Source organism: Pelodiscus sinensis, chromosome 32 (assembly GCF_049634645.1).
Source record: "Pelodiscus sinensis isolate JC-2024 chromosome 32, ASM4963464v1, whole genome shotgun sequence".
In the NCBI taxonomy this organism is placed as follows: Eukaryota; Metazoa; Chordata; order Testudines; family Trionychidae; genus Pelodiscus; species Pelodiscus sinensis.
Window position 1 is genome coordinate 7,545,099 of NC_134742.1, and position 133,692 is coordinate 7,678,790.

A 133,692-nucleotide genomic window follows, 5' to 3' on the forward strand; every position below is an offset into this window, starting at 1 on the left:
CTGGCCCTCCATTTGGACGTGTTCTGAGACCCACCCCCCACCTCCTAGCTCCCAGAGTCTTGCTCCCGAATGGCCAAGCAGGTGGTTACTGACGGAGGACACTTGCAGCCTTTTGTTCTCTTTCAAACCGATTTCGGGGAGTCATTATTAACAGTTCCCAGCCATGCGGGAAGTGCCTAACACCTGGGGTTCCACAGGGGTTCCACCTGGGGTTCCACAGGGGTCTGCTTATTAAGTTTGCAGATGACCCCAAGCTGGGAAGGGTGGCAAGTGCTTTGGAGGACAGGGTCATACTTCAAACTGATTTGGACAAACTGGAGACATGGGCTGAAGTAAACAGGATGAAGTTTAATGAGGAGAAATGCAAAGCGCTCCACTTAGAAAGGAACCACCCATTTCACACATGCTGAATGGCTAGGAAGGAGTCCTGCAGGAAGGGATCAAGGGCGTCAGAGTGGACCACAAGTGAAACAGGAGTCAACAGTGTGATACTGTTGCAAGAAAAGCAAACATGCTTCTGGGAGGCGTTAACAGGCATGTCGTGAGCAAGATTCGAGAAGTCATTCTTCTGCTCTACTGTGCACTGATTAATCCTCAGTTGGAGTCTCGCTGCTGATTAGGCCTCTGTTGGAGTTTTGTGTGCAGTTCTGGGCACTGCATTTCAAGAGAGTGTGTTCTACTTTCAGGGGAAAAAAAGGAAACTGTGAACCGTAATTTGAATACCTTTCTTCCAGGACGGGGTTTTGTTTTTGTTTTGTTTTTTGAAGAGGCATTTCTGGGGCCAAATGTCACAAAAAGCCACTTTCGGAAGCTCCCTTCTTCCTGATGGGAGGAGGAAGACTGGGCTTCCAAAAGAGTAGGTTTCCACTTCCAGCAGAGCAAACGTGTTCCCTGGATGTAGCGGGGGCGGGGATGGGCAGGTGTGTGTGTGGGGGGAGGGGGGGGCGTGTTTCTATGATACAGCAGTATATACCAGGCCTGAGAGGGGACACGAGAGCAGTTTTCAAGTGCCTAAAATGGGGTTATAGGGAGGAGGAGATAAATTGCTCTCCTTGGCCTCCGAGGAGAGGACAAGAAGCAATGGGCTTAACTGCAGCAAGGGAGGTTTAGGCTGGACATGAGGAAAAACTTCCTGTGAGGGGGGTTACACTCGGGAGATATTTCAGAGCAGACACCTGTCAGGGATGCTCTAACGGTGCTTGGTCCTGCTGGAAGGGTAGGGGGCTGGACCCAATGATCCCTGATGACTGGTGCCCATTAGTGGTGGCTGGGCTGTGGCCGGTTGGAAGGCCTCTGTGTGTCCTAATGGGGTGCTTGGGGGCAGGACATCAGCCTGACTGGGGTTGGGGGGGCAATGACACCACAAAGGCCTGTGGAGGGGAGGGGCTAGGGAAGGGCTGAGCTCATGGAGATCCCCTGACAGCTGCACGGCAGGGCAGCCTCAGAGACACCCCCCAGCCCTTTCTGGCTGTGTGAGGAGCCCCCCAAAGAGGCTCTGAGACCGACCCTGCTGGGGGTGACCTGGGCCAGCCCTTGGGACGTCCCCGGAGACCTCTCGCCCGCCCCCCTCTCCCAATCTTGCTGCTGATTGGCTGAGCCAGGGGCCACGGACAGGGAGGAGGTTTCCCGGGTGTGACCCCCCTGCCCTTCCTTTGCAGGATCTGCACGGCCGGGGTCCAGGCCTCCAGCTGGCCCTGCAGGGGGACCAGCAGGCACAGCCCCACACAGGTGCCAGGAGAGCTGGTAGGTGAGCATGAGCATGGGTGTGGGGGCAGTTTTCCCTTAGCACTGGGGTAGGGGGGCATGGGGACCCTGGGGCAGGGCCGGCAGGACAGGGCTGTGTTGGGCCTTTTCTCCATCCGGGACAGGTGAAGGGGATGGAAGTTGAAGTCAGGGCCTGGCTGGCTTTGGGATAGGGACCCTCAAATCCCATACATCTGGGGGGGGGGAGGGGCTTGTTGGCACAGCCTGGGCACTGGTCTATTGACCCGGCTCTACCTCTCTCCCCCGCAGCGCGTCAGCTCCTGCATCACGTCCACGGTGTCCTAGGGGAGAGCCAAGGCCCAGGGAACAACAGAGCCGGTTGTAACCCCCCCCCCCACACCATTTCCCGCATGGGAGGTGAGTGACCTCTGAGCCGGCCCCGGACCCTGGGGTGGGTAGGCGGCTCCCGCAGGGCCGGCAGCGGTAGGGCTGCGGGATGGCAGCAACCCCTGGGGAGGGCCAAATCCGAGCCGGGCCTGAGCAAGGTGGCCAGTGTCCGGTTTGGAACCGGACAGGCCAGAATCTGAGGTTTCTGTGTGGGAAAGAAATGGAGACAATAGAAATGAGACAATGGGAATGGCCGGGATTTCCCTGGGGAGACGGAATGTCGATTGTGATGTCATGTCAAGTGTGTCCAGTAGTTTTGTTGAGACCATCTGGCAACCCCAGGCCTGAGCCAGACTTAGGCCCAGTTCAGGGGAGACCCTAGGACGTTAAGGGCCCGTGTTGCAGCCAGACTCCTGCCCCGACCTGGGTCCCTCCTTGTCCCCCTGGAGCATCTGGGGGTGCAAGTCCCCCTGGAGGGCCTTGCCCACCGCTCTTTGCCCCAGGAGCTGGGGGTCTCGTTAGCTCCTCTCCCCAGTGGCTTCAGCGGAGGGCTGTGGGGAGAGAGGCGCCTGGCCCAGGGGGGTTGGGAGCTGGCAGCAGGACTGCCAAAAACCAGACTCTCCAGTAGAAAACCGGACCCCTGCCATCCCTAGCCGGCTGCAGGACACTGATGGGCCCCGTCTCCTCCCTTCCATCCCAGCTCAGCACAGCCCCCACTAGGGAGCTTGGGGCCCAGCTGGGACTGTCCCTCAGGGGCCCAGCCGAGGACACCGGCCGGCCGGCCAGGGAGGGGCCTGACCCCTGTGCCCACTGCTGCTGCACCAGAGGTGAGGGACCCCGCTGGGCAACGGGCCCCCAAGCGCTGACACCAACAGACGCCAGGCCGGGGGCCCTGCTGAAGTGTCGCCCCCTCGATCCCCCCCCCCCCAGGAATGGGAGCCTGGTTGCTACACACCAGACCCTCTGGGACCAGCCCCACGGGAGGGTGAGTCTGTCTCTCTCCCCTCCCCCACACTCCATGTAGGACCAGCCCCTCCCCAGGCCCCAAGGCACCTGCTCTTTGTGGGGCCAGGGATGCAGCCCACTGGGAACCCAGCCCCAGCCAGGGCCCTAGGGCAGCTGGACGCTGCAGGGGAACAGCTCGGGGGAGAGGGGCATCACCAGCTCCTGCACTGAGAGCCCGGGAGGGGTCTGGCCCTGGGGGCACTAGAGAGGTGCTACGCCCATCCCAGGGCCCAGCTCCCCCTGCCCCCTGGTTCCCAGGCACCGCGTCTGACAGGCCCTTGCTCTCTTGGGACAGGAGGAGCCCGGCCACGGGGACACGCCAGCTCCCCTGGTCTGACCCTGGCCCCAGGTGCCTGCAGCTCGGCAGGGGCTGCCCCAGGGCAGGTGACGACAGCTGGGGAGGGAGCCGCCTGCGATATCAGCACCTCGCTTTCCCTGCTCACGCTGGGAGTGGAGCCGCAGCCGCGGCCGGGCACCGGGGAGAGGGAGGGGCTCCCCCCCCCCGCCGCTGGGGATAGAACCATCCACCCATCTCCTGTCTCTGGACAGGGACCTGCACAGCCTCGTGAGTCAAGGCCAGCTTACGGACTACAGCAGTTAGGCTGAACTGCCTGACTAAAGGGGCAAAACACTGGCCATTGGGCCACGCTGCCCAGAGGAAAGGGGCAAGGTACTGACTGGCCATTGGGCCACACTGCCCAGAGGAGAGGGGCAAGGGGCTAACTCCGGCCATTGGGCCACACTGCCCTAAGAAAAGGGGCAAGGTACTGACTGGCCATTGGGCCACACTGCCCAGAGGAAAGGGGCAAGGTACTGACTGGCCATTGGGCCACACTGCGGTTACGGACTCCACCCACTAGGCTGCCCTGCCCTATGCCGGGCTCTGCCAGAGGGAAGCTGGGAACCCACAGGCTTTGTGGCCAGAGAAGCTGCCGTCCCCTCAGCACCAGGCGCGAGTTGGACCCAGGGGCCGGATGGTGACGATTCCAGCCCAGGGACGGGGCGTGTCGTGGCACAGACTAAAGGCTGAAGAACTGGCCCAGAGGCCAGGACCAGGCGAGGTCACACACGGGACCAGGGCAGCAGAGGAGGAAACCGATCGGCCAGGGGAGAGAGGCCAGACGGGGGCTGCACCTCGGGACCTGCTGAAGCCTGGATCAGATGAAGTGGCCTCCCCGTTGCGCCGCTTCTCCCAGAAGACGAGCTCGGTGCCCTTCAGCCAGGACGCCGGGCAGAGAAGCCACCGCGAACCCGGCGCCTCGCAGCCCTGCCCTGGGCGTCGGAGGCCTGGCTAGGCCCTTCCCAGGGAGACTCCCATCCAGTGCAGATCCCTACGGCGGGGGTGGGGAACCTCAGGCGCGGGGGCCGGATGCAGCCCCGGCTGGCGGGGATCCGGCCCCTGAAGGTCGGGGCTCCCCCCTGCATTGGGGGCCCACACTGGGGAGGGGAGGGGGGCTGTTTCTCACTTGTGTGCAGCCCCCCAAGGATTTCTCTGTGGGTCAGTGGCCCCGACCCAGCAAAGGTTCCCCACCCCTGCTCTGTGGGGGGTAAAGGTCCCTGGGAACCTGACTAGGGCCCCACCCATTTCACAGCCAGGAGACGTGCAACGGGGGGAGAGGAGGGGATGGGGGAATGGCGAGGGGAGTCTGAGCTCCCCACGTGGGGAGGGGTCTGGGGCATCAGCTGCTCCCTGACCTGTCTGGGATGGGACAGGAGTTGTCCTGCCCCAACACGGGCACTCACGGAGGGGGCAGATCAGAGCCACCCTGAGGGGCAGGGAGAAGTGAGGGTGGAACGGCTCTAGCTCTGCCCCGCAAGCTGCTGGGAAGTGAAATTGGCACTCTTGGGACACCCCCACCCCCATTGCACACAATCCTAGTTTGGGCCAGGACCCAGCCGGTCAGAGAGCCGGGAAATTTCCCACGGAAACCCCCAGGAGTGTGCCAGGGAGCAGTGTGGACACGGTCTGGCTGTGAAATGGGCGAGGTTGCAGGGGGACGCGATGGGGCCCTAGTTCCGGCGTATTCCCTGGAAGTTGTGGGAAAGGGTCTGCCAGAAACTCCTGGCCCTGTTGGTCTCCAGGGTCATTGGGGAATCCCCTAGTGCAGCCTTTCTCCAGCTGGGGCTCCCCACCCACAAGGGGGTTCCAGGGCCAGGGGAGGGGGCTCCCGAGCAGGGTCACTGGCCGCCTGGGTTTTCCCAGCCGTGACCTCGTCTTCGGGCCGCAAATCTTCCTCTGGGCAGATGTTTGGAAATATTAAAAACTGTCGGATTTCTCCCGGCTTTCCCAGCTGAGTGGCTGGAGAGCAGCAGCCGCTGTCTGGGTACCCGGTTCGGATGGCAGGGCCACTGCCAGCAGCAGCACAGGGGGAAGGGAGGCCTGGTCTGTTGTTGCCACCCTTCCTTCTGCACCGCTGCTGGCGGTGGGGCTGCCTTTCGATCTGGGTGGCAGCAGAGCGGTGGCCCCTGGCAGGTCACCCAGCTCAGAAATCAGCGCCACGCCCAGCCGCAGCACAGATACAGTCTTGGCTCGTCCCCTTCTGCAGGGTGTGGGGCTGGCTTTTGAGCTGGGTGGCCAGGGAGTGGTGACTGCTGGCCAGGGGCCCAGATCAGAGGACGGCGTCCCTGCCAGCAGCAGCACAGAAGCAGGGTGGCTCCGTGTCGTGTCACTCCTACTTCTGCACCACTGCTGGCGGTGGCCCTGTCCTCCGAGCTGGGCGCCCCAGGAGCAGCCACGACTCTCTGGTCACCCGCTCGGCCGTCAGTGCTACTCCCAAGAGCGGTGCAGCAGGAAGTGCAGGAGGGGCGGGATTGCAGCACTTCCTTCAGCACCGCGGCGGGTGTCAGCCCTGCCTCCCAAACTGGGTGACCAGAGAGTAGGTACCACTGGCCAGGGGCTACCTCAGAGGGCAGCGCCGATACCAGCAGCAGCACAAACTAGGGGTGTCAACGTGTGTAGCTGGCTACACGATTAACCGATACGTCTGGGCTTATTGGTTAATCCTGTCGCCTCCACACACCCCTCCCCCGGCTGCCTCAGGAACAGAAGCAGCAAGAGGGGGGGAAGGTGGGAGCTGGTGTCTGCGGGGATCCAGCTATTAAGCTGCCTCCCCATGAGCACCAGATCCCATGGAGCTGCCTGGCCCGCACCATGAGCTGCTGCCTCTCATAGAGATGCAGCAACACGGAGGGTGAGGGAGTCAGGCAGGAGCTGGTGCACACGGGAAGCAGCTTTTAAGACAGCTCCCCATGTGTATCAGCTCCTATGGAACCACGTCTCACCCATCCCCCTCCACTGCTGCCTCCCTATCAGTGTGGGGGCAGGGCAGACATGAGATGAGATGTTCGGGGAACTATCTTCTAAGCCGGCTCTCCACACAGGCCAGCTCCATGGAGCCCCCTTTCCTCCCTCGCTGTCTCACATAGAGGCGAGGGGGATGGGGGGTTGCTCGAGGGGAGCTGACTTAAAATCTAGTTCTCCCTGAGCACCAGTTCTGCGGAGCTGCCTGCTCCTGCCTCTCACGCTCCAGAGGAGGCTGCTGCAGAGCAGCCTCTGTCCGGGGCTGGCACAAGCTCTCTTCGCACAGAGGCTGCTGTGTGGGATGCCGGTGCAGCCTCTGTCTGCTGTGTGGGATGCCGGTGCAGCCCCTCATTGCTGACTCAGGCCCCAGGGACTATCGAATAATCGTGGAATTGCTACAGTTTGATGCAGTGACATGATTGTTCAGTGACTCCCTGTCTGACATCCCTAGCAAAAAGGGAGGGCGGCCCTGGACGGTGCTCCCCTCGTCCTTCTCTGCCATCGCTGGCAACAGCGCCGCCACTCCCGCCGGGCAGCTGGACAGTCCGTGCTGTCTCCGGTAACAGTGCAGAAGGCAGGTGGGCTGCTGCAGCTTTGCCTCCCTGCCTTCCGCACCGCTGCTGCTGGGTAAGGATGTTAAATAACGATTCATGGACAAGTTGACGAGTCGATGGAATTTCCATTGGCTACTCGACTAGTGCAATATTTACCCGATTTCCACTCATATGACAGCACTTTTAATGAGTAATAACAGTCCAGGAATATAATTACTAAAATGCACATAGACCGAAGTTCATTATATTGATTATTTTTTTGTTTTGGCTCCCATCTGTGGGCCGTGTGTTGAGTCTGTCACAATAGAGGCGCTGCCTCATGGGTGATCATTCTGTGCGACAGTCCCATAAACCAGGCTGACACGGAACAATGAATTCACAGCAGACAAAATGGCTGCGTCTAGACTGGCATGATTTTGCGGAAATACTTTTAATGGATAACTTTTTCCGTTAAAAGTATTTCCGCAAAAGAGCATCTAGATTGGCACGGATGCTTTTGCGCAAAAAGCGCTTTTGCGCAAAAGCATCCGTGCCCAGTATAGACGCACTTTTGCTCAAGAAAGCTCTGATGGCCATTTTAGCCAGTGGGCTTTCTTGCGCAAAAAATTAAGGTGCCTGTCTACACTGGCCCTCTTGCACAGGTATTCTTGCGCAAGAGGGCTTATCCCTGAGCGGGAACGTCAAAGTATTTGCGCAAGAAGCACTGAATTCTTACATTAGAATGTCAATGCTCTTGTGCAAATTCAAGCAGCCAGTGTAGACAGCTGGCAAGTTTTTGCACAAAAGCGGCCACTTTTGCGCAAAATCTTGCCCGTTTAGACGCACCCAATATGTCTTTTCTAAGAGTTCTAAGAGTTGTCACTTAGCCAACAAAGGGAGTGAGAGCCACGCCCATAAACACAGGTGACAGCCTGGTTTTTGTGGCCTGACCATCCCAAGTTATATCCATAATGGGATCAGTCTTCAACTATATGTATAATATGATGAGTAATTTAGCTACAAGTACTCAAGAGAGAGATCTTGGAGACACTCTGTATAGTTCTCTGAAAACATTCACTCAGTGTGCAGCAGCAGTCAAAAATGCAAACAGAATGTTAGGAAACATTAAAAAAGGGTAGAAAATAGGAAAGGGAATATCTTATTGCTTCTATATAAAACCAAGGTACACCCACATCTTGAATCCTGCATACAGATGTGGTCGCCTCATCTCAAAAAAGATCTATTGGCATTGGAAAAGGTTCAGAAAAGGGCAACAAAAACTTATTAGGGGTTTGGAACGGGTCCCATATGAAAAGAGATTAATGAGACTGGGACTTTCAGTCTGGGAAAGAGATGACTAAGGAGAGATATGACGGAGGACAATAAAATAATGACTGGTACTGAGAACGTGAATAAAGAAGAGTTATTTATTCCTTACCATAACACAAGAACTAGGGGTCACCAAATGAAATTAATAGGCAGCAGGTTTAAAACAAACCAAAGGAAGTTTTTCTTCACACAGTGCACTGTCCACCTGTGGAACTCCTTGCCAGAGTAGTGATAGAGATGCAACCGTGTTAGTCTGGTCTAGCTGAAACAAAAGACAGGACTATGCAGCACATTCTTTAAAGTGTTGCATAGTCCTGTCTTTTGTTTCTTCTTGACAGAGAACGTTCTGAAGACCAGGACTTTAACAGGCTTCAAAAAAGAGCTCAATAAATTCATGGATAAATTAAGTGCCACGGTGGAAGGGTTCACATGATGATTCCCTGTTCTGTTCACACCCTCTGGGGCACCTGGAGGCAGACAGGATATTGGGCTGGGTGGGCCTTTGGTCTGACCCAAAGTGGCTGTTCTTATGCACTGCCACATACTCCACTGCCTCGAAGGCCCTGGGCCACATGGCTTGGGCCTGGTACCTGCCATTGCAAATTAAGCTTTGTGGCAGCACACATTGTGAGGCAAGCGACATTTGGGACTGAGGGTATTATGCACATGCCAACGGTGCAGCCAGTGTAGCAGGTGTTACCAGATTTGCCCAATACTCTGGGGTATGCTCATTTATCAGGGTTACTTTTATGGGACTGGGGGAAGGTTAACAATTCTATCCATGTGCTGCTTGTGCTTCCTTGTGTTCTCATATGGAGCTGAATTCTCCCTGCTGCCAATTCCCCCTCCCACTGGAGCTCTCCTGCAGAAACTAGGTTCCTCAGGATGGGGTTCTTCCCACCTTAGCAACACACCCAGACACTCACACCCACTAACAGAGCACGTCTGAGAGGACTGGTTAATCAGCACTCACACGCTGACCCCTCATATGTCCCTGGACTCATCTGGCTGGTTTCACAGCAATGCCACACTGCACCCTCATGTGCCTTTGGGCTCCGTGGGCTGGATTTCACAGCACTTTAAGCTGCCTTCCTCATGTACCCCCTGGTTCAGCACTTCCCTATTCCCACTCACACCACAATCATTCACTGGTAAACCACATGATGAGCCAACCCCACAGGACTTTGGGCACTGTGGGGATCTTTAGCTTGGGTACAGGAAGCGTTGTTGCAGAGCGAATGGGGAAGCCAAAACACCACCTCTTGAGGAAGAGTGAGCAAAAGAGAAATAAAGAGAGAGAAGCAACCAGCTTAATAATGAAAGTTATTTATTTCTGAGTAGTGAATAGATATAAAACAGTTACAATATTAAATCTAAATTGAAACTAATTACAAATGTTAGGTAACCATATAACAATTTACATAGGGCAGGGTCAGGAGGCTATGCTTAGAGATGTAGTTGATGGGAGAGAGAGAGAGACCTCACCACTCCATGGAGCTTGCACTGATCGGGGTTTCCAGATGATGATGATGGTAGCCAGAGGTCCAGAGGGCAGGAGACAAGCAGAGCAGAGACCCCAGCATGATCAGACAGGAGATGAAGAAGTCTCAATGGAACTGATGCAGCTTAAATCCAGGTATCAGAACAATTTTTCTTGGGGCAAGGATAGGAGTTTTTATAGGGATAGGACAATAGTTCAAAGAGAAAAAGGGGAGACAACAGAGACTGATCACTCCTGGTTATGGGTGATGTTCCTTGAAGGAGCTCACAGTGCAAGTAGGCAGTTTCAGTATTTTATATGTCAATAGGATCGTTACTAGAATTGGTCTGATAATGACTAATTTGGGTGTGAGCAGGCCTGGGTTCATTAGCATCTGGAGTTGAGATTTCCCATCAGGCAGTGCTTCTCTGCTTTTGGTATCCCATAGTGCACTGTGGTTCCTGCCTTGGAAGAGCTGGTCTCCATTCTGTATGCTAATGAGTTCTATCTTCAATGCAGATGAGACTGGGGAGTTTCCTTAATTAGTTTAGGTGTGTCTTCCCTGGCCTTTTCATTGCTTTGTCTGATTCTAGCAAAGGCTTAGGGGAAGGTGGGAGAGGATGGTTTTCCATGAATGTCACTTCTTGACTCCCAAGAGCACAGGGCTGGTAGGTGACATAGAAAAGGCAACTTATTCACTGTCATGGGATGTGCTCCTACTGGATGTGTTTGGCCTCTTCTGTTTCATCTCCTCATTCTCCTTCCTCAGTACAGACTGGGCTTGCTGCAGATCCAGTTCTTCATTGTCAGGCAATTTGAGGAGACGACGGCAAAGCCATCCACATATGCACACTCTGCTCCTCCCATCACCTTAAACCTGCGAACAGGAGACCACAGGGTGGTCAGAGAGTCAGTCGGTGCTGGGCTGGGCAGAGAACGGGGAAGTCGGACACAGCTCAGGGACTGATGGGATTTCCCTTTCCTGGACAAACATAAGGCCCCTCTATGGGGGGAGTGAATCCAGAGGGAGAAATTTAACATGGGCCACAATGGCAGCCAGGGGAGAAAGACACCGGGCTGGGTGCCAGGATCATGGGCAAACACAGGCAGGAGCAGTGGCAGGAGCTTGAGAGCCAGGGACTGAAGCCAGGGGCATTTAAAAGCATTTGCGGAAAAGTGCGTCTAGATTGGCACGGATGCTTTTGTGCAAAAGCATTTTTGCGGAAAAGCATCCGTGCCAATCTAGACACAGTTTTGCGCAAGAAAGCCCCGATTTTTGCCATTGGGGCTTTTTTTGCACAAAACAGTTTTTAACCGTCTACACTGGCCCTCTTGAGCAAAAGCATTTGCGCAAGAGGGCTTTTTCCCGAGTGGGAGCAGCATAGTATTTGCGCAAGAACACTGACAATCTTACATTAGATTGTCAGTGTTCTTGTGCAAATTCAAGCGGCCAGTGTAGCACCTGGCAAGTTTTTGCACAAAAACAGCCGCTTTTGTGCAAAATCTTGCCAGTCTAGACACACCCACAATGTTTTCTTTCAGCCCCATTCTTCTCTCTACTTTCACCCAGTGTGGATTAGGAGTCTGAAAACTTGCCTGAGAGACTTTGGCTAGGTTTTCCTCTATTTCCCCCCAGCCTTTGGTCTTTCAGGCTTTTCCTCTCTGTGTGTGGGATTTGGAATTCCCAAGAGCTTCCAGTCTAAGCCACTGATTCTACCAAGACCCTTCCCCCTACAAGCCTCGCTTTCCATGCTGTGAAAGGGACCACTGGAGTCACTGGGATTACTCACTCGCTACGTCTACATTGGCATGATTTTGTACAAATACTCTTTAACGCAAGAGTTCTTGCATTAGAGTATTTGCGCAAGAGAGCGTCTACCCTGGCATGTGCCTTTGCGTAAGAGATGTGCTTTTGAGCAAGAGCATCCGTGCCAGTGTAGACGCTCTCTTGAGCAAGAAAGCTCCAAGGGCCATTCTAACCATCGGGCTTTCTTGCGCAAGAAATTCACGTTGCCTGTCTACACTGGCCTCTTGCGCAAGAACAAGAGGGCTTATTCCTGAGCGGGAGCATCACAGTTCTTGCGCAAGAAGCCCAGATTTCACACATTTTAGAATGTCAGTGTTCTTGCGCAAGAACTCCCTGCCAGTGTAGACAGGCAGCAAGTTTTTGCGCAAAAGCAACTGCTTTTGCGCAAAATCGTGCCAATGTAGACATAGCTACTGTGTGTGAATTAAGCACGGGAGTAGGTCTTTGCAGGATCTAGAGCAGACAGAAGCAAAGGCTGGAAGAACAAAATTATCCTTAAACCCATTTTACAGCTGGGCAAGCTGAGGACCAGAGAAATTAAGCTTGAGATCCATAAAAATATTCAGGCCCCTAACTACTGTGAGGGCAGACTGGACTTAATGATCTCTCGAGGTCCCTTCCGGTTCTGGTGTTCTGTGAATTCCAATTAAAATCAGTGGGATGAGGAGCCCAAATACCATTGAGAGATTTGCCCAAGGTGAGACTCAGGGAATCAGCGGCAAAACCAGTAATCTAATTCCCATCTCCTAAATCTCAGTTCAGGAATTTAACCATAAGCTCAGCATTCCCCTTCCATAGCTGTGATGGGCGCCCACCTCACACAAGGCCGGAGGAGGTAAATTCGGCCAAGTGACTGACAGCCTGCATGTAGAGGAAAGCCAGGGCCTGTTATGGCTAATTTGCTGATGAAGTCCAGCTGGGGGGAGGAGCTAGGCCGGGCCTATGAAGGCAGGAAGCTGGAAACAGAAAGAGATTGTGGGGAAGTCGGCTGCAGCAGTTCTCCAGGAGAAAGGGGCGGGAGGGAGGGTGTTTAGGGGCTACGGAGCCAGGGTAGTTGCAGACAGCTGGTGGGAAGGGACTTTGTCAAACAACACCCCGGCCAGGGCGCTCATGCAGTGACCTGGCTGGGGGCTGAGCCATGAAGAGGAGGCTGCAGTTCCTGGGACAAGAGAGAAGGAAACAGAGTGATGGAGAGTAACCGTCAGGAGGGGTGTAAGCGGCTCATAGCCAATCCCCAGTGCTGCCAGGAGATGGCGCATCTCGCCCTGAGTGGAGCTGACAGCAGGGCACCCCTGTGATTTCATCTGTATTGCTCCAGCCACGTGTAACCCCGCCTGCCTGGAGGGCACCTGTCCCCTCTAGGGGTGGCCTGGCCAGCTGGAGAGTCACATTCCTGGGCAGCCCTGCCAAGGGAGAAGCGTCTTTTTGCTTATACATTAAACTCCTTAGGTTCCCCAGTTTGATTTCCAGCTACCACCATCCCTGGCTGGTTCGGTGGTAAATGTCAAAAGCAAGAACAGTATTTTTTTAGTACAATGCTTGGTTGATCTGGGCATGTTTAGTGGCCCATTGAGCAAATTTAACATCTGTGAAGCTAACATGGAGAAACTTCCCAGACAGAAAGCAAGACTCACAGGTTGTTGAATTCTGTCCCATTCACCCACTTCCAGGGCTGGCCCTCTTCTTCTCTCCGCAGGCCGATCCAGTGGATATCAGGTCCCTTATGGTGCATCAGGAAAGCCTTAAATCAAGATTACATGAATTTGGCCTGGTTAGAAGCATTTCCAGGGGGCCAGCCCATCCCCCGGTGATGTAGCACTGCTAAACCTCCCCCCGCAGGTTATGTGGAACCGGGTGAGCAGCGGGGAGAAGCTTTATTGGGAAAGAGGAGAAGCTCTGTATAGTCCAGAGGTTGGTCCGTGCAAAACTTTCCACACAAAATGGGCTTTTGCCCCCACTGGAAAATGCTGATTTGGTGACACTGAAACATTTTCCAAATTGTGCAGTTCCACCAAATTGTGCATTTTGCAAACCCCTCCCCCAAACCCACCCACCCCCAGTCTCCTGCTGTGATTTGGGGATCTGAACATTTTGTTTCAACTTGATTGGGTTTGACCCTGAGCTGCAGGGCCCTTGGGCCCCCCCGCCTGCCCAGACATGGCATGGCAGGGACTTCCCTTCTTGTATAGGGTTACCAGGTAGTCTCAAAAAAAATACCGGACACACTTGATTGGGGGAGTGGAGGGGGGACCGGCTGGGAGAAGAGCAGGGCTGACTGGGAGGAAGGGGGAGGAGCGACAAAGGGGGGGCCAGGAAGCAGAGCTGGTGAGGTGGTTGGGGTCAGCTGGGCTGGCTGGGGGAGATCGGGAAGAGAACTGGCACCCAGAAGGAGAGCTGGTGGGAGCAGCAGGGCTGGCCAGGGAAGATCAGGAGGAGAAGCGGGGGAGAACCAGCCGGCCAGGAGGGGAGCGGGGGCGGGGGAATCGGCCGGCAGGAAGCGGGACTGACCCGGGCATGTATAGATCCCAGGCTGCTGCCTGTCCCACGCACGGTCCCGGTGAAGCGAGTCCGGCTGCAGCTCCACCACGCGCTTGACCAGCGCTCAGGAGCAGGGACAGGGCTTCCCCTCTTCCTCAGACGCAACCAGAGGCTCCCAGCACCAGTCGCGCCCTGCTTCCCAGCCCCCGCCAGGCTTCCATCCGGAAAACCAGAAAATACTGGACATTGCACATGTGTGGTATTTACCAGACAGAGGGCCCAAAAACCGGACTGTCTGGTAGAAAACCGGACACCTGGCAACCCTATTCTTGTGACCCTGGCAACCACCTCTCCCAGCCTGCAGTTGCCTCTCCTGTCTGGCACGTCCTCCTGGCTCTGCCTGGGCTGCGTGGACAAGTCGTGTCCAGGGTTAAACCCCTTCCAGGGGCAGCGGGAACAAGGCTCGATAAAGAGGCCTTCACATGCACAGCCCTTGTGCCCCCTCCCTTGGTGCGTCCTGCCCCTCAGACACGCGGCCAGGAGCCCTCTCACCTCTGCGCCTTCTCCCCGGCCCAGCCCCTCCCATCACCGCCGCAAAACTATTTTTTTCCACACTTGCCAGCAAACCCTCACCAGCTCCTGCAGGGAGTTGATCCCAGCCAGGGAGGCGCCCAGAGCTGAGCAATTGCTCCAGCTGTAGGTCCAGTTCCCTTCGACCTTGGAGAAATAGTAGCATTTCCGCTGGTAGCCAACCCAGCCATCAGGGCAGGAAAGTCCAACAGGAGGAGGGTCAAGGCCACGAAAAACTCCCACTGCAAACAAGAAAGCACCGTGGGGTGCGAGATATGTCCCTGTCAGCCTCGGGGCCTGGAGCTCAACAGCCAGGTGGCAGGAAACCCCCCAAGTGTGAAGGCCGGCACCTTTTTTTCCCTTGGGACCTGCACAAGGCAGCTCCCCAGGGACTGGCCCTGCTGTATCCAAGGGGAACACGGAGAAACAATCTCTTCAGAGACAGGCCTCGCTCAGAGCTCAGGCGATGGCTTGGGGCAGGGGGAAGGAGTGTTAGACACAAAGCCTTTGCACGGGCATCCCTGCCCCTGATTTCAGGGGTGCTCTGGGAGGGGAGTTGGGACTCTTGGTTCTAACCCTGGTTTTAGGATGGGAGTGGGGTCTAGTGGCTAGAGCAGGGGGGCTGGAAGGCAGGACTCCTGGGTTCTATCTGCAGCCCCAGGAGGTGCAAGAGGTCTGGGGGTGAGAGGGGATGGCTGGGGGTCAGGACTCCTGTTTTCTCTTCCTAGCTCTGGGAGAGGACTGGGATGCCGTGGGTTGGGCGGAGATGCTGGGAGTCAGGACTGATGGGTTCTGTTCCCAGCTCACTTGATGTCAGTCACACCTGTCTCAAAGTGACTCCCCAGTGCCTCAGTTTCCTGCTCTATAAAATGGCAGGACAAGGACCCCAGCGTACATAGGGCTGCGGGGGGGGGGAGGGGGAGTACAGACCCCCTGCTGTGACAGTCAGGCAAAGAGTTAACAGAGGGACCGTTCACTCTCTCAGCTGTGACGAAGGGGCCAGTTGGCAGCAGCTGCTGTAAAAGGCTGCGGAGAGCAGTGGTAGCGGGGGAGGTTCCTGCCGGACCACAGAGGAAAAGGGTGAGAGGAGGGTGAGGTGGGGGCAGGAAGGAGCGGGGGAGGAGGGGTTAGCTGCTTAAACACACGGGGCCTGGGCTGGAGCCCAGAGGAGAGGGGATGTCAGGGCCCCCCAAGGTGGGTGCATAAAGAAACCCCCCCAGAGAGCGAGGGAACCGGAGGCGGGTGCCCTGCGAGGCCCTTTGGGGAGAGGGATGCACAGGGGGTGAGATGACACGTGACCTGGAGCTGTGGGAGGAGCACAGCAGTGAGTCCCAGAGGGAGCTTAGGGCGCCGAGCTGTAACATTAGGGGTTGGGGAGGTTTGTTCAGAACATTTCAGCTTACCCTGGAAGGGGGCAGGATGGAGATGACCCAGCTGACCCCAGAAGCTGCCAATGGTGGCAGAGCCCAGAGGCAGTGATACAAATGGACTCTTGCAGACCTGCCCTGCCCCTGCCACGAGGGGGAGCTGCAGTGGGAGCTCTGGGGAATCCAACTTTATGGGCCAGCTGAGGGACTGCTCAATCGGGGCTGTTTGTCCCAGGAGTGCCCCCCCCCCCCCATTGCCTCTGAGTGTTGCAGGGGGCGGAAGCTCCAGGGCTGGGCTGAGACAGCTCCCAGGGCGAAGGGAAAGCCCAGAGAGCGAGGCCGGCAGGGCTGGCAACTCACCTGTCAGAGCTACCACCAGGGCGAGGGTGGCGATGGTGATGAAGGGAAGGACATACACTGAGCATAGGCCTGCATATTTACGGAATGAGTGAATTCTGTAAAAGGTGTGGGGGGCATAATCTGGAAGGGAAAAGGTCATTGTTAGTGGCAGGCTGCCCTGGGAATCCCTATCAATGCGTCACACAACGCCCGGAGCAGGGGAGGGGGCCCCTGGCAGTGGGGCTTGAACGTTGAGCTTCAGCCCGTCTCCCTTGCTTGCTCCCAGCCCAGAAACTGCAGCAGACTCAGGTCTACACCTTGCCCAGCCCCTACAGGACCTTGTGTTAGCCCAGCCGAGCTTAGGGCCTGGACACCACATGTGGTAATAGGCTACTGAATTCCTCCAGCCTCTGCGCCCGCTGTAGCCATCCGTCCCCCCGAGCAGGGGCGAGGGGCTCCCAGCAGGGACCATGTCTCCCTCTTGCCTTCTCTCTGCAGCCTTTGCCCCCTGGAGCCTCAGTCCTGGAACCTGCAAGGCAGCGTCACATGAACGGCTTTGAAATTGGCATCCCTAGCAAACACCCTAATGTCCGTCCTCCTGCCACACGTGGGGGTTGAACCTGGGACTTCTGGCTCTACAGGTGCCACAGTCTGAGCTACAGGGAGAGATCCTGTAGTAGGGGAAGCAGTAGCAGATTTGTCCATCTCTCACACAACCCCACCCCTACAGCAGTGCATCGACTCAGTACAACCGGTGCTCTCAGGCTAGACAAGTTAGAACCAGGGCACCCAACTTTTTCAGCCTGACATTGAACATATTTCCAAACATCTTCCTTCGCTGGGCACTCCTGTAGACTCAGGCTGAGGGGCAGCAAGGTAGCGCCTCTCCTACCCCTTGCAATGCTGAGAGCAGCCAGTGGGGGGCGCTACAGGCCAAAAAGGAAAACATCCCCTTAAGATGCTTGTGATGTGAGAAGGGCTTTAGGTGTCCAAGATGCCTGGATGAAACATCCTTCTCACATGCTCCAGGTGTAAATGAAGGTCAGATTTGGGGTCAGGAAGGAATTTTCTCTGAGTCCCAGAGCCTTGGGGGAGGTAGGTCGTGTCTCCCTATGTAGCATGGGCAGAGGGCCCTCCTGGGACCCTCTCGACACATTTCACAAGGTTCAATGGTGCCACCACGCGATCTTTTGAATCTAGTACGCTGCCCAATGCCCCAATGACAGTGTCCTGTCTAACCCCAAACCCCCAGCACTGAAGCTAAGATCATCCACCACCAACTCCACTGGGCTCGTTCTTCAAATGTCAGAAAATCAATGTTCTCACACCTGAGCCATGGCCAACTGTAAAGAGACCAGGAAAAAAAAACAAAAAAATCCTTCACAGACACCCTCCAATCCCACATGAAGAGTGTGATGTTGATACACCCATGGGAAAACAAAGCCCTTGATCAATCCGAATGGGAAAGGGAGGCCGGTTAGCCGAGATCCAGTGGCAGAAATGGAGAAAGGCGAAAGGAGACAAGAAGGCTTCACAGCCCAACCCAACAATCTGCATCCTCCTCTTCCATTGGCCCCACTGGGACAAGAATTGTGGATCTTGGATTTGCATCATTAGCCCCCTGCAGATCCACCTGCGACAACAAGCGACTGTTTTATTGGGAGACAATTAGTCTGGAAATCCAAAGGATCTCCAAGCTCCCTGGTGTTGCAGAAGACAAAGGGGAGATGGGTTTCCAGGTGTACAGCCTGGAACTAGGGTACCGCTGAGCCCTCTGCCTTACTCATCCGGGATCCCTCTCAGCTCGGTGATGCTGGGACAAGCTGCAAATCTCTCCAGGCCCTGCACTTAGCCAGCCAAAGGCCAGGACACGCCCAGCTGCAGTTACAGGAATGTTTTCCCCAGTCACTCATGAGCCAGCAATGTACAGGCGCAAGCCCATTTTCCAGATCCCTAGCCTGGGACCCCAGGGCGGCACCATCTTTCCCTAGTCGGGCGCCTGTGCAATGAGAGTTCATTCCCCAGCCTGCCCCTCCCTCACTATGGAGAGGACATTGGTAACCTGAGCTGGAACGTCCTGAGCACTTCCATGAAAACGCACCGTTTTAGGGAAATAGAAAAGAGCTGTAACTACAAAAAGATGGATTTCATCTGCTTATAAGTAGCAAGTGGAGGGAGCCAATTTGACCACCTAGGAAATCAAACTAAATTCGAAACCTGAGTTCTATAAACTAGACAGAATTTGACTGAGCCGGTGTCTCTCTCTGATAAATGGATAAATGGCTGCCCCATTGTTGCCCCTGAAAGGCTGGTTGTGGGTTTTCCCAACCTCACCCCATAGTCCAGTAACACACAATGAAAAACTTCAGCCCCTCCCACTCAGTGACAGCATTTACAGTGCAGCAGGACATTCACGTTCCGCAAATGGGACCTTTCAAAATGGTCCCTCATGAGGCACTTTGTACAAACAGGCCATAACTCTGTGAGCTGGTGAGAGATTCGTGTAGTTGAGACTCAGAAGGAGCTCTCAGAGCATTTAGTCGAACCTGTACTGCACAGACCAGGCCCTCACATCCTCATAGTCCTACATGAGAGCCAATAACATGTACTGCAGTAGAGCTGGGCTTGCGGGGTTTGCGCATGAAGGTCTGGGGGGGCACTTACTTGCCTTCGCACTCCCCGCCACTCCTAGGCACCATGTCCCAGGTATGGCCTCCTACTGCTCCCACTGGCTAGAATCCAGCCAATGGGAACAGGGGGAAAAGTCTCCAGACAGCACGTCCACGTGCTGCAGCTAGGGGAGGGGTTTCTTCCTGATGACCAGATCGTGCATTGAGGCTTGGGACTTTCTCCTCCCTCCTCCCACGGGAAGCCAGCGCTGGCACTCTGACCTCACTGGCAGTGGTGGGGAGTGACAAGCTTGGAGCACTAGCACAGGCTCCTTGCTGTGGGGAGAGGGAGGGAGGGAGAAAGACGGGGCTGAACTTGAGCCACAAACCTACTAGCAGTGCGTGGATCACAGTTTGAGAGCCACTGGCTATGGGCAGTGCTCTAGGCAGGTAACACCCGTTTACACTTTTAGAGCTGGAGCTATTGAGTTCTATTAATAAACCGAGCAGGGACTTTGTTACAAGCAGTGAACATAAGAATGTAAGAAGGGCCACACCAGGGCACCTGGCATTGGCCACTGTGGATGGACCTTTGGTCCAACCCAATGTAGTCGTTCTTATGTTCTTATGACATCAGTGATGCTTTCATCAGTGATGTGAACACAGAGACACCACCTCTCCACTCAACACCCCTTACCCCAGCGTCAAAACCCAAGGCACGTTTCTGTGTTGTGCCTGCAGACGTCTCTGTATGCAAGAACCAGTTTGGGGGTGGGCACAACAGTTGCCCAGACAGGTTTTGGGGGGGTTGCCAGCTGGGTTTTAAAGCTGAAAGAACTTGGCCTCGGCGTTTCCCCCTTCGTCCTGCCGAAAGTGCCATCTCCCATGGGGTGAGGTGTCCTTTCAGTGCCAATGACTCATCTATCTCCCTCCAACTGAACCCAAGTCTTCTCTTGCTCTCAGTGGCACTGTGGTACCAGTGGCAGGTGGCACAGAAATTGGGTGGGAATGCAGAGGATGCTGTTGTGACCAAGACCCAGCACAATGGAATTGAGGCTGGATCTGGGATCAAACACCTTTTCTCCCACTCCAACCCCCCTCTTTGGACTCAGTGATGCATCCCCATTTTTACCTCGTGACATTTACTTGGGTTGTTACTCGGCTTTGCTCCTTTCTCAGCAACTCCTTGGACTGGAAGCAGCTCCTCTGGATTGTCTGTCCTCAACTCTTCTGGGTAGCTCTGGGATGTGCTTCAATCTGATGAGTTCTTCAGCACTGGGTAGCAAAACAGCGAAGAGTTCCACCCATTTCCTGACAAACAGAGGCCAGGGACACCATTCTTACCCATCCTGGCTAATAGCCATTGATGGACCTACCCTCCATGAATCTATCTAACTTTTTTAAGACACCATAGTAGAGGCCCAACTTAAATGTATACACCAAATTAAAAAACATAGTAAGAGACCTAAAAAAGAGTAATTGTGGCTTAACCACCATGTAAAAGAAGCAGTGAGGGCCAAAAAGGTATCTTTTAAGAAGTGGAAGTCCAATCCTAGTGAGATAAATAGAAAGGAACATAAACACTGTCAAATGAAGTGTAAAAATGTAAAACGAAAAGCAAAAAAAAGATTTTGAGGAACAGCTAGCCAAAAACTCAAAAAGAAATAACAAAATGTTTTTTAAGTACATTAGAAGCAGGAAGCCTGCTAAAAAACCTGTGGGTCCCCTAGACGATCAAGATACAAAAGGAGCAATCAATGATGATAAATCCATTGTGGAGAAACTAAATGATTTCTTTGTTTCAGTCTTCACGCCTGAGGATGTTAGGGAGATTCCCAAATCTGCACTGTCCTTTGTGGGTGATGAATCTGAGGAACTGTCCCGGATTGAAGTGTCATTAGAGAAGGTTTTGGAACAAATAGAAAAACTTAACCTTAACAAATCACCGGGACCGGATGGCATTCATCCAAGGGTTCTAAAAGAACTCAAATGGGAAATGGCTGAACTATTCTGTGGTTTGTAACCTATCCTTTAAATTGGCTTCCGTACCTAATGACTGGAAAGTAGCCAATGCGACACCAATATTTAAAAAGGGCTCTAGAGGCGATCCTGGCAATTACAGACCGGTAAGTCCAACTTCAGTACCGAGCAAATTAGTCGAAACAATAGTAAAGAATAAAATTGTCAGGCATGTAGAAGAACATAATTTGTTGGACAAAAGTCAACATGGTTTCTGTAAAGGGAAATCATGTCTTATTAATCTATCAGAGTTCTTTGAAGGGGTTAACAAACATGCGGACAAGGGGGATCCAATAGATATAGTATACTTAGATTTTCACAAAGCCTTTGACAAGGTCCCTCACCAAAGGCTCTTGTGTAAATTACATGGCCATGTGATAAGAGGGAAGGTCCTTTCATGGATTGAGAACTGGTTAAAAGACAGGAAACAAAGGGTAGGAATAAATGGTAAACTTTCAGAATGGAGAGGGGGTAACTAGTGGTGTTCCCCAAGGGTCAGTCCTGGGACCAATCCTTTTCAACTTATTCATAAATGATCTGGCGAAAGGGGTAAGCAGTGAGGTGGCAAAGTTGGTGGATGATACTAAACTGTTTAAGATAGTCAAGATAGAAGCAGACTGTGAGGGACTCCAAAAAGATCTCACCAAACTGAGTGATTGGGCAACAAAATGGCAAATGAAATTTAATGTGGATAAGTGTAAAGTAATGCACATTAGAAAAAATAACCCCAACTATACATATAATATGATGGGGGCTAATTTGGGTACGACAAATCAGTGTGCATTGGCGGTCAAAAAGGCAAATAGGATGCTAGGAATTATTAAGAAAGGGATAGAAAATAAGACACAGAATATCTTACTGCCCCTGAATAAAACAATGGTACACCCACATCTTGAATACTGTGTACAGATGTGGTCTCCTCACCTCAAAAAAGATATTTTGGCCTTGGAAAGGGTTCAGAAAAGGGCAACTAAAATGATTAGAGGTTTGGAACGGGTCCCATATGAAGAGTGGCTAAAACGACTGGGACTTTTCAGTGTAGAAAAGAGGAGACTGAGGGGGGATATGATAGAGGTCTATAAAATCATGAGTGGTGTGGAGACGGTGAATAAAGAAACGTTATTTATTAGTTCCCATAATAGAAGAACTAGAGGACACCAAATGAAATTAATGAGTAGCAGGTTTAAAACTAATAAAAGAAAGTCCTTCTTCACACAGCGTGTAGTCATCATGCGGAACTCCTTGCCACAGGAGGCTGTGAAGGCTAAGACTATAATAGAGTTTAATGAGAAGCTAGATAATTCCATGGAGGTTAGGTCCATAAAAGGCTATTAGCCAGGGAATATAAATGGTGTTCCTGGCCTCTGTTTGTCAGAGGCTGGAGATGGATGGCACGAGACAAATCGCCTTATCATTGTCTTTGGTCCACCCCATCTGGGGCACCTGGAGCTGGCCACTGTTGGCAGACAGGCTACTGGGCTAGATGGACCTTTGGTCTCACCCAGTATGGCCATTATTATGTTCTGATGTTCTTATCTGGCTCTTTTTTGAACCCTATAAAAATTCTGGTCTCCACAACATCCTCCAGCAAGGAGTTCCACAGATTCACTGTGTGCTGCATGAAGAAAAACTTTTTTTGTTTGTTTGAAACCTGCTACCTATTAATTTCATTTGGTGACACCCTAGTTCTTATATAATGGGAACAAGTAAATCACTTTTCCTTATTTGCTTTTTCCACACCACTCATAATTTTATAGACCTCTAGCATATCCCCCCTTTGTCTCCCTTTTCTAAGCTGAAAATTCCAAGTCTTTTTAACCTCTCTTCATGTGGGACCTGTTCCAAACCACTCATCATTTTTGTTCCCCTTTTCTGAACCTTTTCCAATGCCAAGATATCTTCTTTTGAGATGAAGTGACAACATCTGTGGGCATACCATGGTTTTATATAGACCAGACCCCCTCCCTGACTCTGCACCCAAGCTCCTGCCCCAAGTTATTACCCAAACCCTCTCTACCCTCTTCACCCAGGTCACAAGTCCCCTCCAGACCCTGCAACCCTTCTAGAGCCCCCCCCCCCCCCCCCCCGCCAGAATCCTCTCCTGCACCCAGAACCCCTCCTGGACTCTGCACCCTAATCACTGCCCCAGATCACAACCCCCTCCTTCGCCCAAACTCCCTCTCAGACTCCACAACCCTTCCTCACTCCAAGCTCCTACCCCAAGCTCCCTTCTGCACCCAACCTCTATCCCAGATCCCAAACCCCCTCAGTAGAAATGCAGCCCTTGAGCACTTGCCAAAAGTGCCCCCCATTAAAATTATTGCCCACCCCTGTCCTAGCCCCCTGACCTGAGCCCCCCCACCACAAAACTCCCTGCCCTGACTTCTGCACCCCTATAATCCCTCACACTGCTGCCCTGAGCCCTCCATCCCCTGCCCTGATGCCTGCACCCCCATCCCCTCCCTGAGCCCCCACACCCACCCCAACTCCTGCCCTGAGGCCGCCGCACACCATCCCACTCGCATCTGTCACATCACACCCCTCCGTCAGTCCTGTGTGCCCCTCCCCCTTGCAGGGAGTTTGCAATACAGCACTACCTGTACGACATGTAAGTTACTTTCTTTCACCCCTGGGAGAGACTCCAGATGGTCCTGGTTTCTGTGGGGTGGGAGAGAGGTCCTAGGGAAGGCAGGCATGGGACACATGCATCCACAAGGGGACACATGAACTGATGTAGGGGGCAGCCACCAGTTACCCGCCAAGGAGCTGGAAGAGGATGTAAGAACAAAGATGTTAAAGCTGCCTCCATCTTGCTTTAAATTCTCTCTTCCTCTCCCAAGCAGGCAAATTAGAAAGAGTCCATTAGCCCCATGTAGCAGGAAGGCCAGGACTAGAGAGAGATGAGGACCGATCTCTTCTTCGGCCAGCATTTTGCTACACATCTCTCAAGGCCCCTTCCAGTCCTGTGAGCATATAGCAACCCATGCAAAGGAGAAAGTGGAGTCGTAGCCCTCCCTGGGAACCCTACTCTGAAGCAAAAAAAGGGACAGGACAGGGAATTTGGAAGTGCTGCCGATTCTTATTAATTTGTCACAAGGCTGGTGATATTTAAAGACTTTTTCTCCCCCAATCACCTGACTCAATTTTTCACACTTGCTGTCTGGTCACCCTAGTTTTGTCCGTCTTAGCTCCCGACACCTAGTTCCATTTCCAGCACTTGCCAAACTTTAGAAAATTCAGCAAAATGTAACATGGGAAGAGTCAAACAGAAACTTATCTACACTATGTCCTCTCCCACCGACACACTCCAATTAGTTCCCCTGCCCTCCGCTTCCCTTATTTCTTCTTGGTTCTGGGCTTCCAACACTCCGGTCATCTGAAGAAGTGGGCTGTGCCCACGAAAGCTCATGATCCCATTGACATGTGCTGTTAGTCTATAAAGTGCTACCAGACCATTGGTTGTTTTCTAAACAGAAACCACTCGGCCCTTAGTGGCTCCCTCCCATTTATTACCTTCCACTGGCCTTGGCTGGCCCTTCATCTGTGAGGCAAGGGGGCTCCACACAGCCCGTACCCCCTCTAGGCTGCATTAGAGCCCCCGATCTTAGTGCTGCCCCAACCCCTGGCCGACAGTGGAAGATACAGCTCCCCTCTTCTCCCCACCCCCGCAAGTCAGGCTCCTACTTACACTTTGCTGTGAGCCAGAACGCCTTTTAGACACAGAAAACCACAGACTTCCTGGTAGCAACTGGTTTTCTAGCAGCCCAGACCAATCAGCAGTTCCTTGTGCAAAAGCGGCTGTTCCGAGACCTGCTGCACAGCGCTGAGCATGGGGATGCTGAGGGCCACTGAACCACGCTGGAAATAAGCCCTGTGTGCAGAGGTGGATTAAGGATTTGGGGGCCCTGGGCCAGAACCAGGAGGTGGAGGGAACTGGCCAAGCTTCCTGCTGCAGTCTCCTCCCGGAGGTCCTGCCAGGGAAATGGTTTGGGGGTGCCGGGGTCTCTGCCAAAGGTGCCAGACAGGCTGAGTGAAGTAACCCCCCTGCTCCTTTCTCCATGGATCCCCCAATTTGCTGGGGCCCTGTCGTCCCAGTGGCTAATCTGCAACAGTCTGTCAGGCAGAAGCTCTGAGCATAGGGAAGAAGCCCCCAGCCTTGCAGGGCTAAGGCCTCATTTCCCCGCCCGCCCATCTGGTGTCTGTTGCCCAGCGCCCACCCCGGCCACCCTGGGGTTTGTGCAGCGTGTGAGGGGAAGGGGCTGCTCAGAAAGAGAAGGGTTGAAACCCTGGCCCTGGGCACAAGGGGTATCTCCTCCCCTCAGGGAGACAGGCTCCTCGCCAGCCCACATAGCACAGGAAGGGGAGTCATGTCCCAATCTGCAATCCCTTTGCTCTGCAAGCCCTGGAAAGGTCCCGCTGGCAGCAGCAGCTGGGTATGATGGGGGGTGGGTCTCAGCCCGTGGGCCCCTCACAGCTCAATCAACCAACAGCTGGGGCCATGGAGCATCCTCAGGGTCATACAGGCAGTACTGGATATGGCCCATATAACACCTTAGGAGCCACAAGGTAAATCAGTTGAGAACCACTGTGCTAGGGGAGCATGCCCAGCCCTGGACTGGGACTCGGCGATTTTCCAGCTGGGTGACCTGGGGCAAAGCACCGCCCCTTTCCCTGCCTCAGTTTCCCCATCTACAGAATGGGGACAATGATCTTGCCCTCAGTTGCAAAGCACACTCAGATCTACTGATGAGTCGAGCAAGAGGCGCTGTGCTGCCATTGTTAGTCCACTGTCGGTAAAGTGGGGGAGCAGGGGGAGCTGGCGTGGCATTAACCATACCCTTATAAAAGATTTCACACCCAGGCCCACTGACGGGGGAAGGGCAAAGGGGCCAGTTGTCCCGGGGTCTGGTGATTGAAGAGGCCAGGGGCTCCTGACTGTTGCTGCTGGTGGCAGTGGTGGTTGTACTCCTAGGCCCTTTAAATTGCTCCCTGGGCACCATGTGGCACGCTCCAGGAGCTCGGGGGGGGGGGGGGGGGGGGCTGTGATGTGGCGCACTGTGTGTGGCACTGAGAGGTGGCCACCTTCAGCCCCACCTCTTCCTCCATACCAACAGGAAATCTGTTTGCCCCCCACCTGCTACCAGTAGTTGATTCCAGCTGATGATGCACCAATACACCACTGCAGCAAGTGTTGTGGCCAGTTGAGGGGTTGACATCTTTTAAAGGCTGTTGAAAAATCGGAGAGGGTGCAGAGAGGTTAGCCCGAAAATTATTCAAGGGCTGGGCAGAAATGCCATCTGGTGAGAGACTGTTCACCTTAAGACAGGGCTACTCAACACATGGCCCATTTGTTTGTGGCCCATGGTGCAGTTCGGGTTTACGGTGCAGTTTGGGTTGATTGGTGTGTTAGTAGTTAAATTTCTGGACTGTTGTGAAGCCAAAACAAAAAAGTAGTCAATATAACAGTCTTCTGTTGAGATGTGTTTTAGTAGTTACATTTCTGGTCTGCCATTGCTCATTAAAAGTGCAGTCACATGGTTGGAAATCGGGTATATATTGCATTTTATTTATATCAGCAGAACTGACTTAAATGGGGCCTGCGTGTTGTGTAGTCTTGCCTTGATCTTGGTATTCATGCCCGTCAGTGCACATGCAACTACACTTACGTTGCAACCCTCGGCATGTGCTGTGGGTATCATTGTGGCCCCCAGGGCTTCCAAAGTTGAGTAGCCCTGCCTTAAGATGTGACATGATCACAGTGTGTAAGAACAACCACAGGGAGATGACCGGGTGCTAAATTGTGAATTTGATGGCAGGAGGGAGAACATAGCCAATAGCTGGAGATTAAACCAGATAATTTCAAATAAGAAATACAGCCTGGCCAACTGTTTGCTGATCCACGCAGGCATCAGCACTGAATGTGGACTCGGTTCCTGTTTGGAAGGTTTGATTTACAACTAGGCAGGTCAGATTCGACCTGTAACATTCGGCGTGTGCAAAGTCAGTTCCACTGTGTAGAAAAGCTTGGAGCAGGGGGACTGGATCTGCCGTCCCCCATATACTTAGGGATTTAGAGCAGGAGCGGGGAACCTTTTTAAGGTAGGAGACGACTGACCCATAGAAAAATTGGAGGGGGGGACAAGTTAGAAGCAAATAACAAAAAATCTGCATTGACTGAAGAGAAACTCTCCCCACATTCCAGTTGCACGCCAGAGTCTAGGGTGACCCAAGCAAATAGGCTACGTCTAGACTGGAATGATTTTCCGCACATACTTTTAATGGAAAAGTTTTCCGTTAAAAGCATTTGCGGAAAAGAGCGTCTAGATTGGCATGGACGCTTTTCTGCAAAACAACTTTTTGCAGAAAAGCGTCCGTGCCAATCTAGACTCACTTTTGCACAAAAAAGCCCTGATCGCCATTTTCGTGATCGGGGCTTTTTTGCGCAAAACAAATCTGAGCTGTCTACTCTGGCTCTTTTGAGCAAAAGCTTTTGCGCAAAAGGACTTTTGCCCAAACAGGAGGGCTGTGTCTAGATTGGCAAGTTTTTCCACAAAAGCAGCTGTCTACTCTGGCCACTTGAATTTCCGCAAGAACACTGACGATCTCGTGTAAGAAATCAGTGCTTCTTGTGGAAATACTATGCTGCTCCCGTTCGGGCAAAAGTCCTTTTGCTCAAAAGGGCCAGTGTAGAAAGCTCAGATTTGTTTTCCGCAAAAAAGCCCCGATCGCGAAAATGGTGATTGGGGCTTTTTTGTGTAAAAGCGCGTCTAGATTGGCACGGACGCTTTTCCGCAAAAAGTAGTTTTGCAGAAAAGTGCCCATGCCAATCTAGAAGCTCTTTTCCGCAAATGCTTTTAACAGAAAACTTTTCTGTTAAAAGCATTTGCGGAAAATCATGTCAGTCTAGACGTAGCCGAGTAGCACAGTATTTCTGCAAGAAGCACTGATTTCTTACATGAGATCGTCAGTGTTCTTGCGGAAATTCAAGCGGCCAGCTGCTTTTGCGGAAAAACTTGCCAGTCTAGACACAGCCATAGAGTTTGTGTGGGAGGAGAGAGAGCCCCAAGCCTCAGGGAGAAAACTGAGTCAAGCCAGGGGCCATATTTGGTCTCTGGGCCTTGGGTTCACGACCCCTGCTTTCGAATCATTTGCTCTCTTACTCACCCTCTGTTCTTTGGGTATTTACCCCCAGTGGCACAGGGAAAGCCCCATGTCAGCACATCCTCGAGCTCACTGCATTCATAGGAAAGGTGGGAACCCCCCCTTCAAATCTTTTCCTCTTCCCTGGCAGAAGAAGGAATTGAACCTGGTCTGTCCACATTTCACACAAGTATTCGCACTGGGGTCTGAGCTGGTAAATTGATCAGAGCCTGTGGACTGGAGCCATTGTTTTAGGCACTTGGGTGGGTGAGCAATGAGCCGTCCCTGCTTCAGGGACCATTTGACTAATGAGACTGAGCGGAAACAGTGTGTGATGTGAGTGAACAGCGCATGAGGTTGTCATGTGAACAAGGGACAGGACGGAGGGGGCAGGGAAAGCTCACAGGGGCAAGATAGGACATTTTCCCCTTGGTTCAAACAATGAGGTTGATCTGTCATGCCGGGCCGTATTTCCCCTTGGAGGAAGCAATGAAAACACCATGAGTGGAATGGCTTAACCAGGACGGGGCAAAGCCCTGGAGAATCAGCTATAGGGAGCATTTTTGCATTGCTTGGAGGGTGAGACAGGATCAAATTCACAATGTGTGTGGCTGATTTCTAACATTTGCACTCTGCTTCCTCTTCCTGGGGCCAGCTGCAGATCCAGTGAGCTCTGAGCAGCAGCTCTGAGCCGCCCCACCCAGAAAGCAGTTTCCTTCCTCGTCTCTTATCGTAAATCTGAAAACAAAAACAGAATTGAGTGTCCCTATATAGTCACAGAGTGAGAGGCCCTCAAACACAAGGCTGCAGTAGGAGGGGAAAAGGGAGCAACTGCAGGTCAGGTGCTCAGCTAGTGTAAAATGGTGTCACACCAGTGAGGCTAATCCAGATTTGTAGCAACTGAGGATCGGATGCTACATATACCCCAGCGCTCCACATTTCCCTTTCATAAATCAGCAATAGCTTTGGCACCTAAGCTCTCTCCTGCCAGCAATGGAACAAAACAAAAGGGAATATCCAAGGGGTAAAAACTCGGGAGAGGACAAAGGATGGAGTTGGAATGGGGCGGGGGGATGGATAGGAAGTGGCAGGGAGTTTTCTAGTGAGGACCTGAGGGGGCTGGTTTTCCGCCCATTTACATTAGGGCTATGTCTACACTACAGGCTTCTTGCGCAAGAACTTTTTTGAGCAAGAGTTCTTGTTGTGCAAAAGATCTTCCACAAGAGCGCGTCCACACTACCATGTGCTTTTGTGCAAGAGAGGTGCTTTTGCACAAGAGTGTCCATAGCAGTGTGGACTCTCTCTTGCACAAGAAAATTCACGTTGCCTGTCTACACTGCCTCCTTGTGGAAGAGCTCTTGCGCAAGAGGGCTTATTCCTCATAGAGAGAGGAATAACTCTTCCGGAAGAAGCTCTGTTTTCTGACGCTGTAATGTAAATTTACTTGCGCAAGAATGCGCGTGCAGTGTAGACACTCTGCAAGTTTTTGCACAAGAAGCCCCAGTCCAGCCCCTTAGGTGCTGCAGAGAGAGTCCTGTCCCCAAGAGATGCAGCAGAGTGTGAGCCTGGGCTGGTGGACTTCTCTTCACCCCCCTTCTCCAGCAGTTGACTCAGCCGGGGGCGTGTTCGTAGCTACCCAATAGCTGGGGCCATGTGTCATCCCAGCCCTCTCCTCCCCCTCCAGCAAGCCCTGCTCCCATCTCTATGGGACAGCCCTGGGGATACTGGGGGTGGCTGGCTGCTCCCCTCAGCTGTGCCAGGGAGATCACAGGGCCCAGCACCCGGACACGGACCGGTCCTGAAGCAAGGCTGCTCTGCATCCCAGGAGCACGCAGGATCCTCGCCCGCTGCATTTATACCCCCCTCCTGGGGTGCCTGCAGCAAGGGACCCCTGCTGGAGAGTGAGGCGGGTGGGGGTGGGAGCAGCATCCCTCCTGGAGTCTCTTCCCATGGGATCCTGCTGTGGAGGGTGGCCTTGCTCCCATCCCACCGTAGGGCTGGGCTCCCTGGGGTCCTGCCTCCCCTCAGCACCAGCTGTTCTGGCTCAGGAGTCACCCAGAGCCCAGAAGAACAACCCAGCTTGGGAGTGGGTGGAGAAGGGGGAGGGGTCTGGCTGTGGGGAATTTAGGGAAGCAGGGCAGAAGGATGGCTGACGTAGCAGTGGCATGGCCATGGGGTACAGCAGGGACTGGTGCAGGGGCAGGGAAGGCTGGCCGTGGGAGGAGCAAAGGTGATTTTGCTCCTGCCCCCCTGCGCTAGCCCAGAAAAGGTGCAAATTCAGCTGGCCCTGGTGTAGGAAAGGGAGCAAACCGGCCCCTGGCTGCCTAGGAGAAGGGGGGTGCACTGTCCGGACCAGTCTTAGCCAGGAAAGTTCACAAAATTATAAATTAATAATTAATAATTGTTTATATGGTAGGTAGAAAGTCTTTGGACATACCATATCTTTGACTTGTTTCCTTCCCTTCTCTTTTACCAGAGGCAAAATGGGGGAGGGGGGTAGGAGGTGAAATGAGATAGAGAGGGATGAGGGAGGGGAAACAGACAAGCACCTTTTATTGGTCAAGTAACAGCAAACATGTTTGAAGAGATGAACGTGTTTGGTGAAGCTTTGCAGCTGGAAAGCAAAAGCCACTTTGTATTCAAAAGTCTTTCTCAGCCACAAACAAAAGAACTGAGATTACCCCTCACCAGACCACTGCCCAGGTGGATCAGAAAACTAGCCCGCAGGATTCCACCCTGGTATCAACATTTCCTATGTGGTCTCCAGTTCCAAGAAGTGGCAAAGACTTGTCCTGACGGCTGCAGCGGGTCGGTTTCACTCTGGTAGGCACTTAGTTCTCCTTCTGCTCGCCCAGTGCCGAAAAATTCAGGGAAGATGGAAGATGAGGAAGGTTACACGGTACTGAACCTCCGGCTGAAGGGGGGAAACTCAGCGCGTCTCTCTCCAGCTGGACACCAAGGTACTGACGCAGGTCATCTTCAGTTTGTGACATATCGCCATGGAGAGCCGGGTTTTTATGCCAGAGGTTTTGAGGAGGAGATGAATAGAATGCTTTTCCCCTGGGTATGAGACCAGTGGTGGTTAAATAGGTAGATTTGGGTTCTAATTCTGGCTAAGTAATCTTGGGCATCTACTTTCTCCTCCCACCATTTCTCTCTCTTGTCTATGTATTTCATAAGTGCGTTGCAGGCAGGGATGGGCTGTCACAAGGACGCAGAATGCATCAGAATTCAGGCCCCATTTTCAGTTGGACCCTCTTGGTGCAACCACGCAACTAACCCAATTCACAGCTGCACTGTAGTGAGGATGGAGCTAGGGGCTGTTGGCTGGATGGACAGTTCTCTGGAGAAGGAGGAGTCGTCTGGATAAATTGTTACTCAAATGTGGACACTCCTATTGCCAGTACTACATGGGCAGTTTTCATTCTGCTATTGTCGGCAGCTTCTTCACAAGTTGGGGTAAGGTTTGTGGGTGGCCACTAATTCTAGTTCTGCAGACTAACTTTTTTTAAAATATCAGTTTAAATGAGTCTCGCCAACCTACCAGTGGAGCTGACAATAGTATTTCTTCTTATTATTTCCATGTTTGTCTTACAATAGTGCTTATTAAGTTTGCAGATTGTACCAAGCTGGGAGGGTTTGCACCTGCTTTGGATGATAAGTATCAGAGGGGTAGCCGTGTTAGTCTGAATCTGCAAAAGCGACGAGGAGTCCTGTGGCACCTTATAGACTAACTGAAGTGTAGGAGCATAAGCTTTCGTGGGCAAAGACCCACTTCGTCAGATCCATGTAGTGGAAATTTCCAGAGGCAGGAATAAATATGCAGGCCAGGATCAGGCTGGAGATGACCAGGTGGATCCAATCAAGGAGGATGAGGCCCACTTCTAGCAGCTGATCTGGAGGTGTGAATTCCAAGAGAACAGAAGCTGCTTTTGTAGTTAGCAAGCCATTCACAGTCTTTGTTTAATCCAGAGTTGATTGTGTCAAACTTAAAGATGAACTGTAGCTCAGCAGTTTCTCTTTGAAGTCTGGTCCTGAAGTTTTTTTGCTGCAGGATGGCTACTTTTAGATCTGCAATTGTGTGTCCAGGAAGATTGAAGTGTTCCCCTACAGGTTTTTGTATGTTGCCATTCCTAATATCAGATTTGTGTCCATTGATTCTTTTACGTAGGGACTGTCCTGTTTGGCCGATGTATATAGCAGTGGGGCATTGTTGGCACATGATGGCATATATTACGTTGGTGGATGTGCAGGAGAATGTACCAGTGACAGTATGGCTGATCTGGTTAGGTCCTGTGATGGTGTTGCTGGTGTATATATGTGGGCAGAGTTGGCACCGAGGTTTGTTGCAAGGATTGGTTCCTGGGTACACGTCTGGCTCTGTCAATCTGTCCCCTCATTGACAGAGCCAGACGTGTACCCAGAAGCCTCCTGCTATGGGACAAGCCCAAGAAAGAAACCAACAGAACACCACTGGCCATCACCTATAGTCCCCAGCTAAAACCTCTCCAACGCATCATTAGTGATCTTCAGCCCATCCTGGACAATGATCCCTCGCTCTCACAGGCCTTGGGAGGTAGGCCGGTCCTTGCCCACAGACAACCCGCCAACCTGAAGCATATTCTCACCAGCAACTACACACCGCACCATAATAACTCGAACTCAGGAACCAATCCTTGCAACAAACCTCGGTGCCAACTCTGCCCACATATATACACCAGCAACACCATCACAGGACCTAACCAGATCAGCCATACTGTCACTGGTACATTCTCCTGCACATCCACCAACGTAATATATGCCATCATGTGCCAACAATGCCCCACTGCTATATACATCGGCCAAACAGGACAGTCCCTACGTAAAAGAATCAATGGACACAAATCTGATATTAGGAATGGCAACATACAAAAACCTGTAGGGGAACACTTCAATCTTCCTGGACACACAATTGCAGATCTAAAAGTAGCCATCCTGCAGCAAAAAAACTTCAGGACCAGACTTCAAAGAGAAACTGCTGAGCTACAGTTCATCTTTAAGTTTGACACAATCAACTCTGGATTAAACAAAGACTGTGAATGGCTTGCTAACTACAAAAGCAGCTTCTGTTCTCTTGGAATTCACACCTCCAGATCAGCTGCTAGAAGTGGGCCTCATCCTCCTTGATTGGATCCACCTGGTCATCTCCAGCCTGATCCTGGCCTGCATATTTATTCCTGCCTCTGGAAATTTCCACTACATGCATCTGACGAAGTGGGTCTTTGCCCACGAAAGCTTATGTTCCTACACTTCAGTTAGTCTATAAGGTGCCACAGGACTCCTCGTCGCTCTTTGGATGATAGGGTCATAATTCAAACTGATCTGGACAAACTAGAGAAACAGTCTGAGGTAAATAGGATGAAGTTTTATAAGGATAAATGCAAAGTGCTCCACTTAGGAAGGAACAATCAGTTTCACACATACAGAATGGGAAGCGACTGTCTGGGAAGGTGTCCTGCAGAAAGGGATTTAGGGGTCAGGGTGCACAAGTTAAAGAAGAGTCAACAGTGTGACACTGCTGCAAAAAAAACCAACCAACCAAACAAACAAAAAAACCCCACCAAACATGCCTCTGGTCTGCATTACCGGGAGTTTTGTGAGCAAGACACGAGAAGTCATTCTTCCGCTCTACTCTGCAGATTAGGCCTCAATTGGAGTATTGTGTCCAGTTTTGGGCACCACATTTCAAGAAAGATGTGGAGAAATGGGAGAAGGTCCAGATTGCAGACTGCAAAAGTGCATCAAAAAAGTGATCTCCTTTTTTGAAAGATAGCACCCGTACTGAGTGCATGCTCTCTCACATGTAAGCTGTGATTACTATGGGCAGAGTGGCCACCAGGGCACCTGTGCTTTTTCCTCCTTCCTCTTCTTGCAAAAGAACTCCCTTTTCCCCCACCACAAAAGCTTTTTTCAGAAAGAGCTCTTTTGGAAAATGTCTTCTTCCTCGCAGGTTGGACAAACACCTGTCAGGGATGGTCTAGACCAGCAATTCCCAACCTTTTTCCCATGGAGGAACCCCTAAAATAATTTTTCATATCCCGAGGAACCCCTACCTATGAAAATGTTTGCAGGCCAGAAAAATTTGACAGCGGGGAACGCAATTCAGTTACTGCTGTTATATCTATATGTCAGCTTACATTGTAAGAAAAAAAATTGGAGCATTTTTCCTGTCTTTTTTTGTATGATCTAATCTTTTTTTTTCAAATATCAAAATATCAAATCAAAATAAAGATCTCTCACAAAATTCGTAATGATGGTCTGTGGAACCTCAGGGTTCTGCAGAACCCTGGTTGGGAAATACTTGTCTAGACAGTACTGGGTCCTACCGTGAGATACTTGAAGACCTCTCGGGGTTCCTTCCGGTTCTGGTATTCTGTGATGACAGAGACGTTATCCAGGAGTAGGACCCTTTTGTGTTAGGGCAGGGGCTCTTTCACCTAAGGAATGTGTAGGCCAAAGGGAACGATTTTCACTATCTAGGTGGGTGGAAATCAGACCCACGAGAGTCTCCGCACTCGTCATCACAGTGTCTGCGATGGGATGAATTCACCCAGGATCAGGCAAGGAATCTCCAGCACAGAAAGGAATTAAACCCAAGTGTGATGGGGCGGTTACAGAAGACCCCTTGGGCTGTTCCCTGGAATGCTGATAACACCACTGCCCCTCACTTTCCTGCCCTCTGGGGTTTTTCACCGCTCAGTTCTGCTGGGCTGGTTCTGCTGGTCTCCCCCTGCCACGGTCCTGAGCTGAGATCCCTACCCCCCACCACCGAGAAGCAGTAACTCCTTTTCTCACTAGATAGGTAAACCTCCTTTTGGGGGGCATGAGGATCTTGCAGGAAAATGGGGTTTTGCACAAAAAGAAAATGTCCACCCTCCTTGTTTTTGCACAAAAAACCATAGCGCAAAAACGGATTGGCAGAAAATATGCAAATGAGATTGCAACTCATGCAAATGAGTCCCTCATTAACATAATTTTGCCAAGAACTTATGGTGTAGACGTAGCCCCAGTGGTTTTGCATGGGAAGTTACTTGGCTGGTCCCTACCAGTTGGGGAGGTCATGTGACTTCCTAAGACCAACCACTGCTAAGACTTAAGGACAACAGGGGCTATTTGCATAGGATTGCACAGACACTGAGGTCTCCCAATTGGAAACACCCTTGATGGCTTTCCTGTGCACATTTACCAACATAAAGCCATTCCATACGCCATCTCTCTAACTTTAGATAGATGAGTGACCCACACACCAAAATAAGATACAGACCCAGCGGATTTTGGCATGAAGATTACTGGGTTACATGCGATAATTTGTCCAAAGTGCCTTTGAGTTAGACCCATCTGTGTCCACAAGTCCGTTTTCTAAAGCATGGGGAAGGGGGAGATCCATTCCACTGAGCACCAATATGTTTTATAACAGGCCCAGGCATCCCCTGGACACATGCTTATTGGCTTCTGGGAGAATGATGGAACTAAGGTTCAAGCCCCCAAAAATATTTACCCCAGCCCTTGCACCTTTCCTAGTCAAAGCGCTTTGCTGGCGTTAACCCATGAGCGAGGGTGTTTCACTAAATGTTTCATCTTCCAGAGCCACCGCTGAGTGTCCGTTATTACAAAATTGCCCTGGGAGCTTTGGGGGCCTGGTGTATCGTTGTGACCACAGTGGGGATTGTACTGGGTGCCTGGGGTAAGTGTCCAGGATCCCAGCTAATCTTTTAAATCTTTCAAGTCTATTGTTGTAGGTAAATTTCTGCAATGCTCTCTCTCCCCTTAGCTGAGCATCAGTATAACTCAATTGGGCAGATTGCAATTTATAATTTCAATAATTTCAATAAATAAAATCAGTGTTTATTTTTAAGCACTTTTTGTTCTATTTTTATCAAGCATGTGGGAGTCTGTATTTAAATGTTTGTAGTTGTGGGGAATTATAGGGGCATAGGGCTAGAGTAGACATACAGTAGCTATTCAACGAGAGCAGATGTTGCAATTCTAGCGGTTGACATATTATAACCCTCCAAACACAAACGGTCAGCCTGGTGTGCCCAAAGATAGTAAGTAAATATCCCCGAATACAACTCAGCATCTGCAAGAGCCTCCTTGCTCAGAGAGGGAGGAACTGCCCCATGTGTAACCAACACAGCAAGGTCGGAGTCTCCAGGGAGCCTGAGACAGCAGCTCGGAGGTGCAGGAGCTGACTCTAGCATAACTGATGCAGTGCAGTCAGGCTGAGTCTGCAGAAAATTGAGCCAATTGCGCTGAAAGGGGGACATGGTTTGAGAGTAACCGATGCAAGGGCAGCTGCCTAAGGCGAGGTCTAGACTATGGGGCTATATTGGAAAAAGCTCTGCAATTTGCACAGCTTTTTCTGATCGCTTTTGCAATGCTAAATGACAAATGGCCAAAAAGCCTCCTCTTTCAGCAGACTCCACATGCTTTGTGAAACGAGGTACACAGGACTCCCTGAAAGAGTGGTTTGCTCTTCCGTGAAAAAAAGCAGAAGAGCAAATGCATTCCTTGGATGTGGCGGAGTTTTTGCGGGATACCTCTGGTATAGCACAAAACCCCTATAGTCTAGACATAGCCTGAGTCTGCAAAGAGCCCCAACTCATTGCTCTGACACAGGAGTGCTGCCCTGGTGTAACTGATGAAGTGACCCTGTGGAATAAATGGAAACAGCTTGAGGGCCTGGGCTGTTTTCCCTTGTGCCTCTTCACTGCTGAGTCTGGGCTTAGCTCTGGGAGCAGTGCATGCCCCTACTGTGGGTATAGTACATGCCCTGCTAGAAGTGTTTGCGTTGCCTTAAAAGAGATTGCATCAGAACCAAGAGAGGCCACTTTGAAGCCTTTGGCACTGATTTAAAAACTGATTTAAGTTAAACTGGGTGTCAGCCAGGCCAGACTCACTCCTCTTTGCAGAATAGTGATAGAAATGTAGCCGTGTTAGTCTGGGGTAGCTGAAACAAAATACAGGACTATGTAGTACTTTAAAGAGCTCATCATCTAATAAATCATCTTGTTAGTCTTTAAAGTGTTACATAGTCCTGTATTTTGTTCCTCTTTGCAGGGAACTAGCACAGAGCTGGGCTTTCCGCATCCTGACCCTGATCTTTTATAGGATGTTGTTTCAAAGTTTGTCTGGGCCCCTGTCCACAAGGAAACCCCCCTGAAAGTGATGGTGTTGCTCAGAGAAGCGGAAGTGGAAGAGAATACAACGCCAGCCCGGAGGACTTGTTTTCTCGTCTGAAACAGAGCCTGTGTGATCCAGCCCAGATAAACCCAGCAGGTAACCTCAGCTCATTGTGGGGCAAAACCATCCGCATCTCCATGGGGTGCTGTCTGTCTGATTGTAGCCAGACATAAAGCCCCATTTTAACATCCATCTTTGTCTGCTTAAAACCATGCAGGGCACATAAGAGCTGGAAAACAGCATATTCTTTGAAAACCTTGGAGCAGGAGGTTTAGATATGCTGGCTCAGTGACCGTGACCAACTGTAAGCAGAGATAGGAGGGTGGTCAAACTAATTGTTGACCAAGAGGCTGTACATCGTGCCCTTGACTGAAACCCATATTGATACGAACACATACCCGTCCACGGGGGAAGGAATCTCCCGCCCAACAAGAACATCCGGCAGTCCTAATTTAGTTATCTTCTTCTCTTACAAGTGTAAATTAACTTGTAACCTGCTTGTAAGAACTGGCACCACAAAATGGACCAGTAAAATTTGGCCTCTGAAGATAAGAAAGAGAATACGGGCCCCCAGGGGTATAAAGATGAGTCCAGCAGCACATTTGCTTTGTGTGTCAATCTACCATCTATCTGCTGGTCGGGTTTGGTGTTTGACCTCCCGAGGTTCCAGAGGGGACGCCCACCTCGTATTCGTCTTTCCGAGGAATTGAGAGACCGGCCCTGGCCTGACACGCTGGAGTCGAGAGGCACAGAAGGGGGTAAAAATTGTACCTGGATGTGGTCCTTTGTTTAAGTATATATACATAGTGTTAGAGCTCTTTAAAGATTAAGCTGTCACTTGGTACCATTATTTTCTATTTTCTATCTTTACCTTTTTCCTGTAACCATTTTAAGATCTATATTTTGCTAATAATTAAGAAATAGAGCAATAGCCATTGTAACCATATGATTTATAAGTTCCTTTAATAAACCTGTAACTGTTTAAGTTTTAACCTGACTCCTTCAGTTGCTGTAATAGAACCAAGCACAATTTAAAAGAACTTCAGCCGGTCATAAAGGGACAGACATAGGGAGAGCTTGGGCGTTTGGATCTGTGTCACTCCCAGGTGACAAGATCCGTTGGGGCACCTTTCCAGCCTTTCCCAGGCTGCCCGCTGCGAAGGAACTTTGTGTTCTAGCAGTTAAAATCTAAGGTGTAATAAGCTCTTCCTACACACTGGGGCGTCTGTTAGCCTGTTTGGCTACCCTCTGCGACGGGACCTTGGTCCTAGCAGTAAAGTCACGGACGTTAAACACTCGGGGCTCCTTTCAGCCTTCTGGGCTGCCCGCTGCGACGAGACTTCGTGTCTTAGCAGTTAAAGACTTAAGAGACATACCCACACACACTGCCCTGACCGTCGGCTGACACTGATCCCCGCTGTGCTGTGGGAGACTTGGGTATAGGAATAGTCCCCATGTCGGCATTCCTGTCGATGGCATAACGCAGCGGTTCCCAACCATAGATTTTCAATCTATTACAATTTCATGGACCCCCCCACCCCACTCCCCAGGGGAAGCAAAGAAAAAGAAAAGTAAGGATCGGGCCCAATGTGGTGTCCCAATGATTTAAGGATTTAAATGATCCTTACAAGTAAAAAACCAACAAATAGTCTGGTTGCACTTTATAGACTAACAAAACATGTAGCTGGGATCATGAGCTTTCGTGGGCACAGCCCACTTCTTCTGATGACTGGAGTGTTGGATGTCTAGGATCTGAAGAAGTGGGCTGTGCCCATGACAGCTCATGATCCCAGCTACATGTTTTGTTAGTCTATAAAGTGCTACCAGATCATCTGTTGTTTTTTAAGTTTTTCCTGTTACAGACTAATACAGCTTCCCCTCTGAAACCTTCCATTTAAAACTTTCCACGGACCTCTCTGCGGTACCGCTGTCGACCACCAGGGGTCCAGGAACCACAGGCTAGGAACCACTGGCATAACACACTGTTTGGGTGTGAGCGATGTGTGTCTCTTTCTCTAGAGTTGCTCCACATATAAGGTTACAAGTCTAGTATAGCTACAGGCTGAGGGAGCTGCTTCTTTAGTCCAAGTAGGGTGTGCTTTTAGTGCTGAAGCTTTGTGCTTTAATTTCTGTTGAGAACTAAAGTGTGTGGGGTGGGGGGGGATGCACGTGTGCGTGTGCACATGCACATGTGGGGGTGTGTGGGGATATGGGGGGAAGGGATGTGTGGGTGTGTGTGGAGGGAGTGAGGGTGTGGAGGGAGGGCTGTGAGTGGGGGTGTGGTGTTGGGTGTGAGGGGACTGTGGGTGGGAGGATGTGGGGGGCTGCAGGTGGGTGCATGTAGGTCTGGGGGGGCTAGGTGTGTGTGGGGGGGGGTGGGGCGGGTCTGTGTGTTTGTGGGGGGGGTGTTGTTACACCAGACTATTCAACAGGGAGGCTGCTTCCCGGCATTTCTTTCATCTTGTTGGGCAGCACCAGGCATTAAGGAGTTCAGTTTCAGCAGCTGAGGTGCAGAGTCTCTTTAACACTTTCTCTGCCATGGTTCACTGACAAATCCCCTTTTCAGCTCAGGGAAACAGGAGGAGAGGGGGTTTGCCAGCTGCCCTCAGCCCAGAGGAGCCAGGAGGGCACAGCAGAGCAGCCACAAGATTTGTCTGGCTCTGAAGTGGCCAGAAAGGAAAGAATCCCTCCGTGTTTAGAAACACCAGAAGCATTAATGCCCTTTGCCTTGTCTCACCCCTGCAGGGGGCGCTGGGTGCAAACTCTGCCCCAGGGACTGGCGGCTGCACGGGGACAAGTGCTACTGGCTGTCAGAAGAGCATAAGAGCTGGAGTGAGCCGTGAGGACTGCGTGAGGAGGGGATCTCAAATTCTGGCGATCCGGGATCAGGAACACATGGTACTGTGCACTGTCTGTCGGGCACAGCGAGAGCCGTTCCTTGTGTCTCTGTTCTCTGCTACACGCCTCTGTACAAGGGATCTCAAATTCTATTGCCCCGCAACCGCCTTCTGACACTGAAAATTACTCCATGACCCCACGTGGTGGAGCTGGGGCCTAAATCCCCCCACCCTGGGGTGAAGCCCTTTGGTGGGGGTAGAAGACTTAGGGTACGTCTACACTACCACCCTAGTTCGAACTAGGGGGGTAATGTAGGCAACCGGAGTTGCAAATGAAGCCCGGGATTTGAATTTCCGGGATTTGAATATTGCCGGGCGCCGCCATTTTTAAATGTCTGCTAGTGCAGACTCCGTGCCGCGTGGCTTCACGCGGCACGGACTAGCTAGTTTGGACTAGGCTTGCTACTCCGAACTAGCTGTACACCTCGTTCCATGAGTTCGAAATAGGGTGATAGCGTAGACATACCCTTAGAGTTTTGTTTCACCTCAGACCTGTGTCCCTCCCTTTTGTGTCTCTCTGCTCCCTCCCTTTCCCTGGCATGGAAAACAGTCCCATTCCTGGCACTTCCCATTTCCCAGGAACAACCAAACCCTGACCTTGGGTTAAGTTAGGGTGAGAGGAAGCTGCATAACAAATTGGGTGCTGCAGCTTTTATGGGTTAGGAGGGTTCTTGAACAAAGGGACTCACAGACGCACAGACAAACTCCCTCAAAAATAGATGGATGGGGCTAGAGGAGTTGGATGGGGATAGATTACGGTAGCACAACCAGTGGACCCGGTTAGGACGAGGCCTCATTCTGTGGGTTGCTGGCTGTGCCCATTGGGAGACACAGTCCCTGAGCCAAAGTGTTTACAATCCAAATGACCAAATGGTCAATCATCGGGGCATTATCCCCCCTTACAAAGGGGAAACAGAGACTCAGAAGTCGAGTGATTTTCTCTAGCACAGCGTGTGGTGTCGGATTATTGCTGGGAGGGTTTGCTGTGTTCATGCATCTTGGGGTCTGTCTAACACCGTGTGCTGCTAGCTGGAAATAAAAGACGTCTAGAGCCAAACCTTCTCACGGCCCTTCTGTTGCAGGGTCACCTGCAGGCATCCTTGCTAGAGGCAGATCGTGTTTGGATTGGATTCACATTTAACTCATCCCAGGGGAGGTGGACTTGGCTGGATGGTGCCCCTGTCCATAGAGAACTGTGAGTGTCTCCTGAGTGTTACTATTGCATGCGTGGAAGATGCCTTTCCATGTCATTGGCTGGGTCAGGACCTGCAAGGTGCCCCATACCAGCTGTTCTGGGCCTCCTCAGGAGGAGTGGGAGAGGAGAGTGGGGACTAGTTGTCATCTTTGCTTTGCATCTGTCTCCAGGCTGCCCTGGATTCCCAAAGGAGGCGACACAGACTCACTCAAGTCCTGGCCACTGAACTCTACTCGCTCTGACAAAAGACCGCCCCTGCCCAGAGAAGCCAGTTTAGCAGGGAAGAGGCTCCCGGCCAATGAGGCCACCTGTGGGGCTTGACCTGGAGGTCACCTGATGGGATCTGGAAGGTTACAGAAGGACAGAAGCCGACCTCTCATTCTCCTCAGCCCGTCTAGACATTTGGTTTTGCTTGTCTCAGAGATGGGGGGGGGGGGGGATCAGGTGTCGTCTCAAAGTCCCTTCCAGTTCTACAGTTCTAGGGTTCAGATCTGGTCAAGCTGAGGCCATTTGCATGTGGGGCAGAGGGATCCTGCCTTCCAAAACTCATACAGACCCATCACAACCTGGGGGGAAGTAAACAGTATCTTATAGGAGGCAGGCAGGGCTAGAATGAATCTGGATCTAACCTCGTGTGGGGGGTATTTTTCTGCCTGTATAAAGGGTCATGATCTACTGGTCCCCACTAGTTGTCTATTTGAATTGATTGCACAGGGCAACCTTCCTAGGTGGCATGTACTGAACTCATGACTCCTGTGTCTAAAAAGAAAAAAAGTCCCACGAGGACGAGGTTCAACAGACTCCTTAATCGAACTAAACTGACCGCAACTTTCTCCTTCATCTGGCAGGTTCCCAGAGTTGGATCAGGTGGAAGTGAACAGCTGTGGAGTGCTACAAAGGAGTAAGACTAGTTTTGAAACCTGCAGCATTAAATTGAAATGGCTCTGCCAGAAAGCCGCCTTCCCGCTATAGACTGCGGCATGACCGCTCGGAGAGGAAAGAGCCTAAAATCTCTGCATAACAGTATGGTTTTTCTGTAGCCATGTTGGAAGGCCTGTGGTAGGCCTGAACCAAAGCTTTCCTCTGCAGCCAGACTGAAGAGCAGCAGCCATTAGCTGTAAGGCCTAGCGTCATATCCTCACATTCCATATAAATTGTGTTAAAATAGAGTCACCCTAGGCTGTGAGAAATGGATTTTGTCCTTTTAGCCCCTACACTGTCACCACATACAAAAACAGATCTCAAGATGGGTAAAGAAAAGTTAAGTAACACCACTCTGTCTGGCAAGAAACTGCTTATCCATAGATGAGGTTGTGGAATGCGCACTCTATGGTTAAGTATCCTCACTTTTCTATTGTTTGTCTGTATTGATCTCTGTCTGGTTTGTAATTATTTCAGTCTGCTGTATAATTATTTTTGTTAGGTGTAAATCAATTAAGGTGGTGGGGTATGATTGGTTAGGTAACTTTGTTATGATTGGTTAGTACATTTATACTAAAATAATTGGTTACGTTCTAGCTAAGCAGGACTCAGGTTTCACAATATAAACTGGGGTCCAAAAAGTAATAGAAGCAGAAGGAAAGAAGCAAAAGGCTGGAAGAAGACCAAAGGGAAACAGGGAACACCGAGAAGAAAGGGGAAGACCTGGAAGAAGAACTCACCTCCAACACAAAGTCTAAGACCAGATGTGCCAGGATTGTCCTGCATTACCATGAGGTGCAGCAGCTAAGATCCAGAGACTGATCTTGCCTGGCCAACAGGGGAAATCTGCCTGCCTGTATCAGGATTGCTGTGCTTAGCACGTGTATTCTGCTTGCTTGGGAACTGTCAACAAATAGAAATAAGGATATTACTGTGTGAGGCTCTTTCAGTGGCTAAAGATCCTGCAAAACCCGCAGGAAGATGTGCCCTGAGCCCTAGGAATTGGGTAAGGGTGGATGTGTAAATTAACAAGGTTGCACCTTGAGCCCTAGGAACTGGGCAAAGGTGTGTGTGTGTGTGTCCCTACAGTGCAGAAGGGATAGAGAAATTTGTGCAGGTAACATCTGAAACCTCTGCAGTGTGTTATGGGGTTACACAGCTGCCGATCCCTAGCTGGGTACATCAGCCACGGCGGCTTTTAAACTTCGGTTCCTTAGCACCCCGCTGTTTGTCTGTGAAAGCCTTATACTTTGCTTGCTTCTGTTCAGCTGTTTTTCTCACAGCATCCTCATTTGGTGTATCAGGTCTTGACTTTAACAATCCAGCAATGTTCAGTTTAGTATTTCTCTGTTTTCCATGCAGTAACTCTGCAAGTGATCTTTGCATTGTGGCATGTCGTGTAGCCCTGTAAGCTTGCAAGAAATCAGTAGTGAAGGTTATCCACGATTGCCCTTCAAGTTTTCAAGCTTCTGTTAAAACTTTCAATTTCCCCATTGGCTTGAAGGTAATACAGGGATAATCTCCTATGGAAAATATTCCTCTCTGCTAGAAAAGTTTCAAATTCCAGGGAAGTAAATTGACTACCATTCTTTGAAACCAGTTCTTTGGGGTTACCTTCCCTGCTAAAAACTGTAGAGAGAAACTTAATTACCATAGCAGAATAGATTTGTGATGTAAACGCTACTTCAGGCCATTTACTGAAATAGTCTATCAAAGTGATGGCATAATGACAGTCAATTGGAGCAGCATCAAAGGGTCCTATGATGCCAATCACAATTTTTTCCCATGCAGAATCAGGAAGAGGAACAGGCTGTAATGGTGGGGTACATGTCACTGCTGTCTTATCGTGCATTTGGCAAGGGACACAGGATTTTATGATTGCTTCAGTCTGGGAGTCCATCTCTAGCCACCAATACAGATCCCGTAGTTGTTGTTTGGTTCTGACGATTCCTTGATGAATATCATGTGCCAGGTGTATGAGTTTTGACTGTAATTCTTCTGGCACAAGTAGCCAGTGTGTACCACGTAGCACACAGCCATCAAGCAAAAAAAGTTCATCCCAAACTCTAAAATAAGGCAGCAAAACTTGGTCAAGCTTTTTTAGGGTTACTGGGGCATCTCTTTGTCAGAAATTCCCCTTGCTTTTGTTGAATTGGACATGCTAAACAAACAACTTGGAATTGCTCTCTTGTAACTGCAGTAAGAGTGCTTGTAATAAGCGCAACTACTTCATCCTCATCCTCCAGTGGACCATCTGGTGAAGACAAAGGCAGGTGACAAAAGCAATCAGCTATCACATTTTGGTTTCCGGGCTTATATTCCAGTTCATAATTGAAAGAGAGTAGTCTTGAAGACCATCTAGCAATATGATGTCCTGCTTTTCCCAGTCCTTTTGTGGTTAGCGATATTGCCAAAGGGCTGTGGTCTGTGCGCATCTTGACTGTGTGGCCCCACCGGTAAGTTCTCCATTTCTCAGTAGCCCAGACACAAGCAAGTGCTTCTTTTTCAACTGTAGAATATTTTCTCTCAGCCTCACTCAGTGTCCTTGAAGCAAATGCAACAGCCCTCTCTGTATTGTCCTCATGAAGCTGTGTGAGGACAGCCCCAAGTCCATAATCAGAAGCATCAGTAGTCACAATTGTGGGCAATGAAGGACTGAATAGTGCAATTTCTAGACTATGTACAATCAGATCTTTCACAGTTTCCAGACTAGCTTATGCATCCGTTGTCCACACCAAGGTTGAACTTCTCCATAGTAATTCTTGTAATGGTTCAATGACAGAAGCATAACTGGGTGGTAAGACCCAAGAAGGAACATAAGGTTTGCAAATCTGTTGGAGGAGGGATAGGATGCTCCCAACTTTACCCAGCTCCCCTCCAATGCAGGTGCTGCCCACTCTCCTTATCTGATCACAAGTCCTGGGGTCCTGAGAGCAACTCAGCTTTCACTTAAAAAAAACCCACACACACCAAAGCAAGCATGTGTTGTACAGCTGTCCTGCCACAGCGTGTCTGGCAAAGATACTGTAGGCCAGGGCTACTCAACTTTGGAAGCCCCAGGGGCCACAACGATACTCTCAACACATGCTGAGAGCCGCAACTTACGTGTGGTTGCATAGACATGCAAATCTATATGAAAATAGCTTCTTTCACATCGATGGGCATGAATACAAAGATTAAGGCAAGACTACACAACATGCAGGCCCCATTTAAGTCAGTTCTGCTGATATTAAGTGTCAGGATATGTAAAATTAATGAGGATGACTGTATACCAGTGGCTAAGAGGGCTAGCCAGAACAGGCATTGCCCTTGCCCTTTAAACACGTTTTTCCCCTTTGTCCTGGCAGCCTTGGAAGATGGTTGCACTGAACAGGGTCGTGTTTTGTCTTCGCATTTGTCTGTAAAAACATTTTCAGGGTTGAAGTGCTTTCCCCCTCCCTATAAGCTGCTGATTAAAACAGAGTGTAACGCTGATTCAACTAAAAACCACAACAAACAGGAGCAGGTAGAATTGTATTAAGTATTTGTTTATTAATATTCATTGAACGGGAGTTAACATTACTAAATAAGGTTTTAGGAAAAGGAGTAATAGACATGTGAATTAACATACTAAAATAAATAAAAGGGTGTAAGACATTGTGTTGAACGTCTGAGGTAAATGTGTGTGGGCAATAAAGCTCCTGGCTCCTGGGTTGCCTGTTTCTTCTCTAACAATATGCAATAGTTACCTGATTTCCTCCCACATGACAACACATTTAGGCTACGTCTACACCGGCATGATTTTCCGAAAATGCTTTTAACGGAAAAGTTTTCCATTAAAAGCATTTTCGGAAAAGCGCGTCTAGATTGGCAGGATGCTTTTCCGCAAAAGCACTTTTTGCGGAAAAGCGTCCGTGGCCAATCTAGATGCGCTTTTCCGCAAAAAAGCCCCGATCGCCATTTTTGCCATCAGGGCTTTTTTGCAGAAAGCAGCACTGTGCTGTCTACACTGGCCCTTTTGCGCAAAAGTATTTCAGAAAAAGACTTTTGCCCGAACGCGAGCAGCATAGTATTTCCGGAAAAGCACTGACAATCTTACATGAGATCGTCAGTGCTTTTCCGGAAATTCAAGCGGCCAGTGTAGACAGCTGGCAAGTTTTTCCGGAAAAACTGGCCAGTCTAGACACAGCCTTACTGAGCAATGACAGACCAGGAATGTAACTACTAAAACACTTAGCAACAGAAGACCATTATATTGACTCGCCATTATGGAGCGTGTTCTCAGTGGAGGCTGTGTTCAAAGGATCCCACTGGTGGACCGCATGTTGAGCCCCGCGTAAACCCAAACTGCACCGTGGACTGCAAACAAACAGGCTGTGGGCTGCACTAGGCCAATGGGAACGAGTTTTGCCATTGGTATAATAAACCCACGTCTGTGAAAGGTGGTGGCTATCTCAGTGGTAGAAGCTGTTATGCTATAAGCACACAGGATCTATTTCAGCAGAAAAGGCACCACGCTGCAGTTCTTGAGAATACAAAATGAAAAGCAACACACACACACACAGAAGATAATGTATAATTACCACTCTATTGTGGCTCAAGGCAATCTCACCCGCCAGACAATTTACAGAGCAATTTACAATCTATAGAGCACTCCAGACAAAGGATTACAGAATTACTGGGCTGTGCCCATGAAAGCTCATGATCCCATCTACATGTGGTGTTAGTCTATATAGTGCCAGCAGACCATTGGTTGTTTTAAAAGACACAACTGAGTTTGCAATGCTAACAGGAAGCAGGACCTACAGCAAATAGGATCTGATTATGAGCGACAGGGTGAAATAGCTTCAGGGGGTAGATGAGTTAGTCTGTACAGGATAAACTTAAACAAATAGTTCACAACAAATAGCACTTTATAGACTAACACCACATGTAGATGGGATTGTTGGGGTCACTGGGCATGATCCTAGGTAACTCGGAGGAGTGGAAGATCAAAAGAATCGATGAAGTGCCCCCGCTCTAAGCCCAAGCACCCTAAAAGCACCTTCCCCCCCCCCCCCCGGCATAACTTTTCTCTGGCTCGCTAATAGCTGGGAACAGCAAGACAGACCTTGAGGTTGCCTAGTTACTATCAGTGGTATAGAAGAAGAATTCAGATGTGTCTCTGTAGAGGGGAGGAGGAGGCAGCATGTCCCAGCGTGGGAAATTTGCTACAGTTCACTATTTTCCTGCAAGTAAATAACCTGGGTATAAAAGGAGGGGAAACTGCTTACGTTGGTGTGCTTGATCTGAGATGTCTAGTCTCCTGGCACCTATTTGAGTGTTCAAATAAACTTTTTTTGCTTCTCCACACACCGGGCAACGAACCCAGCTGTTGCCTCCCTCGGGCACTCTGTGTGGGCAACACCTCTTTCCCATGTCCCCTCCCTAACTACCTTCCTAATGTAAAATAAAAACACCTTTACATTGTACATAACTGGGGTGGGGGGAGGGAAGAATGAGGGTGGAAAAGGGAGGGGGAAACCTGGGAGGAGGGAGCAGGAAGGGGAGGATGGGAAAGAAAAGCTCAGGGATGGGGGTCCTGCTGGGTCTCCTGTCTCACAGCTCTGCGGGTTCGGGGGCATCAGGCGGGACTGGGTTTGGAGGGTGGGGCAGGAGGGACGGGGGGTGTGGAGGAAGCGGGAGGGGGAGCAGGGGAGGGAGGAGGAGCGAGAGCTGGGGTGGCCGCAGGGGCTGGAGCAGGAGGAGGCAGGAAACTGTCCACCAAGGTCTGGAGGTGGCTACGGAGGGCACGGCCCTGCTTCTCTAGTGCTTGCAAGCTCTGCTGCCGCAGCCACAGGTCCTCCCGGACCCAGTGGTGAAAGAAGAGCAGTGGTCAGTTCTCCCTGGGGACAAGGTGGATGAAACCCAGCCCCCCTCTGCAAGGCGAGGTCAGCGTGTGGGGAACGGGCCAGGGCCCCTGCATGACACCCATCTGCTGCTCCATAGTGGGCAAGGCCCAGGCACATGGTCCCTGGGCTCCCTCTCCACCCCCCACATACACATAAGGGGACTATGCTGGTACTCACATGTGGAGCCCTCCCCAGCCTCAGACGACAAGGCCAATGTGCTCTGTGGGATGTCTCGGAGGTCCTGAGTACTGGGCCCTGGGCAGGATCCCTGCAGGCTCCTGGCTTACGGCATCCTCCTCCTCATCCTCCGTGTCAGGGATGGGGCCCTCTGCCTCGGGGTCAATCACCACCTGGGGGGCATGAATTGCGTTAGCCCCCAGGATGCATGCCTCTGGGTCAGCCCCTGGCTGGGAGGCCCTGGAGTAGGCCTGCTGCAGGTCCTTGATCTTGCAGCAGACCTGCTCCTGGGTCCATATGTGGCCTCTGGTGGCTAGGCTGGCAGCCATGCAGCTGTAGACGGCCGCGTTCCTGTGGCTAGTGCAGAGGTTGTGGACATTGGAGGCCTCCCCCCAAACCTCGATGAGGTCCACAATCTCCGCACTAGGCCAGGCAGGCTCCTGGGTAGAGGCGGAGGGCTGGGTGGCAGCGGGTTGCTGGCTCATGCCATGCAAGGTGCAGGCTCTGCTGGCTGGGTGCTGGCAGGTTTGCAACTGGACAAGTATTGTAGCCAGACCGAGCCCCTTTAAGTGCTCCGGGACTGGGGGGGGGGGGGGGGCAGAGGAGTTTCCCTGGTTTGACCCAGAGTGGCCACCAGGGCAACCTGGGATGGGCTAGCCTCCAATTAATTCGAGTTAAGTGGCTACACAGCCCTTAATTCGAACTACTTAATTCGAACTAGGCATTACTACTCGTAGAATGAGGTTTACCTAGTTTGAATTAAGCGCTCTGCTATTTCAAATTAAATTCGAAATAGCAGTTTGCATGTATAGCCCCTATAAAAGTTCATTTGAGCTAACGGCTGTTAGTTCAAATTAACTTTGTAGTGTAGACATACCCTCAGTTCCAGGCTGGAGATGGGGGATACCTGAGCTGTGCGAGGCTCGGGCCAGAGGTGGGGGCAGGGCCAATCCCAGTCCGGCTGGTATCGGGATGGGCGAAGGAGGTGAAGGATAGACGAACAGATCCAAAGAGGCCCCGACCCCATGATGCAGTGACTGTGTGGGCAGAGGCCAAATCTCCGCCCCCACCATGCACTGAGGCGGCACCGGCACCTGCCCTAGGGGGTCCACATCTCACCCAAACCGCCACCTCGCATTTTTTCTGCCCAGCGCTAGAGCGCGTGCGCAGAGCGGCCATTAACAGCTCTGGTGCGCAGCTCCCAATGTTCGGTGCAACCAGCATGTGCCTGTGCTCCCCCTTCCTCCTCCCACCTACCCCGGTCTCGCACTCCGACCTTGCTCCCTCGTTCCAGGAGGTGGGGGAGTTGCTGTGACCTGCATCACTCTGGGGGGGCCCTCGGGCTGTGCTTAAAGGGACCCAACTCCCACCCCGGACAGACAGTTCTCAGGGGTGCCCCGCTTGCAAAGCAGTCCTGGCTTGGAGTGCCCAGAGTGCCCACACTGAGCACATCACAGCACTCGGCCATCAGACCGGCTGCACTTGCCGCAGGCTGCCATCTGGGGAGAGGGGGCAATTGGGGGGCTGCAGGAGAGCTTCCACCCCCAGAAGCCCGCAGAGCCAGCCCAGTCCTCCCCATCGGGGGCTGGTACCCCATTCCTCCCTCACCTCCTTCCACTTACCCTTCCCTAGCCCCCCTTCCTGATGTACAAAATAAAGGACACGTGTGGTCAAAAATAGAATCTCTCTTTATTGAACAAAACTCGGGGAGACTGGGAAAAGGAGGTGGGAGAGGGGAAGAGAGAGGGTGGGAGAGGGGAGGGCAACTACAATGATCAGGGGTTTGGAAGAGGTCCCATATGAAGAGAGGCTAAAGAGACTGGGACTTTTCAGTTTAGAAAAGAGGGACTGAGGGAGGATAGGATAGAGGTCTATAAAAGCATGAGTGGGGTGGAGACGGTGCATCAAGAAAAGTTCTTCATTAGTTCCCATAATAGAAGGACTAGAGGACACCAAAGGAAAGGAATGGGTAGCAGGCTTCAAACTAGTAACAGAAAGTTCTTCTTCACGAACCAAAGAATCAACCTGTGGAACTCCTTGCTGCAGGAGGCTGTGAAGGCTACAACTAGAACAGAGTTTAAAGAGGAGTGAGATAAAGTGATGGAGGTTGGGTCCATGGAGTGGTATTAGCCAGGGGTAGGAGTGGTGTCCCTGCCCAAGGTTTGTGGAAGGCTGGAGAGGGATGGCACGAGACAAATGGCTTGGTCACTGTCTTCGGTCCATCCCCTCCAGGGTCCCTAGGGTTGGCCGCTGTTGGCAGACAGGCTACTGGGCTAGATGGACCTTTGGTCTGACCCAGTACGACCATTGTAAGCTCAGGGCTCAGGGTTGGGGGTCTCAGTGGACCCCCTTGATTTTCATGCACACCTGCTCCTGGGTGGCCAGGCTGGCAGCTCTCCTGCCCTAGCTGGCCACTTTCCTGTGCCTAGTGTGGAGGTCGTGGATGAGGTCCACGATGTCCGCACTAGCCCAGGCGGGTGCCAGCCTCTTGCGGTCCCGGGCAAGCTCCCAGGAGCTGCCAGCCTGGTCCCGGGAAGAGGGGGAAGGCTGGGGGACATCGGGTGGCTGGCTCGAGCCGTGCCAGGTGCAGGGTCTGCTAGCTGGGTGCTGGCAGGCTTGCACCTGGCACGGGCATCGTAGCCAGCCTGTGCCCCTTTAAGGGCTCCGGGGCCGGGAGGGGAGCAATAGAGTTTCCCTGGTGTTGGCCAGAGTGGCCACCAGGGAAACCTGGGGAGGGCTAGCCTCCCACTAGTTCGAATTAAGGGGCTACACACCCCTTAATTCGAACTAGTAAGTTCGAACTAGGCTTAGTCCTCGTACAATGAGGTTTACCTAGTTCGAACTAAGCGCTCTGTTAGTTCGAATTAAGTTTGAACTAGCGGAGCGCTAGTGTAGCGCCTATCAAAATTAATTCGAACTAACGTCTGTTAGTTCGAATTAACTATGTAGTGTAGACATACCCAAAGAGACTCTGGAGGTTTTTCGCCTTCCTCTGTAGCATGGGGTACAGATCTCAGCTAGAGGATTCTCTGCATCTTGGGGTCTTCAAAGTATTTGAAGGCTTCAATATCTGAGATATACGTGAGAGGATTATTCTAGGAGGGGTGGGTGAGATTCTGTGGCCTGCACTGTGCGGGGGGTCAGACTAGATGATCATAATGGTCCCTTCTGACCTTAAAGTCTATGAGTCTATGACTCAGAAAGAGACAGACAAAAAGACAGACATGCAAACTCTCTAAAATATATAGTGGGTTTCTGTTTTGTGAAGTAAGTTACAAACTTCTGCAAATCCAGTAGTAGGGGGAGCATCTTTCTTTGTTGTCCCTGCTACTTAACAACTCCGTGTACAGCACGGAATCATTTTGCCTCTGACATGTAGGAAGAAAAGAAATGAGTGATAAAACCCAAGATTATTTCTCCTAAATACACCCACAGTTTTTCATTCATTTTATTTTCCCCACTGATTGAAATCTAGCAATATTTGCCCTGACCTGCCTTTTTGTTTGAAAGTGGATTTTGCAGGGATGGGACAAAATGAGTCTCATGACGAGCCACATGTTTAAGTTCAGTGAAAGGGTGTTCTAACGCCAGAATAAGAAAGAATTGAAAACTACCCTCCTCTCAGGTCCCTGGGGGGGAAGGGCACCGGGGGCCAGTCACAAGCAGTGCTACTCCACAGTGTCCACACTGCCCCCAGCATTGTGGCCAGAGCCCAGCAAGCTCTATGCCCCTCGCCTTGGTGGTTTACCCAGAGTGCAATGACTGCTGAGCCAGTGCACCCAGAGACCGGGTCTACACTAGGGAACCAGTTCAACATCACTAAATTCGACTTAATAACTCCCAATTTTACAACATCAAAATAGCGTGTTCCCACTACAGGGTGTCAGGAATACGTTTGGGGGCAAGGTCAGTGGGGCTGCATCTTGACCGGGCGGCTCAAAGCTGGGCTCTGAATTCAGCTCTGCCGCAAACCTCATGATGCTCTCCTGAGCATGCAGCAGAACTTCCATCAGCACAGTGTGGGGCCATCGCCTGCCCGGGGTAGCTCAGGTCCCATGGCCAAAAACACAGTGCAAACCACAAAACCAAACTTGCAAATAAAGTACTGTGGTGTGCAAGGAAGCAGGGCAACCAGAGCAAACACTGCAGCAGCTTTGCTTTCCCTTGAGGAGGTAGGCAAGCCAGAAGCAGAAGCAGAGCAATGGCTGTCCAGGGGGATTCCTTTAAGCCCTGTCTCTGCAGAGAGCATGTAGCAGCGCCAGGAACGTAAGGCTGCCCTGTGACCTGCCAGAAGCATTTCCGGGGACCTTCTTTTGTCGACAGAGCATCCGGCAATCTGCACACTCTTTGTCGACAAAGCAGATCGATTTTTCAATCCATGTAATGCAGCATAGATGCTCTTCATCGACTGAGGTCTGTCGATTAAACCTCTGTCGACAAAAGCCTGTAGTCTAGACGTACTCAGTGTGTGTGAGTGTGGAGCAGGTCTGGGTCCACACCCCCCCCCCCCACTTTTCTTCTCCTTTCCTCCTAAGAACCTTAGGGTATTAGAGCTAAGCTCATTCGAATTAGCGCATCTAGACTTAAAAACTTGTTCGAATTAGCGTTTTGCTAATTCGAACAAGCGCGTCCACACCGACTGGACGTTGGGGCGCCCTCAAGGGCAGCTGAAACCGGTTCCGGCAGGGCATCAGGGCTTTGTGTGGCTGCTGTCTGAGGCTATTTGATGATCATGCTTAAAGGGACCCCCCTGGACAGCTGGTTCTCAGCTTTTCCGCTTGCTTGCCAACCTCGCCGAGGAACAGCAAAGCGTTTTTCTCTGCGCCTGTCTGTGTCGGGGGTTCCCTTTGGGGACGCCGCCACAGTTGGCAACATGGAGCCAGAGCTCGCCCTGGGCTTTCTGGTGCAGTTTTTGGACTTGCTGCTGCAAGCCTGCCAGCAATGGGTAGAGGCTGCCTTGCACCACCTGGTGCACGTCAGCCCCCTGCCTCTCCCACTGGCCTCCCCGGGGGTCGTGGAGGAGTGGCAGCAGCGCCCAGACGCCAGTGTGCCCCGCCGCATCTGGCGTCTGGACACCAACAGTGACTGGTGGGACCGCATCGTCCTGGAGCGCTGGGACGACCGACAGTGGACCCAGAACTTTAGGATAAGGAGGGACACCTTCCTGGAGCTCCGCGAGTGGCTCGCCCCTGCTCTGCGGTGACGGGACACTCGCATGAGGCCCGCCATCCCCCTCCAGAAGCGGGTGGCCATCGCCCTCTGGAAGCTCTCCACACCGGACAGCTACCGATCCGTTGGGAACCAGTTCAGCGTGGGGAGATCCACCGTTGGAGCAGTGCTCATGCAGGTACAGCACCCACGAGCCACTGGGCCGGGGAGGAAGGGGGGCTGCAAGGAGGGGATGGGCCACCCAAGGGAAAATGGGGGGGGGAGGAGGCGAAAGTGCCCCGCACGGGAGGGTTTGGTCTGTCCCGGCCGTACTACACGCTACCCGGGCGGTTGCTTCCGGGAGTGGGGTGTGCGGCAGTGCCAGGGAACAAACAGTCTCAGCCACCCGGGCGCCCCAGTGATTCGCAGTTTGCTGTGTTCCTCTGCAGGTGGTCAAGGCCATCAACCTTGTGCTGCTCCGCATGGTGGTCCGCCTTGCCGACCCGGACGCCGTCATCTGGGGTTTCGGTGCCTTTGGCTTCCCCAATTGCGGGGAGGCCATCAAAGGGACGCACATCCCTATCCATGCCCCGGAACACCAGGCCTCTCAGTACATCAACAGAAAGGGGTACTTCTCCGTGCTCCTGCAGGCCATGTGTGACCACCAGGGCCAGTTCACGGACATTAATGTGGGCTGGTCCGGCAAGGCACACAAAGCACGGGTGTACCGCAACTCCTCTGTGTGCCAGAGGCTGCAGGCCGGGACCTTCTTCCCCGACCGCCACATCAGGGTCGGGGACATGGACATGCCCGTGTGCCTGGTGGGGGATGCAGCCTACCCCCTATAGCCCTGGCTCATGAAGCCGTACATGGGGCACCTCAACCCCTCCTGCCAGGCCTTTAATGCCAGGCTCACCAGGGGCCGCATCGTGGTGGAGGGGGCCTTCGGATGACTGAAAGCACGATTTAGACGCCTCCTCACCCGCTTCGACCTCGCCAAGCACAATATCCCTCCCGTGATGGCAGCATGTTGCATGTTGCACAGTTTGTGTGAGAGGAAGGGGGAGGATTTCCTGCCAGCCTGGATGGCTGAGCGCATGGCTGGCCACTACGCTCAGCCCCGTACCGCCGCCATCCGGGAAGCCCAGTGGGGGGCTGTCTGGATCTGGGAAGCCCTGCGGGACAGCTTCCAGGTGGAGGAGGAGGACTGAACTCTCCCTGCATGCCCCACTGGGGCCTTCCTCCACCCTCCCTTCTTTCCCCTCCCTAACCTCCCTTACTAATGTCAAATAAAGACACCTGTTTTGCAAACAAAAAGTCTCTTTTTATTGAACATAACTGGGGTGGGGGGAGAGAGGAGGGAGAATCCTGGGAGGAGGGAGCTGGAAAGGGGTAGAAGGGGAGGAAGGGAAGGGAAAGCTCAGGCTTGGGGGTCCTGCTGGCTCTCCCGTCTCACAGCACTGCGGGTGCGGGGCGTCGGGGGGGAGTGGGTGTGGAGGGTGGGGCAGGAGGGACGGAGGATGTGGAGGAAGCAGGAGGGGGAGCAGGAGTGGGAGGAGGAGCAAGAGCTGGGGCAGCCGCAGGGGTCGGAGCAGGAGGAGGCAGGAACCTGTCCACCAGGGTCTGGAGGTGGCCTCTGAGGGTACGGCTCTGCTCCTCCAGCACCTCCAAACTGTGTTGCCGCAGCCACAGGTCCTCCCGGACCCAGTGGTCCTGGGTGCGGATCTGGTGCTCCAGGAGCCGCAGGTGCCACCGCTGGTAGTCCTCCTGGTTCCTGGCACACCTGCTGGCCCGGGTGTGGGTGGCTGTTGCAGGCGGAGTGGTGTGCCCTGCAGTCCCATGTGCTGCGGCTGTGGTGAAACAAGAGCAGCGGTCAGTTCTCCCTGGGGACAAGGTGGGTGAAACCCAGCCCCACTCTGCAAGGCCAGGGCCCCTGCATGACACCCAGCTGCTTCTCCATGGTGGGCAAGGCCCAGGCACACGGTCCCTGGGCTCTCTCTCCTCCCACCTCTCCGTACACATAAGGGGAGCATGATGGTACTCACATGTGGAGCCCTCCCCAGCCTCGGACGACACAGGCAATGTGCTCTGTGGGGTGCCTCGGGGGTCCTGGGTCCTGGGCGGGCTCCTTGCAGGCTCCTGGCTCTCAGCGTCCTCCTCCTCCTCCTTGGTGTCAGGGATGGGGCCCTCTGCCCCGGGGTCGATCAGAACCCGGGGGGCATAGACGGCATGAGCCCCCAGGATGCGGTCCAGGGCCTCAAAGTGGGGGTAGGCCTCCAGGTCAGCCCCTGGCTGGCAGGCCCAGGAGTAGGCCTGCCGCAGGTCCTTAATTTTGGAGCGGACCTGCTCCTGGGTCCGCATGTGGCCTCTGGCGGCCAGGCTGTCAGCCATGCGGCTGTAGACGGCCACGTTCCTGTGGCTAATGCGGAGGTGGTGGACATTGGAGGCCTCCCCCCAAACCTCGATGAGGTCCATGATCTTCGCACTTGACCAGGCAGGCGCCCGCCTCTTGCGGCCCTGGGCAGGCTCCTGTGAGCCGCCAGCCTGGTCCTGGGAAGCAGTGGAGGGCTGGGTGGCAGCGGGTGGCTGGCTCATTTTGTGGCAGGTGCAGGGTCTGCTGGCTGGGTGCTGGCAGGCTTGCAACTGGCACAAACACTATAGCCAGCCCGTGCCCCTTTAAGGGCTCCGGGGCCAGGAGGGGGGCAGAAGAGTTTCCCTGGTTTGGCCAGAGTGGCCACCAGGGCAAGCTGGGGAGGGCTAGCCTCCCACCAGTTCGAATTAAGTGGCTACACAGCCCTTAATTCGAACTACTTAATTCGAACTAGGTGTTAGTCCTTGTAGAATGAGGTTTACCTAGTTCAAATTAAGCGCTCCGCTAGTTCGAATTAAGTTCGAACTAGCGGTTTGTATGTGTAGCGCCTATCAAAGTTAATTCAAACTAATAGCTGTTAGTTCAAATTAACTTTGCAGTGTAGACATACCCTCACAGGGGAACTGAAGAGGAGGGCTGGGCTACCAGCTGGGGAGGGGGCTATGACACTTGAGTTGCTGGAGAGAGGGCACAATTTAAAGCTTTTCCCTGCCATCAGCAGTTGGTCCTGTCCTACTTCTTCCTGGCTGGCTCAGAAGTTTTGCTCACTTTTTGGGGGGGAGAAGAGGGGTGCTAGTGCTGCTGCCTCCCCAATGTGAGGCAGATAGGTAGGTGCTGAGGAGGTGAGTGTTACTGAAATCAGCTGTCCCATGTGGCCCCTTGGGAAATGAGTCACAGCGGATGATGTCTGGCTGGATGATTGAACCACATTTACTAAGGCTGCCTTACCATGGGGCAAACTGAGGCGGCCACCTTAGGTAGAAAATTGTGTCTGCTGCTGGGGCGTGTGTAGGTAGCGGAGCAGTCCCATGAGAGGAGCAGAACAGGAAGGCGGCAGAACTGAGACCTTTCAAAGTTTTGGCCCAAGCAAGGGGGCATCATTTGAGCTCCCTGCCTCAGGTGCCAAAATGTTGTGGGCTGGCCCTGACATTGACTTTCCATGCAATTCTTAACGACCTATCCACACCCTCAGGTTCTGTTTATGTTTTCTCTATGGGTGTGTCTAGACTACAGGGTTTTTTTAAAAAAAGTGGCCTTTTTTCAAAAAATCTTCCCCTGCCTCTAGATTGCTGCCGCGTTCTTTCCAAAGTAAATCGAAAGAACTCAGCAATTTTTTCAACCGTGAAAAACCTCATTTTACGAGGAACAACACCTTTTTCTGAAAATGCTCTTTTGAAAAAAGGTGCTATGTAATGCAAACTGTGCTTTTTCGAAAGAGAGCATCCAGACTGCCTGGGTGCTCGTTTTCGAAAAACAGGCTTGCCTTTTGACAGTACTAGTTGTAGTCTAGACGCTCTTTCTTGAGAGAGGCTTTTTCGGAAGTATCGTTCAAAAAAGCCTCTTTCAGAAGAAACTTGCAGTCTAGACTTAGCCTACAAGTTGTATTAATCAGTAAAGCTGAAATTTTTCGGGTCAGGGGGCCTTGTTAAAGCTGTTTTTGAGCAGTGTTGTTCTGGCATCAAGATTAAGAATAAGGACATTTGCTTTGCTCCCATCTTAACCTGCAAACCTTCTTTAGCTCTGGAAGTCACTGGGGTTTCTAGTGTGAGAATCTGAAGATAAGATGCGATTGTTGTGACTTGCAGTTGGGAATACAGGCTCTGCCCCATCCCTTCTGCAGTGCGTCAGCCCTGCTGCTCTGGCTTATAAAAAGGCTTGGTGGAAGGCACTTTGTATGTTTTATAACTTTGTGTAATGTATGTTTTAAGCTTTTAGTCTTTTTATAATTTTATAGGTATTGGGAAATTATGGGGGGAGGCCTGATCATTTTTTAATGACAGACAAAGTGGAGATGCAAAGAGTTCAAGATTTAAAGCTGTTAAAACACAGAGGCTGTGTCTAAATTGGCACCCCTTTCCGGAAAAGGGATGCTAATGAGACACTTCGGAATTGCAAATCCCCGGGGGATTTAAATATCCCCTGCGGTATTTGCATTTACATGGCTGCCGCTTTTTTCCGGCTTGGGGATAAGCCGCAGAAAAGCGCCAGTCTAGACGCGATTCTCCGGAAAATAAGCCCTTTTCTGGAGGATTTCTTATTCCTACTTGAAAGTAGGAATAAGGGATCTTCCGGAAAAGGGCTTATTTTCCGGAGAATCACGTCTAGACTGGCGCTTTTCTCTGGCTTATCCCCAAGCCAGAAAAAAGCGGCAGCCATGTAAATTCAAATACCGTGGGGGATATTTAAATCCCCCGCGGATTTGCAATTCCGACTCGTCTCATTAGCATCCCTTTTCCGGAAAGGGGTGCCAATGTAGACGTAGCCAGAGAGATAAATAAAGTGGGTGAGGTAATAACTTTTTTTTTAACAACTTTGGTTGGTGAGACATTAGCTCTTTTGAGCTTCACAGAGCTAGAGAAGAGCTCAAAGGGGTTCCAAAGCTTGTCTCTGTCAGCAACCATTTTTGATCCAATTAAAGGTATTACTTCACTCACCTTGTGGCATTCATCCAGGCACCAGATGACTACAACAAAACAGCAAAACCTACTATATCACATGTCAAGATACGCAAAATAATATCCTAATACCAGGCATGATTTGTTGACTTAACTATTCACTCACTCCATTTGTAACAAGCCCAGTTCAGAAATTTATATCATTGAATTTTAACTCTAACAAGTTCTCGAGCAGCATTTTTCTTGCTTTCTCTATCTGTAAATAATTTAATTATTACCAATGGAAATATTTCAGGATTTTTGTGTCCCATGAAATCAGCTAATTTTTTTGTTTCGGAGAAGTATGCAAATAGTGCTTCCATTTTTTTTCTAAAAGGCATATTATGGGTGTGTCTAGACTATAGGGTTTTGTCAACAAGGCTATGTCTAGGCAGAGGCATGTAGATTAGGCTACCTGGCATAGGAAAATGAAGCGGCGATTTAAATAATCACTGCTTCAGTTAAATTAAAATGGCTGCCGCGCTGTGCCAATCAGCTGTTTGTTGCCACAGCGTGGCAGTCTAGACACTCCGCGGTCGATATTAAAGGCATTTGTCGACTGCCCCGGTGTGCCTCCCACATTTTACTACTACTATAACTATTTAGGGAAGTTCCAAAGAGAATGGAGAAAGGCTGTTCACAGTAGGGACGGATGCAAAACAAGGAGCAATGGTCTCAAGTTGTGGTGGGAGAGGTCCAGGTTGGAGATTAGGAAAAACTATTTCCCTAGGAGGGTAGTGAAGCACTGGGATGGGTTCCCTAGGGAGGGGGTGGAGTCTACATCCCTAGAGGTGTTTAAGTCCCGGCTTGACAAGGCCCTGGCAGGATTGATTTAGTTGGAATTGGTCCTGCCTTGGGCAGGGGGCTGGACTTGATGACCTTCTGAGGTCACTTCCAGCTCTATGGTTCTACGATTCTATGACTTAACTGAGAAAACTAGAAAAACTATGTATGTATAAACTAACAACTAAACTATCTCTGACTAGAAAAAGCTCCTGAGGAGAAGAGCTCACTCCAAGGGCAAAGAAGGAACTGGCAGGGGCAGACCGTGCGAGTGAGCAAAACGGCAAGAACAGCACGAGGCGCTAACTGTACATGCACGGTCCGACTAACTACTACTAATGAAAACTCCCATCTGCGGTGCTGGGATGATCCGACATCACAGGGGAGCTCCCACGGTGACACCACTCGAAGAACATTTATTAAAGGAAACACTTCAGATAAGGTTCCGGGTGCACAGCTTACAAAGGAAGGCTCCGTACATCTGTGGTCACACCTGAGATATGGGAAGTTCCTAGTATCAATGTAAACAGTTTGCAAGATACACGGTATCAGTAACCAGCATTATCCCAAACTGAGGTGAGAGGGGCCTGGATTCCTCATACAATTCCCCTCTGGTGAGCGTCCCCCATAGACTAGCTCAGGCAGCTTCCTGCCGGGCCTGCTGGCTTGTCCCAGACACTCCCATCCCCCATCACTCAGGCTGGGGGCTCACAGCGTCATGCCAGGGATTTTCTGGGCAGCTACAATTCCAGGCAGCGCCGTTCAGCGTTGCAATAGCCCAGCCCCTGCCTGGAGCTCGCTCCTTGTCTCCAGCTCTGCAGGGGAGAGCAACGTTCCCAGCAGGCAGCAGCTTCAGGAGCCAGGGCCGGCTGCTTTCCTGAGCCCAGCTGGCCCCCAGAGCCCCAAGGTGGAGGGTGGAGGCAAGAAAGTGAGGGGCAGAGCCATTGGGTTGGTCGATTTGTGTGACCTGACCTGTCTTGTGCTTTGTGTGGTGAAGTGACTGAGCACTGTGGGGTGGGACTTGTGTGAAGAGTCTCTGGGCCTGTGCGTGTCTCCAGACAGAGATCACTTTGACGCAGAGCTCTGGGAGACGGGGGGTCTCAGCATGTGAGACTCTGAAGGGTCAGCTCGACATGAAGTGGTTAGGCAGGGGGTGACAAACCTCAGGCAGGGCCTAGAGAGCCTCCCCCCAAGAATGTGCCCAGTGACCCCAAGATTGGGGCAAGGGATGGGCCTCTGATGTGGTCCCATTGTTTGTCCTGAATTTACCCCTTCCCCTCTGGCTGTGCCAATGGGCCCAAATCTCTGCAAATCGCCTCCTGCTGCTGCAGAGCCTCCAGCTTCTCCCCAAGCCTGATGGTTAATTCTGTGTCCTGCCCCCCCCCCCCACCTTCACCTGTCCCCAACTCAACCTTCACCTCTGCCTGTGCCCAGCCCCCACCTCCACCTGCCCCAAGTCTGGCTGTTAGTTCTGCCCCTGCCCAGCTCCCATCTCTGCCTGTCCTTAGCCCTGCCCATCCCCCAACTCTGCTCCTCCCGCTGCTCTCGGAAGGGAGGGGGAGGGTTCAGGAACCATAGAGATGAGGAGCCAAGGGCTGGGTACAGGGGAGTCCTCTGGAGTCACACAGACTGGGGTGTGTGAGGCCAGAGGGGCTGATGTCAGGGACACAGTCGGAGCTCAGTGTCTGTGTCCCACACCAAGATCCAGGGTCGGATTCTCTCCCCAGGGAGGGAGCCCAGCAGGAAAGTGAAGATCGAGGCCTCGGTTCCAGCATCGATAAATGTCACCTGCCCCCGGTCACAGTCCAGACAAACCCGGATCCTGCTGGGGGGGCTCAGGGGCAGGAGGGTCACAGGGTCAGTGAGAGCCTGGAACTGATCCAACCACCACCCCACAGCCCAGATCCCCTCTCTGGGGCTCAGGCTGATCTCTCCCTTCCTGCTCACAGACTCTCTGGCCACCCCCACAGCCCACTCTCGCCTGTCCCCCACCTCCACTTCCCAGTAATGTCTCCCCCAAGTGAAGCCCTCACAGCCTAGTGCACATTCCCAATAGTCAAATCTCTCCGGGGTGTCGGGCCGTGGCTGTTCTGTGAGTGTCCATCTCACACGTTTCCCATCCTCCAACAGGACGAGCAGGGGATGCGCCGTGTCTGGATCCAGAGTCACGTTGGCTGGGGGAGAATCAGAGCGTGAGGGGCAGAGCTCGGCCCTGGGGGGTCGATGGCGTCAGGGACAGAATCTGCCCCAGCTGGGCAGTGACTCAGGGACTCTCCTGCCTCCAAGGGCGCCCGGCTCTGAGTGGGGAGCAGCCCTGAGGTCTCGGCCCAGCCCCTGAGGTTCATCCCACCGGCCAGTGACAGAGCCCGGAGATTTACTGACCCGTCCTGAGACTCAATCTTCCCCCTCGGGCACCATCTGTCCCTGGGTGGGGATCAGGGGCCCTGCAGAGGTGACTGGTGTGGGGGGACTTGGAGGCCGCCAGCCACATGGCCCCCCCCCAGCCCAGAGAAGGGCTGTGACAACCCCCCTCCAGCACAGGCTGCGCCTCCCGCTGCCACTGCTCTGCCCCCTCCCTGCTCTGTCTCTGCTCTGCCTCTTCTCCCACTGAGGCAGCCCCAGGGAAATAGCAGCATTGGGGGGGGGGGGGAGCAGTAGCAGCAGTGGGAGTCTGCCCCTCCCCCATTCAACAGCAGCAGGAGAGAGAGACAGAGCAAGTGACCCCAGCTCACTCTGCTCCCCTGGCCCCATCCCTCTGCGTCTCCCACTGCTGCTGCTTAGTGTGGGGAGGCCAGACCCCTGCTGACCCACCAAGCCCCTCCCACCAGTGGCCCCACAGGCCAGCCCCTTTCCTCTCCCTCCCACAGTGCTGGGGGCATGTGACCCCTTGTGTCTTTCTCGTGCCTCCCCCCACCTTGTTGTCTTTACAGACTAATACAGTGACTCCTTCTGGGTATGTCTACACTACCCCCCTAGTTCAAACTAGGGGGGGTAATGTAGTCATACAGAGTTGCAAATGAAGCCTGGGAAATTCAAATCCCGGGCTTCATTTGCAACTCCGTATGACTACATTACCCCTCATAGTTCGAACTAGGAGGGTAGTGTAGACATACCCTCTGAGACTTATCAGTTACATGGTCACAACTAGCTCTCCCCTGATGCACCCTTCCTCCCTTGTATTGAAAGCCCTGGAGCTTGGACGTCTCTTGCTGACACTGGCCTGACTTTGGCTCCATCCTGCCAAGTCTGAGAGCCGAAGATAATGACGTGAGTCAACAGACCCCTAATTAAATGTCTACGGCTAGTCATCAGGGGCAGACAGAGAATTATGGGCTTCTACAAGAGCAGGGCTACGTCTAGATTGCATCCCTTTTTCGTAAAAGGGATGCAAATTAGACGTATCGCAATTGCTAATGAAGCGGGGATTTAAATCTCCCCCACTTCATTAGCATAAAAATGGCTGCCGCTTTTTTCTGGCACAGAGCTTTGCTGGAAAAAAGCACCGGTCTAGACGCGGATCTTTCGGAAAATAAAGCCTTTTCCAAAAGATCCCTTATTCAGCACCTTCTCTTTTCCCACCAGGAACATACTCTATTCTGTTTATTATATTTTCACCTTCTTACACAGTGACAGAGCAGGGTCACCCATTGATTAGACATTTGTAATTACCTGCATCAAGTAGGGCTCTCCTCCACTCTGAAAGTCAACACAGAAATGGGAAGGAGAATTAAACCAGACAAATGTAGAATCAAAAAGGTTCACTATTGCAGAAAAGACTGAATCAGAGGGAGAAATAAAACAAACAACAAAAAGGTCCTTACCTAGCTCTGTGCGAATTTTACCTAAATAATAAAGAGAAAGAGGCCAGGTTGTAAAATCTCTTGTGTGAAATTAACGACCGCAGGCCCCCAGCTACTGATCACTGACGCTGATGTCCTGGGCATTGTTTTGTGTCCATACAGGCCTAGGGAGTCACAGCAAGTCACTTTTCACACTGGTGCAGTTGTGTGAGGGGTGTGAGCTGTGTCTCCCCATTTCCAGCATTCCAGCCTGGAGTCTGGCAAAAGGTAACAATTTTGACTCACAAAGTTCCTACAAGCCGAGGTTGTGGGCACTGACGGTACATGATACTGGCCCCAGTGGCCGCATCTTTACTTATCTTCTGAGCTGCCACCAGCCCCCCTGACATTCTCTGTATGGACACATTTCTGCCACAAGCATCCAGTGCACAACCCCCCTTCCCCACAAGACACTAGCACAGTGTTGGCTTCCTACCCTATTATTTCAGTAACTAGTTACACAATTAGCATGGGCAGTATTGCTTAGGGTTGTCACATTGTCATTGTGACATCCATGTCAAAATCTTCCATAACAGAAAACTGGTCCTCCCAGGAGAAGGAAGGAACTTAGGGTATGTCTACACTACAAAGTTAATTTGAACTAACAGCCGTTAGTTCGAATTAACTTTGATAAGCGCTACACATACAAACCGCTAGTTCGAACTCAATTCGAACTAGCGGAGCGCTTAATTCGAACTAGGTAAACCTCATTCTATGAGGACTAACGCCTAGTTCGAATTAAGTAGTTCGAATTAAGGGCTGTGTAGCCACTTAATTCGAACTAGTGGGAGGCTAGCCCTCCCCAGCTTGCCCTGGTGGCCACTCTAGGCACCACCAGGGAAACTCGTCTGCCCCCCTTCCACGGTGCCCGTGCCAGGTGCAAGCCTGCCAGCACACAGACAGCAGACCCTGCACCTGGCATGGCACGAGCCAGCCACCCGCTGCCACCCAGCCCTCTGCTTCTTCCTGGGACCAGGCTGGCGGCTCCCGGGAGCTTGCCCGGGGCTGCAAGAGGCAGGCGCCCGCCTGGTCTAGTCTAGTGCAGACATCGTGGACCTCATCAAGGTTTGGGGGGAAGCCTCCAACGTCCAAAACCTCCGCACTAGGCACAGGAAAGTGGCCGTATAGGGCAGGATACCTGCCAGCCTGGCCACCAAGCAGCAGGTTTGCATGAAAATCAAGGTGGTCGAGTGAGACCCCGACCCTGACCCCTGAGCTTAGAACATAAAAACATAAGAATGGCCGTACTGGGTCAAACCAAAGGTCCATCTAGCCCAGTAGCCTGTCTGCCGACAGCAACCAACACTAGGTACCCTGGAGGGGATGGACCGAAGACAATGACCAAGCCATTTGTCTTGTGCCATCCATCTCCAGCCTTCCACAAACAGAGGCCAGGGACACCATTTCTACCACCTGGCTAATACCACTCCATGGACCCCACCTCCATGAATTGATCTCCCTTCTCTTTAAACTCTGTTCTAGTTCTAGCCTTCACAGCCTCCTGCAGCAAGGAGTTCCATAGGTTGACTATTTGCTTTGTGAAGAACAACTTTCTCTTACTAGTTTGAAGCTTGCTACCCATTCATTTCATTTGGTGTCCTCTAGTCCTTCTATTATGGGAACTCATGAAGAACTTTTCTTTATGCACCCTCTCCACACCACCCATGCTTTTATAGACCTCTATCATATCCCCCCTCAGTCTCCTCTTTTCTAAGCTGAAAAGTCCCAGTCTCTTTAGCCTCTCTTCATATGGGACCTGTTCCAAACCCCTGATCATTTTAGTTACCCTCCCCTCTCCCACCTTCTTTTCTCAGTCTCCCCCAGTTTAGTTCAATAAAGAGTTTCTATTTTGGAACATACATGTCCTTTATTTTGTACATCAGGAAGGGGGGCTAGGGAGGGGTAAGTGGAAGGAGGTGAGGGAGGAATAGGATACGAGCCCCCGATGGGGAGGACTGGGGTGGCTCTGCGGGCTCCTCGGGGGGGAAGCTCTCCTGCAGCCCCCCGATTGACACCCCCCGGGTGGCAGCCTGCAGCAAGTGCAGCCGGGCTGATGGCCGAGTGCTGTGATGTGCCGAGTGTGGGCATTCAGGGCACTCCAAGCCAGGACTGCTTTGCAGTCCCTCATCGAGTTAGACAAGCAAGCGGGGAACCCCTGAGAACTGTCTGCCTGGGTTGGGGGTCGGGTCGCTTTAAGCACAGCCCTTGGCTAGCCTGTGACAGCAGCTCCATGCTCTAAGTCCTAATCTGATGCCCTGCGGGCACTGCTTCCAGCCATCCTTAACCTCGGTTCAGGGTCCACTCAATGTGGACATGCTAGTTCGAATTAGGAAAACGCTAATTCGAACTAGTTTTTACGTCTAGATGCACTAATTCAAATTAGCTTAGTTCGAATTAACTAATTTGAATTAAGTTAGTTCGAATTAGTGCTGTAGTGTAGACATACCCTTACTGATGGTGTCGAGATGTTTCCCTACAACAGAAAACTAACACATTTATTTGGAGACTTTTTCAATTCATCTAGATTTAAAGGAACCTTTCCACTAGGAGACCTCAAGTAATGACCAGGCTGCCCTTCTGCCATGTCATTGCAGCTCTCCAGCAGCTTGCAGGTTGGTTCCCAGAAGACACAAAAATCAGTGTCCCAGAGTCTGGGTACATCTAAGTGTCATATGATTTGTTGGCACAGAGACCTGATCCTAGACCAGTGATGGTCACAAACCGCACCCGGGCAGGTGTTTCTTTTAGGAACGTCACCTCACACCCAGGCTTGGCCCACAGGGAAGGCCAGGGATGGAGGCCAGATGACGAACAAATCCTGCTCTGTTTGGAAAAGGCTGTTTCTTGCCAAAGCAAATTCTTGTTGGGATGAATTAGAGCCCACACAGGTACATCCCAAGAGCATATCTCAGAGGCCCAGCTGAGGAGGTGGTGGGGCTGAGGGACCGACTCTGAAGGACGAGCAACACCCCTCTGGGATCTGGCTAAAGAGCTTCCTGCAAGACTCAGCTGGGACTTAACACCGATCCCATGGATCCATCACATTTGCTTCCTAGAGAACCTCAACACTTGGTGCCTTGAGAACTGAGTCTGACCTGAGACCAAGACAACGAGGAAACTCATCTGTTTCCTGTTCTGCTCCCTCCTCTTCCGAGGGTATGAGGAGCAGCAGTGTCAGTCTGCCCCAACACCGAACATTTGCTCACACATTCAAAACCACAAGACATGGATGACTCAGAATACGGACACCATCTAACAGCGCCTGCCGCAACAGCAGTGATGAGCTGTTCATTGACCCTGGAATAATCTTTTGAATACAGTGGAAATGAACCTCAAACACACCAGAAGGCAGGGATCTGTAGAGGCGTCTAGAGGAGTTAGGAACCAAATCACATTGAATGTCAAAGGGAGTTGGGAACTTAATGGTTTCAGGTTCCATTTTCAATCTAATTCAACTGCTGCAAACCTAGTTTTAGGCTTTCTTTACAATGAGAGGGAACATGTTTCATCTATCCTGAAACAAACTCCTCTTAAATTGGTATGTCCACACAGAGATCTGCATTGGTTTCACACAGTCAGTTCACATTCATGCCGTAAGTTGGGGTAACGTTCTCATGTAGAAACATCCAAACTGTCTTTTCTAAAGAGAAAAATTCTGGTTACTTTTTATTTCCCCGCTTCGAGCTTTACCTGTTAATCTAAACAGAAACCAAGCCAGGCAGACGAACACCAACAAAATCACCAAGGTCACGCTCCAGCCCACCATCCAGAGAGAGGCTCTTGGGAAAAAGGAGTCTGAAATACAAAGCACAGACTAGCTTGGACACAGTAGCAACAGGCTGAGTATTTTTATTGTAAGAAAATGCATCACACCAAGATTTGTGTGAAATGCATGTAGAAAAAAATGGCTCCCTGCAATGTACAAACTGGCAGAAATCAATTTTAAGAGATTTGGTTCACTTTCAATAGTACCCCGTGAGGTTCCCAGGGCCCTATGGGGAAGTAAGAATAGGACCTCTGTACCCTTCCAAGCATATCGTAAGAGGTGACTAAGGAGGGTTGGGCATGGGGCTAGCAACCCCATCCTGTAAAAATAAACATATGCTACAAAAACATCAACAGTTTCAATTTGAATAGCAAGCCAGCCTTCCTTGACTAAAAAAGGTCCTCAAAGAGGGATTATGATGCGGGGCAGCCAAACCTGAAAGGATACTGAACTGACGATTCCTCGTCTTTCAGCAAGAAAAAGGGGATGAGGACGGCCAAAGATTAGTTGGAGAAGAGACCTAGATGTGAATATGAGGAAAACGAATAGAAGCTGGAGAGAATTAGAAAAGGTGGCACAAGACAGAGAGGCTTGGAAAGAAATTGTTGACAGTCTAGGCTCCCATTGGGAGCCAAAGGCAAAGAAGAAGACTTTCGATAGTATTTAATACACCATTCAATACTATCTAATGTGGTTGCAACCCCACCCCCGTCACCTCCTCTCCCTGCTTCTCTCTGGGGCTGGTCACATCACCTGTTATAAATGTTGCTCGGCACTTCCCGTTGTAGGACCCACTCTTCAGTTGCTCAAGACTTTGCCAGATTTCAAGCATCTTGGCAGAAAAGTTCCACGCTGGGCGGCTGCCCCAGACTGAACTTTATTGACAAGTTTCAGCCAAACTGTGAGAACTGGTTCTGAGAACGGGGGCAGGGAATAACAGCGTGTTCTGACATTTCAAAAACATCCACTGAGCTTTTCTAGGAGAAACGTCAGTGGCCTGAGTGTTGGAGCAGAGACGTGAGATGAAGTAATGGGCAACCTGGTGGCAGGGATGCGCCTTTTCCCTGGGAAAATCCACCCAACAACCGGCCAAGCACTGAGCCTCTGAAAAGCTGTTGTTTGTGCACACGCGGGAGAGTTCTGAGAGTCCAGCAGCTTCACTGTCTGAAGATCGTGCCCAACTGAGCCTGCTCCACCCGCTCACACCCCCTGGTGCTGCACACGTGACATCCCCACACTCCTGCTCAAGGGCAGAGGGACAAAGCTGAGCTTTCCCGGCGATTGCTGCAGCTGGCAGCTCCCGGCTGCTGGGGGGGGAGGGGGCTCTAGAACGGACAGCAGGGGCCTGTCTCTCCTGCTCTCACTGCCCACGATGCTGCGCCCAACCAGAGCACAGACAGAAGGGGACTGACTAGAGCAAAGTTGGGCATAAAATCATCTGTGAGCTGGATCTGGCCCACAAGAGCCTCAGCTGGCTCCCTGCCTGCCCCAACCCCGCTGGGCACTCAGTGGAGCAGGCGGCTGCAGGGCCATAAGCTTCTGTGAATGCTGAGAGCCTGGGGAGAGGGTGGGAGGCTTCTCACACAGCCCCCCCCCCCCCAGTAGCTCCCATTGGCCAATTTCCAGCCAATAGCAGCTGACTGTTTACTGGACAGGCAGCATGTGAAGTGGCCTCCCCCCTCACCGCCAGTGTTCACAGCAGCAAACATGCCCCTGCAGCTGCTCTGAGCACACACAGGGCAGGGCAGGCAGGGACCCAGCTAAGGAACCTGCTGGGCTGCTGGCTGGGAGCCACCCAGGTAAGAGCTCCCCTGCCAGAGCTGCCCGTGGCACCCCAGCTGCTCCCTCCCCAAACCCTCTGCCCGTTACCCCATGTAACCCAAACCTGCATCTCTGCTCAAGCCCCCGTATCCCTTCCCAGACATCCCCTTCCACACCCCTCCTCAGGTCACAGCCCCCTCCCAGACCTTGCACCCCAATTCGCTATCCCTAGCACAACCCAAAACCCTGCTCCCCCACCTGCCCTAGGTTACAACTTTCTTCCAGACCCTGCACCTCCTTCCTGCACTCCTGCCCCGGGTCACAGCTCCCTCCAGACCCGGCACTCTCTCCTCCTACACTCCAGAATCCTCTCCTGCACCAACTCTGTCCCACTGGCCACAGCCCCAAACATCCCCGTCACCTCAAAATCTCAAACCCAAGACTCACTAACATCCTGTATTTCTCCTACAGTCCCCTTAATGCACCCAACCCCTCGGCATCCTCCACTTGCCATGGTCCTCAATGTTCCCTGCTAACCTCAGAGCTTGTTGATAGACGGACCTGGCACCCTTGGGACACAGGACAGATACGGCAGGCCCAGAATGTAGGGAGGTTGGGGGGCATCTCTGGTGGCGCAGAGGATAGGGTACCCACCTCCAGAGCCAGAGATCAAGGGCTCAAGCTCCTCATCCCAACCCCTTCCATGGGACAGAGCTGGCACCCTTTGGACCTGGGATAGACAAGGGGGAGCCCAGAATGCAGGGAGGCTGGGGGGCTCCTCCAGCAGCACAGTGGAAAAGGTACCTTGCACCCCAATCTCCCATCCCAGGTCACAACCCAAACCCCTGCCCCAGGTCACACTCCTCTCCCAGACCCTGCACCCCAGTCTCCCTCCAGGTCACAATCACCCCCTCACCGACACCCCCCCAGATCCCACACCGCAATCCCCCCACCCCAAGATCCCCAACCCCCATCTCAGACCCCTCCCCCCACCTCCTGCACTAGCACAATGGAAGAGTGTAGCTCTCGACCACTTACCAAATTCTTGGAGTGCCCCCCCCCATTAAAAATGATCGCCCAGTCCTGCTCTAGACCCACCTTGCCTCAGTGACCCATGGCCAGTCATCATCTAGCCCCTTATCTTGGGGCAAACTGATTCTGACATGGCCACCCCACATTGGCCGGGGGGGGGAGGGGGGACGATGGGCCTGCTGCCTTCTCTTGCCCTGGCTGCTTCCCCACAGCCCCAGTGCCCTCAGGCCTTGCAGCCTGGGAGTGAGGCCAGGCCAGCGCTCTCAGCCCTGCCTGCCTTTCCCCAGCCCTGCCCCATCTCAGGAAGCCTCCAGCCTCCATAGCTAGAGCAAGAGCAAGAGCAAGAGCAAGAGCAAGAGCAAGAGCAAGAGCAAGAGCAAGAGTTTTCCTCCACTCCAGGAGCCTCCATTTGTGCAGCTTCAGCTGGCCCGTAATTCTCTGCAGCTTCACCTGTGGGCACCTGCCCCTCAACCTCCCTAGACTGGTTTGAACCCTGTCCCAGGCCCCTTTGTGTGCAGGCTTCATAGCACACTCTCCAAATCAGTGGTCCCCAACCTTTTGGGGCTGCCAGGCGCCCAGGGGCAGGGCCGGCCCTGATCACTTGGCAGGTGCACATAAATGCCCCAGTGGGTGCCATGGCGCCCGTGGGCACCACGTTGGGGACCACTGCTCTAAATGATCACATGGTACTGTCCCGCCCAGGGCTCCAGCCTCACTCAGGGCACGTCTAGACTATGTTTTCATTTCAAAAGAGGACTTTTCTTCTGATCAGTTTTTTGAAAGCGGGTCTTTCGAAAGTGAAAGTAGTCTGGATGTGTTTTTTTCACGAAAACCCCCCCCTTTTTAAAAAAATGTGTAAAGCTCCTTTTTTTAGGAAGAGCAGTTTTTGAAAAAGGGGAGGAAGATTTGGAAAAAAAGTATCCAGACTACTTTCACCTTCCAAAGACCCATTTTCAAAAAAGCGATCGGAAGAAGATATGAAAATTCCCACGGAATTTGCATATCCTCTTTCAAAAATAAACGTAGTCTAGATGCCGTCAACGCTCTGGAATTACCTCCCCCAGCATGCGGCTGGGTTGAGCAGGGTGCCTATTGAACCCCTGGCCTCAACACGTACAGAACGAGGCAGGGAGTGCAAGGAAGGTCTTCTGAACCCACCACCTAACCCAGCAGCCAAGTCTGGGGAAACGGAGGGAAGGAAAAGCTTCCTCTTCATGGAGTTAGTGATACATTTAAAACAGGGAGGGAGAGAAACTGTGGTATTGTTACATTTCCCAGCAGAAATCTTACTCTGAAGTGAAACAAACTTCTGTACCCCTGGGGAATTTCATAGTAACAGAAAACGGGAGGCTTTAAGAGCAGAGATAAATGATTAAAGGGCTGATTCTTAGCCCAGAACTCTTCACTTCTGTGGGCTCAGGAGTTCCTGGCATAGGCACGGACCCAAATCCTACTGACGGCAGTGACAGGCTGTGGATCTGACCCACAGTATTTTGTGGTTATGGCCGCCCCTTTCCCTGGGTGAAGTTTGCTAAAGGTGACAGATCAAACTCTGGCCCAGCCTTGCTCCTGACCCTCTGTGAGCAGAGACTCAACCATCACAAATTTCCTCAGGCTGAAGAGATCTCAGCAGATCACATCCCCATCTCCACAGTCACTGGAGCAAGGAGCCTCGTGTTTGACCCACCAGTTCACTGGGAGCCAGAAAGTCCAGCCAACCAGTCGTTACCTTAGCCCTGCCCTGTAGTGAGTGCATGAGAACAAGAAATCTAATTTCAAGTTTAAATGCATATTAACAAAAACAGAAATGAAATACCACTTTATAACCCTGTCCAGGGGCATTTGTGGACAGTAATCCTTTGGGATTTCTTTTTAGTGTAACCGAAACCCTTTTCCCAGGTTCAAACTGCTTTTCTCTGGGACAGTTACAATATCCCTGGAATGTCTGTTACCATAAACTGTGCTCTCAACTGGATCTTAATGTAATTTTCTGTGAGGAAGTATTTTAACCTTTGTGTTATTTAGCAAATTGAGTTTTATTTCTCTCCCTCTCCCCTGCTGGGGATGGCAGCGTTTGGGCTGGGTGGTCACTGACCTGACATATAGAAAGTCGAGGGATCCTTCTCCAGGCTGAAGTGGGCAATTCTGACAGAACAGGACACATTCTGGTTGGAGCGTTCGGTCACAACGAGGGAACTTTTGATTTCAAAGAGCCCCTGGGCATCTCTGGATTTGGTTTCCACTGAGGAAGATAAACGCTGCCCGCTGAGATCTCTCCACAGCACCTCGGGCTCCGGGTACCACCCAGCCAGGTGACAGACCATCTGGATCCCTCCGTCCTGGTAACCCTCCACAGAGATCTGAGGCGCAGAGCCTGAAGCTAGAGTGAGAAGAATCGGTGTTCACCGAGATAAGTGTACAGCCTAGTGTATAAAAACTGACATTTTCAATACGACTGACTATCCCGGCTTTATGGCTGAGATTCATGGAGACAGGAAACTTGACTGAAGCGCTTGTAAAGCAATTGTGTGTTACCATATTGCAATCTGGGTATGTCTACACAGCAGCGCTATTTTGGGATAGCGGAGGTATCCTGAAATAGCATATTCCGCATCTTAACAGCGTGCCCATTATTTCAAAATAGATTTCGAAACAACAGATGCACTATTTTGGCATCCCTGTAATCCTTGTTCCACGAGAGTTAAGGGACATTTCAAAATAGCTGTTTATTTTGAAACTAGCCAATTAATCCATCATAAGACAGGATTTTCAAGTCTCTCCTCCACATCGGTCTTCTCTCCTGAGCACAGAGGTGCTGCATGGGGACCACGGCCGAGCGCCATGGCGGGAGGCAAAGGACGTGACTCAGGCAACAGCACCACCCAGAGGCAACAGCCAGCATTTCAGCATTACAGAGTCACAGACATTGAGCTACTATATATATGATTTGGCGTTGTGTAGACAGCACCAAATGACGAAATAAGCTATTATGAAATTGACTCAAAATAAAAATCTGCAAAGTAGTGCAAATTGTGTTTCTTATTCTGAGTTAAGGGTGCAGTGTCACTGCACCTCAGCGGCAGAAGTGAAAGCTTTTCACAACAGGGGAGTGTTGTGATTGATGGGCTTGGAGAGGACGTAAAGGGGGCAAGGAACCCAAGAGATTTCTCCCTGATTTCTGTGCTTTATAGGTCTGAGTTCACAGATTCAATTGATTTCTAAGGAAGTGGAGTCCAATGGCCTGGGGCAGCAGAGCTGCAGCAGCAGGGACTGGCAGGTGGAGCCAGGAGGCGGTAGCCTGTGTGCTCATGCCCCCCCCCCCCCCCCCCCCGGCCCGGTCCACTTCATCAGTTTCAAGAAGTACTTAAATGAGTTCTCAAAAACAGCAGTGGGGACGGGAGGGTCAGCTCCAGTGTCCCTCTAAGATTTTCCATCCACGTGGGGAGTGAGTTTTGTCTTGTGCACCAATACTGAGGTCATGTGTGCTTGTTCAGAAGTGTGCTCCTGTGGCACCCAAGTTATTCACAAACATACAAATATTTGCAAGTTAGGGAAGAGAAAATACTGAAACAAGGGCTCATTAGCAAGGTGACCTTAAATGTTTGTTTAATATGCAATCAAATAAAAAGAAAATGAACACGGTCGTGGCTGGGGGAGTTGCACACAAGACACCAAGTAGCAAATCTGGTGACTAAACCTTTCATTGGCAATTAGACACAAGATGGAGAGGATCCTGCTTGATGCTGAACCTTCATGTGTCAGCCAGGATGCACGATAGAAGAGGCGCCTCTAAGGGCCCAGATCCAGCAAAGCAGGTTACTTTCAAACATGGAAGAAATCCCTGTGAGTGCAAGCTGGGCTCAGACAGTGCAGAGTTGATATAAAAATCATTAAGAAAAAATGGAGTACCTCCCCCCCAGCCTAAATACTCCACAATTCCATATTGCAAAACAGAAAAGAGCCCAAATACAGGGTGAACCTCTCTAATCCAGAAAGCTCTCCTCTGGAAACCTCCGTGGTCCGGAATGATGTTAGCCAGCCCCAGATGTCCACTTTTCATGGGTGCGGCTAAGTTTCCCGTGGCCTCAGAAAGTTTGTTTACAGCCACCAGCCCTGGCTCTCAATATTCTGTGCTGTTCTTTAGCTCTAATTTACTCCTCAATGTCTTCTAACAGCCCAGCAAGCAGTGGACGTGTTGGTAACGCTGCTCGACAATATTGACCTCCTGAAAAACTCTCTTGTTCAGAACCGGTCTGGACCCGAGGGTGCTGGATGAGAGAGGTTCAACCTGCATTTGTGAGTGTCCCTCTCTTCTGAGGACATGGGACTTCCTAACTTCTAGGGCCGCTGTCCAGTCCTTCATTTGGTTAGAAAGCCTGTACCACACTGACACCAGCACCGACACCAGCCCTGCTGCTTGGGGAAACGCAGAAGTGAAGGGGGATTTAAAGGTACACGGATGATAAACACGAAGCCCCAGATCCACAAAGAGGATTCGTGTTGCAACATCCAACGGCCTAAACTTTAAGGCATTTAGAAAACCACTGGAGTCCACAAAAACCTGAGTTAGGGGATAGATCAGCACCTGAGAGCAGGATCCCCACAATTTAGGCAGGGAGCAGCCTAACACGGCCCATAACAGATGCTGATCCGAGGGGCACATCCCATTCCCATCCCCTTGATTCCAGAGCTGGATTGAAGCTCTTGTCTCCACTTGTGACCCACAGCCTGGCACAGCTCTGCAGGAGTCAGTCCCCGAAGCCCCTTTGGCTGGCTGCCTTGGTGCTGGGAGCTCTCATGTGACGTTCATCCCAGCGTTTCCAGCCCTTGCTGAATGTGGGGGACCCTGTTTCCTCTTCCCCCTCTGCCTAACAGGAAGAAATGGTCTCAACAGGACACTGCCACTGGCCACACGGCTCTGAGGTAGTCTGGTGTGAAGCTCTTTCACCCTCCTGCTGAAGTTGTTTCACTCAGGACAGATAATTAGTCATGAGAGCAGGAGGACTAGACCACAAATCTACTTTTAGCACGGGACAGCCCTAACCATTGGGCTACAGAACCATGCTCTGTCTCACTAGCCCAACGGCTGTTCAATGACTATTTTGAGGGTCTCATGGACACCTCACTTTTGGAGTTAAGTGCTTGATGTGGGGAGAGAGACACTTGAGTAGATCTGTGGGCCTGGATCTAGGAGACAGCTAAAGAGACGACAGACTCAGGTTACTGACCTGCGACCTCCAGTTCCAGTACAGCTTCTTCCTGAAAGTCACCTTCCTGAACAGAACAGCGGTACTGTCCTTCGTCAGAGGGCCTGACATTCAGAATTCCCAAGTGCACGTTCCCATTTGTGATGCCGTCTTTCAAAAGCTCCGTCCTGCCGTGATACTCGGGCATCTGCTGCCCAAACTCTTCCTCCCCACGCCGGTACAGGTGCACAAAGGGAGTGAGCTCATGTCGGAACCATCTCACCTCCATGTTCTCAGCGCTCATCCTGGGGGACAGGTGACAGGGTAACACGATCTCCTCCCCCACAACAGCTGTGACAGGGTGATCGGGCCCAATCACTGAGAACCGAGCTGCGAAAGGCACAAAGAAGAAAAAGTAAGTGTGCGTCATATTCCCTTTAAATCAATGACACCCCTAAATTAGACACTTTTGGGTGTATTTTCTATTCTGTGCCTTTTTTGCAGAGCTCTGGCAGTCACTAGAACGTGCCCTGAACTGACACACACATTTTACAATACACTGGGATAACCATAATTGATAGGAGTGCTAATGGAATTTGAAATACTGTCTGCCGTTTTCCTTACCAGCCGCTCCAGATCGAATGCCCTTGCTTTAGCAAATGCTCCAAAATGCTGCTTCCTCGTTGAAAGAGTTTTCAATGTTTTTTGAATGTTATAAAATATATAAAGTAAGTTACAGAATGTTGTGAGGGTACCAGTTGGGAAAGAATCTTTCTTCAGAAAGGAAAATTAACTAGATGTTTAACTATCAACCTGGGCTGAAATCTTTCCCTCGGGGGCTAGGTCTGCACTGCTTCCCTCTTCTGCAAAAGCCTATGAAAATGAAGCACGGATTAGCATATAGCCACACTTCATTTCCATAATTCATTGGGAGTTCTTTTTGCACAAAATCCCCCTCGAGAAAGAGCTGTTCTTCCTCATTTTTTTGGGAAGAAAGGCTCTTGCGGAAAAACCTCTTGTGCAAAACCCGCTCCTAATTAATTATGCAAATGAAGTGCAGCAATATGCTAATCTGTGCTTCATTTGCATAGGGTCTTGCGGAAGAAGGAAGCAGTATAGACGTAGCCCAGGAGTTCTCACATTTTTCAAGCAGGTTAGGATTTTGAGAAGCAAAGGGGTCTGTTAAGGAGGACACTCAGGGAGAGCCACATGAAGAAAGGGGATTGACGAGGTGCAGTAGGTCCATAGTTTTGGATCCTGAAGGGCAGAGGAGACATTTCGCCGTGTGATCCCCTTTTCAGCCTCAGCAGCTAGTCCCATTTTGGGGCTTGCTGGAAGCAGAAATGAGCAGACGCTGCTACGCTCTTTGCTGAAATCTTTTTTATTTGCAGGGAATGTGCCGAGTCCTGCTTCTCCCAATGCAGGAGGAACCAAAAGCAAAAGAAGCAGTTTTGTAGTGACCAGCCCCACCCCTTTCTAAACAACAGACTCGATTGTTCCCTCTGGAGCTGTTCCCAGAGTCACCCTGTGCTCACAGGCTCTTGTTTGGGTTCTTTGCTTTTGTGTCTGTGCCCCTCTCTCTGGTCTTGTCCCCTTGCAGGTCTGTGTTTCCGCCCTTTTGTCTCTCAAACTCTGACACTTGCCTCTTTGTAACACCTCTGGGAAAGCTGCTCCCTGAATTTGCCACCTCCTCCCGCCCCAGCACAGTCAGAGCCGTGGGTGCTTTCTACACTCGCACGTCTGTGCTACAAACTTTTGTCGTTCGGGGATGTGAAAAATCCACCTCTCTGGCCAGCGTAAGTTTCACCCTTAAAACCACCAGTGTAGACAGGGCTGTGTTGGCAGGAGACGCTCACCTGGCCCAGCTACTGCCGCTCGTTAGGACAGCCACATTTCCATGCTGCCGCTGTGGTCAGAGGCAGTGGGGGGAGATGGGAGCTGGTACCCATGAGGAGCCGGCTTTTAAAACAGCTGCCCATGCGCACGGGATCGGCAGAGCTGCCTGCCCCTCCCCCCATCACAGGGAGCACGTGCTTGGGGGGAGCTGGCTTAAACTTGAGCACCAGATCCCATGGAGTTGCCTGTTCCCCCACACTGCTGCCCCTGACAGAGAGGCAATAGCACAGAGGGGGAGGGGGCAGGCAGGAGTCAGTACACGTGGGAAGTCGGCTTTCAAGCCACGAGTGTATCGGCTCTCGTGAGCTGATTGCCTCCCTCCTCCCCCACACACACTGTTCCACACTCAGAGGTGGCAAGGGAAGTTGATCACTGTATATGTTAGTTGCTGCCAAAAGGCCACAGTATCTCCAGAGAGATGTGGATAAATCCCTGTAATATTATCACTTTCATATCACTTTGTATTAAGATCTTCTCCTTTTAGATATCTCTTTAAGTGTTCTTATAGAATCTCTGGAACATTTCTCCTAGAACTTTGTTTTAAGAGACACTTTCCTTTATATATATATAGATCTTGTAAGAAAAAATGTCTTTTGAACTCTCCCCTTTCCTCGATTGTCCTGTTGAAATGGATGAGGGGTGAATGGAGAATGAAAAGTGAGCACCTCCAGCAGCAGTTGCAAGGGTGGAGAAGGTCTGGGAGCCAGACCCAAGATAATACCTGTGCAATGAGCTCGTTAAGAAGACTGGACATATAGACGCCTTGGGAGTCCAGCAGCAAGTACCTGCCCCTGGAAGAACTCTCTTTGAAGCAGCATTAGGAAAGGCGCGGTGATGACTAATTGGCTGCATGAGAGGGATAAATAGGAGGCATCTCGCAGAGGTACCCCGGCTTTTCCTCTTGTCAACACGGGAGCATTGATCCGGATTGGCAGAAGCCCGGCTCCACCCCTCCCCATCTAACTCACCTGGCCCGTGCACTTAGGGGAAGCAACTTTTGGTAACAAGAAGACGGAGTGTGCTTGCATGTGTGTGAGAGTGCATGAGTGTGATGTATCGCATGCATATGATAAGTACTGATTGATCTAGGTATGTTCAATAAATGTGGTGTGTTGCCTTATCCCCCTGAAAAAGATCCTGGGTGCTTCTTTTAAGCACAACAGAGAGAAGGGGCAGAGACATGTGGGGAACCGTGGGGTGCCAGGGCAGCCTCTGTCGTGGGGAGATTGGGGGCTGCTGTCACCCTGCGCTGCTGCCTCTGAATCAGAGGCAGCAGCACAGGGCGGCAGGGAGTTCCTGGGAGTGGGGCTGGCCCTGCCCCTGGAAGTACAGAAAAGTCGTGTAACGGATGCATTCTGTGTGTGGTCACACAATTATTCAATCAATCACTAACATCCCCATTAACTGGTTAAGCGCTATATGTGGCAAGTGGGGGCATGGAGCTGCTCCAAACAGCCGGGCTGGAACGCCCCTACCCCTACCAGGCTGCTGGTTAATCAGTAACTGTCAAGCCTCATGTGGAAAGGTGCTAACTGGTTATCTGCAGACATCCCTAGCAGCCACAGGGGAGATTTCACAGTGGCACCGCTGTAGTTGTACAGCTACATAATCCCTGCTTCTACCCAGACTCAGGCTGGCTTTGTTTTATGGGCGGCTACAAGATTTCACTCCACCCATAATCATTCATTTATGTTTTTAACTGATGTTGAGACACTGGACAATTTGTGCTAATTTTAGTTCACTTTTATATAAACAGGTAAACAGGGCAATTGCTGAAATCAAACAAATCAATCAATCCTGTAAGCAGCAGCAGAAGCTACGGACATTCCTACCTGAGTCCAGCCCAGGGACACACAGCATTAGGAAGAAAATGATCAATTCGTGTAGAGAGGAGCCAACGGAGAGAACTTCCATCTCACCGGAACTGGATCCAGACAACAGGCAGGGGGGAGGAATAAGATGTCAGCAGCAACAACAAACATGTCTTGAGTGTAGCACACTCCCAGTGATTTCAGACAACCTGGACACAGAAACAATGGAAAATGATGACCAGGCGCATTACTGCCCAAACCAAACCAGGCGCTGCACATTTCTCTGTTTCTGCCTGACTTTCAGTAACTTCCTGAACACTGCATCTGATCAAGTCCAGCACCCCATGGAGATCTCCCGGCACCGCTCCAAAGCCTTCTCCTGATCCCGGGAAATGGACCCCACGCACACATCAAATATTTTAGCCAAAACTGTATCCAGCCATAGATAAAGAGGATTTAAAGGGGACCCGTTGAAGATGCAGTGGATCTGAGCACAACCCACCCAGTAAGTCTTTTTGCCAAAGCCTTTGAGAAAAGTTTATAGTTGGAGCAACACAAGGACACAGATCGCTCATCCTTCACTTCTCTAAGGCACCCCTTCTTAGGCACAAGCATGAGAACTGATCAAAAAAGACCAAGTGGAAACGTCTCTGGTGCTCTCCTGAAAAACCTGGGGCAATGCAGGCCCAAAGAGAGTTCGAAAGGCCTTGCCAAACTCAACAGGGAAACTCTCATTGCCAGATGGCTCTGAGGAGCAATGCCATGTAGGGCAGAAGTCAATTTTGAGAGGGTCAGATCCTGATCCAGTCTGTCCCTATTCAACACTAAGATCCTACGAGGCTCCTCATGGGGTCACTGAGTCTGACTCACAGGCTCTGTGTGCCACAGAGCAAATCCCAGCAAAGTTCCTGATCTGCACAGAATATCACAGTGCACAGCCTGACAAGGTCTTCGAGCAGCCAGTTATCTTCTGCTCTGCATGTTTCTTTCCCAGGCTGAAGAAAATCTGAGCAGGTGCATCCATGTGAACAAGGTACTGACACCAGGCCCCAACCCTGAATTTCACTATCCAAAAGTCTCTGCGAGAACTGGTTTTAAAAAAGTATTTCAAGCTCTTTTACAACAACCATCATTTCTGCCATGAAAAGATTTTTCCAAGTTCCACAGAAAAAACGCGAGGATCCTGGCTTCTTTAGTTTAACTAAAAAAGGCTGATGGGAAAGGAGATTGGTCTCTCTAAATACACCAAGAGGACAAACACCAGGTAGGAGAGCAGTTATTTAAAGTTAAGCAGGACAGTTGACATAAGAACAACTGGAAATAAAAACAACAAGGAGTCTGAAAGCACCATAAATACGAATGCATTGGTTAGGGCATTAGCTTGCATAAGCTACAACTCACTGCTGCAAACACCTGAGGTGAACGCGAGGCAGTGACACAGAAATGGGAATGTAAGGTGAGTGCTAGTTAAATTAGGGTGGAGGCGGCTCATCTGCAACAGGGATGAGAAGGTGAGAGGCCCATTCCCAGCTTCTGAGAAACTGATGCTTGGGACACCAACCCTGCCCATCCTGGCTAGTAGTTATGGTGGATCCATCCTCCATGTATGTATTTAGCTCTTTTTTGAACCCTGTTAAAGTCCTAGCCTTCATAACATCCTCTGGCAAGGAGTTCCACAAGTTGTGCACTGTGTGAAGAAAAACATCTTTTTGTTTTAAAGCTGCTGTCTATTTATTTCATTTGGTGACCCCTAGTTATTGTGTTCTTGTGGTACATCCCATTTTCCTGGCACAACCAAATCCTTAGCAGCTTTAAGGATGTCAAGTATCGACTAACTGACTAATTGAATAGTTGATGCATTTCACGTAAATAGGGCACCTTGGCCTAGGGCTGTTCTACACGTCAAAGGCGAAAGTGTCATGTGGAACTCGGGGGTCCCCCACTGATCCCAGGCTCCTTGTGGCACTGCTGGTTTGAAACATCGCATGTAGCCTGGGGACACCCCAGCTGGTCCTGGGCTGCACATGGTGTTCCAAAGTGGTAGCACCATGTGGTGCCCAGGAGTCCGGCCCCAGGTTCTAGTGGTGCTGCTGTTTTGAAGTACCCCCTCCGCTCCCCCCCCCACCTTGCTGCATCTATCTGATAGAGGCATCAAGGGGGGAAGGAAGTGTCCAGTCAACTCTCCAACAAGCATTTTCTTATTGGATAATCAACTTGTCCTTCACATTCCTAAGTCGCTTTAGACAGATCATGCTAAACTCTGATCCCAGTACTAGATGAGTGTGTGTGTGGGGGGGGGGGGGGATTTATAGATTTCTCCTCCACCCTCCCTCCCAGTAGCTGTTCAGAGCTGCTCTGCCACACCCAGGGCGGCCCACAACATTTTGTCACCTGAAGCGCGGAGCTCAAATGACACCCCCTCGCTTGGGCCAAAACTTTGAAAGGTCTCAGTTCTGCCTCCTTCCTGTTCTGCCCCTCTCATAGCGCTGCTCTGCTACCCACACACACACCAGCAGCAGACACAATTTTCTACACTCTGGGGCCTAGTGCCTAGTGCCCCCAGCCTGGCACCGCCTCAGTTCGCCCCACGGCAGGGCCGGGCCTGGCCACCCCCAATATCAGCTCCCCTCGTTTTCTGTCAGAGGAGGAAATCTCCGTTCAGCAGCTTTTAACACACGCGGGACTGGAGCCCCGGGTCCCCCGCAGGGCCGGACGCGTTTCCCCTTTGCAGGGGCCGGGCCCGCAAGGACTCCCCGCCCCCACCAGGCGCACCCCGACTAGTGACCAGTCTCCGCGGGGCGGGGGCGCTGCAGGGAGCCCGAGTTTCGCTCCCCCGCGGGCCAGGGACTCGCGCTGCGAGGCGCTGGCCGGGGAGGGGGCTTGGGACTGGGCGAAGCAAATTCCCCCCCCCCCCCCCCGGGCACCCAGCCCAGGGACCAGGGGCCGAGGGGGTTGGGCGCGGGACGAGCCTACCTGCCGGGCCCTCCCCGGCCCCATCCCCCGCGGAAAGCGGCTGCAGCCGGGCGGGACCGTCCCGTCCCGTCCCCTCCGCCCCTTGCGCCCCCTTCCTGCTGGGGCCGGAGCCGGAGGGGCAAGAGGGGCCAGTTACCGCCCTGCGAGGCCTGGCGGGAGGGGAACTTCCCCCGCGGCTGCAGCTTTCGCTTTCCCTTTCCCTGGTGCGCAAATGCTGCAGCGGGAGCAGCCGCCGGGCCGGGAAGGGCGCGCGCCGCGGTGCCTTTAAACCAGGGCCAGGAGAAACCAGGGGAACGCGCTGCCGCAGGGAACTGAGCCCCCTACAGCGTCCCTGGGCGGTACAAGCCCCCCGAAGTTCATCCCACCGCTCAGCGGGACCAAAGAGGTGGGTCAGTTTTGCTTCAGAAATGGCTCCTCGCTCGCAGCCCCTCCCGCCCTGTGTCCTGTTTGTCCCGGCAGATGGAGCTTGTCTCACCCCACTGAACCCCCAGATACATTTGTGAGTCTTTACAGTGTCCCGGGACGACTCCTTGTTCTGCCTGATACAGACTGAGGCGGCTCCGCCCCTGATGTTTGTCCCCAAGAGTCAATCCTCTGGCTGATATTTAGTTTCCTCGATGTGGAAACTGTCCACGACCAGCCTTCGAAATGATTCCCCTTCCCAGGCCTGTCTGCTCTTCTCTCTGCCCTTGTATCCTGAGATCGGCAGCGCCTGCAGGGCCCTAGGCAATTGCTTCTTGTGCAATTGTGTTTCATTCCACACTGCGGGCTCTGGCCCTGTTCTCAGAGGTGTCAGAGGGAAATTGTCACAAAATGAATCCTGGTGTTTGGAAATCAGAAAGGGAGGGGGAGGGAGAGGGAGATGAATCCTGTTGTGCCTGATACTTACAAGTGGGAATGGGAAAATTATTACACAGTCTTTCTGTTAAACAGCCACCATTCTTGTCTGTCTTACACTTGCCTTATCCTTCCACTTAGAGAACCAGAGTTTGACAAAATTTCTAAACCAGCTTTTGACATCAATAGCTTCTTATGAGATGCAGAAAGAGCATGTCCTTCATTTCAGTGTATTGAACTAGCTCAGTTCAATGATTAGTTCACTCAGAGCTGAGATGCTGGCTTTTTACCCTCTTCCAATCTCTATCTAACAAGTCAGGCCTGGGAGGATGAACTCTACCAGTTCTAAAAGCCTGAAGTTTGGGACGACCATAAGCAAACAAGAAATGGTCCTGCTGTGCCTTAGAGACTAACAAAAAGTGTAGAAGTGACAAGGAGTCCTGTGGCACCTTATAGACTAACATATGTATTGGAGCATAAAGTTTCCTGGACAAAGACCCACTTCATCAGATGCATGTAGTGAAAATTAAAGAGGCATGAGAAAAGAGCACCAATCAAGAGTCAGGCTGGAGATAATGAGGTCAATTTAGTCAGGGAGGATGAGGCCCACTTCTAGTAGCTGATGTGGAGGTGTGAACACCAAGGGAGGAGAAGCTGCTTTTGTAGTTGGCTAGCCAGTCACAGTCTTTGTTTAATCCTGAGATGATGGTGTCAAATTTGCAGTTGAATTGTAGCTCAGCAGTTTCTCTTTGGAGTCTGGTCTTGAAGTTTTTTTGCTGCAGAATGGCTACCTTTAGATCTGCTACTGTGTGTCCAGGGAGATTGAAAGGTTCTCCTACAGCTTTTTGTATATTACCATTCCTAATATCTGATTTGTGTCCATTTATTCTTTTACGTAGGGACTGTCCAGTTTGGCCGATGTATCTAGCAAGGGGCATTGCTGGCACACGATGGTGTATATTACATTGGTAGATGTGCAGATGAATGAACCCATGATGGTATGGCTGGTCTGCTCAGGTCCTGTGATGGTGTTGCTGCTGTAGATATGTGGGCAGATTTGGCACCGAGGTTTGTTGCAGGGATTGGTTCCTGAGTTCGAGTTACTATGATGCGGTGTATAGTTTCTGGTGAGAATTTGCTTCAGGTTGTTCGGTTGTTGTGGGTGAGAACTGGCCTGCCTCCCAAGGCCTGTGACACAGACATACACAGTGAGGGATCATTGTCCAGGATAGGTTGTAGATCACTGATGATGCGTTGGAGATGTTTTAGCTGAGGATTGTAGGTGATGGCCAGTGGTGTTCTGTAGGTTTCTTTGTTGGGCTTGTCTCGTAGTAGGAAGCTTCTGGGTACATGCCTGGCTCTGTTAATCTGTTTCCTCACTTTGGGCGGGTATTGTAGTTTCAAGAATGCTTGGTGAAGATCTTGTAGGTGTTGGTTTCTGTCTGAGGGGTTGTACGTTAGTGCTTGGCTGTAGACAATGGATCATGTGGTGTGTCCGGGATGGAAGCTGGAGGCATGAAGGTAGGCATAGTGGTCGGTAGGTTTTCGGTATAGGGTAGTGTTTATGTGACCATCACCTATTTGCACCGTAGCATCCAGGAAGTGGATCTCTCGTGCAGACTGGTCCAGTCTAACGTTGATGGTGGGGTGGAAGCTGTTGAAATCGTGGTGAAATTCCTCCAGAGTCTCCTTCCCATAGGTCCAGATGATGAATATGTCATCAGTGTAGCATAGGTTGAGAAGGGGCATTAGTGGACTAGAGCTGAGGAAGCGTTGTTCCTGGTCAGCCATAAAAATGTTGGTGTATTGTGGTGCCACTGGTCTGGAGGTACATACTGTCACCATATCTGAAATAGTTGTGTGTGAGGATAAAGTCACAGAGCTCAGCCACCAGTTGTGTTATGGCCTCATCAGGGATACTGTTCCTGACAGCTTGTATTCAATCCATGTGTGGGATGTTGGTGTAGAGAGCCTCTACATCCATGGTGGTGAGGATGGTGTTTTCTGGAAGATCATCAACGCATTGTAGTTTTCTCAGGAAATCAGTGGTGTATTGGAGATAGCTGGGAGTGCTGGTGATGTAGGATCTGAGTAGAGACTCCACATATCCAGACAGTCCTGCAGTGAGAGTGCCAATGCCCGAGATGATGGGGCATCCAGGATTTCCAGGTTTGTGGATCTTGGGTAGTAGATAGAATAACCCCGGTCGGAGCTCTAAGTCTATTTAATTATTTATCCAGTCAGGATAAATAATTAAATAGGCAGTGGAGTAGGGGGACTGGACCTGGGTTCTCCAGCCTCCCTGACCATTGCCCCGCAGTTGCTTTCTCTGGCCCAATGACCATTTACAAATTTATAAGCAGTAGCCATACACTCTCTCTCTCTCGCCCTCTTGTCTCAGCACTGTAAGTACATTTTTTTAATGGGCTGGCCGAAAGGCTGGCTCAATCCCGGGCTTCCCACTGTGGCTTTGAATTATTAGGGGCCTAGAGTGCCAGCGCACTGGCAGGCTTGCTCAGTCTCGACTCACGCCAGGCCCCAGCAAGAACCTCGCTGTGGCTCTGCATGGTTGGTGAACTGGGGAACCAGTGCTCAGTGAAGACTAAGCCAGCCTGCCTGCGTACTGGCTCCCAGTCCCTTAACAATGCAGAGCTGCAGCGGGTTGGTGCCGGGACCAGGTGTGCGCCGGGACGACCATGCTTCTGGTAAACCCTGCCTTCCATATCTTTGCATGGGCAGGTGAGACAGTCACACTTCTTCCCACATCTCAGGCAACTTTTGTGCTCTTAAGGAGGCACCTCTGCTTACGTAAAAGTGGAAAGCTGGGCATTTTGTCTCAGGTGCCTGCAACACTTTGTCTTAGTGCTGCTTGGAGCTTCCATGTAAACCAACGTTTCTTAAACTTTTTAAGACCGAGGAATACCAAACAATTTTTTTTATAGGGAACACCAAGGATTTTTAAAAAGGCTTGCCCTATTAAGGGTGGCCATTCCCAAGGGAAAAGTAGTTGACCAAAAAAACCCCCCAAAACCAATGAAAAGTTGTTGAGCTAAACAAACAAAAAAGGACAGGGAAAATAAGTTAAGTTAAAAAGAGAGAGAGAGCAGGCATTGGCCTTTTAAAATCTGTTCAGGCATTGCCCTATGAAGGGTGCCATTCTGAACTCTGTTCTCCGCAGCACACCTCCAGCTGCCTCTATGCCGTGGAACACACTTTAAGAAACGCTGAGTAAACCCAACGCGCTCCGCAGCTACTTCCATGCCTGGTGCTGTTCCCAGCTTTCTTAAGGTCTAAGATGGACTCTGCCAGCAGATGTCTCTGAATTCTTTCATCAGTGGTACCACAGGCAAGGCTATTCCACAGCGTGGCAATGAACGTATCCCCAAAATCACAGCCCTCTGATAAACGACGCATTTTTCCATATGCACCCGTTGTTTATCGTTTTTGTAAAGGTTTTCACTTACACACACATTGTGTAAAACTTCTGGCTAGTCTCACTTTATTCTCATCACTGATGTAATATTCAGAAGGGTAGAACTGTAGGGCTGAAAGAGGTCTTGAAATCATCAAGTCCAATCCTTTATGTTGACACAAGGACCAGATAAATCTCGACCATCCCTGATAGATCTGTCCGGTCTGGTCTAAACACCCTCCGATGACAGGGATTCCACAATGCTAGAAGCTCATTCCAGAGTTTATCCTATTAGAAAGATTTTCCAAATATCTAGCCTAAATCTCCCATGCTGGAGATTCAACCCATTACTTCTTGTCCTACCATCAGTGGACATGGTGACCCAATAGCAGGTAGAACTGAAAAAGGGAATCTTTTAATCTGGTACATGTTCATCAACCTCTGTCTTGAGCAGTTTCTTCCCACAGCCCACAACTTCCTGGAACATGCTTGGAGAAGCCTTGAGGCTACTCACGGGAAATGGCTATTCTCACATTGCCCACCAGAAGGCAATAAGCAAACCAAAAATACCTACAACAGCGTAAAAACCAGAACCCAAGAGGGAAATCTCTTGCATTTCTTGCTCTTTTCCCATCACCTGCAGCACTGTTGGTAACGTGTTCTGAAAGACTTCCCCTCCATCTCTGAGGCCCCAGGACTGCAGCGCAGTTAAGCAAATGTTTGGGGCAGGGATCCTCAGCCCCGGGGCCCGGATTCAGCTCCAGCCTTGTCTGGATCTGGCTTCTGAGACTCACTGATTCCCTTTCCCTGCCCCAGCATGGAAGAGCCCATGCTGGTGCCCCAGGAGCACACAAAATCTGCTAGCCTGGGCCCCCTTAGACTCGGGTACGAAGGGGAATGTGGGCAGTGTACTTTTCCTCAGTGAGGGACCACACAGTGGGGGTTTTGGGGTTTTTTCTCACTAATGTGCAGCCCCCAACCCAAAAACATTCCCCAGCCCTGGTTTAACAAGCACTTAAGTTCCATTGCAGACAAGTTTTCATGAATATCAGCAAGGAAGGAAGTGTAGACAGTCATTTTACTGAAAATGTAAACTTTTATACACTGGACTGCACAGGTATCTCATTGAACACTGATTCATTCCAGCTCTAGGCTCCGCACCTCGCATCTCTGTTGCGGGTCACCAGGACGGAGGGATCCGAGTGGTGTGTCAGTCGGCCGGATGGTACCCACAGCCCCAGGTGCTGTGGAGAGATTCCAAAGGGCAGCCTTTATCTGCATTGACTGAAACAAAGGCTGAAGAGGAAGGTGGCTTCTTTAAAATAAAAAATTCTATTGTTATAACGGAAAATACAAAGAAGAATTTGTCTTGCTCCTTAAGAAACACCCACCTGGACCAAGAAAAGGAATCAATAACTTTTTCTATATCAGGTCAGTTCCCACCAAAACCAAACACTGTTGTATCTAAGGGGAAGGAAGCATTAGGTTGCTTAATAGTGCAAAAGGTTAAAATATGCCCTCACAAAAATCTGCATTTAAGATTGGGTTACGGTCAGAGCGAAATGTGAAGCTGCTGGACTCTCAGAACTCTCCCGCATGTGCACAATCAACAGCTTTTCAGAGGCTTAGCACTTGGCCAGTTGTTGGGTGGATTTTCCCAGGGAAAAGGCGCATCCCTGCCACGAGGTCGCCATTTGCTTCATATCACGTCTCTGCTCCAATGCTTAGGCCACTGAAGTTTCTCCTAGAAAAGCTCATTGGATGTTTTTGAAATGTCAGAACACGGTGTTATTCCCTGGTCCCATTCTCAGAACGAGTTGACACATTTTGGCTGAAACTTGTCACTAAAAGTCAGTCTGGGGCAGCCGCCCAGCATGGAATTTTTCTGCCCAGATGGGTAAAGTTTGGCAAAGTCATGAGCAATTGAAGACCATGTAATGGGAGGGGTAGAGCCACCTTAATAACAGAGGGTGTGGCCAGGCCTACATATCTATGCTGGGGAGGGGGAGGGGGAAAGGGAGAGGCTGGTAATACTTTAGCTTGGGGATGGGCAATAATTTTTGCTGAGAGGGGCCTCTCCAAGATTTTGGTAAGTGGTCAAAGGCCGCACTTCTGTGGAGGGGGCGCGGGGCCTGGGACGGCAGGTGGAATTTGGGTTAGAGAACTCGGGTGCAGGAGGGGGTGGGAGGGGTGAGAGGAAGTTTGGGTGAAGAAAGGGTTGTAATCTGGGGTAAGGAGGTTAAATTGCAGTTATCTGGCTAATCGTGTAGTCAATACAACTGGTATCAACTACTGCTCTGCTCCAGCACAGGAAGGGAGGGAGGAAAGAGGCTTCATTCACTGCATCTGCCTCCAGCAATATTTCTCAGCTCCTACTGGATGGAAATTGGCCAATGGGAACTGAGGGATATTGCTAGGAGGCAGGGTCAGCACACAAAGCTCCCTGTCTCTCCCCAGCGTCCAGAGCAATTAGCAGCCAGCTCTTTACCATGTCATGAGCCGCTGTGTAGTGAGGCTGCTGGTGAGGTGGCGACAGGCCGGATCTGGCTAACTGTCTCTTGCCCACCAGCTTTAGATCACCCCTATCTGCCAACCACCCGTGTTCTCCCCGCCCCAATGTACCCGTCCCCCAAGGGATGCAACATTATCAGGAGTGGTCGGGCCCTCACTGCACTCCCTGCAACAGCAGGATCGCACACTTCACTCCGCTACCCTGTGGCTCCTGCCACTTCCGGGAGTGTGTGAGTGGCAGAGTGCAATCCCAGTGCTCTGGGGTGGCCCACAGGCTGTGTCCCCATTTTAGACAGTATTTAATACTAGCAGCAGTGTGTGAGCAGCATCACCTTTTAACATTGCTTTCTGACGGTTTGTACATCTCAGGGAGAAATTTTCCCTCCTTTGGTTCATGCAGTTTCGGATGTTGACTTGCCTAGAAAAGTATAGTTTGTAATTCCACACGCTAGTACAGTGTGAAACAACAAAGGGGATCAGTTCTTCTGGAACACCATTATAGTTTGTCATTCCAAAGGAAAGAATGCCATTGATTACTTCCAATCTAACGAGGGTGTTGTGTGTTAGATTCCTTTTTCCCAAGAACGTCTCCCTGGATGGTGGTTTGGAGTGTGACTCTGGTGATTCTCTTGGTGTCCATCGGCCTGACCCTTTTTCTGTTCAAATTAAGAGGTAAAGCTCTACTGGGGGGAGGCAGTGTGATGGGAATTGAGAATATTGAGAACTGCCCTTACAAAACGATACTGAGACTTGCTGATGTTGGAAAGTGACAGCAGCTTATGGTGTGAATTTAAATTGATTTTTGTGAAACCAGCGCAGACTTCTGTGTGAACCCGTCCATTTCAGTGGAGTTTATTCAGTGCAGTTTAAACATGTTTCTGTTTCCCTTAAAATCAGCCTAAAACTAGGTTTGCGCCAGTTTAATTAGGCTGAAAATGGAGCCTGAGGGAGTCAAGTTCCCAACTCTTACTGAAAATGCATGTGCTTTTGGCTTGTAACTACCCTTGACCCCTATGAAGACCCCTGCCTCAGAGGGTGGGTGAGGGTTAATTCTAGTGTGTTCAAAAGATGACTACAGCATTCATGAATGGCCTGTTATTGTTGAGGTGTTTGGAAGGCTCCTTCCAGGGGTGCTGCTGTGCAGACACTTCCTAGTTTTTCTGTTTTATTTTTGTTTTGAATGTGCGCACAAATGTTTAGTCCTGGGCCGGCAGGCTGCACTCCTGTTAGTTTGGAGTCTGCAGTTCCAGGAGGAGGGAGCTGAGCAGGAAACAGCAGAGTTTGCTCATTGTCTTGGTTTCAGGTTAGAGCCAATTCCTGAGGAATCAACTCTTGAGTTTATCTGGGAAGTAAGTGCCCTGGATCCACAGGAGTGGAGCTCTTCCCTCGCTTTTAAACAAGCGCCTCATCCCCTGGAGTCTGCCCCATCTCCAAGGGGTCTCTCTTCCTCAGAGCCTCACCCTTCCTTCAACAAGCATGTGGGATCCAGCCCTCCTGTTTTCACTAGGGCTGTTAGCATAGAGAACAGACTTTTACACAATTAACCGATAAGCCTGGATGTATCAGTTAATCCTAACGATGACCTACAACACCTCTGCCTTTTGCTGCCTCTGTAGCAGAGGCAGTGGGGGTAGGGGACAGCAGGTCAGACCCTAACACAGCCACACCCCAGTGAAAAGTGACTTGCACTGGTGGGCTTATCCTGTCCCCAGTGCCTAGGGGGTACCGATGTTAACCAGTGCCCAGCAGACAGGCCGAAATGATCAGTGACTGGGGGCCAAGTGGAGGTTAATTCACCCAGGAGAAGCTTTTACAGGAGCCTTTTTCTTTGTTTTTCATTCAGGTAAACTTCACACAGAGCTAGGTAAGGGCATGTTCTGTTTGGCTTCTCTGTACTGCACCCCTTTCTGCAGTAACTCTCCCTGTTGCTACTGAATTTCTCAGGCTTCCTTCTCATCCTCACGTGTCTTTGCTTTCAGAGCAGAGGAGATCATTCAGTGACGCAGGTAATTCCAACGGGTGTTTCATCGACGGGAGACCCTGCTCCCTCTCAACATACAAAACACAAGGAAAGGGGAATGTAATTTCCTGGGCCAAAGAACAGAGGGGCCCTGCGGTTCAGAGGAGGAAGAGGAAGGGATCAACACAACAACACGCCCTCCTGACACCTCGCTCTACTAATTCTGAAAACGTTCTCAGCTCCGAGTGATTGAGCCGTTATTGTCCCGTTTGATCCCAGTCCTATTGTCAGGTCGAGGCACAAGAGTGACCAGCCAAATGTTCAAACCAAGGCCCCCGTGTGATCGGTCAAGTTCTGTTTTTCTCTTCCCTTTTCCCTCTCTCTGTCCAACACCAACTTCCTGCTGTTTTAATCCATATTTTCCACTCTCTCCTTCATGGACTCACTTCCTAACTCTCTTTCTCCTCCCTTCCCCACACCGCTCCTTCGGCTCTGAAAGCTCTTTGCTTGTAAACCAAAATCCCAACTTCAGACTCTGAAATCGGGGGCGATAATTCTCTTTGGCTGGCCCAGATGAAGAGCGACAGAACTTTAATTGGGGATTTGTTTAATTTTGTCATGGGCTATGGTGCTGGCCCCCTCACCAGACAACGGGTGTCCAAGCATCAAGGTTTTAGAATGCAGGGAGGGTGCATCAGGGTAAAGATAATTGTGAATAATTTGAGTGGAAGTCGCTGGGGCTTCCTGAAATTTCAAGGTCTTTAATATCCTTCAGAGGGAGACATTCTGTGTCTCAGGCTTGACTTTTTGCTCTGCCACGTCCCTGTCTGCTGGTGAGTGACTCCGTCCAGCGCTGGGCTGAGACCTCAGAGTGGCTCCCTATTCAGAGCCGGGTGTACTTCGGGGATACAAGAGTCCCAGAGTCACTGCCCAGCTGGGGCAGAGTGTCCCTGACCCCATCACCCCCCCCCCCAGGACCAAGCTCTGCCCCTCACACTCTGATTCTCTCTCCCCAGCCAACGTGACTCTGGATCCAGCCACGGCGCAGCGCGACCTCGTCCTGTCGGAGGATGGAAAACGCGTGAGCTGGGCAGAGACACAGCAACTGCTGCCCGACAACCCCGAGAAATTTGACTGTAAGCAGGGGCTGAACTGCTGCGTGTGAACCGCACGTTCAGACTATAGATCCATCAAGGTTTGACTTTGGAGATTCACCCTTGGACGAAGAGTGGAAGGATCGCCTGAGGAAGAAGCTCTCTGAAAGACCCAAGGTATTCTCACTGCATGAGTGGGATGTGGGGTGTGCCAAAGGGGTTGAGCATAACATCAGACTACATGATCCCCGACCTTTCAGGGAGAGATCTAGAAAAATTGCACTTTCAGAGATGGATGATGTGCGACATCACCTTCAGGAACTGGCTGCAACTGGCATCATTTCTGAGTCCCACAGCCCCTATGCTTCACCCATTGTGGTAGTCCGAAAAAAGAATGGGAAAATTCGGATGTGTATTGACTACCGCACCCTGAACCGCCGTACTGTGGTTGACCAGTACACAATGCCCCGAGTAGAAGATGCATTAGATTGTTTATTGGGAAGCCAGTGGTTCTCAGTATTGGATCTTCGAAGTGGATACTACCAGATCCCCTTGGGAGCAGAGGACAAGGAGAAGACCGCCTTCATCTGCCCATTGGGGTTTTATCAGTTTGAACGCATGCCTCAAGGGATCTCTGGGGCCCCCGCCACATTCCAGCGCCTCATGGAGAAAGTTGTAGGGGATATGAACTTACTGCAAGTCTTGGTCTATTTGGATGATCTGATTGTATTTGGAAGGACCTTGGAAGAGCATGAAGAGAGACTTCTTAAAGTACTTGACAGGTTGGAGGCCCATGGGCTGAAACTTTCCATTGATAAGTGTCAATTCTGCCGAACATCAGTGAAGTATGTTGGTCATATTGTGTCCCAAGAAGGTGTGAGTACCGATCCGGATAAAGTAGAAGCACTCACTACCTGGCCGCGCCCCAGAAACTACAGAGAGCTTAAGACTTTCCTTGGATTTAGTGGCTACTATCGGAGGTTTGTGAAGAATTATGCCACCATTGTAAAGCCTCTGAATGATCTTACCAGGGGATACCCGGCCATCAAGAGGAAAGCTAAGACCAAGAATAAGGGGAGATCCCCACGACCTCCCGATCCAAGACAATATGGCCCCCTAGAGCCTTTTGGACCACGATGGGAGGAGGGATGTGAAAGGGCTTTCCGAGAGATCATTAGCTGTCTAACTCATGCTCCAGTCTTAGTTTTTGCTGACCCAAACAAGCCATTCCTCCTACATACAGACGCCAGTTTGGATGGTTTGGGAGCAGTCTTGTACCAAGATGTGAACGGCAACCGTAAACCTGTGGCCTTTGCCAGCCGAGGGCTGTCTGACAGTGAAAGTCGTTACCCCATCCACAAGTTGGAGTTCCTGGCCTTGAAGTGGGCCATCACTGAGAAATTTCGGGACTATTTGTACGGTGCTAATTTCCAGGTATGGACAGACAACAACCCACTGACTTATGTACTGACAAGTGCTAAGCTGGATGCTACTGGACAACGATGGGTGGCCGCCCTGGCCAGCTATGAGTTCAGCATACAGTACCGATCAGGGAGAAACAATGTAGATGCAGATGCGTTGTCTCGGCGTCCACAGCCAACAGAAATTGGTGAGATTCCTGTAGACGGAGTGAGAGCTATCTGCAACGGTAGTTATCAGAAATCCAAGGCACATGAGAGTCCTCATGGGTGTGTTGCAGAAACACTGGGCCTACCCCCTGAGAGTGTACCCTCTGTCTCCGTGAACTACATTATGTTGGACCAGTCCCCCTTGCCCAGGCTCAATGCTTCTGACTGGCAGAGAGCACAGCTGCAAGATGTCGACATCCGTAACACACTACTTGCAAAAAGAGAAGGGAAAAGCCCTAGTGCAGTTGCCACATCCACCCCTGAGGGTAAGCTACTGTTGCGGGAGTGGTGCAAACTGGAACTAATACAGGGGGTGCTGCACCGGATCACCGTAGATCCTTTGCAAAATCGACGAACGCAACTAGTGCTACCAAAAGAGTACAGAGCCTTGGCCATGAGAGCCCTGCATGATGATTTTGGGCATTTGGGAATGGAGAAAACCCTGGAACTTATCCGTAGTAGGTTTTACTGGCCCCGAATGGCTGAAGATGTACGGAAAAAATGTGAGACCTGCGCCCGATGTGTTCATAGGAAAACTCTGCCTACCAGAGCTGCTTATCTGGAGAATATCACCACCAGCAGGCCTTTGGAGCTGGTGTGTATCGATTTCTTGTCTTTAGAAGTGGACAGGAAAAATATGGGGAACATTTTAGTAGTGACTGACCATTATACCCGATATGCACAGGCATATCCCACACGTGACCAGCGAGCCACTACTGTGGCACGAGTTTTGTGGGAAAGATATTTTTCAGTGTATGGTCTCCCAACTCGGATACATTCTGACCAGGGGAGGGACTTTGAGAGTCACCTCTTGAAGGAGGTGCTACGATTGTCCGGAGTTAAGAAGTCCAGAACAACACCTTACCACCCCCAAGGTGACCCTCAGCCTGAGCGGTTCAATCGGACTCTACTAAATATGCTGGGGACTTTACGCCCAGACCAGAAAGCATCCTGGAGCCAGCATGTCGCATTTTTGGTGCATGCCTACAATGCTACAAGAAATGATGCTATAGGGGTCACCCCATTCTTCATGATGTTTGGACGAGAGCCGATGCTGCCTATAGACATATGCTTTGGAGTATCAGGAGATGGCGAGAGTTATGAGACACACTTGCAATATGTCTCCCGATTACGAGAAAAACTGCAGAATGCCTATCGCTTGGCTACTGCAGCTGCCCGGAAAAATGCAGACCGTAATAAACACCGATATGATGCGCGAGTGCGCCCGCAAGAGCTCCAACCTGGCGACAGAGTTCTGCTACGAAATATGGGTATTGCTGGCAAACACAAGATTGCCGACAGATGGAAGGCAATGCCTTACCGGGTGGTGGAAAAACTTAGAGATCTACCGGTCTACAAGATTAAACCAGAAACTGGGCCAGGGCAAGTAAAAACAGTACATCGGAACCTTCTGCTGCCTGTGGGAGAATTGGTAGGCGCTCCTTACGAAATGGACCATGACATGGGGCCTCAGCGAAAAAGAAGTGTCCGGCCAAGTCAACCACCCATCATGTGTGGTGAGTCCTGTGAAGCTAATCTGCCTCTACCCAGCACCTTTGAGAGTGAATCTGAAGAGGAAGATGATCCCATTGAGTATACTGGGATGCAGACCAGATTCCGGACTCCATCAATGAGACATGGAGAGAGCTCCACTTCTTTGGCTCTGAATCCTATGGCTGAGGCATTTAGGCCTGTGGAAGGAGGTTCGGTGTACTCACCTAGACAAACCTCGGAGGATGAGTTTGTCCCATCTACATCTTCAGAACTTCTGGGAGAGGAACAGGCTTGTGATGACACACCTGTGTCAGTGGACAGAGAGTATGTTCCAGGGGAAGGTGTCCCCAGTGCCCTGGACATCCCAGCATCTCAACAAGAGGTGCAACGGCATGTATCTGAAGAGAGGGTACCTACACATAACCCCTTGTCAGCCCTACCCCCAGAAGAAGTCCCCACAGTTCCTGCTGTGCCTGTGCTCGATAGGCGTGACAGGGTTATAAAACCAGTGAACAGGCTAACTTACAATGCACCAGGAGTGGTTAGTGAGGATGTGATACACCTGGCACACAGGCTGGTAGAGGCCATAGTGGGGTTCCTTAGACCCTTTGAAGAGAACTCACGTTGCTGGTATAATCAGGAACATATTTTGCCGGGACGGCAAATTTTTGACTGGGGGGAGGATGTAAGCAGGGGCTGAACTGCTGCTTGCTGTCAGCCAGCTGAAAGGAGGGGTGGGTGTGCCCACTACAGTTGTTTAGCTCTACAAGGTTGTTAACTGTTAACTGTTGACATGTAAATACTGCTCAGGAGAGAATCCAAGGTGTGGCTATGTAAATCCCATTCAGCCAGGGCTGATGGAGGGTCAGTGTTGGAATGGAATGTGGAGAATTGTATATAATTTGGGACTGTTGTGGGGGTCACTAATCATGCTACCCCTAAATGTGGGAACTGTCAAACATGCCACCAGTGCTTGCAGGAGAGACACCACCATCATGGTAAGAGGTCTCGGAAGAACAAGCCTCCCCCCTTCCAGAGTTGAGTGAACAGAGCTGGGGGAAAGGGTTAAAGGACTTGAGTCAGCCTGCTTCACACCTACCAGGTGTGAGCTATAAGACTGGCCCAGCCTGCACCTTTCCCCCTTTGTTTTAAGGACAGACCTAAAGCAGACTCCCTGAGGAGTCTTTTTGTTTGCTAGTCCAGTGAAAGCTGGATTCATTTGAGAGCTGAAATCACTGGTTTGGCTGAGAGTTGAAATCACTAAGCTGAAATCACTGGTTTGGCTGACAGCCAGACCTACTGCAGCCAGTAGAGTGGCAGCAGGCAAGGAGCGGCGACTAGCGGCATGGCGTGGAGCGGCGGCAGGTGAGGAGCGGCCATCAGCGGCATGGCGTGGAGCGGCGGCAGGCGAGGAGCGGCCATCAGCGGCGTGGCGTGGAGCGGCGGCAGGCGAGGAGCGGCCATTAGCAGCGTGGCGTGGAGCGGCGGCAGGCGAGGAGCGGCCATTAGCGGCGTGGCATGGAGCGGTGGCAGGTGAGGAGCGGCGACCAGTGGCGTGGCGTGGAGCGGCAGCAGGCGAGAAGCGGCGACAGGTGCCCAGCGGAGCGTCCAGAGGTGTGGGACGAGACAGCTGGTGAAGCGTAGCGGAGTTTCGTATAAGGTGCCCCCTACCTATCTCCCCACCCCCATTTCTACCCAGGTTGGGAGGTGAAACCCTGTGGGTGAACTTTGGGACTCTGGGTGGCACAGAGACTTGTGGGGACAGAGACTTTTGGGGAGTCGGTGGACTTCGAGCGAATCTTGGCCGGGGTGGGGGCTCATGTTTGGGTTATGAACTCTGTTTGTGGTGTTTTCCCCCAAGCTAATGCCGTATCAATTCTTCCTCTGTTTCATTAAATGTTCTTTTCCTACACTCAGACTCAGTGCTTGCGAGTGGGGAAGCATTGCCTCTCAGAGGCGCCCAGGGGTGCGTGAATTTCCCAGATCACTGGGTGGGGGCTCGAGCCGGTTCTTTGTGAGATTGACCCCAAGATATTGAACCCAGCCCTGGTTCCTGCCAGGCCTATCCGGCAGAAGGGCTACATGACAGTGGTCACTGCGTGCTGGGCTGGGAGGGCTTCACCTCGGGGAGGCACCGCTGGGAGGTGGTGGTGGGGGATGGGGTGCACTGGGCTGTGGGGGTGACCAGGAAGTCTGGGAGGGGGAAAGGAGCCATCAGCCCTGAAGGGGGGATCTGGGCTGTGGGGCGGTGGGGGGATCAGTTCCAGGCTCTCACTGACCCTGTGACCCCCCTGACCCTGAGCCAGGCCCCCAGTAGGATCCGGGTTTGCCTGGACTGTGATGGGGGGCAGGTGACATTTACTGATGCTGGAACCGAGGCCTCGATCTTCACTTTCTCACTGGGCTCCCTCCCTGGAATCCGACCCTGGCTCTGGGTGGGGTCAGGATCCCAGCTCAGCCTGAGTCCCTGAGACATGGGGGTGGAGAGGGACGTCCCAGTGGGGACCTTTAAATCAGCCTGTCCAGTCTCTATGACCCTGGAGGGCTCCCCACCCTCATCTCTATAACCCCGGACTCCCCCCTTTCTTTTCCTGTAGCCCCAGGGATGGGACAGGAAGGGGGGAGAATGCCTGAGGCTGCAGGAGGAGCCGATGGGGGGGCTGGGCAGGGGACAACTAAATTTGGACTGAGGACAGGCTACAAAATGCGGGGGCAGGAGGACAGTGCTGGAGGAGCTGAACCTGAGGTAACAGAGAAAACAAAAGGACAAGTTCAAGTACAGCAAAACAGACAGAGTGTCCTGAGAAAAGTGTAAAACTGGATATAAAAACAATGAAAGAAACACTCCTGGGGGAGAAAACTGCCAGCAGCTACGGGAGGGGAGGGTATAAATGCAGGGCAAAGAAGGGAGAATGTGAGGGGGTGGGTCTGTGAGAGGAATCGGGGGAGAGTGGAGGAGACACCCAGAAATGGACAGGGACGGAACAGGGCGCCTGGAAATGAAACGGGCGGAAGTCGAGGCTGAAGTGAAGGCAGCTCAAAGGGGCAGAGAAATGTCCCAGTCTTGAGGGAAGGGGAGACGCCGCTCACTCATTTCAGGTTTCTACCTTGACCTGGTTGCCGTGTCAGTGTCATTAAAACATAAACTGCTCCCCAAATCCGTGGGCCTCTCTGCCATTGGCCTGGGTATTAAAGCTGCATCTCTGCTCATTTCCACTCTGACGGGCATTTACAGTATTAAAAAAGGGGGAGCAAAAAAGACACGTCTGATTTGTCCCTTTTTAAATGTCCCTCCCTGCTGCGTTGCTGGGGTGTGAGGGGTCGGATTTGCTTCTGTTCTGGGTTGGGTCCCCCCAGGCTGTGGTCTCCAGGGGGGTGTTTGTGGGATGGGACCTGCTCCCAGCGACCGTCTCTGAGTATTTATCCTCACTAGGAAGCAGGCAGGGCTGTCCCTAGGGCAACATGGGGACCAGAGCAAACCCCTTCCCCAATGCCCCAGCCCCCCTCCAGCCCTTCCCACAGCCCTGGCTCCTGCTCTACTGTATGAAATGAGTCAGGGGATTATTGTGGGGCCGAGTAGAGGGCGGCACCAGGGGCCAGCCCCCCACACCCATCACGGCGGTGCCCCCACCCATGTCCTAGCCCCACTGCGCTCTGCTCCATTGTGGGGGCAGTAAGGGCGCACCCTGGGGCCAGGCGGCAGAGAGCAGCGGGCTGGGAGCCGGGCTGGGGGGACAGTGTCACTGCGGCTGGGCACTTGCACCCGCACTGGGCGGGGGAGGGGAAATGGCTGCAGACCCGCCCAGGGGGTGTATGAGATGGGGGGGGGCTCCAGTCACTGCTGTCTGCCCCGAACCCCCCCCCAGCTCTCTCCTCTCCCCCCATAGCACCCAGGGACTCCCCAGCCTCCGCCCCACATCCCCTGATTCTGGATCCTTCCCCCAGGCTCTTCCTCTGGGTTCCCTTCATATCTCGCCTGCTCTTTAGCCGGGGGGGGAGGGGGGGCTATAAAACGCTGAAGTAAATTACTGGGCCGGAGGCTGAGCAGCCTGGTGGGGGCAGGTCGGAGCTCGGCCCAGAGCCCCAGTGCGGCGGGAAAGGAGCCGAGCCCAGACGTGCCGTGCGGGGGAGACGTGTCCCAGGGGGAATCACAAACCCTGCCCAGATCAGCTGGGACCCAGGGACATTTCAATGGGGAGTGGCCCAGCCGAGGGCAGGGCCTGGATTCAGCCAGCCCTGACCAGGCAGTTTCCATCCGTCCCTCTGGGGTCCCCGGCCCAGAGTCGCTTGTCCCCGGCGCAGGGAGAGGGGGGCAGATTCCCAGTGTCAGGGCCCCTCTGATCCCTTCTCTCTGCCACGGCCCCTCCCTGCCGGGGAGTGAGCTGCCCCCTGGGCTGGGCCGAGACCTCAGGGCTGCTCCCCACTCAGAGCCGGGCACCCCGGGGGGCAGGAGAGTCCCTGAGGGTATGTCTACACTACCCCGCTAGTTCGAACTAGCGGGGTAATGTATGCATACCGCACTTGCTAATGAAGCCCGGGATTTGAATTTCCCGGGCTTCATTAGCATAAGCGGGGAGCCGCCATTTTTAAATCCCCGCTGCTTCGAACCCCGTGTAGCGCGGCTACACGGGGCTCGAACTAGGTAGTTCGGACTGGGGTGCCTATTCCGAACTACCGGTACACCTCGTTTCACGAGGAGTAACGGTAGTTCGGAATAGGACCCTAGTCCGAACTACCTAGTTCGAGCCCCGTGTAGCCGCGCTACACGGGGTTCGAAGCAGCGGGGATTTAAAAATGGCGGCTCCCCGCTTATGCTAATGAAGCCCGGGAAATTCAAATCCCGGGCTTCATTAGCAAGTGCGGTATGCATACATTACCCCGCTAGTTCGAACTAGCGGGGTAGTGTAGACATACCCTGAGTCACGGCCCAGCTGGGGCAGATTCTGTCCCTGACGCCATCGACCCCCCAGGGCCGAGCTCTGCCCCTCACGCTCTGATTCTCCCCCAGCCAACGTGACTCTTGTGCATTTCAACCTCATCCTGTGGGAGGATGGGAAACGTGTGAGCTGGGCAGACACACGGCCCGACACCCCGGATATTTCTCCTTGAGCCTTGTGTGCTGGGCCGTGAGGGCTCCACCTCAGAGACATTGCTGGGAGGTGGAGGTGGGGGGTGGGCGACTGTGGGCTGTGGGGGTGTCCTGAGAGTGTGAGCAGGAAGAGATGGATCAGCTTGAGCCCAAGGGGGGGATGTGGGGCAGTAGGAGGAACAGTTCCTGGCTCTCACTACCCTTGAGCTCCCCCCCCTCCCCCGAGTAGGATCCGGGTTTGTCTGGACTGTGACTGGGGGCAGGTGACATTTATCGATGCTAGAGCCGAGGCCCCGATCTTCACTTTCTCACCAGGCTCCCTCACTGGGGAGAAAATCCGACCCTGGCTCTGGGTGGGATCAGGATCCCAGATCAGCCTCTCTCTCTGAAATTAGCCCCTAAGGCATCGCACACCCCAGTCTCTGTGATCCTGCAAGACTTCCCTGTACCCAGCCCCTGGCTCCTCATCTCTGATCCCTGAAACCTCCTCCACCCTCTTCCTGCACCACAGTCGTGTGTGGGAAGAAACCTCGAGGCTGCAGAAGAAGCAGCGGGGGAGAGGTGGGGTCTGGGCAGGGGAGAGGCAGAGGTGCAGGTTGGGCAGGGGCAGAAGTAACAGCTGGGCTGGGGCGAGGAGGAGGTGAGGGTGGTAGGTCCCAGAATTAATCAGGGTTGGAAGGGGGGCTGGGGAGAAGCTGGGAGCAGGGAGATTTTTGGACAGAACTGGGTCATTAGATCTCATTGGGACAGCCAGAGGGAAAGGGATAAAATGAAGAGAAAAAAATGGGACCAAATCAGAGGCCTATCCCCTGCCCCAATCTTGGGGTCCCTGGGTACATGCTTGGGGGCAGGCTGTCTAGGCCCTGCCTGAGGTGCGTAACCCTCTGCCTAACACTCTGGTGCCGAGCTGACCCTTCGGATTCCCACATGCTGAAACCCCCCATCTCCCAGCGCTCCACGCTGAGGGGATCTCTGTCCAGAGACATGAAGCAGCTGTGTAGCACTGAACACACACACAGACTCTTTGCACAAGTCCCACCCCGCAGTGCTCTGTCAGTTCACCAGAGAAAGCACAAGAGAGTTCAGATCAGGTCGCACAAAACAACCAACCGGACAGCACCATCCCTCACTAGCTCCCCCCTGCGTTGGGGGTTCTGGGTCCCAGCTGGGATCAGGAAAGCAGGCCAGTGTAGACCACAGAGTTTTGCAATGTGTTATGTAACGTGCTGAATGGGCAGTGTGAGAATGAATGTTCTTGGGGCAGGAGAGGGAAGGGAATAGAGTGTGTGGAGAGGTAACAACTTAGATGCCCAACAGTTTCAGAGTCCAGACAGTGGAAGAGGGGAGGGGACTCAGAGGCGTCAAAGTACCATAAATTGGGCCCAATGCAAAGCAGACCGTTGGGGGACATATGGACAGCTTGGAGTGTGAAGAAGCAAGCGCTCTGTTACAAATAATGCCCAGATAAACAGACATTAAGCAGAACGGATGGTGATTGATTAAGAGTTGATGAGGCAAAATGCATAGCCTTGAATAGGAGAAAAGTCCTATAAGAGATGGAGCGCCTTGCATGAATCTCCAGGTCTCATCAACATCGGAGCATCAGTCCGGACTGAGAGAAACCCCCGCTCCTGCCCCTCACATTGAACTTGCCTGGCCAGTGAGTTAATGTGAGCAGCAGGCTGGTAACTTCAAGCAACGACAAGACGTTGTGTGTGGGTGAGGGGGACACTTTATGAAGCAGACGCTAACTGTTTTTCTACTGTATTTGCAATAAATTCAGTATGTTGCCTTTTCCCATGAAAAAGATCCCGTGTGCTTCTGAACATAACACCGGGCCCCAAGCTCTGCTGGGAGCTTTCCTTTCTGCAGCTTAGCTCCAGGCAGGGGCTGGGGTATTGCAATGCTGAACAGCGCTGCCTGGAATTGTAGCTGCCCAGAAAATCCCTGGCACGACTCTGTGAGCCCCCAAGACTGAGTTATGGGGGGATGTAAGCGTCTGGGAATGGGACAAGCCAGTAGGCCCGGCAGGGAGCTGCCTAAGCTAGCCAGGGGGAGGCGCTCACCAGAGAACATAAGAATGGCCAGACTGGGTCAGACCAAAGGTCCATCCAGCCCAGTGTCCTGTTGGCCCACAGTGGCCAATGCCAGGTGCCCCAGAGAGAGGGAACAGAACAGGGAAACCTCACCTGATCCCTCTCCTACCATTTCCAGACAAACAGAGGTTAGGGAAACCATTCCTACCCATCCTGACTAATAGCCATTGATGGTCCTAAGCCCCATGAATCTCTCCAGCTTTTATTTGAACACTGTTAAATTCTTAGCCTTCCCCACATCCTCTGGCAAGGAGTTCCACAGGTTGACTTTGCACTGCATGAAGAAAATCTTCCTTTGGTTTGTTTTAAACCTGGTTTCCATTCATTTCATTTGGTGACCTCCAGTTCTTATATTTGCGGGACTAAGTAAATAACTTTTCCTTATTTATTTTTTCCACACCAGCCATGATTTTATAGACCTCAATCCTATCCCCCTTAGTCTCCTTTTTTCTAAGCTGAACAGTCCCAATCTTTTTCATCTCTCTTCATACGGGATCCGTTCCAAATCCCAGCTCATTTGTGTTGCTCTTTTCTGAACCTTTTCCAATGCCAGTAGATCTTTTCTGAGATGAGGCGAACACATCTGTACACAGCATTCAAAAAGTGGGCGTCCCATGCAAGAGCGGCCTGAGGTCAGCTGGCACCCTGGGCGGAGCACCAATTGCAGCGCTTCTGCCTGCACGGCCATGATGTCATCATGGGACACCTCGGCGCTTTGTGACATCATCATTGGGTGCCTGGACCGAGAAGAGGCAATTCCCCTTGATATTTTCATACCCACTGCACGCCCCGGGAGCCGAGCGCAGCGAGAAGCGCGCGCTGCAGCCGGCCCACGTGACGGGTCCGAACGTTCCACTGTCAATTTCACTTTCCCCAATCGAACGCCCCGGGGTCCCCGTCCCTAGCGAGCCGCGCGGGGACCCTGCGGGCCTGGGAGCGCCCCGGCGGGAGCGGAGCAGCGGGACCCTGCGGGCCTGGGAGCGCCCCGGCGGGAGCGGAGCAGCGGGACCCTGCGGGCCTGGGAGCGCCCCGGGGGGAGCGGAGCAGCGGGACCCGGACCCAGCCCAGTAGCATGTAGCGCCCCGGGGCAGGGAGTCCGGCTAAGCCCGGCAGAGTGTCCCGCGCCCCGCGGCTCCAGCCCAGTACGTGCTGCCCCCGGGCGGCGCTGGTCGAGCCTGGGAGCGCGCGGGGCGCCGGCGGATGGTTGGGAACACCCGGCGGGAGCCGCCCCGCGAGCACTGGCCCCGCTTAGTGCGGGGTCCCACCCCCGCGGGGTGTCCCTCTGCCCGCCGGCTGGGTTGGGAATTTCTGCCTCTTGCGTGTTGTGCAGAGCGGGCCCCGCTCCTGGTCCCCGGGGCGACCTGTGACAAACCCCGCCCGCCCGAGACTGCGGGGACAGGCCCCTCGCTGCACGAAGTCTGGTTCCCCGCCCGCTCTCCCCAGGAAGCCGTAGGGAGTAACTAGTTCAGATTCCTCTGGGGAGCAGTTATTTTGAAATAATGGCACTGGAGCATCCACACTAATGCTATTTCGAAATAGCTTTTTCAAAATTAACACTATTCCCCGAGGAAAGCAGGAGTCCAGATTTCGAAATAAGCGGCCCGTTATTTTGAAAGAAGGGATTTGTTAGGGTGGATGCTCCACCTCTAAATTCAACCTAAGGGGGGTTATTTTGAAAGGAGGCCCTAGTGCAGGCCCGGGGTAAGTGCCTTGTCGGGGTGGACGCCTTGAACGTCACAGCGCTGGGGCTGATTTACTGCACAGTGACTTGCCAGTCTAGACTTGGCCTTAATGCTAGTCAGTGTCCTGCTCATTGTGGTCAGTTTTTGTTTTCTCCTTCCTGTTGTCCAGATGAAGTTTCAGGGAAGATGAAGGTTCCCTCCATCTGCCAGAGCGCCAGAGCCAGCTCCCCTCTGCCTGGTTTTCTTCTTTTCTTCCTGACTTGTTATGTGCGCAGCATGGAATCAGGTAGGACTCTGCGCTGGGGCTGCTGTTTCTTAGAGGGTTTATTTAAGTCCTGAAGTGTCTTAACAACATGCACAACTCGGAGTCAGTGGAACTTCTCCCAGGGTGCGTCTACACTGCACCGGTATTTCGAAATAACAATGCGGGCGTCTGCACAGCCATTCCTTTCTTTCGAAATAGTTTCAAAACAATGGGCGGCTTATTCCGAAATCTGTAAACCTCATTCTGTGAGGAATAACGCCTCTTCTGCAATAGCTATTTCGAAATAAGGCGTGAGTAGATGCTCCACTGCTGCTATTTCAAAATAGCCCCTCCCCAGGGCCGTTCTAAGTTATTCCTCCCCAGTGTGTCCTGGGGCTCTACATCGAGATAGCACGTCTACGTGAGGGGAGCCTGCCTCGGACTAGTTTTGAGGCTTTTCTGCAGTGTAGACATGCTATTTTGAATGAAGCATGCGGTGTAGCCATACCCACAGTGTGTAAACATAACACAGCAAGCTCAGTGTAAGCGGGGGGATGGTCCTGCTACTGTGGAACTCTCCTGGCTTCTGTACAACCCCGGTGAGATGGGCCAGTGACAGGATCTGAGTCCTCGCTCCCACGTCTTTACCCAGGGCATGTCTACACTGGGGAGTTATTTCAAAAGAACTCCCCTTATTTCAAAATACCAAGGTGAGCGTCCACATGACTAAGCCTGTTTTTTCGAAATAAAAACTCCTGTTTGGGAAGAGGAAGAAGCTTATTTCTAAATAGTTATCTGGGGAATGAATTATTATTTCTGGCAGGGCAGACACGGCCCCAGCAGCCTCCTGGATCTTGAGGGCTCCACTTCCACCTTCCTTGTGGCAGAGTTCTTGGAACTCAGCAAGGCTGGGCCCAGGGTTCCTGCGGGACTAAATCTAAGGTGGGGGCTGAGTTGCCCTCACTCCATGGTGCTGTCTCCACACTGGGCACTTCCCTGACTCACTGAGCCATGTGTACAGCTCAGAGCTAAGATCCGTTATTAAGCAGCAATCCATTAACAAAAGAATAAGTAAAAAATGGGGAATGTTAAAGGAAATCCCGTCACCCTGCCCCTAGCTGTGCCACAGGGATGCTATGGGTCGGACACTTTCTCTGGCGGTGGCCACATGCCTTCAGGCTCCAAGTGGCAGGAATCTTCTCTCCAGTATTAGCTCCCTCAGCTGGGGTCCTCCTCCAATCTCACCTGCAAGGCCCATTGGCTGGTGGCATCTCCTTGTGCCTGGTCTCCTCCCAGTAGCTCCAGGGAATACAAACTACAGCAAACAGGACCGGTTTTGTGTGTGCCACTGACTGAATGGAAAGATCTTCTCTCTGAGCTTTTCTCCCTTCTCTCCTGGGACATTCCACAGCACAATTTACAGTGGTGGGACCTGACCAGCCTGTCACGGCCGTGGTGGGGGAAGAGATCGTGTTACCCTGTCACCTGGCCCCCAGGATGAGCGCTGAGAACATGGAGGTGACTTGGTTCTGGTCCCAGCTCTTCCAATTTGTCCATCGCTATAATGATGGAAAGGACCAGTGCGAGCAGCAGATGCCGGAATACCAGGAGAGGACAAAGCTCTTGAAAGATGGTCTGACCCAGGGGAATGTTACCTTGAAAATGTTCCACGTCAGAGTTTCTGACGTAGGGCGGTACCGCTGTTTTGTTCAAGATGGTGAATTTTATGAAGAAGCCGTCCTGGAACTGCAGGTAGCAGGTCAGTAGCGTGTGTCTGTACGTCCCTCGGGGATGGTGCTGAGGGATTTGAATGATTTGAGCATTTTACCCACGGTTGGTTGCCGAGGTGACTCACTTACTTGTACCAAATGTGAAGAAAATTGGAGAAGGTGCCCCTGGATTATGACGCCTTCTTCCTCAAGAGTCATCTCACCCTTTCACCGAACACTTCCCGGGTGTGGGAAACGGACCCAAACAGAGACACAAAACCCAATTTCCCATGGTCACACGGTTAAATCTAACACCCAGGAGTGACTCTTCATTTCCTGAGATAATTGGCCAATATGCAAATTTCCTTCGGGGGGGGGGGGGGGGGGGGAGCGACGGCCCCACGCTGGCTGGGAAGGGTCAATGCAGGCTGGAGGGGGCCTGGGCAGAGCCCTGGCCCATTGGGGAGGGGTTTGAAAGAGCCGAGCAGGGTGCAGCTTGCGGGGACAGCCCTATAAAGAGAGCTGCCCGCAGAGAGAGTCAGTGAGGCCCTGGCCAAGGAGGGTGCAGGGCCTGGTTCCCTCAGAGAAGGCACCATCAGTAGAGCAGGGCTGGGCAGGCCCAGGGGGGCTAGAGAGGGAGGCTCCAGCTTGATCCCTGCCTGGCTGTGGTCGTGCTACAAGCAGGGCCGGATTAAGGGGGGGGGGACCAGCCAGGCCGCTGCCCGGGGCACCAACCTATGGGAGGCACCTGATAGCAGCTGTGAGGGGCACCTGGAGTAGGGGGCCGCGCAGCGCCCCTTAGAGCTGCCATCAGGCGCCACGAGCCTGATTTCAGTTGTAAGGTGCACAGCTTGCCGGGGAGTGGGGCCACGCAGGCGCCGTGCGCACGGGGGGCGGAGCTGCACATGCGTTGCACGCCCGCTGCCCAGGGCACAGGAATGGCTCAAGCTGGCCCTGGCTACAAGGCCAGGAGGTGCAAAGGGCCACAGGGGAGGTGGCCCAGGGACCAAGAGGCAGTAGAGGGGAGCGGAGGGCAGGACAAGGCGGCTGCCAGAGGGTCCCTGGTTTGGGACCCAGAGTAGTGGGTGGACCTTGCATCTCCCCACCAAGGCATGGCCCATAGAGACTGTCGTGTACCCCAGAGGCAGAGGGGCTGGGTTTGGAGGCCACAGTCGGCCACAAGGTCAGTAGAGACTCAGGACTGTCAATATGGCCCAGGAGGGGAGTGAGAGCCCATTGGAGTGGGCACTGCTGGAGGGCCCTATCCTGCAGAGGGCGCCACATCCTGGATCAATGCGCATCTGGAACATGAGCGTGGACCTTAGCCAGGCAAGACGCCGCCAGGAGGGGGGGCGTCGTCCTGAGAAAGGGCTAATTCCCCAGAGCTACCCACAGGCGGCGCCGCAGCCATGAGAATAATCTCCTTTGGAGTCGGACAGACCTGTGCAGCCTTCACCTCACTTGCAATAAGTGACACAAGGAGTTACAGTTGTGCCGGTCAGGAATGGCCATTCAGTAGCCTATGGGCACCAGACACTGAGGGTATGTCTACACTTGCTCGTTAGTTCGAGCTAGGTAGGCAAATGAGGGCAACTGGGATTGCAAATGAAGCCCGGGATTTAAATATCCCGGGCTTCATTTGCATGTTCCCGGGCACCACCATTTTTAAATCCCGCTTAGTCCGAACTAACAGCCCGTGGCTAGATGCGGCAGTTAAACGTTAATTCAAACTAACCCCTTAGTTCAAATTAACTGTTACTCCTCATTCCACGAGGAGTCATTCCATGAGGAGTAACAGTTAATTCAAACTAAGGAGTTAGTTTGAATTAACGTTTCACTGCCACGTCTAGCCGCGGGCAGTTAGTTCGGACTAAGGGGGATTTAAAAATGGCGGCACCCGGGAAAATGCAAATGAAGCCCGGGATATTTAAATCCCGGGCTTCATTTGCAACTCTGGTTCCCCTCATTTGCCTACCTAGCTCGAACTAACGAGCTAGTGTAGACATACCCTCACATCTAGAATACAGATGATAACAAGCGGTAACTTTCCTTATCGAGTAGTCGATGGATTGGTTATCGACTACTCGATTAGTCAATGAGGGTAGGCAGTTCCAGCGTGCAGTCTGACTTGTTCCAGGTCCCAGTATCACTTTCCCCGCTGCCGCTCCCCATCGACAGGGCCAGGGGAGCTGGTGCACAAAGATGCTGGTTCAGTCCCTGCTCCCGCGAGTCTCTGAAGTCTGATCTTCACACACCGGCTCCCCTGGCCCTATCTGTGCAAAGCGGCAGTGGGGAAAATGATGCAGACTGATCAGAGGCCCTCAGGAGCGGGGACTGAGCCAGCATCTTTGTGCACTAGCTCCCCAGTCTCTTAACATTGCAAAGGTGTGTGTGTGTGTGTGTGTGTGTGTGTGTGTGTGTGTGTGTGTGTGTGTGTGTGTGTGAGAATATGCTAACTGATAAGCTCCTGCATTTGCAGGGCCAGCAGGATTGTGAACCATTAATAACTACTCTCTGAGAATGGTTATCCAGAAAGTTATGCACCCACTTTATAGTAGCCCCATCCTAGATTATTGATAAGACTATCATGCAAGACCATATCAAATGCCTTACTAAAGTCTAGGTATATCATGTCTACTGGTTCTCCCTTATTCATTTAAGCAGGGGCTGAACTGCTGCTTGCTGTCAGCCAGCTGAAAGGAGGGGTGGGTGTGCCCACTACAGTTGTTTAGCTCTACAAGGTAATTAACTGTTAACTGTTGACATGTAAACACTGCTCAGGAGAGAATCCAAGGTGTGGCTATGTAAATCCCATTCAGCCAGGGCTGATGGAGGGTCAGTGTTGGAATGGAATGTGGAGAATTGTATATAATTTGGGACTGTTGTGGGGGTCACTAATCATGCTACCCCTAAATGTGGGAACTGTAAAACATGCCACCAGTGCTTGCAGGAGAGACACCACCATCATGGTAAGAGGTCTCGGAAGAACAAGCCTCCCCCCTTCCAGAATTGAGTGAACAGAGCTGGGGGAAAGGGTTAAAGGACTTGAGTCAGCCTGCTTCATACCTACCAGTTGTGAGCTATAAGACTGGCCCAGCCTGCACCTTTCCCCCTTTGTTTTAAGGACAGACCTAAAGCAGACTCCCTGTGGAGTCTTTTTGTTTGCTAGTCCAGTGAAAGCTGGATTCATTTGAGAGCTGAAATCACTGGTTTGGCTGAGAGTTGAAATCACTGGTTTGGCTGAGAGCCAGACCTACTGCAGCCAGTAGAGTGGCAGCAGGCGAGGAGTGGCGACTAGCGGTGTGGGGTGGTGCGGTGGCAGGCGAAGAGCAGCCATCAGCGGCGTGGTGTGGAGTGGCGGCAGGCGAGGAGTGGCCATTAGCGGCGTGGCATGGAGCAGCGGCAGGCGAGAAGCGGCCATTAGCGGCGTGGCATGGAGCGGCGGCAGGCGAGAAGCGGCCATTAGCGGCGTGGCATGGAGCGGCGGCAGGCGAGGAGCGGCGACCAGTGGCGTGGTGTGGAGCGGCAGCAGGCGAGAAGCGGCGACAGGTGCCCAGCGAAGCGTCCAGAGGTGTGGGACGAGACAGCTGGTGAAGCGTAGCGGAGTTTCGTATAAGGTGCCCCCTATCTATCTCCCCACCCCCATTTCTACCCAGGTTGGGAGGTGAAACCCTGCGGGTGAACTTTGGGACTCTGGGTGGCACAGAGACTTTTGGGGAGTCGGTGGACTTCGGGCGAATCTTGGCCGGGGTGGGGGCTCATGTTTGGGTTATGAACTCTGTTTGTGGTGTTTTCTCCAAGCTAATGCCGTATGAATTCTTCCTCTGTTTCATTAAATGTTCTTTCCCTACACTCAGACTCAGTGCTTGCGAGTGGGGAAGCATTGCCTCTCAGAGGCGCCCAGGGGTGCGTGAATTTCCCAGATCACTGGGTGGGGGCTCGAGCCGGTTCTTTGTGAGATTGACCCCAAGATATTGAACCCAGCCCTGGTTCCTGCCAGGCCTACCCGGCAGAAGGGCTACATTCACAAGACTCGTTATCCTATCAAAGAAAGCTGTCAGATTGGTTTGACATGATTTATTCTTTACAAATCCATGCTGGTTCTTCCCTATCACCTTATTATCATCCCAGTGTTTGAAGATGGTTTCCTTAATTACTTGTTCCATTATCTTTCCTGGTACAGAAGTTAAGCTGACTGGTCTGTAGTTTCCTGGTTTGTTCTTATTTCCCTTTTAAAGATGGGCACATAGTGCCCTTTTCCAGTCTTCTGGAATTTCTCCTGTCTTCGATCATTTTCCAAAGTTGGTAGCTAAACGCTCAGATACCTCCTCTATCCGTTCCTTGAGTATTATCAGAGTGTTGTCTAGTCGCTTCCATCCCTGGCAGTGACACCGGAGCAAGAGTGTGGACACTGGAGCAAGCCGGGGGCCTTCTTCCATCCCATCCCAGGACCTCTGGCCCTGAGTCCTCACCAACCAAAGATTCATAGGGGGACATGGGGGGAGCCGAGAGGGGTTCATGGAAGGGGCATGTGGCTATAGAACCCAAGCGTGCGAGGTGGAGGCCCTGACCGCTGGACTTTGGGAGCATGTTGGGCGCCCAGGTTTCTCTCTGGGAAAGGAGGTGACTCCCCACTGCCACAGAAAGTCTCATTTCCACCAGCAGCTCCAGCTCTGTGTGTGTGTCCAGGCTGTAGCCGACCCTCGACACAGAGCAGGTTCTCCTAACCCACCAGCCATGCCCGCTCGGCCCTGCCCCTGCCCCTGCCTGCCTGTGTCCCTCCCCTGTCCCTCCCGCCCCTCCACCTGTGTCCAGCCCAGGTGTTAGTTCTGTCCCCTGCACAGCCCCCACCTCTTCAGGGACTGCCTGCTCCCTGGGGCTACAGTAGGTTTCTGCCACCTCTCTTCTCTGGATTTGTGATGGGAGAGGAAGGAGCCAGGGGCTGGGTACTGGGGAATCATCCAGGGTTACAGAGACTGAGGTGTATGAGGCTACAGTGGCTAGTGTCAGGGAGACAGTCTGAGCTCGGTTTTTGTGTCCAACACCCAGATCCAGGGTCGGATTTTCTCCCCTGGGAGGGAGCCTGGTGGGAAAGTGAAGATCGGGGCCTTGGTACCAGCATCGATAAATGTCACCTGGCCCCGGTCACAATCCAGGCAAACCCGGATCCTGCTGAGGGGGTGCAGGGGCAGGGAGGTCACAGGGTCAGTGAGAGCCTGGAACTGATCCCCCCACTGCCCCACAGCCCAGCTCCCAGCTTTGGGGCTGAGGCTCATCCATCCCTTCCTGCTCACAGACTCTCTGGCCACCCCCACAGCCCAGAATTGCCCATCCCTCACCTCCACCTCCCAGTAAAGTCTGCCCGAGGTGAAGCCCTCACGGCCCAGCACACAATGCACAGTGTCAAATCTCTCCGGGGTATCGGGCCGTGGCTGCCGTGTGTCTGCCCATCTCACACGTTTCCCATCCTCCGATAGGATGAGGTCACGCTGCATCGTGTCTGGATCCAAAGTCACGTTGGCTGGGGGAGAATCAGAGCGTGAGGGGCAGAGCTCGGCCCTGGGGGGGCCCCAGCTGGGCAGTGACTCAGGGACTCTCCTGCCTCCAGGGGCGCCCGGCTCTGAGTGGGGAGCAGCCCTGAGGTCTCGGCCCAGCCCAAGGGGCAGCTCACTCCCCGGCAGGGAGGGGCCGTGGCAGAGAGAAGGGGTCAGAGGGGCCCTGACACTGGGAATCTGCCCCCCTCTCCCTGGGCCGGGGACAAACGACTCTGGGCCGGGGACCCCAGAGGGACGGGATGGAAACTGCCTGGTCAGGGCTGGCTGAATCCAGGCCCTGCCCCCGACTGGACCCCTCCCCATTGAAATGTCCCTGGGTCCTAGCTGCCTCTGGGCAGGGTTTGTGATTCCCCCTGTGACACGTCTCCCCCGCACGGCACGTCTGGGCTCGGCTCCTTTCCTGCCGCACTGGGGCTCTGGGCCGAGCTCCGACCTGCCCCCCACCAGGCTGCTCAGCCTCCGGCCCAGCACCCAGACCCCACAGAGCCAGCAGGGAGGGGCAGGGACCGGCCCCAGCTGGGCTGGGCGGGAAGAGGCTGAACAAGGCGAGTCCTGCCCTGGGGGTGCCCAGGCGCCGTGCGGAGGGAACGGGGGTGTCTCTGTCCCAGCCATGGCAGGAGGCTGACTCAGGGGTGACAGAAGGAAGAGGGGCCCCAGGGAGCTGAGGGGGGTCCCAGCGGGGGCTGGGCGGAGGGAGAGAGAAGCTGAGCTCACATGGGGGGAGAAAGGAAAGGGGGAACAGGACCAGAGCTCTGCTCTCAGCAGCTCCCCAGGTGCCTGCAATGGGCCCAGGACTGCCCCTGTCTGTGCCCCGGGCCCTGGTGCTCTGGGGTCTGATCCATCCCTTCCCCCGGCAGAGCAGGGACCCTCCCATGGACTCTTGGGTCCTCTGCCGGGGGCAGGAGAAAGAGCAACGTCCCCACGTGCCCCAGAGTCCATGCTGGGCACAGCCCCTCAGTCACTGAGGGGAAGAGAAACTCCCCTCTTGGACCCCTTCGCCTCCCTCACACTCGTCACAAGCTGGGGCGGGGCAGACTTCAGTCACAGACCATATTGGCATAGTGATAGAAATGCAGCCGTGTTAGTCTGGTGTAGCTGAAACAAAAGACAGGACTATGTAGCACTTTAAAGACTAACAAGATGGTTTATTAGATGATGAGCTTTTGTGGGCCAGACCCACTTCCTCAGATCAATATGTGGAAGAATATCGGCACAACCATATATACCAAAGTGATATAATCAAAAAAATGAACACATGAAATTGACAAATCAGATTTTAGAACAGAGTGGGGGTGAGGGGGGAAGGTTAGTATCTGTGAGGTAATAACATAGGGGTGATAATAGGGGAAGTTTCTGTGAGGTAAGGACTTTAGGGGTGATAATTGGGGAAGCTATCTTTGTAATGGATGAGAAAATTAGAGTCTTTGTTTAAACCCATATGTAAAGTGTCAACCACTCTGTGCCGATTTTCTTTCACATATTGATCTGAGGAAGTGGGTCTGGCCCTCGAAAGCTCATCACCTAATAAACCATCTTGTTAGTCTTTAAAGTGCTATATAGTTCTGTCTTTTGTTTCATATTAGCATAGACCCCTCCCCCCCTTCCGAGATACCCAGGGATGGAGCAGCTTGGCTGCGGTCAGTTCTGGGCTGGGTTGCCAGGCACTTCAGTGAGCCCGGTGAGAAGTGCAGCCGGGAAAGTAACTCCAGGATGCCCCCTGGGCTGTATTTTCTAGAGGACACCTGCCCCCTGCTCTCAGGCACTGATGGGCGCTCTCCACTCAGGGGTGTGTTTGCTTTGCACAGCCCTCTGGGGAATGTTGCATGAGGGGTGCCCCCGAATACAGTATAGATGTTGTTACATGGATTCACCTAAGTTTGGGTTTTTGCTGATTCTGCACCTTTGACGTTTAATACAAACTTTGTGGCTGTGGCTAATCTGAGCCTTGCACCGAGATGTTCCCCCCCCTGCACATCATGCACTTTGACACACTAGCTGGGCTGACATTGCACATGTGATGTGGGACAATGCAATGTTTTTACGCTCCTTGTGGGGGAAGGACCACAGAGTGGACATAGCAGGCCCTGAGGGAGGTGAGCTCACCCTGGACTGAAGCTCCCTTGCTGAGCAGGGGGCAGGGGTGTCAAATCCCAGGATCAGAGACAGGGCTGGATGGGCAGTTGGGCTGTGCAGTGCCTGACCCCACTTGGCTCTTCTCCCACCTGGACACTGAACTTGCCCCTGGTTGCTGCCAGCACCACCTGGCAGAAGAGTCGCGACCTGACGGCATCTTTGAACTGCAGCTGCTGGTGCTGACGCCCTGAAATCTCAGGCCCCAGCCTGCTCCCGCAGTGATGGCAAAGGAGCCGCATTTTCACATGGGAGAGAACATCTGAACACTGACAAACCATTAACATCAGTTACCTTCTTCTATAGGGAATGCCAATCTTCTCCAGCCTGAAACCAAGCAGAGACACCCAGCTGAGAGTGACGGAAGCACACGCTCTATCTCAGAGAGAGCAAACCATGGCCTGTGGCCCCTCCTGCCCCGCCGGCCCTTCTATTCCGCTCTGAGCTGAGCCGTCATTCCCCTCCCTTCTTTCCCTTCCCCCTCCGTCCCCGCTCTTCAACTCACCTGCCCTGGGCTCCTGGCAGTATGAGGGCAGCTGTGACCGGGCAGCACAGCTGTGGTGCCACCAAGCCCTGTGCTCTGAGTGGTGCAGTCATGGGTCGGGGGGGGGGAGAGGGAGGAGTTGGATGGGGGATGGGAGTCCAGGAGAGGTCTGGAGCAAGGAGCGGGAGGGGTTGGATTGGGGTGGGGAGTCTTAGCGGGGCAGTAAGGAGCTAGAGAAAAGGGGCAGGATTCATATGGGCCATGCCTGGCTGTTTCCTTCCCTGCCTGGTCTCCCTACAATTTCTACCCTGAGGTGGCCCACCCCTTCGATGTACACAGGATTCATCATTGCACAGAGTAAGACAGTGCGGCAGCTGGAAGTCACAAATTCTACTAGAAATGTCGAATAAATAAAAAAAGAAAAAGAAGGCTTCACAAACACTGCATGAGCCTTGCAGTTGGATTGTTTTGTATTTCAAACATCTCCATTGCCTGTGGAATTAGTCCTAGCAAGCTACAATCAAACTTTGCCTGCAAACATGTTACATTTACAAACAAGCGGAGAAAACTTATTTAAAGCAAGTTTCTGCTCCTGTTGAAATCACTCCTGCCGCTGAATCCTCTGGCTAGAGGGGTTATTCTAACAAATGTACAAGAATGGGGGGGGGGGGAGTTTCTTACTAGTCATAGAACCACACACCCCAGAACTGGTCATCTGTCTTGACCAAAAGATGCTTCACATCATGTTATGTCATTTTATTTTGTTACATTTTCAGAACTAAGGTGAAGGCTCAACTTCTATTCAAATAGCAACACGTTAGTACCTCAGAATACTCTCTCAAGTGACCTTCTGGCGTGAGAATTCTCCTGCTTACTCTGAGATCACCATTCATTTCTAAAGTTATATGTTAAAAATGACAAAAAAACCAAGACAAACCCCCAATTGGAACACATCCCCGTGGTGCAGACGCACCTTAGCACAACAGGATTTACACGTTGGTAGGAGGAGAATGACACTTACTGAGTTCTGCTGCCTGTTTCTCTAGAAAACAAGGACAAAGGAATCAATGATTAGTGGGGGGGTTTCTCTTTCCAGAATCTACATGCAGGGTGGGGTTTCCAACACTGCCTAAGTGACTAGGGCACAGAAGTTCCGATGTCCCTACATCACTTAGGCAGCTTTGGAAATCCCACTTCCCAAGAGTCAGACACACAATGGCTGAAATTGACCTGGGCTGTGCAAGGCTAATGCAAGACCCTCTGTACCACTCGGTGCCTGTACAGGCAGAGTGGCTGTGAGCCAGGGCCCCTGCACCCCCTCCAGTACATCACAGGAAGAGTCTTCACACTGGCCCTAGAATGGTTAGAATGACGGAGACTTTGATGCATCCCACCAAGACAAAAAGGTTGAATTTCCCCCTTCTCTTGCCTGCGCCGTGGGTCTGTGTCAGGGCTGACAGGCAGGGCCCAAAGCTCTAACACAAAGGGAAGGCTGAGAGCAACATCTCAATATTCTGCTGTTCTCAGATCACACATTTCCCCAAAATAAAAATACTTTTTACAGTAAGTGCTTTCCACATTCTACCCAGGGTTGGACTGAAACTCATAGAGTATGTCTACACTTGCAGCCTATTTCGGAATAGGGCTGCAAATATAGGCATTCGGAATTGCAAATCAAGCCCGGGATTTAAATATCCCACGCTTGATTTGCATCTTCCGAGCCGGGTGCCATTTTTTTGGGGGGTTGAAATTTACAAGCCTGGAATAACTGCCCACATCTACAAGTGGCAGTGAAACAGGCATTCGAAATAAAGCCCTATTTTGAACTACCTGTTAAACCTCATTGCAGGAGGAATAACAGGTAGTTTGAAATAGGGCTTTATTTTGAACGCCTGTTTCACTGCCGCATGTAGACACGGGCAGTTATTCCAGGCTTGTAAATTTCAAAAAAAAAAAAAGGCAAATCAAGAATGGGATATTTAAACCCCGGGCTTGATTTGTAATTCTGATGCCTACATTTGCAGCCCTATTCCAAAATAGGCTGCAAGTGTAGACATACCACCAGGACCGGTAACTTCCCAGATTGCTAGAGATAAAACAGCTGATGTTGAGCCATACAACCTCGGAGTCAGAGCTCACTTTCAGCCCTCTGGGGCTGTCTCTCTACAGTGCTCAGTATAAGCCATACCTGGTGCTGTCCTCAGCATGTGATTTATGGGTCTATGCTAGACATGCTAAATCAAACAGCAGAAGATCGACCTCCAGAGCATCAAGTGTCTGGTAAGCACAGATGTGACCTTAAGCTCCCCCTATTTTATAAAATGTTAATAGCAAATCTTCCAAAAGAACCGGGAAACACCCCATTCCTCCCAACGTTGCTCCAAGGACATGACCATGTAGAAAATGTCATGTATGGAAAGAGGAAGAATGAGACTGACCAAACGGTTCTGGGTGCTTTTCCTCATTTATTTAGTAGCCCATTGGCTGTTTCTCAGGGAGCACTAGTGCAGCACAAGGGTGCACGGCACTTGATTAGCAAAAAGGGATTTTCAGGATAGAAATCAGGCCTGGCAGCGCCATGTGGGAAGGGAGACCAGAGACAGATGGGAGTGACCCCAGAGAATGGGGAGAGGGAAGACGGAGCAGGATGCAGATCAAAGAATCATAGAACCATAGAGCTGGAAGAGAATTTAGAAGGTCATCAAGTCTAGCCCCCTGTCCTAGGCAGGACCAATCCCAACTAAATCAACCCAACCAGGGCTTTGTTAAGCCAAGACTTAAAAATCTCTAGGGATGGGTTACCTACTTCCTTAGGTAGCCCATCCCAGTGCTTCACCACTCTCCTTGTGAAATAGTTTTTCTTAATATCCAACCCGGACCTCTTCCACTGCAACTTGAGACCATTGTTCCTTGTTCTGCCATACCTGCTGTGATCTGGCTCTCTGGTTGTCTCCTTCCAATCCCATCCCTTCCTGTGTGCCCGTAAGTGCAAACCACCCGGCCGGCTGTACTTCAGACAAGCCTGTGTCTGGCACAACCCACCCACACAACGGAGTGAGGGGGAATGAAACCTCCATAGGCTCAGGCCTGGGCTTCCTGGCTCCTTGCTGTGGCATTGGGTGGGGGAGGCCCAGCTGGCGCAATAGGCCCCACTGCAAAGGCGGGTGGGGATGGCCCAGAGCAGTGGACTGAGTTTTTCACTCCATCCTCCAGCGCTGCCGTCAGGTCCTGGGGAATCGTCCCCTGAGCCTGCAGCCTGGGGCTGCTGCCGACGATCAGCCCACGGACAGAGGGGATCCTCAGTGGCATTTCCAGCCCTGTGCTGCAGGGGTGGGGTGGTTCTAAGCTCCCATCATGCCAGGCCAAGTGTCAGATCTGTCCCTGTGCGCTGCTTTGAAGAAAATCCCTTGTGAATGTCCCTGCATTTCCTGCTCCAACATTTACCTTTGATATTGAAGAGATAAACATTCAGAGCAAAGGAGCCCAACAAAACCACCAGGGTCACTCCCAGAGACGCCATCCAGGGATTCACCTTTGGGAAAAAGGGATCTGAAAAACACAAGCCCAGAGGCATCCACATGACTCAGGAAGCAGGGACCCAGCTCTGATGACTCCATGGCTACGTCTACATTACCACCCCTTTCTGGAAAAGGGATGCTAATGTAGACTTCAGAATTGCAAATTCCGCGGGGGATTTAAATATCCCCCGCGGCATTTGCATTTACCTGGCTGCCACTTTTTTCCGGCTTGGGGATAAGCCGGAGAAAAGCACCAGTCTAGACGTGATTCTCCGGAAAATAAGCCCTTTTCCGGAGGATTTCTTATAGATACCATACAAGCTATCTAACATAGTAACTGCTGCTATTAACAGTAACAGGTCCGAGTGCTCAATGTTAAAGTCTCTGATCACTGGGTGTTATGCCAGGGAGCACAAGGCTGTCGGTGTTACAGAACACTCAGAAACTGCCGGGTTGTCTGAAAACAACAGCTTGTAGATCTGCTATTTCCCCCCAAATCTGTCAGTGAATCATAATCACAATTCATCCAAATGTCTGTGCGGGAAGTGATTCATGATTTGTGGTTTTCCTCCTTAAACATCAGGTCTCAATCTCACCACTTCTTCCTGTGCAACATCTCTCAGGTCAGACCTTTTCACTCTGACCACACTGCCAAATTCTGGAACACCCATGTCTTCACTTCTGCCCTCTCCTTGTCCCTGGCCTCAATGCTCCCCCTTCTCTGCCATGAAATCAAAGCAAAATACCTGGGCCACCATCTCACTGCTCTGACTGCATTGTTGGCTTCACAGCCCTCTATTGGCTGCCCTTTCCCAAAGCATCAGACATGAATCTTTTGCAGTCAAAGATTTTAAAAAACATTGACAGTGGTGCTGAAATCTGTGTCCCACTGAACTCAGTCAAACTCAAACAATTGACTTCATAGGGTCAAAGACCTTCCTGGAGTTATTCACTCGCTCCTAAACAGCCAAAAGAATATCTAACAATCGTACATCTGAGCAGCAGTGGAAGGATGTTTGGCTGTTTGTCTCCTGCATCTTCCCTTTACTCTTCAGTCAAATACAGTTACGGGTTTCAGGTGAGACATTCAAAATCTTTGAAGTCAAAGGAAGCAAGTAGGATGTACCACAACCTTCATGTTGTCTTTTTTTCTGTCGCTGCTCAGAATGTGGTTTTTGATGGTCACTGACCTGATATATAAGATAATGTTGATTCCTTTTCTTGGTTGAGAAGGGTGTTCCTGACCAAACAGGACAAGTTCCAACTGGAATTTTCCATTATAATGATAGAAGTTTCTATTCTATACAGTCCATTGGCTTCTCTGGAATTTGTGATAGAGGCTGAAGGAAAGGCCTGTCCATTGAGATCTCTCCACACCACCTCGGGCTCTGGGTACCACCCAGCTGACCAGCACTCCACTCGGATCCCTCCATCCTGGTAATCCTCAATTGATACACGAGGAACAGAGCCTAAAGCTAGAGACAAATGCATAAATCCATTTGATTTATGCATATATTGAGCCTAGAAAATAAGAAATTAAACTTCCCCTTTATTCTCAAATGTCCATGGACTCAGGGAAGTAGATGAACAAGCAACTAATTATTCCATGGAGGGAATGGAAAGCTTTCTTCTCAGTATTGTTCCCTCCTAAGATCCACACAGACATGAATTTTTGGGACTATAGGAAACCCTTTAATTGATCATTTAATTTAGCACTAGCAGCTTCTGAGAAAAAAAACAGAGAAAAATAATGCTTGCCTTTCAAATGTGCCTTTAGCTGAAATGTCACAGCTTTGATTATGGAAGCTCTTCTACTTGGCCCTGCATATGCAGAACTAAAGCATAAGGGGAGAAATATCTGGACACCTACTTGAGCATGATCATCTTCATGATGGATTCCCCCTCCCATGCTCTAGACAATGGGATTTTGGACACAGATATGACTAACACAAAAGTGCTTTGGACAAATTATCTCATGTAACTTATCAATCTTCACAGAATCACAGAACAGTAGAACTGGAAGGAACCTCAGGAAGTCATCAAGTCCAGTCCCCTGCCCTCATGGTAGGACCAAGCACCAGATGATCCCTGACAGATGTCTGTCTGAGCTGCTCTTAAATATCTCCGGAGATGGAGATCCCACCCCACCCACCCACCCCTGGCAGTTTATTCCAGTGTTTCACCACCCTGACAGCTGGGAAGCTTTTCCTAATGTCCAAAACCTCAACCTCCCTGGCTGCAATGTGATGTCATAATCCCCTGGATCCGTATATCTTATTTTGGTGTCTGTATCATTCTTATGTGTGAAATTAGGCATATGGGGCTTGAAATGGCTTTATGGTTTCAATGTGCCATCCAGAGTGTTTCCAATGCTGGGTGTCTCAATTTTTTTAATTAATCATATACAAACAGCCTTTTGTCTATAAGTCTTAGCAGTGGTTGGTAATAGGAGGTCACATGACCTCCCTAACTGGCTGCAGGAGACCAGGGAACTGGCTCAGCAGGACTGGGCAATGAAGAGCCCCAGAGAGCGGGAAGGCGAGTGGCAGTGGCCATGTCAGCCCCCCGGGAGGAACCCCCAGGTGTTGTCTGTGACCTTCACCCCATCACAATCTTCAACCGCCTGACTGATGAGAATCAGTAGAGAACTGCCCAACATAGGATGAATTCCTCCTCCAAGTTGTGTGTTGTGTTCTCCAGAAAGCAAGGGACCCTCTGTGGCAGGGCGTCAGGGTTCCCCGATGTTGCACCCCATTTACAGCAAGAACAGATTCCACCAGCAGCAGACTAGAGAGGGGTTTATTGCTCCTCCAGGATACAGCACAGCATAGATGTAATTACAGGACTCAGGGCCAAGATGCTTCAGACCTCTTGGGTTAGGGGTCCATTACCCCTAGCCCTCAGCCCTCAGCCCTCAGCTTAGGCTGTTCCCCTCATGTTTCCCAGCCAGCCACCTTAGTCTGTCTCCCTCATGATTCCAGCCCCAGACAGCAACTGCCCCTTCCCCCAAAACCTGGTGTTGTCTCCACCTCCCTCCCTTTGTCTCTCCTCCTGGGAGGCTGAGCCTAGGTGTCTGGGTTAATATACGTGGGTGAGTCAGTGGGAATCACACATCATGGAACAGGGGGACACGCAGTTACAAAGCAGGCAGCGCCCCCACTTGGCCACACCCTCAGAAGCATCCCAGGGCAGTAAGTCACGTGGTTCTCTTTTTCAGATTAGGGACGTCAGCGACTAGTTGACTGACTGATAAGCAGAATCCTGCCAGTTAGCACTATCGACTAGTCCATCGTCGTTGTCCCCCCCGCCCCTGGTACTCTGCAATGTTAGGAAACGGGAGCCAGAGCACAAAGACCCACAGGAGAAGGGACTGATCAGCCTGTATCACTTTCCCTGCTGCTGCTTTTCACAGAAAGGGACAGGGAAGCCGGCACACAAAGATCAAACTTCAGAGACTTCAGCAGAGGGCTTTGTCCTGCCCTCTACTCCCCTCCACTGCCTCTCGCTCCCTGGGCCACCTCCCTCATGGCCCTTTGCAGCTCCTGGCCTTGTAGCAAGGCCACCGCCGGGAAGGGATCTGGCTGGAGCCTTCCTCTCTAGCCCCCCTGGGCCTGCCCAGCCCTGCTCTGCTGACGGTGCCTCCTCTGAGGGAACCAGGCCCTGCACTTTCCTTGGCCAGGGCCTCACTGACTCTCTCTGTGGGCAGCTCTCTCTATAGGGCTGTCCCTGCAAACTGCACCCTGCTCGGCTCTTTCAAAGCCTCTCCCCAATGGGCCAGGGCTCTGCCCAGGCTCCCTCCAGCCTGCATTGACCCTTCCCAGCCAGTGTGGGGCCATCAAACCCCCTCCCCCCATGGAAAGGCATTTGCATATTTGGACAATTATCTCAGGAAATAAAAAGTAATTCCTAGGCCTTAGATTTAACTGTGTGGCTATTGGACATGGGGTTTTGTGTCTCTGTTTGGGTCCATTTATTACACCTGGAAAGTGTGAGGTGAAACGGTGAGATGACTCTTGAGGAAGAAGGTGTCATAATTCAGGGGCACCTTCTCCACTTTTCTCCACAATTGGTACAAGTAAATGACTCACCTTGGGAACAGACCATGGGAAAAATGCTGAAATCATTAGACTCAGCGTTATCCCCAGGAGACATACAGACACATGCTACTGACCTGCCACCTTTAGATCCAGCAGGGCTTTTTGATAAAAGACTCCATCTTGAACAAAACAGCTGTACCGCCCTTCGTCACAGAGGCTGATGCTGAAAATTTTCAAGGCAACGTTCCCCTGGGTCAAACCATCTTTCAAGAGCACTGTCCTCCCCTGGTATTCTGGCATCTGCTGCTTGTTCTGGTCTTTTCCATTGCTATAGTGATGGACAAATGGGGAGAGCTCGGACCGGAACCAAGTCACCTCCATATTCTCAGCGCTCATCCTGGGGGCCAGGTGACAGGGTAACATGATCTCCTCCCCCACCACGGCTGTGACAGGCCAGTCAGGTCCAACCACTGTAAATTGTGCTGCTGAATGTCCCAGGAGAGAAGAGAGAAAAGCTCAGAGAGAAGATCTTGTCCATTTAGCCAGTGACACACACAAAACCAGTCCTGTTTGCTGTATTTTTTACTCCCCGGAGCTACTGGGAAGAGACCTGGGATGTGGAGATGCCACCAGCCAACGGGCCTTGCAGGCCGGGCTCGAGGGAAACCCCAGCTGAGAGAGCTAATACCAGAGAGAAGATTCCTGACCCCTTGAGCCTGAGGCATGTGGCAACTGCCAGAGCAAGTGTCTGACCCATGGCATCCCTGTGGCACAGCCAGGGGCTGGGCGACGGGATTTCCTATAACATTCCCCATTTTTCAGCTTATTCTTTTGTTAATGGATTGCTGCTTAATAACGTCTCTTTGCTTTGAGCTGTATGCATGGCTCAGTGGGTCAGGGAAGTGCCCAGTGCAGAGACAGCACCGGGAGTTAGGACAGCTCAGCCCCTCCCTTAGATTTAGTCCTGCAGGAACCCTGGGCCCAGCCTTGCTGGGTTCCAAGGACTCTGCCACAGAGGGAAATTGAAGTGGAGCCTTTGAGGTCAGGGAGGCCGCTGGGGTTGTGTCTACACTGCCAGGTGATTTCAAAATAATAATTAATTCCCCAAATAACTATTTTGAAATAAGCCCTTTCCTCTTCCCAAGCAGGCGTTGTTGTTTCAAAATAACAGGCTTGGTAATGTGGATGCTCACCTTGTGTTTTCAAAATTAGGGGAGTTCTTTTGCAAGAACTCCCCAGTGTAGACATGCCCTGGGTAAAGACGTGGGAGCGAGGACTCAGATTCTGTCACTAGCTCATTTCACCGGGGTAGTACAGAAGCCAGGAGAGCTCCCCACAGTAGCAGGACCATCCCCCCCCTTACATGGAGCTTGCTGTGTTGTTAAGTTTACACCCTGTGGGTATGTCTACACTTCACACTTGCTTCAAAATAAATTATTCTGGAATAGTTACTCGGAAATAGTTTATTTCAAATTAGCACGTCTGCACTGCAGGGAAGTCTCAAAATCAGTCTGAGGTTGTCCCCCTAGGCTATGTCTACACTACAAAGTTTTTGTGCAAAGACAGCCATTTATGCACAAAACCCTGCAAAGAATTCATACCTCAAGCGTGTTTTCACACTAGAAAATCTACAATCAAGAGAACAGAGGGCTTTTTCAAGTGTAAGTAAACCTCCTTCTATGAGGCATAACTCCTCTTTGCACTACAGCTTTTGTGCAAAAAGGCATGTGTGAACGCTCTGCAGGGGTTTCTTGTGCAAAAAGTGCCTATCCAAAAAAGCACAGGTGCCTCGATGGCCATTCTGTGAATGGCCATCAGAGCTTTCTTGCACAAGAATGTCCATGTAGTATGGACGCTCTCCTGCGCAAAAGTGTATCACTTATGCAATGTGCTTTGAGATCCGGACGCACTTTTGCACAAGAAGTTTTTGTGCAAGAACTTTTCTGCAAAAGGCTTCTTGTGAAAAAAAAACCCTGCAGTGTACATGTAGCCCTAGTGTAGATGCACTACCTCGATTTAGAGCCCCAGGAGACAAGGAGAAGAATAACTTAGAATGGCCCTGGTGAGGGCTATTTCGAAATAGCAGAAGTGGAGCGTCTCCACACACTTTATTTTGAAATAACTATTTCAGAATAGGTGTTATTCCTCTTAGAATGAGGTTTACAGATTTTGGAATCAACCACCTGTTATTGGAAAATATTTTGAAATAACAGAGTAGCTGTATAGATGCTCACATTGTTATTTCAAAATAATGCTAGTTGACTCAAAATAAAGGTGCAACATAGATGCACTCCGTGAGAGGTTCCACTGACTCTGAGTTGTGCATGTTATTAGACATTTCAGGGGCTTAAATAAATCCTCTAAGAAACAGCAGACGCAGAGCAGAGTCCTACCTGATTCTGTGCTATGGACATAACAAGTCAGGAAGAAAACAAGAAAACCAGGCAGAGGGGAGCTGGCTCTGGCGCTGTGGCCAATGGAGGGAACTTTCATCTTCCCTGAAACTTGATCTAGACAACAGGAAGGAGAAAACAAAAACTTACCACAGCGAGCAGGACACTCACTAGCATTAAGGCCAAGTCGACACTGGCAAGTCACTGTGCAGTAAATCAGCCCCCAGAGTTGTGACGTTCAAGGTGTCCACATGGGCACGGCACTTAGCCCTGGCCTAATCTAGGGCTTCATTTCAAAATAACCCCTCTTAGGCTGAATTTATAGGTGGAGCATCCACCCTAACAAATCCCTTATTTCAAAATAATGGGCGACATATAGCGGGGATGGCCTGTATGGGAAAGCCTAAAAAATAATCCAAGCCAGGATCCATTAATGAGGACCCACAAAGTTGAGTTAGAGCCCTGGAAAGCTGTGGGGAGTAATTAGTTCAAATTCCTCTGAGAAGCAGTTATTTTGAAATAATGGCACTGGAGTGTCCACAATAGCACAATTTGGAAATAAGTGCTATTCCCCAAGGAAAGCAGGCATCCAGATTTTGAAGTCCCCACCACTGGGGGCAGTGTGGACACCATGGGGTAGCATTGCTCATGAATGGCCCCTGGCGCCCTTCCCCCCAGGGACCTGCAAAGAGTGTGGTTTTCAATTCTTTTGTATTCTGGCGTTAGAACAGCCATTTCACTGAACCTGAACATGTGTCTCGTTGTGAGTCTGATTTTGTCCCATCCCCACTAAATCCACATTCAAACAAAAAAGACAGGTTAGGGCAAAGGTTGCTAGTAATTCCATCAGTAGGGGAGAAAAATGAATGAGAAACTGTGGGTGTACTTGGGAGAAATATTCCTGTGTTTTTATCACTCATTTCTTTTCTTCCAACATGTCAGAAGCAAAATGATTCCGTGCCATAAATGAAGTTGTTAAGTAACAGGGACGACATAGAAAGATGCTCCCCGAACTGCTGTTTTGCAGAAGTTTGTAACCTACTTTACAACAAAGAAACCCACTATATATTGTAAAGCATTTGCATGTCTGTCTGTCTGTCCATCCATCTGTTTGTGTGAGGCTGTGTCTAGTCTGCAGACTTCTTTCAGAAGAAGTTTTTTCGGAAGAGATCTTTAGGAAAAACTTCTTCTGAAAGAGAGCGTCCACACTGCCAAAGCATGTCATAAAAGTGATCTACTTTTTTAAAAGGTAGCGTCCACGCTGAATGGAGTCTATCTCACATGTAAACTGTGATTACTATGAATGGAGTGGTCACCAGGGCACCTTTGCTTTTTCCTTTTTCCTCTTCTTTAAAAAAAACTCCCTCTTCCATGGCCAAACATGCCTTTTTCTGGAAAAGCTCTTTTGGAAAAAGTCTTCTTCCTCATATAAAGAGGTCAGAAAAAACCCTCTGTTCTTTAGATTTTTTCCCAAAAGAACGTGATTGCACTGTGGATGTAAGTGAAGGTTTCTTTTGGAAAAATGGCCATTTTTTCTGAAAAAACTGTAGTGTAGACATAGCCCGAGCTTAGTAACTCAAGAACGCCTTCTAAATGGTAAGAAACATAGCAAGAGACCTAAAAAGAGTCACCATGGCTTAACCACCATGTAAAAGAAGCAGTGAGGGACAAAAAGGCATCTTTTAAGAAGTGGAAGTCCAATCCTAATGAGATAAATAGAAAGTAACATAAATCAAGTATAAAAATTTAATAAGAAAAGCAAAAAAAGATTTTGAGGAACAGCTAGCCAAAAGCTCAAAAAGAAATAACAAAAATGTTTTTAAGTACATTAGAAGCAGGAAGCCTGCTAAAAAAACCTGTGGGTCCCCTAAACAATCGAGCTATAAAAGGAGCAATCAAGGACAATAAAGCCATTGTGGAGAAACTAAATGATTTCTTTGCTTCAGTCTTCACAGCTGAGGATGTTAGAGAGATTCCCAAATCTGCACTGTCCTTTGTGGATGATAAATCTGTGTAACTGTCCCGGATTGAAGTGTCATTAGAGGAGGTTTTGGAACAAATAGAAAAACTTAATGTTAACAAATCTCCGGGACCGGATGGCATTCATCCAAGGGTTCTAAAAGAACTCAAATGGGAAATTGCTGAACTATTATCTGTGGTTTGTAACCTATCCTTTAAACCGGTCAAAACAATAATAAAGAATAAAATTGTGAGGCATATAGAAGAACATAATTTGTTGGACAAATGTCAGCATGGTTTCTGTAAAGGGAAATCATGTTTTACTAATCTGTTAGGGTATGTCTACACTACCCCGCTAGTTCGAACTAGAGGGGGAAATGTAGTCATCCGCAGTTGCAAATGAAGCCCAGGATTTGAATTTCCCGGGCTTCTTTTGCATGAAGCCGGCCGGCGCCATTTTTAAATGCTGGCTAGTTCGAACCCCGTGCCGTGCGGTTACACGCGGCACGGAGTAGCTAGTTCAGATTAGGCTTCTAATCCGAACTAGCTGTACTCCTCATGGACCGAGGTGTACCGGTAGTTCGGAATAGGAAGCCTAATCCAAACTACCTACTCCATGCCGCGTGTAGCCGCAGGCACGGAGTCCGAACTAACGGGGATTTAAAAATAGTGGCGCCCGGCAAGATGCAAATGAAGCCCGGGAAATTTAAATCGCAGGCTTCATTTGCAACTTCGGTTGCCTACATTAACCACCCTAGTTCGAACAACGGTGGTAGTGTAGACATACCCTTAGAGTTCTTTGAAGGGGTTAACAAACATGCAGACAAGGGGGATCCAGTAGATATAGTATACTTAGATTTTCAGAAAGCCTTTGACAAAGTCCCTCACCAAAGGCTCTTGTGCAAATTACATGGTAATGGGATAAGAGGGAAGGTCCTTTCTTGGTTTGAGAACTGGTTAAAAGACAGGAAACAAAGGGTAGGAATAAATGGTAAATTTTCAGATTGGAGAGGAGTAACGAGTGGTGTCTCCCAAGAGTCAGTCCTGGGACCAATCCTTTTCAACTTATTCGTAAATGATCTGGAGAAAGGGGTAAGCAGTGAGGGTATGTCTACACTACAAAGTTAATTCGAACTAACAGACGTTAGTTCGAATTAACTTTGATAGGCGCTACACATGCAAACTGCTAGTTCGAACTTAATTCGAACTAGCGGAGCGCTTAATTCGAACTAGGTAAACCTCATTCCACGAGGACTAACGCCTAGTTCGAATTAAGTAGTTCGAATTAAGGGCTGTGTAGCCACTTAATTCGAACTAGTGGGAGGCTAGCCCTCCCCAGCTTGCCCTGGTGGCCACTCTGGGCACCACCAGAGAAACTCATCTGCCCCTGTCCCGGCCCCGGAGCCCTTAAAGGGGCACAGGCTGGGTACGGTGCCCGTCCCAGGTGCAAGCCTGCCAGCACCCAGACAACAGACCCTGCACTTGGCATGGCTCAAGCCAGCCACCCGCTGCCACCCAGCCCTCCGCCTCTTCCTAGGACCAGGCTGGCGGCTCCCGGGAGCCTGCCCAGGTCCTCAAGAGGTGGGTGCCTGCCTGGTCTAGTGCAGACATCGTGGACCTCATCCACGACCTCCGCACTAGGCACAGGAAAGTGGCCGTCTAGGGCAGGAGAGCTGCCAGCCTGGCCACCCAGGAGCAGGTTTGCATGAAAATCAAGGTGGTCCACTGAGACCCCCGACCCTGAGCCCTGAGCTTAGAATGGCCGTACTGGGTCAGACCAAAGGTCCATCTTGCCCAGTAGCCTGTCTGCTGACAGCAGCCAACCCTATCTACCCTGGCGGGGATGGACTGAAGACAATGACCAAGCCATTTGTCTTGTGCCATCCATCTCCAGCCTTCCACAAACAGAGGCCAGAAACACCATTCCTACCCCCTGGCTAATACCACTCCATGGACCCAACCTCCATGACTTGATCTCACTTCTCTTTAAACTCTGTTAGAGTTCTAGCCTTCACAGCCTCCTGCAGCAAGGAGTTCCACAGGTTGACTATTTGCTTTGTGAAGAAGAACTTTCTCTTATTAGTTTGAAGGCTGCTACCCATTCATTTCATTTGGTGTCCTCTAGTCCTTCTATTATGGGAACTAATGAAGAACTTTTCTGTATGCACCCTCTCCAGACCACTCATGCTTTTAGAGACCTCTATCATATCCCCCCTCCGTCTCCTCTTTTCTAAGCTGAAAAGTCCCAGTTTCTTTAGCCTCTCTTCATATGGGACCTGTTCCAAACCCCTGATCTTTTTAGTTGCCCTCCCCTCTCCCACCCTCTCTCTTCCCCTCTCTCACCTCCTTTTCCCAGTCTCCCCGAGTTCTGTTCAATAAAGAGAGTTTCTATTTTTGAACACACGTGTCCCTTATTTTGTACATCAGGAAGGGGGGCTAGGGAGGGGTAAGTGGAAGGAGGTGAGGGAGGAATGGGGTACGAGCCCCCAGTGGGGAGGACTGGGGTGGCTCTGCGGGCTGCTCGGGGTGGAAGCTCTCCTGCAGCCCCCCGATTGTTCCCCCTTCCCCAGCAAGTGCAGCCGGGCTGATGGCCGAGTGCTGTGATGTGCCGAATGTGGGCACTCAGGGCACTCCAAGCCAGGACTGCTTTGCAAGCGGGGAACCCCTGAGAACTGTCTGTCCGGGGTGGGGGTCAGGTCCCTTTAAGCACAGCCCTCAGTTAGCCTGAGACAGGAGCTCCACGCTCTAAGTCCTATTCTGATGCCCTGCTGGCACTGCTTCCATCCATCCTTAACCTTGGTTCAGATTCCACTCTGTGTGGACATGCTAGTTTGAATTAGCAAAATGCTAATTTGAACTAGTTTTTAAGTCTGGATGCGCTAATTCGAATTAGCTTAGTTCGAATTAACTAATTCAAACTAAGTTAGTTCGAATTAGCGCTGTAGTGTAGACATACGCCAAGGTGGTAAAGTTTGCAGATGATACTAAACTGTTTAGTATAGTCAAGACAGAAGGAGACTGTGAGGGACTCCAAAAAGATCTCACCAAACTGAGTGATTGGGCAACAAAATGGCAAATGAAATTTAATGTGGATAAGTGTACAGTAATGCACATTGGGAAAAATAACCCCAACTATACGTACCAGTATGATGGGGGCTGATTTGGCTATGACAAATCAGGAAAGAGATCTTGGCATTATCGTGGACAGTTCTCTGAAAACTTCCACATAGTGTGCAGCAGCAGTCAAAAAGGCAAATAGGATGCTAGGAATTATTAAGAAAGGGATAGAAAATAAGACCCAGAATATCTTACTACCCCTGTATAAAACTATGGTATGCCCACATCTTGAATATTGTGTAGAGATGAGGTCTTCTCACCTCAAAAAAGATATTTTGGCCATGGAAAGGGTTCAGAAAAGGGCAACTAAAATGATGAGGGGTTTGGAACGGGTCCCATATGAAGAGAGGTTAAAACAACTGGGACTTTTCAGCTTGGAAAAGAGGAGACTGAGGGGGGATATGATAGAGGTATATAAAATCATGAGTGGTGTGGAGAAGGCGGATAAAGAAAAGTTATTTATTAGTTCCCTTAATAGAAGAACTAGAGGGCATGAAATGAAATAATGGGTAGCAGGTTTAAAACTAATAAAAGAAAGTTCTTCTTTACACAGCGCATAGTCAACCTGTGGAACTCCTTGCCAGAGGAGGCTGTGAAGGCTAGGACTATAACAGAGTTTAAAGAGAAGCTAGATAATTTAATGGCGGTTAGGTCCATAAAAGGCTATTAGCCAGAGGATAGAAATGGTGTCCCTGTCCTCTGTTTGTCAGAGACTGGAGAAGGATGGCAGGAGACAAATCACTTAATCATTGTCTTTGGTCCTCCCTTTCTGGGGCACCTGGTGCTGGCCACTGTCGGCAGACAGGCTACTGGGCTAGATGAACCTTTGGTCTGACCCTGTACGGCCATTCTTATGTTCTAAGCAGGAACACCAAATTTGGTATGCGCCTTTCTCTGATCCTTCGTTAAAGCAAAGTCGAGTTTGGGTGTGACAGAACAATGGGACGTTTGTGGAATGTGACTGTTTCTCATCAAATGTAAAGGGATGGGTGTGATATCCCAGAATGAATACTGGAGTGGAGGAGCAAATGCCTCAGCTCTGGTTCAGAAAAGGGCACCAAAAATGACTTGGGGTTTGGAATGGGTCTCACATGAAGAGAGATTAAAAAGACTGGGACTTTTCAGCTTAGAAAAGAGGAGACTAAGGGGCATAGGATAGAGGTATATAAAAACATGACTGGTGTGGAAAAAGTGAATAAGGAAAAGTTATTTACTTAATCTCACAATATAAGAACTGGGATCACCGAATGAAATTTCTGTAATAGGTAGCAGGTTTAAAATACACAAAAGGAAGTTTTTCCTTGCTCAGTGCATAGTCAACCTGTGGAACTACTTGACAGAAGAAGTGGTGAAGACTAGGACTTTAACAGAGTTCAAAAAGAGCTACATAAATTCATGAAGGTGAGGTCCATCAATAGCTATTAGCCAAAATGGGTAGGAGTGGGGTCCCTTGACTCTGTTTGTCTGGAAATGGGCGACAGGGGAGGGATCACGTGATGATTCCCTGTTGTGTTCACTCCCTCTAGGGCACCTGGCACTGGCCACTATGAGCCGACAGGACACTGGGCTGGATGGACTTTTGGTCTGGCCGTTTTTATGTTCTCATGGCCCCTGCCAACCTGGCCTGCCCCAGGGAGCCGGATGAACTGAGCCTAGGGAGAAGCCAGCAGGAAGGCTTTATGGCCTCCACCACTGCTGGCCCTGCCTAAGGGAGAAGCCACTGGCCACCTCCACTCCCTGTCCTAACACATGCATCCCCCGCCCCTGTCCCTGAGTCTGCCGCCCTCTTCTCTGGAACCTGCCCCACCTACAACCCCCTACCCTGACTCCTGTACCCCCCCACCTGCAGTCCCCTGATGATTATAGCTGAAAATTTACCTTAAGGATTAAATGCCTACTAGGCGATACTAGTGACTGGATCTCACCTACCTGATGAATCTTAGAAAGAAGCTTTGGTGCAGTTTCAAAATCTCCCAGGTTTTGTAAAACCCTCGTCCATTCTGCTCGAGCTCACATGGCCGGTGACTTTTTCATCTGCAAAATTCATCCTAATTTCACAGAAGTCCAAACCTGACTCCAAGCCTTTCCTTCCATGAGTCAGCAGAAATTGTGTTTATTCCTCATTGGACTCTGAAGTGGAATGTGTCTCTCTCCAGGCCTTCACTCAGATGGGAAGTGAAAGCAGAGAAATACCTGGACTGCTGGGCTGATTTCAGTCCCTCCCTCTCACAGTCCCATGGCAGGACGGAGATATGAAGCCTCCCAAAGCAGCCCTCCTAGGGTGCCAGTTTTGATGGCAGCGGACACAGATGTGTCAGGGCCCCAGTCTGGCGGGCAGCAATGACAATTTCTAAGAGGCCCTGGCTCCAGCTCTGTGAGGACTGCTCCCCGCTGTCCTCGGAATAGGATATTTCCAGCTCATGCTCCAGGTGCAAACTCCCCTTTTGTTACTTAAGCAACAAGCAGCCTTTGCCCTGCTGCTCTGGAGTTTCTGGTGAAGCCAATGTCATTATTACAGGAAGGTCGAAGGTGCAAGCCCAGCCCGTCCCTGTTCTCAGACCGGAGCTGAACTGGGACCGAACAGGTTTAGTTGAATCTAAGCTCTGACTGGCCAGCAGAGACAGGGGTCTCCTGGTTTAAGACACCCCACAGGTGACTGACTCCCTAACCTACTGGTCCCCAACCTTTTGGGGATGCCGGGCACCAGAAGACGGGGCCACTCACATGCCGGGCACCCAGGGGTGGGGCCGCGCACATGCCCAAGGTGGGGTCGCACACACACCAGGGAGGGACCACCCATGCGCCGCACTCCTGGGGCTGGCGCCACTCCTATGCCGCATGTCCAGGGCTGGCACAGCCCTTGAGCCATGCACCTGGGGGCGGGGCTGACTCCGATCACTCGGCGGGCGCACAGAAATGGCCTGGCAGGCACCATGGCGCCCACGGGCACCGCGTTGGGGACCACTACCCTAACTTATATCCCTGCATGTGCATGCTTCTACTTTACATGTGGTCCGGGCACAAACGGGACCGACAGAGGCAATCGCAGGGCAATATTTCTTGTGGTACGTGTACTGGGCCGCCATCAGGTGAACAAAGCTTGAAACAGCACAGAAGCCATGACTGTCCTGATAATGATTAGATCGGGGCAAGGGAGTGTCAGGGAGCCTGCTCCCTCCATGGCCCTGCCCTTGTTCCACCTGCCCCTGGCCAAGGCAGAAGTGGGAATGGGGACCCTGGGTCTCTCCTGCCTGGTTGGGAGGGCAGCAGTTTCTGGGCCCACCCCAGGGGGCCCCACTCAGGGTAGGTGCAGGGTTCACCACTCCCCAGAGCTTCCCATTTAGTTGTTTTGTGTTCAGCGTGGGCTTTCCCAGGCACCCCAGCTCGCAAGAGGGAAAGTAAACTACTTCCCTGCTCAGAAAGTGATGTAGCAGGGATCCTTTTGACTCCAAATCAGGAAATCAAATCTGCTGTCTCCCCTCCCATACCCGGCAGCTGGCGAACCCTGCTTTATCCAGCATCTCATTATCCGGTCGTGTGTTATAGAGGTTTTAGCATCATCATGAAAGAAAGATAAAAAGGGGCCCCTCTGTGAGCACAGGGAAAGAGGGATGCGTGTGGACAAGGTGCCTGATGGACTGATACCCAGGGTACACTAGGTGGGAGGCATCTGATCTTTCTGTGCGGAAGGCGACGGCCCCATTCCTCTGGTCCAAGGTCTGTCACCTGTGACTCACTTGGGTGTTTTATAGCCGGGTGGAGGCTAAAGAGCAGATGAGATATGAAGTGCCAGAGGAAGTGCCCTGGGGAATGATCCAGAATCAGGGAATGTGGGGCAGAGGCTGGGGAGTCCCTGGATGTTATGGGCATAGAGGAGAGAGCTGTGGGGAGGGGGTTCGGGGCGGACAGCAGTGACCAGCGCCCCCCCCCCCCCCCCGTCTCATACAGCCCCCTTGGCGGGTCCCCTGAGGGGAGCGGAACTCTCGCCAAGGCGGGAAAATCCGGTTGGAACCGGTTCCCAACGGTCGCTCGGCTCCCTCGCCGCAGGGCCCCGGAGCCGTTTCACCCCCCCTGCCCAGCGCGGGTGCAAGTGCCCAGCCACAGCGACTCTGTACCCCCAGCCCGGCTCCACCCGGCTGCCCAGCTCCCAGCCCACTCGCCTCTGTCACCCGGCCCCAGGGTGCGTGCTTACCACCCCCACAGTGGAGCAGAGCGCAGTGGGGCTGGGACATGGGTGGGTGCACCACCCTGATGAGTGTGTGGGGCTGGCCCCTGTTCCCACCCTCTGCCTGGCCCCTCCGTAATCTCCTGGATCATGTCACACAGGGGAGGGGGCTTGGGGAAAGGGGGCAGTGGTGATGGAAGGGGGCCCAGGAGGAACCAGGACAAGGGATGGTGGGGGCTGGGGCATTGGGGGAGAGGTTTGCCCTACGGACAGCCCCGCCTGCTTTCTAGTGAAATACTCAGGGTATGTCTACACTACCCCGCTAGTTCGAACTAGCGGGGTAATGTATGCATACCGCACTTGCTAATGAAGCCCGGGATTTGAATTTCCCGGGCTTCATTAGCATAAGCGGGGAGCCGCCATTTTTAAATCCCCGCTGCTTCGAACCCCGTGTAGCGCGGCTACACGGGGCTCGAACTAGGTAGTTCGGACTAGGGTGCCTATTCCGAACTACCGGTACACCTCGTTTCACGAGGAGTACCGGTAGTTCGGAATAGGACCCTAGTCCGAACTACCTAGTTCGAGCCCCGTGTAGCCGCGCTACACGGGGTTCGAAGCAGCGGGGATTTAAAAATGGCGGCTCCCCGCTTATGCTAATGAAGCCCGGGAAATTCAAATCCCGGGCTTCATTAGCAAGTGCGGTATGCATACATTACCCCGCTAGTTCGAACTAGCGGGGTAGTGTAGACATACCCCCTGAGATGGTCTCTGGGAGCAGGTCCCATCCCACGAACACCCCCTGGACACCACAGACTGGGGGGGACCCAACCCAGACCAGAAGCAAATCTGACCCCTCCCCCCCAGCAACAGCAGCAGGGAGAGACATTTTAAAAGGAACAAATCAGACTTGTTTTTTCTGCCCCCCTTCTTTTAATACTGCAAAAGCCAGTCAGAGTGGAAATGAGCGAAGAAGCAGCTTTAATACCCACACCAATGGCAAAGAGGCCC

General features: G+C 51.6%; 4 protein-coding genes across 6 annotated transcripts; 1 reads left to right on the forward strand and 3 right to left on the reverse strand.

The window, feature by feature from the left end:
- Nucleotides 1-9,608: 9,608 nt before the first annotated feature.
- Nucleotides 9,609-20,214, reverse strand: LOC142823264 (C-type lectin domain family 2 member D-like). The gene is made up of 5 exons (XM_075914127.1): nt 20,042-20,214; nt 16,322-16,441; nt 14,658-14,836; nt 13,181-13,287; nt 9,609-10,616 (listed from the first exon to the last, which is right to left on the reverse strand). Exons 1-5 carry the CDS (start codon nt 20,049-20,051, stop codon nt 10,505-10,507), a joined length of 528 nt encoding a protein of 175 aa, XP_075770242.1. The 5' UTR covers nt 20,052-20,214; the 3' UTR covers nt 9,609-10,504.
- Nucleotides 20,215-60,740: 40,526 nt separating this feature from the next.
- On the reverse strand, nt 60,741-81,707 carry LOC102455574 (butyrophilin subfamily 1 member A1-like). Its single transcript, XM_075914059.1, has 8 exons — nt 81,571-81,707; nt 78,619-78,806; nt 74,933-75,280; nt 71,800-72,084; nt 66,836-66,940; nt 63,128-63,148; nt 62,976-63,002; nt 60,741-61,480 (listed from the first exon to the last, which is right to left on the reverse strand). The coding sequence occupies exons 2-8, from the start codon at nt 78,698-78,700 to the stop codon at nt 60,966-60,968; spliced, it is 1,383 nt and encodes a 460-aa protein (XP_075770174.1). The 5' UTR covers nt 78,701-78,806; nt 81,571-81,707; the 3' UTR covers nt 60,741-60,965.
- An 18,583-nt stretch (nt 81,708-100,290) lies between these two features.
- Nucleotides 100,291-105,609, forward strand: LOC102445185 (myelin-oligodendrocyte glycoprotein-like). 3 transcript variants are annotated; one of them, XM_075914131.1, is made up of 3 exons: nt 100,291-101,586; nt 103,543-103,659; nt 105,029-105,609. In XM_075914131.1, the coding sequence occupies exons 1-3, from the start codon at nt 101,577-101,579 to the stop codon at nt 105,382-105,384; spliced, it is 483 nt and encodes a 160-aa protein (XP_075770246.1). In that variant the 5' UTR covers nt 100,291-101,576; the 3' UTR covers nt 105,385-105,609. The 3 variants fall into 3 exon arrangements, 1 of the variants encoding a protein (XP_075770246.1); XR_012898537.1 differs by lacking the exon at nt 100,291-101,586 and adding an exon at nt 102,412-102,532; XR_012898536.1 differs by lacking the exon at nt 100,291-101,586 and adding an exon at nt 102,543-102,833 and having other exon boundaries at nt 105,029-105,607.
- A 4,666-nt stretch (nt 105,610-110,275) lies between these two features.
- Nucleotides 110,276-123,556, reverse strand: LOC142823249 (butyrophilin subfamily 1 member A1-like). The gene is made up of 6 exons (XM_075914072.1): nt 123,444-123,556; nt 121,185-121,532; nt 118,204-118,488; nt 116,934-117,044; nt 113,306-113,362; nt 110,276-110,847 (listed from the first exon to the last, which is right to left on the reverse strand). Exons 1-6 carry the CDS (start codon nt 123,541-123,543, stop codon nt 110,333-110,335), a joined length of 1,416 nt encoding a protein of 471 aa, XP_075770187.1. The 5' UTR covers nt 123,544-123,556; the 3' UTR covers nt 110,276-110,332.
- Between the last annotated feature and the right edge of the window lie 10,136 nt (nt 123,557-133,692).

What these genes read in the sequence shown, in the direction of transcription:
- LOC142823249 (XM_075914072.1), bottom strand. Translation starts at nt 123,543, where the DNA reads ATGAAAGTTCCCTCCATTGGCCACAGCGCCAGAGCCAGCTCCCCTCTG. An exon ending in AACATTATCTTATATATCAG is followed by an intron (nt 117,045 to 118,203) that starts GTCAGTGACCAT and finishes TGTGTTTTTCAG; the next exon opens with ATCCCTTTTTCCCAAAGGTG. An exon ending in CTTCAATATCAAAGGTAAAT is followed by an intron (nt 113,363 to 116,933) that starts GTTGGAGCAGGA and finishes CGTCACTCTCAG; the next exon opens with CTGGGTGTCTCTGCTTGGTT.
- LOC142823264 (XM_075914127.1), bottom strand. An exon ending in CCTGGTGGTAGCTCTGACAG is followed by an intron (nt 14,837 to 16,321) that starts GTGAGTTGCCAG and finishes TCTTGTTTGCAG; the next exon opens with TGGGAGTTTTTCGTGGCCTT. An exon ending in GGGACAGAATTCAACAACCT is followed by an intron (nt 10,617 to 13,180) that starts GTGAGTCTTGCT and finishes TCCTGTTCGCAG; the next exon opens with GTTTAAGGTGATGGGAGGAG.
- LOC102455574 (XM_075914059.1), bottom strand. Translation starts at nt 78,700, where the DNA reads ATGGAAGTTCTCTCCGTTGGCTCCTCTCTACACGAATTGATCATTTTC. An exon ending in TGTCCCTGGGCTGGACTCAG is followed by an intron (nt 75,281 to 78,618) that starts GTAGGAATGTCC and finishes TGCCTTTCGCAG; the next exon opens with CTCGGTTCTCAGTGATTGGG. An exon ending in ACTGGAACTGGAGGTCGCAG is followed by an intron (nt 72,085 to 74,932) that starts GTCAGTAACCTG and finishes TTCTCACTCTAG; the next exon opens with CTTCAGGCTCTGCGCCTCAG.
- LOC102445185 (XM_075914131.1), top strand. An exon ending in TGTGCGCAGCATGGAATCAG is followed by an intron (nt 103,660 to 105,028) that starts GTAGGACTCTGC and finishes GACATTCCACAG; the next exon opens with CACAATTTACAGTGGTGGGA.